Raw genomic sequence first — 144,179 nt, 5'->3', positions numbered from 1 at the left:
ACATCCTGACAGAGGGTATGACCTTCCCTTGCTCTATCCAAAAGTAAAAACAAAGTTTTGCCTTTAGATCTATCTTAAAATTTGGGGACCCGGCAGATCCACTAAGACAGCGAACAGCTTTGGAATGAGAATGTTGCTGGTGTTCCCCAAGTGAAGGTAAGCCCCCATTCTCCAGGTTCTCAGTCAGCAGCCAGGGGCCCCTAGGGGACACATGGGGCTCCCAGTCTCTCCCCTCAGTGTGCAATGAGGATAGGAAAAGTGAGTTGTACTCACACATTGCTCCAACTAGGAAGCTTAGGGACTAGTGAGAAGGCTGCAGTCCCAGCTCACAGGGACACACACACTCTCTCCTCATCGGTGGACACTCAAACGATCCGAAACACCACAAGACACATGCACAATATCCTTGCAGGCGCCTCCGCGGACTCCTAGATTTGGGGTCTTTCCAGGCTTAAAGGCCCTCTGATCTTCCCCACAGAACTCAACGCAAAGGACCCAAACCTTTAGCTGCCCCTACAGGTGCCTGTTTTGGTTACCACCACACAGTGGACTTGACATGAGTAACGGGGCCCAAAGAGTTTCAGGCAACCGAGCCGAAACCTTCCAGCTCTTCCCGTCTGGTTCACCTGATTGTGCGCCGGCGGCGGCCACCCGATCACGAGCTGCGAGCAAAAACGTACAGCTTGGAGCCATCGGGCGGCGCCATCTGGGGGAGAAGAGGTTAAAATGCGTTCGGAGGCAGTCAATGGGGGGGCTCCCGGGCCTTCCCACGGCCTGACGTCATGTAGTTCCGTAAACCAGACAACATGGCGTTGATGACGCGGCCTATCACATGACGGGGGCGGGGCTGGCTTTGCTCTTATGGATACTGATGGTTTACTGCTGAAGCTTTCTCTGGGCAGTAATGAGATTATTATATGGACCCGGGGAGAGGTCATTCCATAAGCTTTCTCTATGTTATACAATTCCACTACACACATCCCAGCTGTCCATGGAATACATACACTTCCCTCTGTCCTCCACAGATATACACTGCACACCTTTCATAGGTAATAAACAGAGACAGCATTAAAGTCTAGGCATTATTGTCGTTTTGGATGGAGTAAGGAAGGCCTAAAACCCTTGTCAGGTCACTTTTTTAGTGGTTTTGTAACCTTGGGGAAATTTACCTCTAATTCCCATCCTAAAGACAGGAAGTGAGAGGAAACCTCTTCACACCTGCGTGTCACGCTAACACACGTGTTTTTTACACATGACATTCACTTCAATGGGCAACAAATGTGCCAAGAATAGCCCCTGCACCTTTTTAGGTGGTCAGTTTTGTGCATTTTTTATCCCTTATTATACAGGATTTATATAGCGCTAACAGTTTGCACAGCGCTTTACAACATGAGGGCAGACAATACAGAAGGAATCAGAGGGCCCTGCTCATTAGAGCTTACAATCTAGAAGGGAGGGTGAGTAATCCAAAAGGTAATACCTGTGGGGGATGAACTGATGGAGAAAATACAAGTCCAGAAGAGGAGGGTTTTCAGGGATTGTCTAAAAGCTAATAGAGTAGGAGATAATCGGACGGATTGGGGTAAGGAGTTCCATAGGATTGGAGAGGCTTTGGAAAAGTCCTGGAGGCGAGCATGGGAGGAGGTGACGAGGGAGCTAGAGAGCAGGAGGTCTTGAGTGGAACGAAGAGAACGATTGGGTTGGTGTTTTGAGACTAGGCTAGTGGTGTAGCTGGGGGCCAAGTTGTGGATAGCTTTGTAAGTTGTTGTTAGTATTTTTAATGTATTTGTTATGTGAGCAGAAGCCAGTGAAAGGATTGGCTGAGAGGGGTAGCAGACACTGAGCGGTTGGTAAGGTGGATGAGTCTGGCAGCAGCATTCATGATAGATTTAAGGGAGTATAGCTTATGTAGAGGTAAGCCAATGAGAAGGGAATTGTAGTCGTCGAGGCAAGAGATGACCAGGAAGTGAATTAGGAGCTTTTTTGTGTCGCCGGCTAGAAAGGGGCATATTTTCTAGATGTTGGGTAGGTTGAGTCGGCAAGATTTGGACGTGGGGCTTAAAGGAGAGTTCAGAGCCCAGGACTCGACCTAAGACCTTGGCATGCTGGGATGGGTTGAAAGTTGTGCCATCGATTTTGACAGAGAGATCAGGGGAAGGGGCACATGGTGGAGGGAAAATTATAAGTTTGGTTTTGGATAGATTGAGTTTGAGGAAGTGGTGTGACATCCAGGCTCATATACAGTGCCTTGCAAAAGTATTCAGCCCCCTTGAACTTTTTCGACCTTTTGCCACATTTCAGGCTTCAAACATAAAGATATAAAACTGTATTTTTTTGTGAAGAATCAACAACAAGTGGGACACAATCATGAAGTGGAATGACATTTATTGGATATTTCAAACTTTGTTAACAAATAAAAAACTGAAAAATTGGGCGTGCAAAAATATTCAGCCCCTTTACTTTCAGTGCAGCAAACTCTCTCCAGAAGTTCAGTGAGGATCTCTGAATGATCCAATGTTGACCTAAATGACTAATGATGATAAATAGAATCCACCTGTGTGTAATCAAGTCACCGTATAAATGCAGGTCCGTTTAAAGCGCAGAGAGCATCATGAAGAACAAGGAACACACCAGGCAGGTCCGAGATACTGTTGTGGAGAAGTTTAAAGCCTGATTTGGATACAAAAAGATTTCCCAAGCTTTAAATATCCCAAGGAGCACTGTGCAAGCGATAATATTGAAATGGAAGGAGTATCAGACCACTGCAAATCTACGAAGACCTGGCCGTCCCTCTAAACTTTCAGCTCATACAAGGAGAAGACTGATCAGAGATGCAGCCAAGAGGCCCATGATCACTCTGGATGAAATGCAGAGATCTACAGCTGAGGTGGGAGACTCTGTCCATAGGACAACAATCAGTCGTATACTGCACAAATCTGGCCTTTATGGAAGAGTGGCAAGAAGAAAGCCATTTCTTAAAGATATCCATAAAAAGTGTCGTTTAAAGTTTGCCACAAGCCACCTGGGAGACACACCAAATATGTGGAAGAAGGTGCTCTGGTCAGATGAAACCAAAATCAAACTTTTGGCAACAATGCAAAACGTTGTTTGGCGTAAAAGCAACACAGCTCATCACCCTGAACACACCATCCCCACTGTCAAACATGGTGGTGGCAGCATCAGGGTTTGGGCCTGCTTTTCTTCAGGATGGACAGGGAAGATGGTTAAAATTGATGGGAAGATGGATGGAGCCAAATACAGGACCATTCTGGAAGAAAACCTGATGGAGTCTGCAAAAGACCTGAGACTGGGACGGAGATTTGTCTTCCAACAAGACAATGATCCAAAACATAAAGCAAAATCTACAATGGAATGGTTCACAAATAAACAAACATATCCAGGTGTTAGAATGGCCAAGTCAAAGTCCAGACCTGAATCTGTGGAAAGAACTGAAAACTACTGTTCACAAACGCTCTCCATCCAACCTCACTGAGCTTGAGCTGTTTTGCAAGGAGGAATGGGCAAAAATTTCAGTCTCTCGATGTGCAAAACTGATAGAGACATACCCCAAGCGACTTACAGCTGTAATCGCAGCAAAAGGTGGCGCTACAAAGTATTAACTTTAGGGGGCTGAATAATTTTGCACGCCCAATTTTTCATTTTTTTATTTGTTAAAAAAGTTTGAAATATCCAATAAATTTCGTTCCACTTCATGATTGTGTCCCACTTGTTGTTGATTCTTCACAAAAAATTACAGTTTTATATCTTTATGTTTGAAGCCTGAAATGTGGCAAAAGGTCAAAAAGTTCAAGGGGGCTGAATACCTTCGCAAGGCACTGTATCTGCTAGTAAATTAGTGATATGTGAGGAGACTGAGGAAGGGAGCTGAGGGGTAGAGAATAGATTTGGATGTCGTCAGCATAGAGATGATATTGGAAGCCATAGGAGGCTTTCATCTGACCCAGAGAGGAGGTGTAGATTGAGAATAAGAAAGGTCCAAGAACAGAACCTTGGGGGACCCCAACAAAGAAAGGAAGAGGAGAGGAGGAAGTAGAATTGTAAGTATCACTAAAGGTGCGGTAGGATAAATAGGAAGAGAACCAGCGAAGAGTACAGTCACGGAGACCAAAGGCATGGAGTTTTTTGAGGAGGAGGGGGTGGTCAGCCGTATCAAAGACAGCAGAAAGGTCCTGAAGTAGGAATACAGAATGGTGTCCATTGGTTTTGGCTGTTAATAGATTGTTTGTTAGTTTTAGGAGAGCAGTTTCTGTGGAGTGTTGAGGACGAAATCTAGACTGAAGGGGATCAAGAAGGCTATTCTCAGCAAGGCAGTCGCTTAGTCGGTTGTACACCAGACATACATGCGTTTGGTCTGCACTGCAAGCATGATGCATGCTTTTTACATGTTCCAATACAAGAGATATAGGAGGGCCCTACTCATGAGAGCTTACAATCTAATAGTGTCTAGACTAGAGATACACTTTAAACACTTTTAGGCTCCATTCACACCTGAGGGTAGCGATTTACTAATGTTTCCCAGACATTTTCTTTTAAAGCATTTTTGCAGCTTTTTACAAGCATTTTAAAGTGTTTTAGAAGCGTATTACAAGCATTTTAAAGCTCCAGACGTTTTTGTTTAGCCAATAGGAAGCACTAGAGGGTGGAGAGCTGCAATTTGTGCAGAAACACTTGTAAAACACTTGAAGTCAGGCATTTCTATTGAAGTCTATGGGGCCAAAAACGCTTTCAATCTGCCAAAAAGAAGCTCATGTACTTTTTTGAATGACAGGCGTTTTGCTTCAGGCGTCAAAACGCTCATATGTGAACAGGGGGCTTTTAAAAAAATGGACTTTAGCTTGTTGAGGGTTTTAGAGCTACAAGCTTCAAGCAGAAATTTGCTCAGATGTGAACAGGGCCTTAAACTATTGGTCCCTTCCTGTTCCAACATTACTGAGCACCAGTGCATAAAGCAAGGTCCAGAAAGACAAGGATAAGTGAGTTTGGGGTGGAGGAACTTGACTGGCCTGCACAGAGTCCTGACCTCAACCCGACAGAACACCTTTGGGATGAATTAGAGCACAAACTGCGAGTCAGGCCTTCTCATCCAAAATCAGTGCCTGACCTCACAAATGCGCTTCTGGAAGAATGGTCAAACATTACCATAAACACACTCCTAAACCTTGTGGATAGTCTTCCCAGAAGAGTTGAAGCTGTTATAGCTGCAAAGGGTGGGCCAACTCAATATTGAACCCTACGGACTAAGACTGGGATGCAGGTAAAGTTCATGTGCGCGTAAAGGCGGGTGTTTCAATACTTTTGGTAATATAGTGTGTTATCATAAATTTTTGCTTTACTTTTATTTCCTCGGTTGCCTGTAGAAGCCGGCGCCATATTGGCTCCTCTCTTCAGCATCCAGCTCGCTATTGCTTCTGCTCTCTTTCTATTCCGCTGACTAATATCGCGCATGCGCAGTAAGATTTAGCCAAGCCTCGTTTTCATCCTCATTTGCAAACTCGGCCAAGCATCAGCACTCTCGCTATATTGCGCTGCAAAGCTGCAAGTGCTGATGATTATAGGACGGCAGGAGGCTGTCTTAACTGATGGCACACTGATCATGTCGCAGATGAAGGAAAAATTGCGCATGCGCTGGTGACATCAGTAAAGAAGAAATCAGGCTACATCTTTTGACTGGCTGACGTGCAGTTACTTTGCACTGTTTATATTGAACTCAAGTATGCATTGTGAGTTTACTACCACTTTTACATGTGACTAAACTCCCGAATGTACTCATCTTAATCCTCCAGTGGTTAAGACACTCCACTGCTCAGTCCCGCACTGCCATCTTCTCTGATGTCGTTGGGAGCCAGCTGTATCTGCCAGGTTCTTTCAGAAGGACTTCTGATGACATACATGTGCTGCAGCTTGCCATCAGGGGGCTGGGTGCAAAAACCAAGAGGATACAGCCGCCCCCACCCGATGACATGCCATGGCATACAGTGTGTGCAGTAGAATACCCAGAGGCCTCCTGGGACACGTGATATGGGTATTCTAAGAAGAATTTAGAGGGGGTGAATGTACAAAACAGGTAGGCAAGGGTAGAGATGTAAAATTTCTGGAAATTTTAAAACCAAGGGAAAAGAAAACTTTTTTCCCCCATTATTTTTCTGGAAAAAAATAAAAATGTTGGAAAAATTAAGAAAAAAAAAAATTAAGTGCGGGGTAGTTTTAAAAAGTGAAAGTCATTTTGTTACACTGGGAATGTGTAATGCAGTCTATATAAAAGGATTATACTTGAAAAAAAAAAATACAGCTTATTCAGTAAATAAATTAAACTTGCTTTTTTAAAATTGTATTTGTGATAATCCAGAAGCAGCAGAAAGAGTGTTTCTGAAATGAGAACTCTGGAGGGAAAAACTACTGGCACTTTCACTATGGTCCTCATCATTTCATTTCATTCCATAAAGTATTTTGTCTGTAGGGCCTGTAAGGCTCCTCTGGTATGCAAGGATGTGTTTTGTCATCCATGTAGTATTTGGAAAGGAATATTTCTTCTCACAATATGGAAATTTTTCCAAACTCTAGATGTTGGTTTCACCATTTTACTGAGCGGAGGAAAAGAAAACCAATTCACTGAGTAGACTATAGGTAAGCATTATGCTGTGATGGTGGGGAACATTAATAGTCAGACAAATTCACCCTCTTACGTGTCAGTTAAGTTCACACTGAAACGGCACGACTTCGGGGGCGCCTGTGAAGTCGCGTGCACCGCGACTTCAGCGCGACTTGCACGGACTTCATAAAATGAATGTCTATGCAAGTCGCTCCAGGTCGCCCGAAAGTAGTACAGGACCCTTTTTCTAAGTCTGAGCGACTTGTGTTGCTCCTATTAGAACGATTCCTGTAGCAGTCAATGGACCACGATGGTGCGTGACTTGTCCGAGGGACACAGGCACATCGAGATCGCGCCGCTGCGCGTGCCCGCGGCGGCGCAATCTCGCTCCTTCTGCAGGACGTTCGGGAACGTCCGATCAGAAGGACGAGACTCCCACCCGGCCGTATATGTGCAGTGGCCGGGTGGGAGGTGGTTAATTTACAGTTACCCCATTCCTTCCCAGGCCAATTTTCAGCACTCTTACAATTTGAATGAAAATTATGCAGTCATGCAACACTATACCCAAATTAATTTTTTATCATTTTTTTCACGCAAATAGGGGTTTCTTTTGGTGGTATTTAATCACCACTGGGGTTTTTATTTTTTGCGCCACAAATGAAAAAAGACTGAAAATGTTGAAAAAAATGTGTTTTTCTTTGTTTCTGTTATAAAATTTTGCAAATAAGTAGGTGGTATATTATTTGGTCTGTGTGAAAGTTATAGAGTCTAGAAACTATGATACCAATCATTGAAAATTGATCACACCTGATGTACTAACGGCCTATCTCATTTCTTGAGGCCCTAACATGTCAAGACAGTACAAATACCCCCCAAATGACGCCTTTTTGGAAAGTAGACAGTCCAGGGTATTTATTAAGAGGCATGGCGAGTTTTTGAAGTTGTAGTTTTTTCCCTCACAATTCTTTGGAAAATTAAGAAATGATTATTATTTCTTTTTTTTTTCACAAAAATGTAATTTTAACAAGTTATTTCTCACACACTTTATTGGCATACTTGCAACTACACCCCAAAACACATTCTACTACTCTTCCTGAGTATGGCGATACCACACATGTGAGACTTTTTCACAGCCTGGCCACATAGATAAACGCAACATCCAAATAGCACCTTCAGCCATAATCCACTTTAAGACCAGGCCTTCTTCTGACCCTTTTTGTTTACAAGTAAAAATCTTTATTTTTTCTAGAAAATTACTTAGAACCCCCAAACATTATATATTTTTGTAGCAGGGACCCTGAAGAATAAAATCTGCATTTGTGCAGCAGTTTTTCTAACGCAATTTACACACTAATGCATAAATACATTTTAATGAATTTCAATGCACACAGAGACAATTTAATACCCAAATTTATGATAAAATATAAAATATGGCGTTGTGCTTTGTAAATAGATACCAAACATATCCCGCTTAAAAACTGCGCAGGCTTATGAAATGGCGCCAAACTTCGGTATTTGAAAATCTCCATAGGCGGCGCTTTATAAGCCTTTACTGGTTACCAGTTTAGAGTTCACAATGGTACACTATTGCACTATTGCAGATGTTTTGTGCACTGGTACAGATGTGATGGGGACTGACAGATGTTTTGTGCACTGGTACAGATGTGATGGGGACTGACAGATGTTTTGTGCACTGGTACAGATGTGATGGGACACTGATATGCTTTGTGCACTGGTACAGATGTGATGGGACACTGACATGCATTGTGCACTGGTACAGATGTGATGGGACACTGACATGCATTGTGCACTGGTACAGATGTGATGGGACACTGATATGCTTTGTGCACTGGTACAGATGTGATGGGACACTAATATGCTTTGTGCACTGGTACAGATGTGATGGGACACTGACATGCATTGTGCACTGGTATAGATGTGATGGGACACTGACATGCATTGTGCACTGGTACAGATGTGATGGGACACTGACATATTTTGTGCACTGGTACAGCTGTGATGGGGGACTGACAGATGTTTTGTGCACTGGTACAGATGTGATTGGATACTGACATATTTTGTGCACTGGTACAGATGTGATGGGACACTGACATGCATTGTGCACTGGTACAGTTGTGATGGGACACTGACATGCTTTGTGCACTGGTACAGATGTGATGGGACACTGACATGCTTTGTGCACTGGTACAGATGTGATGGGACACTGACATGCTTTGTGCACTGGTACAGATATGATGGGACACTGACAGATGTTTTTTGCACTGGTACAGATGTGATGGGACACTGACAGACGTTTTGTGCACTGGTGCAGATGTGATGGGGACACTGACAGATGTGTATGGGGCAGGGGTGACAGTGGTGCTTGGTGTACTGTTTGTGGCAGGATCTGTGACCCATTTTTCTTTGTATACCCAGAGCTGAAGAAGGTATTTAATACATTTATACTCTTAGTGCCGGTTCACACATGTGCGGCTGCGGCGATCGCATGTAATGTCGGAGCGCACTGCTCCTTCATTACATGCGATCGGCTGTGCGGTGCGAGTTTAGCCATATACTTTGTATGGCTAAATTCGCACCGCACCCGCAGCAAAGACGCACAGGACCCTTTTTTGCAGCCGCATCAGGATCGGATCGCACAGTGGTTCACACTTGTGCGATCCGATCCTGTGCGAACTGCAAGATCGCACTGCGATATGCGATCAAACTGGGGGTGTCGTTAAGATTTCATTGACACCCCCAGCTTATCGCATATGGCAGTGTGAACTGGCAGGGGTGCGTTTGCGATGCGGGAACAGGCTACGAATTCGCAGCCTTCCCGCATCGCATAAGTGTGAACCGAGGCTTAGAGCAAGAGCAATAATTCTAGCACTAGACCTCCTCTGTAAACAGGTAGTATGTAAACATTTTTAAAGCGTCACATATGGAGATTTTTAAGTACCCTAGTATGTCGCTATTCCGAAAGCATGCACAATTTTTAAAGTACTTTAGCGTTTTATTTTTTGTCAATTCATTAAGGTGTATTTTCTTTTTTAAATTGCATTTGAATGGCCTGCTGCGCAAATAGAGTGTGAAATAAAACATTGAAACGTTCGCCATTTTATTCTCTAGAGTCTCTGCTAAAAATATATAAAATGCTTAGGGGTTCTAAGAAATGTTCTAGCAAAAACGAATTTAAACTTGTAAACAAAAAGTTACAGAAAAGGCATGGTCAGCAAGTGGCTAGGGACTATTGAGGCAATAGCCAATTAATTTACCAGAATTCTTTATTGTGAGGGAGGAAAACTAGGTACCCAAAAGAAACCCATGCAAACTCCATGTAGATAGTATCCTGGCTGAGATTTGAAACCAAGGACCCCAGTTGTGCAAGGCATAAGTGCTAACCATGCCACCCAAGTTCCTCATGATTTACAGTGCTTCAATCTAAATGTTGTTCAGTAAGTGACAGATTGCATCATACATGATTTGCACTGCCATTTTATTATGTACCTGCATGCACTGCAGCACACCACAACGTATGATAACACACTAATGTGCGTTGTGATCTGCTGCGTCTAATAAAATGCTTTATATCAGTTTTTCTTGCCCATTCTGTTGTGTTGGCAGCAGGGCCATCTTTAATATCAATTTGACCCTGGGCAAACATGTGCTTGGACCCTCCCAAATCCACTTATCAACTATTTGCGGGCAGTGTGGGCTCAAGGGGCAGCTAACTTTGGGCCCCACAACAATGACTGGGCCTGGGGCAGCTGCCCCTTTTGCCCTGTCTTAAAGACAGCCCTGGTTGGCAGCCCTTTTATTTGACTGGACTGCCTTAGGGCTTGTTCTCACAGTAAAAGAGACAGTAAAACCCTGTGGTTAAGCTGCATTTATACAGCCTCTCACAACCTACCCCCTTTAGCTACAGAGGCAGTGGTCAGGGGTGTACACATGGCACAGCTGAAATGCAACCACATCACCTCTTGTCGCTTTTGGCGATTGCTCTGCAACCTATTCAAGTGAATAGGGCTGTTCTGCAGATTCCCCACAACCACCTGCAATGCACTGGTTTGGGGAGCAGTGGTGCGGGCAGGTTCAAAGGGTTAAAGCAGGCAGTAAGGAGGCGATATAACAACTCTTCAGCACCTGTCAAATGCAGAAAGTGGATCGCTATTCAGAGATCAAGGCACATATGAGCAAGCCCCTAATGTAACATGTGTTAATGCATTATTGCAACACATGAGGTCTTAGTGAGTCCTTAGGATTACAAGTGGTTCATAAGTGGAACCTGATAGGTTGACTGTAACATGTTTTAGATACTTAGCAGGATCCCTTTGCTTAACATGGTATGCCATATAAGCTTTAATCAGGATTGGTTTAACCCTGGCATTAAACTGGAAATACAGGTTTTTCTACTGCCATTGCATCAAGCGTAGTTTAGAAATCTATTAAAAGCTGTTAGAACTATGTTAATTTGGCAGTAATAAATGTTTGGTTTGAAGAACTTATGCTATTAAAACTGAAAATTAGCCAAAATAAAAAAAATAAAAATCAGCACTGGGGACAGTACTTACAGTCGATGTAAAGTGTCCCTTCTATGGAAGAGTAGGACCTTTCATTCATCTGCCCTTCCTCCATTCATGGAGCACTTTTTATTGACAAAATATAGTAGCTCAGCAAAAACTAAATGTGTGATTTGCAGTACCCATTGGTTTTTTTGTCTGCCTTAGTATATTTAGTGTCTTTGAGATTCCATGGGTAAAGTACAGAAATGAGGTTTGGGTTCACTACCATGGATCTAAGGTAATTCCTGCAGGTTTAAAATTCCCAATTCAAGCAAAATGTTGTGCAGAATTGCCAAGTAGATGTGTTTTAAAACCATATTGTACTGCACAGCCTTTAGATGGCAAGTAGGCTTGGGAGGGCCAGTGAGGGGGCTTTTGTATAAACCAGCCATCTCACTAAAAAAGAGGGCGCACAGAGCAGCCACGGCGTCAGTGAATTGGAAGATATTGTATAGAAAGCATAGGGAATACTAAAATTCATAGGCAGAAATTAGGGCCAATTAGTAAACTGTGCTTTATTTATGATACTTAGCTTATTTTGGGCAATCAACCTCTTTTCTGAACTTTAAGGTTTGTTTTTATTATTGGGTGCTTTTTTGTCTTTCATTTTATTTTGAGGTCACTGGTAACTTTTAGCTGCTGTCGCATCCATAGCAAACTTTCTTTTATTTATTTATTTATTTGTTGCTGCAAGGCTTTCTTTAAAAAATGGTGGTATTTCGGGGTTTCATTTATTTTTAGGGTATATTCGTTTTTATTTTATGTTGATTTGGTCTTTATGTTAGGATAAACTATTTTTTGTTGCAAGTTTTAAAAATAAGACTTTGAAAAAGGTTTGGCTTCTTTTGATTCAGGGGTGGTATTTTGGGGGTATTGTTTTTTATATTGTTAGGATCTTTTTTTAAGCTTGGAGTGCTTAAAGTGCAGCATTCACTTGCTACTGTCCTCCTGTGCCTTAAGCTGTAAGAAGAGTGTACACCAAAACCATCATATCACTCACATTCAACGCACCCATCCCCATTGATAAAATAAAGTTGGGAATGCTCCAGTTAGGCCTTTTATCCCAGATTAAAAATGTTGTTTTTGTTACTAGACCTGAAGGGCTTGGTATGAATTATAATGGAAAACTCTATACCGTTTTTTGTTTTTTTTAACCACTCTACTACCGCTCACAGTAATACTACTGCGGCAGAGTGGCTCGTTCCCGTCCAGCCACGTAGTATTAACGTGACTGGACTCCTCCCCTTCTGGGCGGCGCTTGCGCGCCGCCGGAGGCTCGCTCCCGCTGTTTTCATTCACAGCGGGAGTCGGGCCAGGGGAGGAGCAGCGGCGATCGCCGCTGCTCTTACCCGATCGTCGGGGATCGAGTCTGGAGATCCGCCCGCTGTGTGTAAACACAGCGGGCGGATCTCCATAGTGACAGGGAGTGACAGATCGGACTGTTCAGCATAGCTGGACATCCGATCTGTCCATGAATCACACAGTCACCTCCCCCCCTACACGTCAGTAAGCACCAGGCATACATTAACCCCTCCCTCTCCAATAAAATTAACCCCTTCCCTGCCAGTGTCATTTTTACAGTAACAGTGCATATATATAGCACTGATTACTGCAGTAATGTCACTGGTACCCCCAAAAGTGTCAAAAATGTCAGTCAGGGGTCCGGTCTGTCCGCCGCAATGTCGCAGTCCCGCAAAAAAAAATCGCAGATCGCCGCCATTACGCGTTAAAAAAAAAACACCAAAAATGACAGAAATCTTTCCCTGTGTTAGTAAACGCAATAACTTTTGCGCAAACCAATCAAAATACACTTATTGCGATTTTTTTTACCAAACATATGTAGCATAAAACAAATTGGCCAAAAACTTTTAAAAAAATTGGTTTTTACATCTTTTTTTGGGGGGAATTTCATATAAAAAAATGTGAAAAATATTGTTATTTTTTCAAAATAAACGCTCTTTTTTTGTTTATAGCGCAAAAAGTAAAAATCGCACAGGTGATCAAATACCACCAAAAGAAAGCTCTGTTTGTGGGAAAAAAAGGACGTAAATTTCGTTTGGGTACGGCGTCGCACGACCGCGCAATTGTCAGTTGAAGTCGCACAGCGCCGAATCGCAAAAAGTGGCCTGGACGGAAGACAGCAAAATCCTCCGGTTGTAAAGTGGTTAAGCAATCCCCGCCCCATTTTTCACATTTCACTGTTAGCCAGGAATCCTCGGCTAACAGCTGAACGTGCTAGATGGGGATGAGCCATCGTTGTTAGGATGCTGACAGCTGCTGGCTTCCTAAAAACAGCCAGAGGGCAAGTTTTCACGTTTAGTATCAGTAGTAATACTGCACCAATTTTATTCCGCCATTTTCTGTACCTTAAAACAAGCAAAATCAAGCCATTCGTAACCATCACTGTGGTCAGGTAATTACACAGTAAACCCTCTACACAAACAAACAACATGTTTTAACCAAAATATGCACTGTTCACAATATCTGCTGTAGCATACCAAATACAGTGCATCCCGAAAGTATTCACAGCGCTTCACTTTTTCCACATTTTGTTATGTTACAGCCTTGTTCCAAAATGGAAAAAATTAATTATTTTCCTCTATAAACAATACCCCATAATGACAGAAGAGTGAAAGAAGTTTGTTTGAAATCTTTGAAAATGTATAAAAATGAAAAACAAAAAGAATCCTATGTACATAAGTATTCACAGTCTTTGCTAAATACTTTGTTGAAGCTCCTTTGGCACCAATTACAGCCTCAAGTCTTTTTGAGTATGATGCTACAAGCTTGTCACACCTTTTTTTAGGCAGCTTCTCACATTCTTTGCAGGACCTCTCAAGCTCCATCAGGTTGGATGGGGAGCGTTGGTGCACAGCCATTTTCAGATATGTCCCTAGAGATGTTCAATTGGGTTCAAGTCTGGGATCTGGCTGGGCCACTCAAGGACATTTACAGAGTTGTCCTGTAGCCATTCCTTTGTTTCCTTGGCTGTGTGCTTAGGGTCGTTGTCCTGTTGGTAGATGAACCTTTACCCCAGTCTGAGGTCCAGAGCTCTCTTGAGCAGGTTTTCATCAAGGATGTCTCTGTACATTGCTGCATTCATCTTTTCCTCAATCCTTACTAGTCTCTCAGTTCCTGCCACTAAAAAAACATCCCCACAGCATGATGCTGCCACCACCATGCTTCACTGTAGGAATGGTATTGGCCAGGTGATGAGTGGTGCCTGGTTTCCTCCAGACATGACACTTGCCATTCAGGCCAAAGAGTTCAATCTTTGTTTCATCAGACCAGAGAATTGTGTTACACATGGTCTGAGAGTCCTTCAGGTGCCTTTTGGCAAAATCCAGGCTGGCTGTCATGTGTCTTTTACTGAGGAGTGGCTTCCGTCTGGCAACTCTGCCATACAGGCCTGATTGGTGGAGTGCTGCTGGTTCTTCTAGATGGTTGTTCTTCTAGAAGGTTCTCCTTTCTCCACAGAGAAACGCCCTTCTCCCCCCGATTGCTCAGTTTGGCTGGGCGTCCCACTCTAGAAAGAGTCCTGAAGGTTCCAAGCCTCTTCCATTTACGGATGATGTAGGCCACTGTGCTTCCCTAAATCTGTGCCTCATTACAATCCTGTCTGTGAGGTCTACAGACAATTCCTTGGACTTCATGACTTAGTTTGTGCTCTGACATGCACTGTTAGGTGTGGAATCTTACATAGACAGGGGTGTGCCTTTCCAAATCATGTTCAATCAACTGAATTTAGCACAGGTGGACACCAATCAAGTTGTAGAAATATCTCAACAGTGGTAACAGGATGCACCTGAGCTCAATTTTGAGTGTCATAATAAAGGCTGTGAATACTTATGTACATGTGATTTTTTTTTTTTTTTTTTAAATTTGCAAAGATTTTAAACATACTTCTTTCATGTTGTCATTATGAGGTATTGTTCGTAGAATTTTAAAGAAAATAATGAATTTAATCCATTTTGGAATAAGACTGTAGCATAACAAAATGTGTAAAATGTGAAGTGCTGTGAATATTTTCCAGATGCACTGTAGAGATGGGCCGAACACCCCCTGTTTGGTTTGTGCCAGAACTCTCGAACATCTCAAAAGTTTGGACCCAAACCGCGAACCCTATTAAAGTGTATGGGACCTGAACTTGAAAAATCAAAAGTCCTCATTTTGAAGGCTTATTTGCAAGTTATTGGCCATAAAAAGGGTACGGGGCCCAGGTACTGCCGTATGGGGACATGTACCAATTCAATTTTTTTTTTTTTTTTAATCGTTTTTAAAGGAGCAGTGGTTGTAATGATGCTCAAAGTGAAGCAAAAATGAAAAATTCCTTTAAATATAGTACCTAGGGGGCCTCCTTAGTTTGCCGATAAAGTGGCACATCTGTATCGTGTATAGAACCTGCTGCAGCAAAGCTGGCATTTGTAAAGAAAAAAGATGACATTTAAATAGATTTTTCCTGCAAGCTTTCTTTATTTAGTAAACAACGGCTTGGAGCCACAATTTAGTGCACTCTGAATAAGATTCAACATCTTTTAGATAAATTCTGGTGTCGCTTTGGCAGACTTTGGATGGAAATAACAAAGTTGTGCATCACAGTGAGCAAGCCTAATGTGAAGAAGCCAAATTATAGTACACTCAGGCCAAGATTACCAATTTTTTTTTTTTTTTAGATAAAGTCAGGTGTCTCTTTCGCAGACTTTGGATAAAAGTAACAGGTGCGGAAAATTTGGGCTTTGAGTGTTGGTGGTGCCTTCACACCATAACCCTACAGAAATACTCTTGATGAAAGCAAGAATTGGCCTTGCTGAAAAAAAAACTGAAATTTGATGCCCCTGTCAAACAGTTGCGAAAAAATTGGTCTTTAGGTGTTGCTGTTGCATTTACCCCGTAACCTTCTAGAAGCAGAATAAGCTGCTCTGGCAGCTGAGGTGGGCTGCACACTAGTGTGAGCCTGGGTCATTGAGGATGAGGAGGATGAGGATGGTTTAGTAAGCCAGTCTACCACCTGCTCTACATGCTGTGGCTGGATAGCACAGGCAACATATCTAAACAGAGGAAATGATGCCCTGCCTGAGAACAGACCACGTCCACCTTTGCCTGTGGACACAGATGCTTCTAGCCCCCTCATAGTGGCATGAGAACATCTGCCTCTCCTTGTTTTCCTGTGTGATTGGATGCACTTTATTGAATGAAATGTGGTGTTTGGTGCACTTTAAATTGAGGACTGACGCTGAAAAAAAATGTAAAAACTATTAAAAATATGCAAAATATATAAGGGCGAACACCAGCGTCTCAGTCAGAAAAACTGCCAGTGACAATTTAAAAAGAAGAGGGCAGGCAGGGGACAAAAAAAGGGGTATACAGCACTAAATGTTATATAATGCTGTGGTAAACACTGCACTACACTAACACGCTACACTGACACTACACTATACTCACACTATACTTACACTACACTATACTGACACACTATACTCACACTACACTATACTGACACACTATACTCACACTACACTATACTGACACACTATAATAACACTACACTATACTAACACACTATAATAACACTACACTAACACTCTACACTCAAAGTAACAATAAGCGCACACAATAACTCGCTAGTAGCAAGCAGAGCCCTGCTCTATCTCCACTCCAACAACACACTGCAACAGCTTTCTGTGGGAGGGAACATTTTATAGTGTGGGGTGGTACTATGAGCACTGAGCTGAGATTGAACAAAGTCATCATCACTTTGTCCAATCAGGGCTCTGACAGTGCTCTGTGCCCTAATTGGTAAAGCCTTGCACCTGAACAGTGGTCAGGTGCAAGGCTTTATCCAATTAGGGCCCTAGAATGCACCATGCAGCACGCAGTGCATTGTGTGGCGCTTGGCGGGCTAACATCTCGCAGAGGGCCCCGCAATTTTGGGTATTCGCTAAACAGGTCATCAGGCAATGTTCGAGCCAAACTTTTGCTCATCCCAAACCATTCGCCCAATAAATATGAATCATCTGTAATACATGCTGTCATGCCAGACAAGGATCTTACATAGGTTAAAAGATGGTAACATTTTCAAAGACACAAGGATCCTTTAAAGTGCTTCAAAACCTATTTTCACTGACACAGCTCCTGATCTTCATAACCATTAGGTTATACTGCCCCCTACAGGAGTAGGACGCTAGGCAGAAAAAGAATCTGGCTACGCCTATGGGCAGTCACAGGGGGTATACTCCCTCTCCCTGCTATAGGTACTCAGTTTTTTCCTGCTTAGTCAGGAGTAAGGACCTAGTTCCTTGCTGGGATCTCTGGTCTTGGCAATTTTTTCCTTTCAGATAGAAATTTTTTCTCCTAGTTTTTTTCCTGTGAGTTATACAATCAACTGCTGGACTGGGTGATGAGCTGGATAATCAAGATGCAGTGGTCACCCTAGTCTGGCCAGGGAGCGTGCGTAGACCTCAGCTCCACGCTAGGTCAGCCACAACATAGCCCCACTGGACGGGGCCTGACCTGCGAGTCAAATGCTTTGGGTCTCGGCCCAAGTCGCAGCATCTCTCCTGGCCGACAGTCCCCCCATTTCTGGAGCGGTGCCCATCTGGTTCCTGGTATAGCGAGTAACTGTCCCCCCTCTCCCCTTGGAGGATTTTGGGGTGGATGTGGGCCCTTCCTTAGAACGGTCAGACCCCTGGGTTCCCCTCCTTCCCGTCAGGCACCCCCCTGTCATCTGTCCCCCATCCTACCCCCCCTCCACTTATGCTGGGGCTGTGTGGCTGGTCTGGTCCACTTCCTGGGGTGGGGGCAGGGCGCTGTTCTGTCGATGAGGGCCAGGTGGGTGCGCCGCCGCCGACCGGATGATCGGCTGTGCAGGGGGGGAGGGTTGGTTGTACCTGGTGGACGCTTCAGCCAGGGCCCCCCGTCCTGCCTGGGCCTGTCCTAGAGGCCTAGGGATCCCTTGTGGTGCCACGCGAGGCCACCATTTTGCTGTAGCCTGTGTGTTTCGCTGCACGGTGGCCATGTTTGTGTGGTCCGGCGGCCATTTTGCAGTGGTTTACCATTAAAAATAGTGGCAGCCATAACAGTGGAGCCCTGTGGATGGCGAATTCGACAGTGGGAGCCCCTCCTCATGCCCTGGTGCTTACTCCTGGATCTTTTCACTTCCTGATCGCCGCACATAGAGTGCAGATTATCCTGGTGGCTGCAGGTGTTTCTACTGGGTGGAGAGTTTGGTGGGGTTCTCTCTGTCTCTGCTAAGGATTGCTTAGTGCTTGTGCCTGGCGACGGGGTGGTGCTGCCAGCACGGTGGGGGTTGTCCCTTTGCAGTATTTTACACTTTTTTTGGGGTCCGCCTGGTGACTTATGGAGTTTTTGGAGCACATCTCCCCACCTGACCCCCTCTCTGAGGTTGTGGGGCCTTCCGGGTCCCAACCATCCATCAATTCACTGACGGTGGTCCTGGAGTCCTTTGTGTCCCGGGTGGAGGTGGTTTTCAGGCAACGGGCTAGCAGAAAGCGCCCCCGCCTTCCTCTGCCTCATCAGATCCTGAATCTGATTCGACCACCGCAGATGTGGGTCACCCTGCTGGGTATGCGACCACGCGCCTGAAATCCTCAGATAGTGAGGATTATTCCTCAACATCTGCAACTGCGCACGAAAAGGCGCTGGTGGAAGCACTAATTGTATCTGTGCGTGAGACCTTGAAGAGGGAAGACACAGCTGCAGCTGCGACAGAGGCGCAGGTTCCCTTTGGCACTCACAAGCCATCCAGAGCAGCAAAGGTGTTTCCTTTCCCCAGCATCCCCTTGAGGTCCCTAAGCGATTTACTAGGCGTTACCCCTATGAGGAGTCCCTTATTAAGAAGTGAACTGTTCCACCAGTGTGGACCCTCCGGTTTCCAGATTGAACAAGGCAACCATAATTCTGGTTGAAGAGTCCCACGGCCTTTGAGGATCCGGCTGACAGGAAGGTGGAGGCTGTGGCCCACAATATGTACACTCTGGCTGGTTTGGCACTGAGGCTGGTATTCACCATTGCCCTGGTGTCGCAAACTCTGACCAAGTGGGCTAAGCTTTTGCGTCATGATCTGGAGGGAGAAAAGTTCCCCCCTGTCTTTGCCGAGCTGGAGGACGAGCTGATCCAGGGGCTGCAGGTTATCTGTGATGCATCTTTGGATGCGGCTCGCCTAGTGGTTTGGCTCTTTGTTTCAGCGCAATCCTTCGGCGTGTCTTTTGGCTTAAATGCTGGCCTGCAGTTCAGACTTCTAAAAAGGCCTTGACTGATCTCCCCTTTTAAGGGGATCGCCTATTTGGGGCTACCCTGGATGACATCATTAAAGGTCTCACAGGGGGAAAGAGTACTTTTCTTCCGCAGGCTACTAAGGGCAAGGAACCTTGTCGTAGAAGTGGGTTCGTGTTCTCGGCTCATAAGAAGTTTTTCCATCCCTCAGGGTCGACTGACCTCCTTCTATGAGCGAAGTCCCCCACTGCTCTGATGGAAAACCTGGAAATCACCATAAGAACTCTGAGGGAGTTCGGCTGGATTCTGATATTTCTGAAGTCTGCTCTGGTTCTGTCCACGAAGGTGGACTATCTGGGTCTGACCCCGGACTCAGCCTTAGCCAGAGTGCTCCTTCCTCTGGACAAGCTCCAGAAATTGCATGCTGCAATTCCTCTACTGCTGTCCAGCAGATGGTCATCCATGCAGGTGCTGGGCCTGATGGTGTCTACTTTAAGATGGTTCAGTTTGCACAGTTCCATATGAGGTCCCTGCAAAGGGAGATTCTGACCAAATGGGACTCTGCAGTCTCTGGACAATCAGATCCGGCTGAGCCGGGAAACGAAGGAGTCCCTAATATGGTGGCTTCATTCTCTGGCGCTTCTCTATGCAAATTCTTCCTCCCCTTGTATTGGACAGTGGTCACAACAGACGCCAGCCTGTCCAGCTGGGGAGGCGTCCTCGGCAAAAATTCTGCTCAGGGGATCTGGACACTGGAAGAGTCCAGACTACCGATCAACGTCTTGGAACTTCGAGTGGTCAGACTGTGTCTGGAACGTTGGATGGATCGTCTTCAGGGATGTCCAGTGCGCATTCAATCGGACAATGCCATGGCCGTGGCTTATGTCAAACACCATGGGGGCACAAAAAGTGTCCTGGCGGCTCGGGAGGTAGCCAGCTTTCTAAGGTGGGCAGAATGGTTCATTCCAGCCCTCTCCGCCATATACATTCCTGGGGTGGAAAACTGGCAGGCAGATTACCTCAGTTGGCAGATGTTGGACCAAGGGGAGTGGTCCCTTCATCCGGAGGTGTTTCATCAGTTGTGTCTTCGGTGGGGCATCCCCGAGGTGGATTTGTTGGTGTCTCGGCTCAACAGAAAGGTGCAGAGGTTTGTGGCTCGGTCACGGGATCCTCTGGCAGACGCCACAGACGCGCTGGTGGCCCCGTGTGGCCAGTATCATCTGATTTATGCCTTTCCTCCTCTTAAGCTTCTGCCAAGACTTCTAAGCAGGATTGAGGCAGAAGGGATTCCGGTCACCTTAGTGGCTCCGGACTGACCTCACCAGGCTTGGTACGCCGATCTGGTGCGGCTGTTTTCTGACGTTCCTTGGAAGCTTCACTCAGGGATGATCTGCTGTCCCAAGGACCAATCTTCCATCCTGCTTTACAGTCTCTGGCTTTGACAGCTTGGCTGTTGGAACGCCAGGTGCTGATGGATAGAGGTTTATCTGGATCGGTGATTCCAATGCTGTTAAATCTAGGAAATCTATTTCTAGGAAGATCTACCATCATGGAAGACGTACATAGTGTGGTGTGAGTCTCTTGGAGTTCATCCTCGCTCCTTCTCGGTGGCTCGGATCTTGACCCTCCTTCAATGGGGGGGTTGAACAGAAATTGGCCTTGAGTATCATCAAGAACCAGGTGTCAGTTTTGGTGGTCTTCTTCCAATGACCCTTGGCCACACACTTCCTGGTAAGTACCTTTCTTCGGGGTGTCTGACATTTGGTTTCTCCAGTGTTGTCCGCGTTGCCGCCTTGGGACCTCAATTTGGTGATTTGAGAATCGTCGGGAGACTCCCTTGCTTACGCCGTTCCTCCCAAAGGTTGTCTCTGATTTTCATTTGAATTAGGACATTGTTTTGCCTTCCCTGTGTCCGAAACATCCGAAGGAAATTGTCTTGCATGCCTTGGACGTGGTCCGGTAAATTAGGGTGTACCTGGCAGCTACGGAGTCTTTTAGGAAGTCAGACTCACTATTTGTGAGGGGTTATCCGTTTCCTCTGCGACCATTTCCAGATGGATCAGACAGATGGTGATTCAGGCCTATTCCGTCAAGGGTCAGGTTCCTCTTCTCCCTGTCAAGGCGCACTCTACTTGGGTACTCAGTGTCTCCTGGGCCTTCCGACATCAGGCGGCCAACTGGTCGTCGGTGTACACTTTCACAAAGTTCTATAAAGTGGATGTGTTGGCATCTGCGGATGCTTCTTTTGGCCGCAAGGTTTTGCAGGCTGCTGTTTAGAGAACTTGATCTTCTTTGAGGGTGTACTGTTTTTTTCAGGTGGACTCTAGTTGTTTTGGTTGGACTCCTGTTGCCTCGTTGGCTACTGTTTAGCCTGGGTAATTGTTTCGCTGTTCCCACCCCTCATGTTTAATACGGCTTTGGGACTTCCCAATGGCTATGAAGATCAGGAGCTGTGTCTGTCAATGAACGAAAGAGAAAATGGAATTTTTGACTTACCATAAAATCCATTTCTCTGATGTTCATTGACGGACACAGCGCCCACCCTCTGTGGAGTTGTAATTTTTCTGACACTGCTTGTAACAAAACTGAGTACCTATAGCAGGGAGAGGGAGTATACCCCCTGGGACTGCCCATAGGCATAGCTAGATTATTTTTCTGCCTAGTTTTCTACTCCTGTAGGGGGCAGTATAACCCAATGGTTATGAAGCTCAGGAGCTGTGTCCATCAATGAACATCAGAGAAATGTATTTTACGGTAAGTCAAAAATCCCATTTTTTTTCTTTAAAATAACAAACATGTCAAATTTACCTGCTCTGTGCAATGGTTTTGTTCACATAAAAAGGAAGTGACAAAATATATATTGACCTTTGCATCTGGGCTCTCCCTCCTGTGTATTCCTACTTCAGTTGTGTGTAGAAACGAGCATTCGTTATCTAAAGATCTTCCAGTTTACAATTTTCTTGCATGTGTGCATTCAAAATTGAAAGACCATGCAGGAAACACACTAACCTTTCAAATTTCATTCAATACAAATTTCACAACTTTTGTTGAAACGCATTATTTTTTTCATCCAGTAATTATTAGAAAATCGAACAAACGTTACAATAATATAATTTTGTATGATTTTTTTGCATACAGTATGCCTGACATTATTTAAAGCATTTAGAGAATCAGCTTTTCGATTTTTATATATGGTTTTAAAGAAAGAAAGGGAAAACAGTGCAAAAAACTATTTATATATAGCAACAGTAAAATAGAGGAAAAAAATTGAAAAATACCTAACAAGATTGTTCCGCTTTTTTGGTTCTGATAGAGTCCAGTTCAGTGTAGCATAAGTCCAGTTCTAGAGTCACTAACTCCATATAAGGATTTTCCAGGAACTAATAGCAACAGTCTCTGAGTAATTTCAATTTAGATAAACTTTTATTGATGACATGCAAGGGGTAGTCAACTTACAAGACAAAGACCACTGAACCCTCATTAGATTGTATCGTTTTTATATGCTCTGCATATCAAGATTAAAGTCAATTTAAAACATCATTGATCATTACTGCTAATTACGTCATATTCATACAATCACAGAATAACATTACATGTACATCGAAACTGTTCTCCAAGGTAAGGATGACATGGTGTTGGCTCTTCTGGTGGCTTTTGATGTCCAGAGGTAGGGTGCTTTTGCCCGGCAATGTCCCCGGCAATATACCGTAAATAATGAGACATCAACTCCCTAAAAAACATGTTTGTCAAGTATTAGATATATCCAGACATATACTTCCATTAGACTTGGAGACATCTCTGAGATGGCTGAAACTGTTACAAAATGGCAAGTGACCAGGTGATTCAGCAAAGATCATCCTAAATTTCCATACACAACCCTCAGAGAGGAGAGAGGACTTAGCATTTACTCAAAATTAGATCAGGATTTATGAAGTATGACTGGTTTTGAAGAGCCGAGTTGTATGAATAGAGCAATTTCCATTCAGATGAAGCCAGACTCCAAATAGCGATTGATTCAATCTGGCATTTACAATAACCAATTACAGCCATTTATAAAAACACCATCGCAACAATTTTTTTTTTTTTAAGGCAAATTTTTATTGTACATTCAAAAGGATTGTACATAACATTTTTGCAAGTGTAAAATAAAGAAAAAATGTCACAAAGGAAAAACTGAGCAAACTGTGCTCATATATCACCATATATCTTTGTATAATATCCATTTACTACACAGGGACCATGAGCTAAAGGACCAAATATACTATACATATTCTTCTACAAGTTAAAATGAATATCTTTACCAAACATTGCATACAGGTAAACATTTCAGAAAAATGAAAAAGGAAATTCAGCAAGACATCTGTCATTCCCAAGCATTGAGTACTAGGTGGTATAGTGTGATCAGAAGTAACCCACAGGTCCCATACCTTATGCAATTCACGAGGGCAGCCTCTAACTTTATATGTTAGTTTATATAGCGGGATTGTCTGATTAACAAGAGTAAGCCAAAAGGCCATAGTCAGGGGAGCTGAGGATTTCCAATGCATAGTTATACATTTTTTGACGTAAAACAAAACTAGGCGTAAAAAGAGTTGAGAGTTTTTAGGGAGGGACTCATCATCAATATAACCCAGAAGGCACCTTAAAGCAGAATCTCCGCCCCCTCCTAAAATTAAAAGTCATCAGCTACACATACTGTAGCTGCTGACTTTTAATATTAGGACACTTACCTATCCTGGAATCCAGCGATGTCGGCACCCCAGTCTCCATCGGCTGTCGGGTGCTGGTACCGCCATTGCCGGTAAGGGAACCCGGCAGTGAAGCCACTGCGCTCTCTTACTGGCCCAGCAGCAAAGGAAGGATGGGGGGGGCGAACTGCTGATGTACCTCTTATATGTATGGGTGGTTCCTGCGCTATCTGAGGTAGTGTATATTTTTCTTCTTACTGCTGCACCACGGTACTGGTACCAGGAACCAGTTAATACAGGTTAAAATAGTGTGGGTTTGTGGCGCGCTTCAGAAGTAAAAATAAAAATTCATTATAAGACGGTGTGAATATATATATATGATACTTGAATAAAACCGTGTTCTTTTTTGCTGAAAATAGGTGGTCACTTAAAATTATAACCGTGATTAAATATATTGCGAAATATAAATAAATAAATAATTCCAATATGCCTCTATATTGTGTTGATTATATATGACAAAGTGCTGGGTGCTTGTATTTCAATAAATAAATAAATTCCTATTAACAAAGTATAAATATTTCTTCAAAATCAATCAAAAGTGCTGTGTGCTTTCACTCTTCAATTTAAAAATTAATAAAGTGCAGTGTTCATAATGTCCATATAAACGAATCAAAAAAATAAGGTGCAATTCCATTCAATATCTTCAAAAGGTATAAAAGTGCTCTCATACAAAAGAAGGGTGTTGTGACTTTCTGCCTCCACCAGGTGTCACATCTAGGTGTTCTGGACACTCACCTTATTAAGGTGTATATTGCGCCTATTATATACAGCTTAGCCTCTGGATAGATGATTGAGGGCTTTTTGCTCGTTCCGATATCCTGTTATAACCTCGGGGTATTTCCTGTCCTGTCCGTTTCTGGGGGGTTTTACACTTTCTGGCGTCCTTAACTACTTATCGTACCTCGGGCTCAGTAAGCACAAAGGGGCATCATGGTGTAGTATATTAAACCAGTTTATTGTTAAAAAAATTTAGTTGCACTTACATTTAGCAGGTATTTTTTTCGCAAAGAATGTGCAAATACAGCGTTGGGAGCACTTCGCTCCAATCTCCAACGTCACTTCCGGTAGTCTGGCGGCTCCTCCTACGCGTTACATCACGTGACTTCCTCAGGGAGTGGCCTATACTGGATGTGACGTTTATTTATATAGGTCGGGCCAGAAGTATCGCCGCGGCCATTTTGAAGGAACTTTTGATCGAAGTTCCGGCGGATATACTAACTCCGCCATATTGCTCTTATTACCGAGTGTATTATTACTGATTTTCCTTCAATGTTTACACCGGAAATGAGGTTGTGGATCGTATTTCCTGTCTAAACAAATACATGTACTGCGTACACCAAACGGTTCACAGTCTACTGATACCTATTTCTTACAGATACAATATGCATATTCACGAAACATACAGCGAAGATAATATACATAGGAGGTTATAAATAATCATAATTACTATCTATTCCTGGATAATCATAAATAGTGTATATTCCTAAAAATGTGTATATTCCGTTGATTCAATCTCTTCACAGAAGGTTTTTATATATATACCTGAGGGGATGGGGGATATTATTAATTCTTTCCTAAAAGACAAAGAACTCTGACCTTTCATTGTTGTTAAGAATATTAAAGGTGTATTTTGGATGTGTACTTTTAAAAGATAGGAAGTAATTTCTTCTTTAAAACTTTAAAAGACTAAAAATCACTAATAAAACAGTTTAAGTCGAAATCTACGTTAAGACCATTGGGTGTAAAAGAGTCCATTTTAAAAATCCACTGTGATTCAAGTTTACTCAGGGTGCGAACTTTATGACTCCCTCTCCAATGTCTTATGTAGGGGGTTATTCCTCAAAAGATCATTTTAGAGGGGTCTTTGTGATGGTGTTTTGCAAAGTGCCTTGATAGATGTGCTTGTCGCTTCCTTTGATTATATTTTGCACATGTTCTTTAATGCGAATCCTTAGCAGACGTTTTGTTCTACCTATGTATTGTAGTCCACAACTACACTGTAAGGCATAGACTGCCCCCTCTGTGTTGCAGCAGATGAAATCTTTGATTTTAAATTTTGTTCCATTACTGGTAGATGAGAACTCCATTATTTTCTGCTTTGGTTGTTTTGTTTTTGTGCATGCAAAACATCTTTTACAAGGGTAAAATCCCTTTCCAGTAAAAAAGGAGAATGGTTTTTTTGGGGGTTCTATGATGGTTTTTACTATCTTATTTTTTAGTGTTGGTGCCCTTTTGTATATGAAGTGTGGTTTCTCTGGAATGTGATTCTTCAGATGTCTGTCTATTTTTAATACGTGCCAGTGTCTTTTGAATATTTTCTCCACTGCTTTATATTGTGAATTATAGCTCAATATTATTGGGATTTTGTCTGTATAGGAATTTTCCTTTTTCTTTGTCTTCAAAAGTTCTTTTCTCTGTATATTCTTTACTTCAATTATTTTATTTTCCATAAATTTCGGTTCATAGCCTTTATCCAGAAATCTTTGGGCTAGCGATTTAGCTTGCTGTTCGAAGTCTTTATCCTCTGTACAGTTGCGTTTAAGCCTTAGTAATTGTCCCTTTGGGATATTCCATAGCCAGTTTTTATGATGGCAACTGGTGATGGGGAGGTAACTATTGCGGTCTGTACCCTTAAAGTGAGTTTTTGTAGAAATTTTTCCATTGTCTTGCGAGATATGGAGATCCAGGTAGTTAATTTCTTCTTCACTGATGTTCCATGTTAACTTTATGTTTTTATTGTTGTTATTCAGTTTCTCTAAGAATTCTTCGAGTGTGTTTCTTGTACCCTTCCAGAAGATTAATCCATCGTCTATGAATCTATTGTATAAAATCAATTCTGAATTCTGATGGTCTGTTTTGATAAATCGTCTCTTCCTCCCATTGAGCCATGAATATATTGGCTATGCTCGGCGCGAACTTCGCGCCCATTGCGACTCCGATATTCTGGTGGTAATATGTGCTATTATACCAGAAATAATTTTTCTTTAGGCAAAAGTCTAAACATTTTATTAGGAATTTCCGTTGTTTGCAAATCAATCCTGTATATTTCCTTAAGGCCCACTTCGCAGCTTCGCATGCTTCATGATGCTTAATGATTGTATATAGCGAAGCTACATCTATGGTAGCCATTTGAATTTTTTCTTCTTGTTGATTTTCTTCCAATATTTGCAAAATATGCTTTGTGTCCTTAGTAAAGGCTTTTGTTTGCGGAATTATTGGTTGTAGAAATGTGTCAATGTATTGTCCTAATCTCATAGTGAGTGAGTCTATACAGTTGACAATTGGCCTCGGCGGGGGGTTTTCTCCATCTTTATGTATTTTGGGTAATGTATATATTAATGGTGTTCTACAAGCTTCTGGTATTAAAAATTTGGCTTCTTTTTTATTTAGTATCTCTTTTTTGAGTCCTAAGTGAATTAGTTGTTCCAGTTCTTTTTTATGCTTGTAGATAGGATTACTCAATAGTTTTGTATAAGTTTGTCCATCATTGAGCATGTTTAACATCGTTTCTTGGTATTTTTCCTTATCTTGAATCACTATTCCTCCTCCTTTGTCTGCAGGTCTCACTACTACATCTTGTCTCTTTGCTAATTTTTTTATGCCTATTTGGATTGCTTTGGACTCATCATACTTCTTTACTTTTATATTTTTCAAATCATCTAAAACCAATTCTTTAAAAACATTAATACATTTGTTGTCATTTATTTGAGGATTAAAAATTGATTTATTTCTCAAATTACTATGTTGGATATTCTTGGGCTCTACTATTCTGTTTGTGGTTTTTATCGGATTGCTTAAAACGTATTTTTTAATATTTAATTTTCTGACATATTTTTGTATGCCTACATATGTTTCAAATTTATCCAGACATTTTTTTGGGGCATATTTCAATCCCTTGTCTAAAACTAGTAATTCTTCTTGTGTCAGAGTTTTTTTACTTAGATTAAAAATTCCTTCTCCTATCTTTCTCTTTTCCTTTTGTTTCCCCTCTCCTCCTCGGCATCCTCTCTTCTTTCGACGCTTCTCCTTTGTGGTTTTTCTTCTTTCTTTTTTGGAGAGTTGTTCCTTTTGCCTTTCTCTGAAAAAAGATTTCTTATGGTCGTTTTCTTTTCTTCCTTTTTCCGATTGGTGATGTCTTTCATCTCTTCTTTCTTCATCTCTCAAATCTCTTAAAGGCGCATAGTAATTGTGTGTAGGTATTGGACTTCTCTCTCTTCTGTATGTTTCGCGTGGTTGGTCTCTTCTATCTCTTTGGCCATTGTAATATGTTTCATGCGGTGGTTCCCTTCTTTCTCTTTGACCATTATAATAGTTTGGTCTATTATAATTCCAATTTTGTGGTCCTCTATTTGAATTTTGTGGGGTTCTGTGCCCATTCGGTGTTCTATATTCTGGTCTTCTGCCCGGGTAGTTATGATAACTTGTATTTTGTGGGGTTCTGTGTCTAATTGGAGTTCTTTGTCTTTGCTGTTTTGGAGGGTAGTAGTAGTTGTTATACTCTCTTTGGGGTTCCCAATTCCTTGGAGGATATTCCCTTTGGGGTTCCCAATTCCTTGGGGGATATGTATAATTATTTTGGTGTCCTTGTCTATTATAATCGTATTCTCGATTATCTCTATTTCTTTCCTCATATCTGTGACTTCTTGGAGTGTTATAATCTGTTCTCTCTTGTTGTTGAGGATAGTGGGAATCTTCTTTGCATGGATCTCTCCTCACTTCTCTATTGTCCGATCTCGGTGTATTATAGTAAGCTTCTTCTTTATTTCTTCTTGCTGGTGTGGTGGGGGTAAAATTATTTTCTTGTCCGTTTACTATAGATTTTTCCAGTTCATTTAAAGCTTCCTCCATTCGGACTATTTTTTCTGGTGTTGAAAATGTTGAAATAGGATCATTTATACCAATTTGGTTTTGCCATTTGAATACTTGATCTGTTTTATAATCATTCATATCCCTTACATATTTCTTTGTTTTTCTCTGTTGTGTTTCTTTATCTTTAATTTGTAGATCTTTATTGACCTGAGCTGTTAATTTCAGGAACTCTTGTGTTTCTTTAAAAGGTTCTAAAAGTTTTTTCTGTTCAGCTATCAATGATTCAATATATCTTAATTTCTTTTGTTTTCTTTTTAACAAAAAATCAATTAACTCCAATCCCTTATCATTAAAGAAACTGTACCATTCATCTATGGCGTCTTTATCCAATAATCCATCATTAATAGGTACTTCCCATCTCAGTCTTCTGGGGACAATTTTATCCTTGATATATTTATCAAAAGTATTTATGTCCCACCAGAGACTCACTTTTTTCTCTAAATTATGTCTCAATTGAGAGCACTTTTATACCTTTTGAAGATATTGAATGGAATTGCTGATGTACCTCGCTGCAGCATAGTTCGACAGAAGTGGGGACAGGGTACCTGTCAAAATCAGGAATCAGATAAGCGTAAGTTCTACTTTTGAGTGGAACTCCACTTTAAAGAGTTACAGATATTGAGTGTAAGGGAGATTGAGCTGATAATGGCGAGACAATATGTGACAATGTGCCATGAGTATCTGAATATTTTGAGTATTATTTAATATCAGCATATCTCCATCTCCACGCATCTACTAGATCAAATTTGTCCAAGCAAGGAATGTTTAAACCGCTTTTTTACAATAGCTATTAGCAAGCTCTGGCTTTACAACCCCCAATTCTAGTTAGACTTTACTAGAGCCTTTGGAGTTTTCTGCTAGAGGTCTTATGAGATGGCAGTTTTACGATGGGCCTTATTAGAAGTCTTTGAAGCTTACTGATAACCCTGTTCATTCAGCTGGATCTGCTAAATTGTTTATTGTTAGAAGGGAATGATATGAAATGTTTTGGAAGTTGACTGGAAATCTAATGATTTTTGTCCATAATAAATGAAGATTTTTAGAGCACTGAAGGTACACTGTATTTAGTAGGACTCAGTTTAGGGCCCGCTGGACCTCATTACTGTGACACTATTGTCACTCTAATCCTCAACCCGGCTGTTGATTGGAACAATTATCTTAGAGCATAATACACAGATGCAGATCATCTTTTCACCAGAAGGAGCAAGCAGAGTGAAAATATCTGTGAAAGAGATGTCTCCATAAAAAGCACCCAGAATCCTCATAGTAGAATGCAATTTTAAAGTCAGAATCCAGATATAGCAAAGAAGAACACTTCTATGTAGATTAGTAATTTGGTAATGCAATTGCTTTATACAGTCAGAAAGAATGACATGTCTCAGGTGTGTCTCATCATCGATGACAAGTAGGCCTCAAAAGCAAGTTAGCTTAGTTTGTTGACAACTTTATTTCTTTATGTCTCATTCGCTTTTTAAAAGCTTACCCTAAAACTGTGGGTGGTGGGAATATAAATAACTGTCCAATGAAGTTCATTCTGATAAAACTACACCTACAAAATGTTTATACAGTCAGTTTCTTCACAGTTACAATACCTGTGGCTTTTAATTACAGGCCAGGAAAAAAAGAACAAAAAAAAAAAAACATATCCTTGCATACTTAAAGAGGAAGTAAACCCTCCTCTGCAAGTTATACCTATAGGTAAGCCTATGATAAGGCTTACCTATAGGTACTGTAAATATCTCCTAAACATGTACCGTTTAGGAGATATTTACCTTACATGCAGCCAGTGACGTCACTGGCGCATGCGCTCTGAAGGAACCACCGCTGGTGCTGTTCCTTCAGAGCCCCGTGCCGTGACCGTTGGCTCCCTCGCACGTGCGCGGGAGTGACGTCACCGCGGCTCCGGACAATCAGATGGCCGGATGCCACGATCCCGAAAGACGGGCGACTGAAGATGTTTTTAACACCACAATAGTAAAGATATACAACAAAGCATTTCCATCCCACCCTGCTTACTTTTTCAACCTAATGAGCTTGTACCCTAAATAATAGAACTTTATTAACAAACTCAGTTATAACAGTTTAGCTGAGTGCTATGGTGGTTATCCAAGTAATAGGGAAGCTGAGCAGCAACTAAAGAACACTCACTGTTCTAGAATACATATAGGAGATAGGTGTAAGAATTCATTATGGAAAAAGCATTATCTGAAGTGAACAGTAGACTTAAGGTTTGCCAGATAATGCATGTAGCTGGGGTGGACTGACAACTCATTGGGCCCCCAGGCAAAGGAAGATTATGGGGCCCCCAGGCTGAGAGATGACTGCCACAGCCATCTTTACGACACAACATTAACGTGGGCAGGCCCACATGGAGGGGCCCCGAGCTTGGCGACATGCAGAATGGCAGGAGCCTTAAAGCTGGTGACCCAGTAAAGGCACCAGGAGCCTCTCATGGGAAGTGCCACCTTAACAGCATCTAACGAGCAGGGCTCTCTGATTCTTCCTGTATTGAATTGTATTGTAACTGTACTGTCTGCCCTCATGTTGTTTCTGAGGAAAATCTGCTGCTCTTTTCCAGAAAGTTTTCAATGGGAAACCTTCCAACATGACAATGACCCAAATCGCACAGCAAAAATGAGCACATAGTGGCTGAAGGAGAAAAAGGTTAATGTCCTTGCTTGGCCTAGTCAGAGCCCAGACTTAAAGTGGGAGTAAACTCCCATCCCTGACTATAGGTAGTGTAAATATCTACTAAACATGCCCCATTTACGAGATATTTACTGTACATGCTCCTGGTGACATCACCGGCGCATGTGCTCTAAAAGAATGGCCATCCAGGCCGTTCCTTCAGAGTCCTGTGCTGTAAACAGTGGCTCCCACTGTGCAACTGGCCTTTAGTCCGCGAACCCAGAAGGAAGACCAGGTGAAGATGGGAGCACCTGCAGCAGTGACAGCGCGGCGCTGGAATGCTTTGTTTTAAGGTGTGTTTAACATAATGTGCTAGTATGCGATACAAGCACATTATGACATTACCTTACAGGTTAGAAAAAAAAACATCCAGCTTTTTCCTACCGCTTCAAACTCCATTGAAAATCTGTGGAATGACTTGAAGACTGCAGTCCACAAACCATCACCATCAATTTTAACCAAACTTGAGCAGTTCTGCAAAGAAGAGTGGACAAATATTGAAATGTCTAGATGTGCAAAGGACATCCCAACAGACTAAAGTCTGGAATTAAAGCAAAAGGTGGTTCAACAAAATACTGACACAAGGGGGGGATCCTTTTTCCAACTCAGTGATTCTGTGAAAAGTGCCACCTTATATCAATGTCCCCTTACACACACCTTTTTCCTTGGTGTGGCAGGCAGCTGGCGGGAAAAGCATTTAAAAAAATCCACCTGTTGCTGGCTCTGAACTTTGCATGTGAAGTTGAACTGCTGTGATCGCCCTCGGATCGGGCAGTGAGGTAAGTGAATAAAAGCTGTGTCTGATTTGTGCCATGATATCACTGCACAGGTGTGCATCCAGACCTGCCTGCAGCCTGATCCATGGCCAAGCTCCGCAGTTACCACTCAGCTGGCTCGCAATGGCAACCAGGCGTTTTTCTCCTCTCTGTGGATGGTTGGCAACACAGCAGCTGATCAAGCGGCTTGATCCAGCATGTCTGTTCAACAGAATTTGATCGGTAGACTTCGGTAGCAGCAGGGAGCACTCATGAATCATACAGTATACAGTGGGGATCGAAGGTTTGGGCACCCCAGGTAAAAATTTGTATTAATGTTCATAAAGAAGCCAAGGAAAGATGGAAAAATCTCCAAAAGGCATCAAATTACAGATTAGACATTCTTATAATATATCAACAAAAGTTTGATTTTATTTCCATCATTTACACTTTTAAAATAACAGAAAACAAAAAAATTACGTCTGCAAAAGTTTGGGCACCCTGCAGAGTTAATATCTTGTACTGCCCCCTTTGGCAAGTATCACAGCTTATAAACGCTTTTTGTAGCCAGCCAAGAGTCTTTCAATTCTTGTTTGAGGTATCTTTGCCCATTCTTCCTTACAAAAGTCTTCCAGTTATTTGAGATTTCTGGGCTGTCTGTCACGCACTGCTCTTTTAAGGTCTATCCATAGATTTTCAATTATGTTGAGGTCAGGAGATTGTGAAGGCCATGGCAAAACCTTCAGTTTACGCCTCTTGATGTAATCCCCCCATGGATTTCGAGGTGTGTTTAGGATCATAATCCATTTGTAGAAGCCATCCTCTCTTTAACTTCAGCTTTTTCACAGATGGCATCAAGTTACCATCCAAAATTTGCTGAAATTTTATTGAATCAATTTTTCCTTCTACTCTTGAGATGTTCCCTTTGCCACTGGCTGCAATACAACCCCAAAGCATGATTGATCCACCCCCATGCATAACAGTTGGACAGAGGTTCTTTTCATTAAATTATGTGCCCCTTCTTCTCCAAACGTACCTTTGCTCATTCCGGCCAAAAAGTTCAATTTTAACCTCATCGGTCCACAGAACTTGTTTCCAAAATGCATCAGGCTTGTCTATATATTCATTTGCAAAGTTCAAACGCTGATTTTTGTGCTGAGGACGTAGAAGAGGTTTTCTTCTGATGAATCTTCCATGAAGACCATATTTGTACAAGTATCTCTTTATAGTGGAATAGTGTACCACAACTCCAGTGTCTGCCAGATCTTTCTGGAGGGATCGTGCAGTCAAACGTGGGTTTTGAATTGTTTTTCTCACAATCCTGCAAGCTGTTCTGTCTGATATTTTTCTTGGTCTTCCAGATCTTGCTTTAACTTCCACTGCCAATTCTTAATTACATTCCAAACAGAGGATATTGACATTTGAAAATGCTTTGCTATCTTCTTATAGCCTTCTCCAGCTTTGTGACCGTCAACTATTTTCAGTCTCAGTTTTCTAGACAACTGCTTAGAAGATCCCATGGTGCTGATTGTTGGGGCAAGGTCAGATGAGTCTGGGCATTTAAAACCTTTGAGATTGACATCACCTGGTCTTCCCAGACGATGATTGAGAACAATCCATGACACTGGCAGGTCTCAGCCTTGCAAAGGGGGCAGTGCATACTAAAAATTCTGCAGGGTGCCCAAACTTTTGCAGATGCCATTTTTTTGTTTTCTGTAATTTTGAAAGTGTCAATGATGGAAATAAAATCTAACTTTTGTTGACATATTATAAGAATGTCTAATCTGTAATTTGATGCCTTTTGGAGATTTTTCCATCTTACCTTGGCTTCTTTATGCACATTAATACAAATTTTTACCTGGGGTGCCTAAACTTTCGATCCCCACTGTACACACACAGACACACATGCACAGTATACATATACACAGACACACATGCACAGCATACAGTACATATACACAGACACACACACGCACAGTATTATACATATACACAGACACACATGCACAGTATACATACACACAGACACACACACATGCACAGTATTATACATATACACAGACACACAGTATATATATATATATATATATATATATATATATATATATATATATATATATATATATACGCACAGTATACATATACACAGACAGTATTATACACACACACACACACACACACACACACACAGTATTATACATATACACAGACACAGACACAGACACACACAGTATTATACATATACACAGACACACACAGTATTATACATATACACAGACACACAGTATTATACATATACACAGACACACATACAGTATTATACATATACACAGACACACGCTATTATACATATACAGAGACACACACACTCACACACAGTATTATACATATACACAGACACACACACACTATTATACATATACACAGACACACACACACTATTATACATATACACAGACACACACACACTATTATACATATACATATACACAGACACACACACTCACACACAGTATTATACATATACACACACACACACAGTATTATACATAGACACACACACACACACACTCTCACACACACACACACATTATTATACATAAACACAGACACACACACACACACAGTATTATACATATACACAGACACACACACAGTATTATACATATACACACACACACACTCTCACACACACACACACACACATTATTATACATATACACAGATGCACACACACACACAGTATTATACATATACACAGACACAAACACAGTATACATGCACACAGACACACACCAGCACCTTTCATCTAAAAATCAGCCTGATCTAACACACTCCTGCTGCCCTCCATCTCCTGGTATGCTGCGACTTGTAGTGCTCCAGCCAGCATCTCACAGACACATTAGGTGGTAACGCAGGAGAGTAGGACTGGTGGGCAGGTAATGAGTAGGGAGGTGTAGCAGAGATTTGGGGAGAAGTTCAAAACATGTCCTTCCTCCAGAAGCAGTGCACTGCTCCTTACACAGAATATCCATTTAACAGCCTCAGAGATAGAAGCCCTGCTAGAGGAAACAGCCTCTCCCCCCTTCTGCTCACCAGAGTAAGCCACTGACAAAACTACATTTAGCTCACCCCAGTTTACCTTTAAGCAGGCTTTAAGCATTCCACAGTGCAGGCTGTGTACCCTCCTCCCTCTCCGGTCCTCCAGCTGCCGGCATCCCCTCTTCTAAAGTCAAATAAGCCTCGCTTACACTGCATTCCCATTAGCTAAACAGACAGTTGAGAGGCGGAGCAGCTATAGCCTTGGGATTTTTACATACAATGGATGGCCGTAACAGACTTTTCAGGGACAGAGTTAAAAATCTGTGATAGCAGTCCCATAATTTACTGAGGTTGGCAACCCTGATTGGGCCCCCTACCAGGCCCGGACCCTCAAGCAGTGCTCGAGTGCCCTAATGGTCAGGCCGCCCCTGGGGGGGGGGCACTATTTTTTTATTTGTTAATAAAGGATTTGTCAAAAACTTGTCTGTTGTGTTTATTACTTTTTGACACTTTTTTTGGTGAATGGGTATGGGGACTATGTACCTGATACTCATTCACATGGGGGGGGCTTGTTAAAGGGGGCTTCCAGATTCCGGTAATCCCCCACCCGAAGACCCCCACAACCACAGCCCAGGGTTGTGAGGAAGAGACCCTTGTCCCCAACAACATGTGGACAAGATGCTTTGTGGTGGGGGGCAGAGCCAAAGCATCCCCCCATGTTGAGGGCATGTGGTCTGGTATTGTTCAGGAGTAGGGGGGCACTCGCTCATCCCCACCCCTTTCCTGACATGCCAGGCTGCATGCCCAGATAAGGGTCAGGTATGGATTGTGGGGGGGACCCCAAACCATTTTTTTTTTTTATTTTGGCGTGGTGTTCCCCTCTATATCCATACCAGATCCTAGGGGTTTGGTATGGACTGGAGGGGGACCCCACACCGTTTTTTTCTTTATTTTTTTCAATTGCCGGCAATTGTAACAGCGAGTCATTGTAAATGGGATTTGAGTCTTTTTTTTTTATCTTTAGAAATGTAATTTTTGTTGCAGCATGTTTTATGCATGCTACAGGTGTGCCACTTTTCAGGCACATTAAGGAGACCCCCCCCCCCCCCCCAGGCACTATATTTAAAGGAATTTGTCATTTTTATTTTTGGACTTTAAGCATAATTAAAATCACTGCTCCTGAAAAAAATGATCATTTAAAAAAATAAAATTGTATTAATACATGTCCCCCAAGGCAGTATCCAGACCCCCATACAACTTTTAATGCTAATTACTTGCATATAAGCCTTCAAAATGGGCACTTATGATTTTTCCTGTTCGGCTCCCATAGACTTCAATATGGTTCGCTGTTCGGATTTAAACATTTCCCCTATTCGGAAGTTCTGCTGCGAACTGAACATGGTGGTGTTCGGCCCATCTCTAGTGCAGATCATGTAATAAAATCTAACTCTAGGGTCCATGCTTAAACTTCCATTTTTAAACAACCTACAAAGGGACTGTCACGTAGCTTGTTAGAGGCAGAAGTGACAAGAGGGCTTCTCTTGCGGCTCTGGTCTTAAAGCTCCTGGTGGTGGTGACAGGGAGTGCAAGCTGCAAAGTGGCACAGGTGCTAGTGGCTGCTCCTGGAAGTGGTCAGCAGTGTGGTTCTCAAGCCAAGAGATGAGAGTCTCAGAAGGAATATGGAGATACATTAGAGGGGACTAAAGGTCAGGCCCAACAACCATTAGAATGCTGACACCTGCTGTTGGTAGAAATGATGCAGGATAGTTCCAGCAGGAAAAACCTGAGGGTAGAAGCGTCGAGGTCAAGAGCCAAGTCGCAGTCCTACATGGGTGATCAGTAGGATTTAGATGAGAGAGTTGAGGTTAGGAGCCAAGCCAATGACATATACAGATGGTCAGTAGGACTGGAGATAACAGTGGTCAGGAGTCAAAGCCAGGGTCATACACAGATTATCAGTAGAAACGAAATCCTTGATATTGCATTGTAAGAAGCTATCGTTACATTTGGAACAGGCAGCCATTAACCTCCTCCTAGCAGGAATGCCATGACACCCAGAAAAAGCACTCACTCTGGCCATCAAACATCAGCCACTACTGGGTGCCACTTTACAGACTTTAAATCAGGTGTTTAAAAGCACTACTATATCCCCCCCATCCAAGTCCAATAACTGCTATTTTGGGTTCGTATGACTTTCAACTGGGCATATGTGACCCACATTTCTTGGCAATGCAACACCGGGGTCTTTTCGACTCCTTCACTTTTCCAACAATCTACATCAGTGACAGCTCAAGACCTGGACCTCACTTTCTCACAAGACCTGGATTTTTCCACCAAGCTCAATTAGCCGTCTACTTGCGCTTGCTACCTGCTCCATGCGGGATCCATCCTCGCGCAAGCTTGCTTAGCTGGTGAACCTATCTGACATTCGCTGTCACATTTTTTTGCTTCTTTGATTGCTCTAAGACAGGGGTCTTCAAACTATGGCCCTCCAGTTGTTCAGAAATTACAATTCCCATCATGGCTAGTCATGTCTGTGAATATCAGAGTTTTACAATGCCTCATGGGACGTGTAGTTCTGCAAGAGCTGGAGGGCCATAGTTTGAGGATCCCTGCTCTAATAGCTCCCTTTCCTACAACAATGGGAGACCTGAACATAACTTTTTCTCCAAAACAGAAAGAAAGGATATTACTCTTTGCCCACAAGACCTTTCTTGCTAGTAGATACAAGGGGTACCAAGCTCCTCACACGTTGGTACCGGACGCCAGTGGCGCTATAATGTATATTTCCCCAGGTTTTGAGCTCCTGCTGGAGGTGTCTGGAATCTGAAGGAACCCTGCTTCATATCTTATGGGATTGTCCCAAATTGAAAGAGTTTTGGATTATTGTGGAGCAGACGATCAAAACTATCACAGGGGTGTCTCTTGGAGGAAACCCATCGGCTTTTCTCCTGCAGGACACACCGCTTTCTAATAAGCGATACAAAAATTCACTACTCAAGCATCTCCTTAATGCAGTGAAGGCATGCATTCCTGCACTGTGGAAAAGCCCTTATCCACCTGACAAGATGCAATGGCTTGCCCAAATTTCAAAGATCCAGCAAAAGGAGAATCAAATTTTGACACTAAAAGAACAAAAGGAGAATTTGGACTCCATACTTTTTTCTACAAAGACCAAACACTTCTTGCTTCTCAACATCAATAGTTAGGGTCCTCTTGGTCCTGGCAGAAACCACAGTATGAGAATATGGGCAGGGGGGTTGGGAGGCTTTATTTAGTCTTGGTCTTCCCTTCCCTTTTCCTTCTCCCCCCCCTTTTTTCCCCTTCCCTTCTTCTTCTCCCATTGGCTTTGGATCCAATATTTGGGTCAAATGTCCCTCCCCCATAAAATAGGGAAATAAAAAAGGAGGATCGGTATGACCTTGTTCGTAGGTGGGATATGCTACATGGCCACCTAGCTTATTTTTGCAATTGTTGGGTCCATGGACCCTTGCCTCATTTATGCTGTTGTGAAATGTTGCATAGTGTCTCACTTCTTGTACCCTATGTTTTTATATGTATTATGAAATTTTAAATTGCCATGCTGATTCTTCAAATTAAAGAATAATATATAAAAAAAAAATAATATTTTGTTACAATTGCTACTTGCTTTTTCTAGACTTGGAGCTAATCAACCACTGCAGCCAGAAACAGCCAGGTGACTAGTATTTTTAGAAGAAAAGATAAGCAAAGGCAATCCCCATATTGTTTCCATAACAGGTTTCCTATCTGAGTACCAGCGCTCACAAACTAGAATCCTCTGACACTACTTTCTGAGCCTTTATTGAATAAGGCTCAGAAAGTAGTGTCTTACTACTTATAATATAAATAATGGAGAACAACGCTGAAGATGGAGAGGCTACACACCCCAACTAATACTAAGACAAGATGGTACCAAAGGTACCAACCCACCTTTGGTACCATCTTGTCTTACACTTATAATATATAGGTCAGCACAGTGGCTAAGTGGTTAGCACTTCAGCTTAGCAGCACTTGGGTTGCCGGCTTAAATCCCAATAATGAAACTACCTGCCTGGAGTTTTCATGTTCTCCCTGTGCCTGCATGGGTTTCCTCTTGGTTCTCCCACACTCCAAAGACATGATGATGGGTTAATAGGCTCCTGTCCAAATTAGCCCTACTGTGTGAATGTGGGTTAGGGACCTTAGATTGTAAGCTCCTTGAGGGCAGGGACTGATTTGAATGCACAATATATATTTAAAGCACTGCGTAGTAATTGACAGCACAATATAAGTACCTCCAATAAATAAATTAGATTACTATGCACATGTTCATTTATAAGTAAACCCAATCACTAACATCTCATATAGGCTTTAACAAGGCAACGTAATTTCAAAGCTGTTTTCAGTCTTTTTAAATCTGCAGTGTTCATTAAAACCCTTGTTGCTCTTACTCCTGTCATTTTTCAGGCACATCCTATTGCAGTATGTGGTGACAAAGCTCTGTTCAGCTCTCCAAGTTGTACTCCCGTCTTGTCACTCTGTTACAAGCACCCCCATTGAAGACTATGGTTGACTCTGCTGATGCACATTGATCAGTCATGGTCCACCATTATCCCCACATATTTTTATTTAAAAGTAAGTTAATTATTTATTTTACACTTTGCTTTCCAAAAATGGATGGCTTCTAGTTGGAGTTTGTTTAGATCTACTTAAGTGAATGGATGGATCTTGAAGGAAAACACGATTCCATTTTAGATCAAACCCAGAACTCTTTGCATCTGTTTTGAGCCCCTGTACTATGCTATTTCCAATGTAAAAAGCAGTCTGCTCTCCGTAGCTTGTACAGCAGGACAGAGTTAAACATGGAAGTATTCATAAGCAAACAGAAAAGAATGTTCTTCACATAAAATTCTCTTAGGCACTGCTCTTGGGATTTAGCAGTTACCTGCAGGCTGCTGTCACTTGAAGGGATAAGGATAACTGTAAAACCTCTACTGAATGGGGTTTTCATCGCTCTCTCTTTTTGGTTAAAGTATTTTTACTTCTTTTTACGTCGTCAAGAAGTCTGACAAATACTTTTAGGTCAATGAATCAAGTCCCTTCTGGAGATTTCCCTACCAATACCATGGTTCTATTTAAGGAATTGCCAATGGCTTTTCCAGGGCAAGAGAAGGCATAATGACAAGGCAAGGGGACAGAGCTGAGAACTCTGCAAAATGTCACCCCTTCAGTTTTAGAGAGATGTATGAAGATTGATGATACAATAAGTTGACAATCATCACAATTGAAGCATTGCTTTTTCGGTGAACTAAACTCTTCATAACATGCTTACAAAGGGCAATGATATACAATAACATCTGATAGTCATTCAATAAAAAAAGGTTCATCGGTGTAGTCAAGACGGTCTTTTCTTGGTTGCTATACTGTGCACCATTTCCTCCAAAAGAAACATGCAGGCTCAGAGATCGCATATGCCTTCAGATGGTTTTACTTTACATCCCCAGATAATGCATATTTAAATGTCGTAATCATTATTGGCATACTCTCCCATTTTACATCTCACAGTCTTTCTATCTGTTTATTTACCTAAGCCACTAAAAATTCAGGCAATTTCTGAAATATACTGCATATAAAGTTATTATTACAGACAGCCAATGGGGAAGCAGCATAATGGCAAGGCAACTTAACTCAGGAGGCTCTATGCAGCACATACCATTTTCTTATTGGAGATAGGCTCTGTGTTTGAGTTTGCAGAACACACAAACAAATGGGGCGTTCGGCGGGAAATTTGCCCACTGCTGAGTGCCCATAATGCACTGCGCTGTTGCAGTGCATTGATTGCTGATGATTGGCCAAAGCATGCACCTGACACGTATGCCTTGGTCAGTCACAGCACAATGTCCTATCAGAGCCATGATTGGCCAAAGGCAGGGTGCCTTTAGCCAATCATGGCTCAGGGGCTAAATGCATGCCCCACATTATATAAGGCTGCCGCTTATATGGCAGCCATGTATAGTGTGTGACAAGAGAGATTAGGCAGGTAGTTAGTGGATAGTGTGTTCAGTCAGTTTAGTGTGCAGGCATACTCCACTTTTAAAATGTATAGATAGGTTGAAGTCCAGGGTCCCCTCTCAGTGTTCCCCAAGTTTTGTGTCCCTGTAACTTATAGTTCGAGAGCAGTGCCATGCCAAGCTGCCAAGATTTCCCATAGACGCCAATGTTAAAGACAGGGGGTAGTGCCATGCCAAGCTGACCAATATTTTCCATAGACGCCAATGTTAAAGACAGTGAGCTGTGCCATATCAAGCTGACCAATATTTCCCATAGATGCTAATGTTAAAGACAGCGAGCTGTGCCATATCAAACTGACCAATATTTCCCATAGACGCCAATGTTAAAGACAGCGAGCTGTGCCATATCAAGCTGACCAATATTTCCCATAGATGCCAATGAGCACTGAAAGCTGAAAATCAGTCTAGGCAGGAAGGGGGTGAAAGTGCCCTGTATTGAAGTGGTAAAGGGTAACCCTATGACAGAATTAAAAAAAAAAAAAAAACAGTATGCGGTCCTCCCCCCCAAAATCCATAGCAAGCCCTTTGGGTCTGGTACAGATTTTAAGTGGAACTCCATGCCAAAATGTAAAAAAAAATGGGGTGCCCCCCCCAAAAAATCCATACTAAACTCTTATCCGAGCATGCAGCCTGGCAGGTGAGAAAAGGGGGGATGAGGCATTTTTTATTATTTTTTTTTTATCTGTATTGCCGGGAGCCGACAATACATTACAACCGCGAGGAAGTTTAAATTACATTTTTTCCTTTAGAAATGTCAGTATTGCTGCAGCAGGCTCCATACCTTGTACAGATGTGCAACTTTACAGGCACATAAGGGGACCACCCAGACACAATATTTAAATAATTTTTTATTCTTAATTGTTTCACTTTAAACATCATTAAAACCACTACTCCTGTAAAAACCATTGTTTTAACATGTCCCCCAGAGCAGTACCCGGGTCCCCGTACACTTTTTATGGCAATAACTTGCATATAAGCCTTTAAAATTAGGACTTTTGATTTTTCATGTTCCTGTCCCATGGACTTTAATAGAGTTTGCATGTTCGCTAGAACTTTTTTCCTGTTCGAGATGTTCTGATTCGAACCAAACAGGGGGGGTGTTTGGCCCATCGCTAATTCTTATAAATCCTCCTTTGCTTGGCCAGCTCTTTCTGCTAACAGAGGCCTCAACTTGACATCAATTTTAGAGCTTGGTCTGAGGGGTCCCATTGTCAACACTTGGGAAGTCTCCAGATCTCAACCAGAGATGGCAGCTAATCTCCAGGCTGCTGGGAGTCCCCTTCAGCTTTACTGCTAACAGCTGACTGCAGCATCATTATTTTTGTCAGCTTGAACACAAAGCCAGGGCTGGGGAGAAGGTGTGTGCTGTGCTTCTTCTCTTGTTCTAGATCCTCCTTCATAGTAGTTCCCATATGCCCGAAACCTCTCCTTAAAATGTAACTTTATGGAGAAAAAATGGCAAACAGAATTTTTAAATTTCTACAGTTTCAGCAATGCCAAGATGAATGAACTCCCATACATGCAAAGGAGTCATATCATCTTGGCCCTGCCAAGATCGGTGCCTGGAAGCCAACCGCCACTGATGTCAGTGGCTGGTGGAGAGCTCCTGGACACTGCAGTGCTAGGGAGCGTGTGAGTATAGTTCCACTTTAATCCTTTACTTTCTGGTGCTGTAACATCTGGAGTGTATGCTGTGAAGTACTTCTAAATTGAACTTATCTCTTATAACCACTTACTCTTCCAGGTTTCCTTACCATCCTTATGTATTGTCACATTTCTCCATTTGTTGCCCTTCTATCTTCACAATGGCATTTGTTGCCCACATATTTTAGCAATTGGTTGTTTGTAGTCAGAAATGGAATTGTTAATGCCTCTGTATTGTCAAGTCACTACTGTTTCTTTAGAGGAGTATATTTCTATAATTGTTTCCTCTTGCAGTCAGTATTGTTAATCCCATAATTGGCTACCGCTACTAAAGCAATTCTCCCATTTTGGTGTGGTTCTATCAGTCCTTTCGCCTACTCCACTCCAGTCTCAGGCTCACCAACTTTATAAAGTTCCCAGGTATGCCAGACAATGTCAGATAGGGTCCTGGTCATCCGGGCTCAAACAGGAAAGAAATTTAGATTAATTGACTGTATGCACAGGCACTGTTTATTGCTTCTGATTGGTGATTGTTGTCAGCTAAAATAAGCCTATCCTGATTATGAAACCTGAATATGTGGCTACTATTTCTGACATCTTTCTGAAAATACTAGGGGTCTGGCTATTACACGGACCATTTGGTCACTGATTCACTTTTAAGCAGATGCTTACAGTGTGGTAAAAAATGTAGGTGTTCTTTCATTTTGTAAAACTTTGTGCAAGATCTGTGTTTTTTTGCAAACTCATGTTATTCAAATGTTGTGTGGGTATCATGCTTTGGCTGTCCAGGATTGGAAGGGGTTAACTGTGTCAAGACTCTTTCCCAGGCTTTCTAAGTCCTGCCCCTTGCTGAAAGCCACATAGATACGGGGGTTGGCCCAGTCCCAGACTAGGGGCTTTTCCACATGAGATTCTAAAGGAAGAACTGCTACAACATGTACGCCTGCTGGAGCACGTGCCCCCCATTTTGGGTCACCCTGCTGGGATTTTCTCCAGACTAGGAACCTGACATTACTGGATTTAAGCTAAATTGACTTTTCTTTTGGGCACAGTATGATTTGGCAGCCTGCATTACTTAGATTAGGGCTGTCTGTGCTTCTATGAGGCTGTGCATTATGGACTGTACTGCTGCAGGCCATTAGTAAGGATACTGTTAACCATTTAATGCCTGGTCCGAAGTTATTCAAAGTTGTGCATGCAAGGCGTAATACGAACAGGGCTTATATAACAAGGGGATGAAGAGTAGATACAAGAGAGCCACTATGGAAGGGTTAATCGTACAAAGGAGTTGGCGAGAGATGCGACTATGTTGCCGTTGCTACGGGTAACCAGCAAAGTGGTGTGAATGCTACAGTGCCTTGCGAAAGTATTCGGCCCCCTTGAACTTTGTGACCTTTTGCCACATTTCAGGCTTCAAACATAAAGATATAAAACTGTATTTTTTGTGAAGAATCAACAACAAGTGGGACACAGTCATGAAGTGGAACGAAATTTATTGGATATTTCAAACTTTGTTAACAAATAAAATGCCTGAAATGTGGCAAAGGGTCGCAAAGTTCAAGGGGGCCGAATACTTTCGCAAGAAACTGTATAGTAGCCAGCCAGTGTAAAGGTCCGTATCTGGCATGGTAGACAGTCACCAGGGTAGAGAGGGCATTGGTGAGCTTGATCCCCTTACATGCGATTGGTATCCCATACTAAATCGCGGCACTGGGAGCCCAGGGACCTAGCCTGGAGGTATAAAAGCAAGAGACAGTAAGGAATGGATCCCACTAGAGTGTTAAAGTTCATGAGCAACAGAGAGAGAATGGCGGGAACATATATTGTCACTGGGATGGAGGTGAAAATCATGGCTGTGCTGGTGAGTGGGACACAGGCCCTGCACTGTACTCTCAGAATGATTGCATTTGTAGAGGGAAGGTGTACAGTGACATGGGAAAAGTGCTTAAATGGGATGTGTTTAAGTCTATCAAGTGCAACTGTGCAATGTGCCCATGTTCCCAGAGCATTAATGAGCGTGTTTTCAAGGGTCCCAATATCAGGTGCGAAGCCTTGCCCACGCATTGACCTGTATGCAGGTCAGGAAAGTCAGAGTATAGCCTACAGTCCACATCTGGATACTTGTTCCAGGTCAGTGACTAAAAGTATTAAAGCAAAGGGACCGACATGACAACCCTGCATTTAGAACTTGCTGTTCAGCACGGCAACCTCCATGTTTCGATCAGGTAATCTCAGACTATCACTGTAATATTCATTAGATAGTCTCTTCATAGGAATGAATAAGCTGGGAGAGTTTCCAGGGGCAGCTAAGTGGCACTTCGTGTATCACACATCATGGAACTGCCAAAAATATGGGCAGGCAATTGTTAGACCTTAGAAGGGGTAATCCTTTAAGGAAAGTTTAGGTGAAGGAAAGGTTCACATTCAGCCCCGGTTCACATTAGTGCGATCACGGAGATCGCATGTAATTCGGAGTGCACTGCTCCTAAATTACATGCGATCTCATGTGTGGTGCAAATTATAGCCATACACTTTGTATGGCTGAATTCGCACCGCATCCACACTAAACACGCACCTGACCCTTTTTTTTTATCCGCAGCAGAATCGGATTGCATAGTGGTTCACACTAGTGCGATCCGATTCTGTGCGAACTTGCAGATCGCACTGCGATGTGCAATCGCAACTGGGGGTGTTGTTAACGTTTAATTGACACCCCCTGCGTATCGCATATGGCAGGGTGAACTGCCAGGGGTGCAGATGCGATGCGGGTTCCCGCATCTCACAAATGTGAACCGGGACTCAAGATTTATGAGCTAATATATCCACTTGAGGAACTTAAACATAGGAGATATGCCAGTGGCGGCTGGTGAAGTTTTAAGATGGGGGGTTGCAAGACCCCGCCCTTCTATTTTGACCCCTCCCGTTTCTCAGAAGCCCCACCCCTTATATACTCCACCCATTTTGCCCCCTGTATTTTGCTTGCGTGAACAAATTCTCCCAATATATCACATATTAAGGGGTCCATCAGTACTAGTATATACCATAATAGGGAGCAGGGGCCCTATTATGGGATATACTGTGAGAGACACCCTATTATGGGATACACTGACTGAGAGTGGCACAAACCCCACAGTACAGACCCCCTAGCACAAACCCCACAGTACAGGCCCCCTAGCACAAACCCCACAGTACAGACCCCCTAGCACAAACCCCACAGTACAGACCCCCTAGCACAAACCCCACAGTACAGGCCCCCTAGCACTAATCCCACAGTACAGACCCCCTAGCACAAACCCCACAGTACAGACCCCCTAGCACTAATCCCACAGTACAGACCCCCTAGCACAAACCCCAAAGTACAGACCCCCTAGCACAAACCCCACAGTACAGGCCCCCTAGCACTAATCCCACAGTACAGACCCCCTAGCACAAACCCCAAAGTACAGACCCCCTAGCACAAACCCCAAAGTACAGACCCCCTAGCACAAACCCCACAGTACAGGCCCCCTAGCACTAATCCCACAGTACAGACCCCCTAGCACAAACCCCACAGTACAGGCCCCCTAGCACAAACCCCACAGTACAGGCCCCCTAGCACTAATCCCACAGTACAGATCCCCTAGCACAAACCCCACAGTACAGATCCCCTAGCACAAACCCCACAGTACAGGCCCCCTAGCACAAACCCCACAGTACAGGCCCCCTAGCACAAACCCCACAGTACAGGCCCCCTAGCACAAACCCCACAGTACAGACCCCCTAGCACTAATCCCACAGTACAGGCCCCCTTTCAATGTTGTGACCAGCGTACATTATTATTATTATTATTATACAGGATTTATATAGCGCCAACAGTTTGTGCAGCGCTTAACAAAATGAAGGAAGACATTACAGTTACACTACAATTTGGAACAAAAGGAATCAGAGGGCCCTGCTCGTTAGAGCTTACAATCTAAAAGGGAGGGTCAATTGATACAAAAGGCAATAGCTGTGGGGGATGAGCTGATGGAGCAAGTGAAACAGCGTTATTAGTTAGTAGCCGGGTAGGCTTCTTTAAAGAGAAGGGTTTTCAGGGATCGTCTAAAGATGGATAGATTAGGGGACAGTCGGACAGATTGGGGTAGAGAGTTCCAAAGAATGGGAGAAGAATGGGTACATGCCCCCTTTCAATGTAGTGACCAGCGTACATGCCCCCTTTCAATGCAGTGACAAGCATACAGGCCCCCTTTCAATGCAGTGACAAGCGTACAGGCCCCCTTTCAATGTAGTGACAAGCGTACAGGCCCCCTTTCAATGTAGTGACCAGCGTACAGGCCCCCTTTCAATGTAGTGACCAGCGTGCATGCCCCCTTTCAATGCAGTGACAAGCGTACAGGCCCCCTTTCAATGTAGTGACCAGCGTACAGGCCCCCTTTCAATGTAGTGACCAGCGTACATGCCCCCTTTCAATGTAGTGACAAGCATACAGGCCCCCTTTCAATGCAGTGACAAGCGTACATGCCCCCTTTCAATGTAGTGACAAGCGTACATGCCCCTTTCAATGTAGTGACAAGCGTACATGTCCCCTTTCAATGTAGTGACAAGCGTACATGCCCCTTTCAATGTAGTGACCAGCGTACATGCCCCTTTCATCCATCCATCCATCCATCCATGATGATATATATAATGATATCTGCACACTCTGGTCTGGGCCCGGCCTGGGTAACTTGATATTATTCTTGCACCGTGACCTGCCTGTACCTACCTGTTCTGGCCTGGCCTGGGCTGCTGGCATGCATTTTTTTTGTGGACGGAGGCCTGAGGAGGAGGAGGAGGAAGACTGAGAGGACTCACTTACTGGGCTGCTGCTGCACAGGGCTGGACTGTGAGACGTCTCTTCCGACCCGACCGTGACCGTCCATCACCTCCTCACCTCACGCTGCGCGCCTTGCACGGCCTGCGGAATTGCTGCGCCTGCGGCCTGGATCCGATTCCGAATGCGGTCTCTCTCTCTCTGCCGCCGCCCGATCCGACTCTGAGCCGAGTCCTGGTGTCCGTCTCCTCCTGGTCCTCCTGCCCTGGACTGGTCCTGACTCGGCGAGAAGAACTCTGAGCTGAGCGGACGCGACATCTTCTCTCTCCGGCTGCTGTGACACACTGCTCGGGCCGCGGGAACGGAAGCCGGAAGGCGGAAGCGGTGATCGTGATGCCGGAGCGGTGCACCGCCCCATGCGTCAGGTCACCAGATGATGTCCCACTGTGATTGGTCCAGGCTGGAGTCTGGACCAATCACAGCCCGGACATCAGAAAAGTGGGGTGTGTGATCCCCTGAAGAGCGCTAATCGGCGCCTCTGCTGGCCGAGGGTGGGGTCAAAAACCCCACCCCCCCATACCCAGCACACAGTCCGGCGCCCCTAGTGGGCGAAAAATTGACATTTTTTTTTTTTTAATCTTTCTTTCTTTTTTTTTGGGGGAGGGCGGCGCCCCTGCACCCCCTATCGGCCGGCCGCCACTGAGATATGCCCTAAAACACATTTTAACAAAGTTTCTGGGGCATATCTTCTACATCCCGATCCTCTCCTGTTGCTGCCATCCCCCCCCCCCCCACCCCCACCTACAAATACCTGAATTGCTATGCAGCTGACAAAATGCAGCCACTCCTGTGTAAAATTACACTTGCAGATAGTTTGTAAGTGTCATTTAGTTAATACAATGTAACCAAATCTTCTGGTGATTGATAATATTGGCCTGTTCACCATCTTAGTGTTTAATTGTGATGTCTTTTGGCCCTACCCAAGAACCACATTATCAACTGGGTGTGCTGTGTAATGACATATTAAAGTAGAGCTATAGGCAAAACTTTTTTTTTTAAGTTTTGGATAGAGTAATGGAAGGTTAAAGCCCCTGCCAGATCTTTTTTTTTACCATCTGTGTCCCATTGCAGAGATTTCCCTTCATTTCCTGTCCCATAGCCAAACAGGAAGTTTGGGGAAAAAAATTAGTGGGGTTCCGTGGGGTTTCCAAGGTCTCCAGAACTCCCCAGTGGAAGATTTCTCCTCTATTACTTTTCTGGGGACAACCCAAAATTTTTGGTTTTCTTTTACTTTCGCTTTCAATGATAATGGTAAACAAGACAAATAGAGAGGATGAATCTCATTAACGGGGGTTTAGACAGCAAAAAAAATCTGACACGCATTCTAACCCTCTTCATTCTCTCCAAAATTAAAATAAAAAAGTTTTGTCTTTAGTTATACTTTAACTCATGGTACAAATGAGGACATCACTGGAGACACATCTATTGTAAGCATACAGTATGTCTTTATTGTGTGCAAATGTCACAAATAATAGCTGCAAGATGGCAATGTAAATCAGATGACTGTGTCAGGTAATCATCAACCACAATACTGTAGATTATCACAGTATCTTGATTGGGGGTACTAAACATGAATTGGGATACAATGTGAAGGCTCACCAGGGTAGTATCACTAGCAATTCACCTCATATGCTTACAACATTTAGGGGTTGATTTACTAAAACTGGGGAGTGCATCTGTTGCAGCTCTGCACAGATATTACTTTAAAGGGGATGTACAGCCAAAGCTGGTTTGGCTGTACATCTCCTATGGATCACAGGAGTGCAGACCCATTTTCAGCAGAGAGCGGTCTGAAGTCCGCTTTCCGCTCATGTCACAGATGTCAGTCCAGGCACTGCATCATCATGACAATGAAAGTTGGGATCTGCCAGGTGCCTGTACTGACACCCGGCTCAGCCTCTCAGCGAGCCACTGAGAGCCTGAGCCTGCCCCTCCCCGCCCCTCTACAGCTCAGTGCTCCAATGAGTGAGGAGGGGGCAGATGGAGCATCCACCTAGGTAAGTATAACTGGGGAAAAACACTGAATTCCATACTTTTCTTTTAATGGGACAAAGGTTTTTTTTTCTTTTTATAACAAACATGTCATACTTACAGTGCCTTGCGAAAGTATTCGGCCCCCTGGAACTTTGCAACCTTTTGCCACATTTCAGGCTTCAAACATAAAGATATAAAGCTGTAATTTTTTGTGAAGAATCAACAACAAGTGGGACACAATCATGAAGTGGAACGAAATTTATTGGATATTTCAAACTTTGTTAACAAATAAAAAACTGAAAAATTGGGTGTGCAAAATTATTCAGGCCCTTTACTTTCAGTGCAGCAAACTCTCTCCAGAAGTTCAGTGAGGATCTCTGAACGATCCAATGTTGACCTAAATGACTAATGATGATAAATAGAATCCACCTGTGTGTAATCAAGTCTCCGTATAAATGCACCTGCACTGTGATAGTCTCAGAGGTCCGTTTAAAGCGCACAGAGCATCATGAAGAACAAGAAACACACCAGGCAGGTCCGAGATACTGTTGTGGAGAAGTTTAAAGCCGGATTTGGATACAAAAAGATTTCCCAAGCTTTAAACATCCCAAGGAGCACTGTGCAAGCGATAATATTGAAATGGAAGGAGTATCAGGCCACTGCAAATCTACGAAGACCTGGCCGTCCCTCTAAACTTTCAGCTCATACAAGGAGAAGACTGATCAGAGATGCAGCCAAGAGGCCCATGATCACTCTGGATGAACTGCAGAGATCTACAGCTGAGGTGGGAGACTCTGTCCATAGGACAACAATCAGTCGTATACTGCACAAATCTGGCCTTTATGGAAGAGTGGCAAGAAGAAAGCCATTTCTTAAAGATATCCATAAAAAGTGTCGTTTAAAGTTTGCCACAAGCCACCTGGGAGACACACCAAACATGTGGAAGAAGGTGCTCTGGTCAGATGAAACCAAAATCAAACTTTTTGGCAACAATGCAAAAAGTTATGTTTGGCATAAAAGCAACACAGCTCATCACCCTGAATACACCATCCCCACTGTCAAACATGGTGGTGGCAGCATCATGGTTTGGGCCTGCTTTTCTTCAGCAGGGACAGGGAAGATGGTTAAAATTGATGGGAAGATGGATGGAGCCAAATACAGGACCATTCTGGAAGAAAACCTGATGGAGTCTGCAAAAGACCTGAGACTGGGACGGAGATTTGTCTTCCAACAAGACAATGATCCAAAACATAAAGCAAAATCTACAATGGAATGGTTCACAAATAAACATATCCAGGTGTTAGAATGGCCAAGTCAAAGTCCAGACCTGAATCCAATCAAGAATCTGTGGAAAGAACTGAAAACTGCTGTTCAAAAACACTCTCCATCCAACCTCACTGAGCTCGAGCTGTTTTGCAAGGAGGAATGGGCAAAAATTTCAGTCTCTCGATGTGCAAAACTGATAGAGACATACCCCAAGCGACTTACAGCTGTAATCGCAGCAAAAGGTGGTGCTACAAAGTATTAACTTAAGGGGGCTGAATAATTTTGCACACCCAATTTTTCAGTTTTTTATTTGTTAAAAAAGTTTGAAATATCCAATAAATTTCGTTCCACTTCATGATTGTGTCCCACTTGTTGTTGATTCTTCACAAAAAAATACAGTTTTATATCTTTATGTTTGAAGCCTGAAATGTGGCAAAAGGTCGCAAAGTTCAAGGGGGCCAAACAAATACTTTCCCAAGGCACTGTACCTGCTCTGTGTAATTATTTTGCACAGAGCAATCCCAATCCTCCTCTTTTTGGGTTCTCCCAGCCAGCAGTCCTGGCTTCTCCCCCCTGCCAAGTGCCCCTTATTAGCAAGTCACTAGGTATGGGGGCACTCGGGCAGGCTTGCTGTCAAGCTGCACTCCTGTAAATGAACATTGCCCTGCCCCATCTCTCTCCTCATTGGCTCACTGGTTGTGATTGACAGAAGCAGGAGCCAATGTGTGAGCCAATGAGAAGACAGAGACCCGAAAGTGCCGCTGCTCTCCTGCACATCAGATGGGGCTAGGGTAAGTATAATGGGAGGCTGGGGGGGGGGGGGTAGCTGCAAACTGATTTTTTACCTTAATGCATAGAATGCATTAAAGTGATAATAGAGTCAACTTTTAATTAAAAAATAAATAAATAAAAAAACATGTTATACTTCCCTCCTCTGTGAGCAGTTTTGCAGAGAGCAGCCCAGTTCCTTTTCTTCTTGGGTCCCCCACCAGCGCTCCTGGCCCCGCCCTCCTGCCAAGTGCCCCCAGAGCAAGCAGCTTGCAATGGGAACACCCGAGCCAAGCCTCAGCTCTGCGTGTCCATTCACACACAGAGATGTGGCTTGGTCCTGCCCCCCCCCTCTTCTCATTGGCTGGGGGAGAGTCCTTGTAAAGCCAAGGCTCTTGTGCACATCGCTGAAATGAGATGATACTCAGGTATGTATTAGGGGGGCTGCTGCACACAGAAGGTAAACAACCTTCAGCCTTTACAAATACTTTAGGGTAGAAAACCTTCTGCCTTTAGAACCACTTTAAAGTATAACTAAAGGCAAATCTTTTTTTTTTTGTTTTGGACAGAGTGGAGAGAGATTAGAACACCTGTTGGGTTTTTATTGCTGTCTGTGCCCCTATTAAGGAGATTCTCCCTCTCTATTTGTCCTGTTTACCATTATTATTAAAAATGAAAGTAAAAGAAAATTCTAAATTTTGGGTTGTTCCCAGAAAAGTAATAGAGGGGAAAACTTCCAACGGGGACACTAGTTCTGGTGACCTGGGGGTCCCCAAGGAATTCCCTTAATTTGCAGGGATTTTCTCTCACTTCCTGTTTTGCTATGGGACAGGAAGTGAAGGAAAATATTTCCAATAGGACACAGACATTGAATAAAAATCTGACAAAATGAAAAAAAAAAAAAGGTTTTGAGTTTAAAGTGTATCTAAACTGCCCAAAAAGTGTTGTATAAAGCCAATGGCTGAGAACACTGATCAGAGTCCTCTGGCGAGGGGGTGTACCCCTATCAAAACACAACAGCTCAGCAAGAGGAATCGGTAGTACAGCGGCTCCGACCAGTTTTTTTTTTTCGTTCAACCCGCTGGAAAAATACAACCTAGCAGCCTAGAAAGGCAAGGCACTTCCCTGCTCCTCCTTCCTCCACTCTCATCCCTTCTCCAAACTAACGGTCTACCTCCAGACTGGTCTGTCCACTGTTAACTCTTTCCCGTGATGACCAGAGATTCAGGGAAGCAGCACTGAAAGAGCAGGAGCTAGAAGCATTGACAGTTTTTAAACTGCAAGTGCTGGGGTAAGAATTTTAACAAATAGCTTAGTGATGTTGATGTAGCACCCCCCTAGTCAGGTGCTAGGTAAAAGCATCAGATTGCCTCTCTTGCTCCCTCAGCCACCTTGCCAGTTTCCTGCTGCTGATGTCAGACGCCTTCCGATTCCTTCCACGCATCTTTCTGATTGCCCGGACACACACAGCCAGCTGGTCTGGCGCTCTGTACCTGAGGCACCCCGGATTGTGTGGACCCCTCTCACCATCGTTGAACCGTTTTGGACCTGACAGACGCTTTTATCCTTACTTTAATGTAAGTTACTACGTATTTATGTCATAATAAATCATAATCTTGCACTCAAGTGGCGCTCTTCCCTCCTCCTTTATACGTTTAGAGTTGACTTCACTCTGTTTGAATGAGCTGACCCTGAGCTGCGGATCACCCTTGGATTGCCTCTAAGAACTGTCAGATATTTGCACATGGACTCTTAATCCCCCCCCCCCCCCTGTGCGAACTGTTTTTGCCCCACCTGTGTACATCAACACTTTTATCTGCCATTGTTTCAGCTTATATCTATATGAACTCTTTGACCTTTGACCTCTGAGCGCCTAAACCAGTCTCTGTAAACAGCTCCTACGGGGGCAGTGCTACATTTATATGAAAAAATTATGTTGAAACAATAAAGGACTTAGGTATTGGACCAAAGATGACGCAATGAAGGCCCCTTGAACCTCCTTTAGGGAAAGGGAGCCTTGACTGCTAGAAGCATGGCATCCCTGTAGGTGTGAACCTAAAAGAGAAGTTAAGTAGCTCCCTTGGGATTGGCTACAAAGACCTGAGGTGACTGGGAGGAGACTGAACTCTAGGAAAAGGCTACGCTGGGGCACATCCAACTGCTCTGAGGAGATTCAGCTGTTACAAAAGTCCGCTCTCATCCGATCCCCCATAGAGAGCAGTGGGAGCTGTGACACCTCCCTCTCCGCACTGCAAGTGGAGACGGAGCGGTCATCTGCCGGCTCAGCGGGGATCGGCGGATCGATCCCCGCTGAGCAGCACGGATCCGCGGATCGATCCCCGCTGAGCAGCACGGATCCGCCTATGGAGGCGGACCGTGTGAAAGAGCCCTAAAGCTGTGGCCTTGCCCTATTTCCAACTTAATCAGCTTCTGTGTCTTTTTGGGGGGCAAGGTATTGGTTTATTAGCTGCTCATAAATGAGCCTATGCTTCTCAGCAGTCATGGATAGGAGAATATATACATATACAGGAATATATATACATATACAGGAATCCATCTGCATCAGTGAAAGTAAACGGCAGTTTATCAACACAGTTCAGGATGAGCAATGGGACGAGACAGGGATGCCCTCTCTCGCCCCTGTTGTTCGTCCTGGTATTAGAACTATTGTTGGCATCTATAAGGAATAATGTAGCTATAAGAGGAGTACGGATTGGACAAGAAGATCATAAAATCGCAGTATATGCAGACAATGTTTTATTTTTTATCAGAAGTCCCAGAATAACTCTCCCAAATGTCATCAAGGAATTGAAGAGATGTCATTGAAGGAATTTTAAAATAAACCCAGTTAAATCAGAAATTCTAAATATTGGACTGAGTAAAAAAGAAGAGCAAGCCCTACAAATAGAATTTCCATTTACTTGGGTGAAGGAAAAAATAAAATATCTAGGGATATACATAACCCCACTATCTGAATGTTTATATCAAGCTAATTACATACTGTATCTCTGCTTGATGAGATAAAGTTAAATATGAGGAATACAGTGAGCCGCCCAATCTTTTGGTTAGGGGGAATACATATATTTAAAATGATAATCCTGCCTAAAATATTATATAGATTCCAAATGTTACCTATTGCTATTCCACCAGCATTCTTTAAAACAATTAAAACAATGTTGTTAAAATTCATATGGCAGGGGAAAAAACCTAGTGTGCAGTATGCAGCTCTAAGCAGGGATAAGATGCAGGGGGGATTAGCGGCACCAGATATAAAAAGATACTACACAGCAGCAGTGATATCACGAATGGTAGAATGGACAAAAAAGAAAAAACACGAGGAAAAGATAGGTTGACATGGAAATCACATTAAGTCAAACACACTTGGACAAGAACATTTGGGTCCCACCAAATTATAGGGAGGTACACGATGATACACACAAAATATAGAGAGTAGTATTTAAAATATGGGATGCGCTATATAAGCAGGCTGGGTGGGAATACAACTCTATTATTATCACTAGAAGGCACAAAATATTTTTTTTACCAGAAATAGAGAAACAGTTTGGTGGTTGGTTAAGGGATTTGCAGTTAAAAGATATAACACATAATGGGAAGATTAGCTCTTTACACAAACTCAAAAATAGGGGAGGTTTGATATTAAATGAGTGGATATATAGGCAATTGAAACACCTTGTAGGATTTCTTCCTCAACCCACCAGAATCCAAAAAGAATGGAACCTTGTGGAAAGGCTTTGTAATCCATGAGCAAAATTAAGTCATAGTGTGTCTCAAATATATAAGATGTTAACTGATCTGATGGGTATGAGGAACCTCCCATTCATAGAAAGTTGGGAAAGAGAAATAGGGTTAAGTTTGGAAGAGCATGCGTTAAATGGTGTGCTGAGAGCTGTACACTGTACGGCCAGGGATGTGAATGCCACTGAGATGAACTATAAATGTCTCTCAAGTTGGTATATTACACTGGTTATAGTGCATAGCTGTCAGCTAGAGAAATCAAATATGTATCGGAGAGGTTGTCAGGTGCTGGGCACAATGGCTCATATCTGGTGGGAATGTCCCAAGATTTGAGAATTTTGGTTAAGAATACAACAATTAATTAATAGAATCATGGGAGAGACCATCATGGATGCCCCATGGACATGTTTATTCCATAGAAAAAATCGGCCTTTAACCTTCCTATCGGTATTCCCGAGCGTGGCTCGGGGTTACATTTCAGAGCCAAAAGCGGTAACCCCGAGCCACACTTGGGGTACCGCCAGAAGCATTGCTGGATCCTGTAAAAGAGGTTTCTTACCTTGTCACCAGGATCCAGCGATGTATGCGAGCGGTATGCGGCGGCGTATCTTCCTCCCGATCGTCTCCGTGCCCCAGCTTCCGTCTCCTGCGACGTGACGTTCGCAGGGGGGTGGAACCGGCGGCAAATTCAAATGTAAAACACACCAAACACACTGATACCATTCAAAATAAAATAAATTCACATTACATAGCCCCCCAGTGCCCTTTCCTGCAGTTTTACTGTACTTTTTATGTATATATATATATATATGTATATACGTGTATATATATATATATATATATATATATATATATATACACAGTATATATATATATATATATATATATATATATATATATACATACATACTTTAACTTATTTATAGTTTTTTATTATATTAAAATTTATGATTTTGTGTTTCAAACTTTATTATACCCAAGATGTTATAAAGAAGAACGCACAGTAAAAAAAAAAAAAATATGTAAATAGTTGGTTTGGGCTGCTCATTCTCAAGAATTACATGCAAAACAATGGTACCGCTTTCAGCACCTAAAATCCGAAAGAATCATACCGCCAGGGAGGTTAAAACAATAAAGTAATTTGGTAGTTCCAAACCTGCTAAATGCAGCAAAAGGGGACAATTCCAAAAAATTGGTTCAATACAGAAGCTCGCACTACAAGGGATTGATAGAGTCGAATATATTCATGACATGGGATATCTGTGTAGTATGAACGAAGAAAAAATAGAATGTTTCTCCAATAAATGGGAAAAATTGATTAACTTTAAAAAGACTGAGATTACATTGAAATATGGAAAGAACAGGGGATTGATTAAAATTGGGTTATGCTAAACTTAGTCAGGTAAATAGAGGTAGGACCGCAATATGGAAAGGTTATAAATGTAAGGGGAAGAAGGGAGGACTCGGGGGATAATATGAGTTTGTAATATGGAAGAATTTTCTTTTTCTTATTATGGTATGTTAAATTGAATGAGACGCAATAATAAAAAAAAAAAATATATATATATATATATATATATATATATATATATATATATATATATATAAAAAGCAAATAAAGAATAATAAAGTTGTTTTATAAATAAAAAAAAAATGCAGAGGACTACTTTAATCATCACAAACCAAACACTGATGAGATACAATAAACGATTTCCCAGAATACTTGATTTTGTTTTGCCATAGTTGTTGCATCTAGGTTTATTCTTAGGAAATACGGGGGAAGAGGGGTATCACTACTTATAGAGGTGTGGGGGTGTCAGCATAGTGTATTTGAATGTAAGTGTGGTAGGATAAAATAGTGGAATGAGAAGGGCTACAGGTTGGGAGGCAATGTGGGGGGAATAGGTAACAATGGGGGTTGGGAAGGATGTACAGGATGATGAGGATGGGGTTGGAGAGAGCATGGTTTGATTTACTAAAGGAAAACAGACTGCTCACTTTGGAAGGGAACCTTCACTTAGCTTAATTAATAAGGTGAAGTTCTGCTGACTTCCATCATCCAATAATGTGCAAGTAAAAATGCAATTTTTTTCCTTGCATGTGAATGGGTATTCTTTGCAAACTGAAATTTCACCACATTTACTAAGCAAAGGGAACGTTCCCTTGCAATGTGCAACTTTCCTTGCCTTTAGTAAATCAGTCTCTATATCTCATAGGTGATGGGCCACTGGGGTTGCTGAAAATCAATGTAGTAGTCAGCACTACTAGAGTAAGGCCTCTTTCTCACTTGTGCGACCTGAAAATAGTGTGACTTTGACATGACTTGAAGCTATGCTTGTGTAATCTTGAGGTTTATGGACCTTGAGTCTAACCAAAGTCGAACAAAAGTAGTGCAGAGACTACTTTGAAGTAGCTGCGACTGACAGAATACCTGCCAACTGTCTCATTTTTGCAGGGACAGTCCCAGGAAATAGGACTCTGTCCCGGGTAATTTAATTTGTCCTGGCTATCTGTAAATGCCCGTTACGGGCATCCGGGCAGCCGGTGCCTGGGAAAAAATTGGTTGCGGGCCGACATCAACATAAACATAGGATTGCAGCTATCACTGTTCTGGCATCCACTATTACAGCGATTTCCAGCTTTCTCAGTGTCCATCGTGTATGAGACATGTATACTTACAGTGTGTCAAGCTGGATCAATGTAAGTATGTAATAAGGACTATACCTGGAGTTTAAATTTAAAGTGACACTAAACAATATCCTTATTGCCTCCTTAAGGGCTTAGTTCACACTTTCGCATTGCAGAAACCAGCGCGATTCCTGTGCGGGTTCCTGCATCGCACCTGTATTGCCGGCGGTTCACACTGACATCTGCGAACTGCAGAGTGCAATGTTCAGGAATGCGTTACGTACAGAGTGACAAACTTATATAGTGAAATATAATAGCTGCGCTCGACCAATATATAAATAATCCGTGAATAGTGCAATGAATTGAATACAAAAATTGATAAATAGTAAATATTCATTAACCCAAGTGATTGGTGCTAAATTGATAAATTCACAAACATATATAATAAATATGCATAAATCAATATGGTGCAAAAAATTGTGATAATGGAGTCAAATAAGTCCCAGCAATAAAACTGATATGGGATAAAACCACAGCAAACAGTCCACAATGGTACAGGGCTAGAAATCCTAGAAAGATGTTTCTTCTGACAGCAGAAACCTCCACCAGAAAACCAACGTCACCCAGTGGTACAGGCTGCTTACCAGATGAGATGGACCCCAAAGTTATAAGGGGTCAATGAAAGCCTTAATCATGTATATATGCCAGGATATATGGTTATATTCAGTAGTAATCATCCAGCCTGATCATACATGGACCACCATTGAAATTGTACCATCAGAAAAGCTCCAGTTCAATCGTGCAAAGATGAAAGAGAAAGTTTCTCTTTTTTTATGCATATTTATTATATATGTTTATGAATTTATCAATTTAGCACCAATCACTTGGGTTAATGAATATTTACTATTTATCAATTTTTGTATTCAATTAATTCACGGATTTTTTATATATTGGTTGAGCGCAGCTGTTATATTTCACTATATAAGTTTGTCATTTCTTACGTTTTCACGTTTATGCTGGGGCTCCCTAAACCTAACACTCTCATTTATATATTTTGTTTGTTATATATTTCACAATTTATATATTCCACTGTGTGGGATTGTTGGTGCTTAACACCAATTGAATTCTTATTACGTACAGAGTGCAAGGTGCAGGAGTGCGTTAAGTACAGAGTGCAAGGTTCAGGAGTGCGTTACGTACAGGGTGCAAGGTTCAGTAGTGCGTTTCATACAGAGTGCAAGGTTCAGTAGTGCATTTCGTACAGAGTGCAGGGCTTAGGAATGTGTTAAGTACAAGGTGCAAGGTTCAGGAGTTCCAGGTTTAGGATTGAGTTACATACAGAGTGCAAGTTCAGGAGTGTGTTTCATACAGAGTGCAGGGTTTAGGAATGCGTTAGGTACAATGTGCAAGGTTCAGAAGTGCGTTTTTGATACAGAGTGCGAGGTTCAGGAATGCATTTGATACAGAGTGCAAAGTTCAGGAGTACGTTACGTACAGAGTGAAAGGTTGAGGAATGCATTGTGTACAGAGCGCAAGGTTCAGGAATGCGTTACGTACAGAGTGCAAGGTTCAGGAATGCGTTACGTACAGTATGCAAGGTTCAGGAATGCCATAAGTACAGAGTGCAAGGTTCAGGAATGCGTTACGTACAGATTACAAGGTTCAGGAATGCAATACGTACAGAGTGCAAGGTTTAAGAGTGCGTTACATACAGAGTGCAAGGATCAGGAGTGCGTTATGTACAGAGTGCAAGATTCAGGAATGCGTTATGTACAGAGTGCAAGATTCAGGAGAGAGTTACGCTCAGGGTGCAAGGTTTAGGAGTGCATTTCATACAGAGTGCAAGGTTCAGGAATGCATTACGTACAGAGTGCAAGGTTCAGGAATGCGTTACGTACAGAGTGCAAGGTTCAGGAATGCAATATGTACAGAGTGCAAGGTTCATGAGTGCGTTACATACAGATTGCAAGGTTCAGGAGTGCGTTATGTACAGAGTGCAAGATTCAGGAGTGCGTTATGTACAGAGTGCAAGATTCAGGAGTGAGTTACGCTCAGGGTGCAAGGTTTAGGAGTGCATTTCATACAGAGTGCAAGGTTCAGGAATGCGTTACGTACAGAGTGCATGGTTCAAAAGTGTGTTACGTACAGAGTGCAAGGACCAGGAGTGCATTACGTACAGAGTGCAAGATTCAGGAGTGCGTTATGAACAGAGTGCAAGATTCAGGAATGCGTTACTAACAGGGTGCAAGGTTTAGGAGTGCATTTCCTACAGAGTGCAAGGTTCGGGAGTGAGTTTCGTACAGAGTGCAAGTTCAGGAGTGCATTTTGTACATACTGCATTTTCAGGAATGTGTTTTGTACAGAGTGCAAGGTTCAGGGGTGCATTTCATACTGACTGCAAGGTTCAGGAATGCATTACGTACAATGTGCAAGATTCAGAACTGCGTTTTTGATACAGAGTGCAAGGTTCAGGAATGCATTTCATACAGAGTGCAAAGTTCAGGAGTACGTTACGTACAGAGTGAAAGGTTGAGGAATGCATTGTGTACAGAGTGCAAGGTTCAGGAATGCGTTACGTACAGAGTGCAAGGTTCAGGAATGTGTTACGTAAGGAGTGCAAGGTTCAGGAATGCGTTAAGTGCAGCGTGCAAAGTTCAGGAATGCGTTACGTTCAGATTGCAAGGTTCAGGAATAAGTTACGTACAGAGTGCAAGGTTCAGGAATGCAATACATAAAGAGTGCAAGGTTCAGGAGTGCGTTACGTACAGAGTGCAAGGTTCAGGAGTGCGTTTCGTTCAGGGTGCAAGGTTTAGGAGTGCATTTCATACAGAGTGCAAGGTTCGGGAGTGAGTTTCGTACAGAGTGCAAAGTTCGGGAGTGAGTTTCGTACAGAGTGCAAGGTTCAGGAATGCGTTACGTACAGAGTGCAAGTTTCAGGGATGCATTACATACAGAGTGCAAGGTTCAGGAATGTGTTACGTACAGAGTGCAAGTTTCAGGAATGCGTTAGGTACAGAGTGCATGATTCAAGAGTGCGTAACGTACAGAGTGCAAGGTTCAGGAGTGCATTACGTACAGAGTGCAAGATTCAGGAGTGCGTTATGAACACAGTGCAAGATTCAGGAGTGTGTTACTAACAGGGTACAAGGTTTAGGAGTGCATTTCCTGCAGAGTTCAAAGTTCGGGAGTGAGTTTCTTACAGAGTGCAAGGTTCAGGAGTGCATTTAGTACAGAGTGCAAAGTTCAGTAGTGTATTGTACAGAGTGCAAGGTTCAGGAATGCATTGTACAGTGTGGTTGACAACCAGGGATTCCCTCACTGTGGAGGGATTTCCTTTTCCCTCCTATGGGACAGGAAGTGAAGGGAAATATCCTCATCATGCCATCATAACTATGAGAAAGCTTCGCCCCTTTCTCCACTTTCAGGAACAGTTTAAATCTATAAAAGAAAAGAGAGATAGACCCATCACATTCTCCTTTATGTCCTCAAGACCTTCAGCAGCAGTCGAATAGTTACTTCGATCCATCCCGGCAGAGGCAGAGTCTTCCCTGCATGAGCCTGACATACTTAAGGTCCCAAAATGCTTATCTTAAAGGGATTGTAAAGAGCTCTGTCAGATTGGATGGAGAGCGTCTGTGAACAGCAATTTTCAAGTCTTTCCACAGATTCTCAATTGGATTTAGGTCTGGACTTTAAAGTGGAGTTCCACCCATTTTAGTGACTTTAGATCTATGTAATCCCCTTTAAAACGACTTTTACCAATGGAAATTTTTTTTTTGCTAGTAAATACCTTATTTTCTGCCTTATTTATCCTCTTCTCACTTCCAGGTCCGGACGGCGATTACGTCATTCGGCGATTCGCAGTGTGTGCTGGGATGTATATCAGGCCATGAAATCTTGCATTATTACACAGGAGATGAGCTGCACTGCGTGCTCTGCCCCGCCTCTGCCCCACTTCCTCTCAGGGAGCTGTATGTATGTATTGTATTGAGGCCGTGCTCCGCCCCGCCTCCGCCCCGCCTCCTCTCAGTGAGCGAGGACTGAAAGCATTATATCCTCACTGAGCTCACTGAGAGGAGGCAGGGCGGAGCATGGCCTCAATACAATACATACTTACAGCTCACTGAGAGGAGGCAGGGCAGAGCACGCAGTGCAGCTCATCTCCTATGTAATAATGGGAGATTTCATGGCCTGATATACATCCCAGCACACACTGCGAATCGCCGAATGACGTAATCGCCGACCAGACTCGGAAGTGAGAAGAGGATAAATAAGGCAGAAAATAAGGTATTTACTAGCAACAAAAAAAAAAAAAAAAAAAACTTTCCATTGGTAAAAGTCGTTTTAAAGGGGATTACATACATCTATGTAATCCAATTTAATAAAAATGGGTGGAACTCCACTTTAACTGGACCATTCTAACACATGAATATGCTTTGATGTAAACCATTCCATTGTAGCTCTGGCTGTATGTTTAGGTTCATTGTCCCGCTGGAAGGTGAACCTCCGCCCCAGTCTCAAGTCTTTTGCAGACTCTAACAGGTTTTCTTCTAATATTGCCCTATATTTGGTTTCATCCATCTTCCCATCAACTCTGACCAGCTTCCCTGTCCCTGCTGAAGAAAAGCATTCCTACAACATGATGCTGCCACCGCCATGTTTCACAGTGGGGGTGGTGTGTTCAGGGTGATGTGCAGTGTTAGTTTTTCGCAACACATAGCGTTTTGCTTTTAGGCCAAAAAGTTCAGTTTTGGTCTCATCTGACCAGAGCACCTTCTTCCATGTTTGCTGTGTCCCAGAGGCGTAACTAGAACCTTCAGGGCCCTGATGCAAGAAACCATGAAGGGCCCCCCAGACCCCTGGCCGGGGCCCTTACCTTCAAGCCCAGGGCTCTTCCCACTAATCCTGGGGCTCTTTACACTTGTTGCATGGCCTTTTATTACGGTCCCGCAGCAGGATTCTTTCACAAGTTCTGCAGTGGGCCCCCTTCCTGCAATCTTGTGGGCCCCCTTCCTGCAATCTTGGGGCCTCCCCACAGTGGTGCAATGCCAGGGTCCGGTTGCAAGTGTGACCTTTGCGATCCTGGAAGTTCACCCACTGGTTTGCTACCGGGCCCCCTGGAGCATGGGGCCCGGTAGCGATTGCAACCCCTGTAGTTACGCCCCTGCTGTGTCCCCCACATGGCTTCTCGCAAACTGCAAACGGGACTTCTTATCTTCTTGCCACTCGCCCATAAAGGTCAGATTTGTGGAGTGCACGTCTAATAGTTGCTCTGTGGACAGATTATCCCACCTGAGCTGTGGATCTCTGCAGCTCCCCCAGAGTTACATCTTGGCTGCTTCTCTGATTAATGCTCTCCTTGCCCCACCTGTCAGTTTAGGTGGATGGCCATGTCTTGGTAGGTTTGCAGTTGTGCCATACTCTTTACTTTGATAAATTGAACAGTGCTCCGTGAGATGTGCAAAGCTTGGGATATTTTTTATAACCTAATCCTGCTTTAACCTTCTCCACAACTTTATCCCTGACCTATCTGGTGTGCCTTCATGATGCTGTTTGTTCACTAAGGTTCTCTAACAAACCTCTGAGGGCTTCACAGAACAGCTGTATTTATACTGAGATAAAATGACACACAGGTGGACTCTATTTACTATCTAGGTGACTTCTAAGGGCCATCGGTTCTGCTAGATTTTAGTTAGGGGTATCGGAGTAAAGGGGGGTGAATACAAATGCACGCCACACTTTTCACAGATTTATTTGTAAACAATTTGGAAACTATTTACCATTTATTATTTTTCTTTCACTTCACAATTATTTGTCACTTTGTGTCGGTCTATCACATAAAATCAAAATAAAACACATTTACATTTTTTGGTTATAACATGACAAAATGTAGAACATTTCAAGGGGTATGAATACTTTTGTAAGGCACATATATCGGTATTTAGAACATAAAGTGATATAATAGTTGTATTAGAGCTGTGTACACATAATAGGATGACTATATAAGATGTGTCCGATGTGGACCCCCCATACATGAAGTGATCGATCATCTACAGCCCCCATGTTCTAGAATGATAACAGTGCAATGTTACGGGTGTCCAGGTGACTCCTCCCCCTCCTGGTCCTCAGCCTCGGCGCCCCTCCCCATTTCTCCAGGCCGCCGGACACCTCTGGCTCGTCGTTCTGTGATTGGCTGGCTCTCTCCATCCGGGTACTTTGCGCAGTTGCAGCTCGTTCGCCTAGAGGTACCAATATGGCGGAGGTAAGGAAGAAAACCGGGCCAGAGCGGGGGGAGGGACGGAATAGACGGAAATACCGGGCTCCGCCGCCGCCGAAACCGGCCCAGCCCCCTCACGGCTCATCCCTTAGACCCCCATCCGGCGACAGGGGGAGTCTGGGGCGACAGGGGCCGGCCAGGAGCGGGGAAATGTCGGCTAGGCCGCGGCTGGGAGCGGACGGTCAGGGGTGGGGGAGGGACCGGGGGGCCGAAAGGCGGCGGCCGGCCGGGGTCTGTCCGCTTCTGGTGAAGGATGGTCGGCTCTGTACGGCCGGGTTGGTCATCCTCGGTGATATCCGGAGTGTTGTATGTGATGGACGGCCAGACCCAGCGGGGTAATCCCTCCTCCGGACCGGTCCGTACACCGAGTAGTGATCGGAGAGGAGCGGGGACATGGGGGGCGCTGTGTGTACACCTAGGCCTCTCCTATAGGGGGAGATGTTACTCCTAGCAACCAAACACCACGCCCCCCTCCACAAACTGACCTATCACTATCAGCAACAGGTCTGCACATCACACCTAGGACACTGCTAGACCCTCTACTGACCCCCCCGGACACCGTCCTCTTCATAGACTACAGGACCAAGCTCTGCCATCTCCTATCCTACTCTATCATCATCATCATACACTCTCTACTCTATCATCATCATCATACACTCTCTACTCTATCATCATCATCATCATCATCATACACTCTACTCTATCATCATCATCATACACTCTCTACTCTATCATCATCATCATACACTCTCTACTCTATCATCATCATCATACACTCTACTCTATCATCATCATCATACACTCTACTCTATCATCATCATCATACACTCTCTACTCTATCATCATCATACACACTCTACTCTATCATCATCATCATACACTCTACTCTATCATCATCATCATACACTCTACTCTATCATCATCATCATCATCATACACTCTACTCTATCATCATCATCATACACTCTACTCTATCATCATCATCATACACTCTACTCTATCATCATCATCATACACTCTACTCTATCATCATCATCATACACTCTACTCTATCATCATCATACTTCCCATTCTATCATCATCCATCATCATCATCATCATACTTCCCACTTCATCATCATCATACTTCCCATTCTATCATCATCCATCATCATCATCATACTTCCCACTTCATCATCATCATACTTCCCACTCCATCATACTTCCCACTCTATCATCATCATCATCATACCCTCTACTCTATCATCATCATACTTCCCATTCCATCATCATACTTCCCACTCTATCATCACCATACTTCCCATTCTATTATCATCATACACTCTACTCTATCGTCAACATCAATCCTACTCTATTATCATCATCATCATACACCCTACTCTTTGGTACTACCTTCATTCATATACACACTTCTTCATTCTCCCCACTGTCAAACACCCTACTCTATCATCCTACATCCTACTCTATGGTACTACCTTCATCTACAGAACTCTATACCATATATACTGCCTTCATCTACACAGCTCTGAGCACAAGCAGCTGTGTCAGTTATCATTCATAGCATGCTGTTAATATAACTGTTTTGGGAAACCGGTATATAAATGTCTTTATTTCCACTTTAAGTGAACAAGCTGAAGTTAGAAGCTGATTGGGTACCATTCACAGCTTCTCCACATTCTGTGTGCTTGTTTTAGTAAATTCACCTCATTTCAATTACAGATCTCTGCTGTAATAACTTACAGATCTCTAATAATACTGTATTTACTGATATGTACAGTCATGTGTTGTAAACATGATCTCACAACCCTGTCATACTCTAACGTCTGTCAAGTCGCTCAGTTGTGTGTGAGGTGTTTAATACATATGTATTATTTTCAGATACTTTATAGATGTGCTGTGTGTGTAATCTGCATATTATTTATACCTTTTCCCAGTTTATTCTTTCATTAAAGTTTTAGTTCACCGTTATAGAAAGGTGAACTAACACCACAAATCCCCTGCCGTACTTGCCTTACCTGGGGTTGCTGAGCTGTCAGCGTGCACACAGCTGGTTAAGGGTTTTAAAATCCCCGCTCGTCTCCATGCAGTGCTTCCTTGATGGACCAGATCAATTGTGTGTGGCCAGTGCCATCAGAGTGAATCAATCTGGTCTGTCCTGGGAGCGCTGCACGGAGAAGAGTGGAGATCTTTATATATACATATAAAGGACATATATGTTTTTATAATATTCTGTTCCTGTGAGTGCTAATCTCATTGCGTTTGTCTTTTTTTTTTTTTTCACAGGCTTCGTTTGACAGTTCGAGCCCAGGTTTGTCCTGTTTCTTACTATTTATGCATCACAGCGTCCTGGCTTGCTGAGCGGTTAGACTGAGCCAGGGAAGAGGACGCAACAGAGCCCTCTGCTGTCAGCTGACTTTCTTCTTTATTTAATGATGGGGATGAGGAAGTAGAAGTTCTGCTGATAACGTCATCAGCTTGTTGTAATTGGAAATGATCCTGTAATACGAGCTTTATTATTGTCCCTGTGAGTGGTATTTAAATTTTGTCTTTTCAGAGTTTTTAAATGTTGCGTAGGTTATCAGTTATATAACCTAGATTGCAAAAGATATGTTCCTAACTACAAGTGTATTAGAATTTTTTATCACGATGTGCTGATGTCAATCACAGAAACCTAGATAATATACAATTAATCTAATCTCTTTAAATGTATTTAGAATCAACAGAACAGTAATTACATTTCAAAATTTAATGTAAATTTAAAATGAATGCTTCAAAACAATTCGTTGTTGAGTTTTCCTACCTATGGGTTGTAACGGGTAAACCCTTACCCCCCCCTCCCCCAATCATCTACTAACAGTAGAGGTTTGTAAAGGATGAGAGACCAGAACAATTTAAAATTGAAGCGGACCTGTAGGATCCACCTTAAAGCATAAGTTCGCCTTTCCACAAAAAGTGAAAAATGCACTTTTTTTTTTTTTTTGGAAGGGGCCTGGAAAACATTGCACCAGCGATCAGCAGATCGCTGGTACCATGACGGTCTCCTGCAAATCTGCCAGTGTATCGGCTTGCTCATACCGCGTACGAGCAAGCCGGTACATGCTGACAGGAAAAATGAACAAACTACTACAGCTCTCACAGCGCCGTGGTAGTTCATTGAAAACTACAAGCCAACAGCTGACCTTGTTTTCCATTCCCAGAGCACTGTGAATGATGAGTGACACGGCCGCGTCATGGTGTACTATGCAGGATCATTAGACATAGTATAGGAGTATGCCGAGAGCCTGCTGACATCCCATGACTGTCAGAAGAGGGGCAAGTAATACACTCTCCTCGTCCCCTAGACAAAATGTGTATTTAATCTTTACTGTGTGGTGACCAGATTTAGATTCTTAGAATTGTGTGAACATACTACAAAAAAGATTTGTTTACCCCTTATTTAGCTGTATATACTCCGTTAGGCCCCTTTTCACATGGGCTGTCTGATCAGGTCCATCTGTCAGTTTTTCAGGCGGACCTGATCGGACCCTCCAGTCTTTTCTATGGTTGCCATCCAATCTGGTCTGCCAAAAACAGACGGATGGTGGTCCTATTCCACATCCATCTGGCAGGTTGGATGAAACGGACAGGCAGACAGTTTCCATCAGATTGTCCCATAGAGGAGAGCGGGACATAGCGGAGCTGATACAGACCTGTCATCTGCCTGCTCAGCAGGGATCAGCAGAGAGATCCCCCGCTGAGGAAGCAGATTCCGCTTCATGAACGCTCCCTTGTCAAAGAGGCCTTAAGCCCCGTACACACGATCAGATTATTGAACGATCTGTCATCCGTTTTTTTGTGGCATGCTAGTCTGATGTGGAAAGTGAAGAGGTTATTTTAATACGAATTTTCCCGTATGACAGAATTCTACTTCAGAAGTGATGTCATGTGTTGGATTGCTTTGTATGTCTTCTTTTTCTCTGAGCATGCCTCGTCTTGCTCTTAAGATTTTTTTCCGTCAAAATCTGTACTAATGAGATGAAAATCGGACGTTGTATTACGGACGACAAAAATTTTATAGCCTGCACATCAGGATTTTGTCAGCCGAAAAGTCGGGAGTTGGCTGTCGAAAGCACCATACTAGCAAGCCGAAAATCGGCAGATCGGTCGTCGGACGAATTTTCCCTACATATTTTCTTATCGTGTGTACGGGCCTTTAGAGTCCGAAATGTGTTGTGGGGTTAGTTGCCTGTCCAAATGTACGCACTGCACACTCTGTAGCAGGGAAGTGTGTGTGTGTACAGGCAATAGCCATCAGACTTTGGGCATCTCCTAAGCTGAAGGGCCACATTCCAACAGTGTAAGTAATGCTAAATAAGGGGGTGGCTATGAGTTTTTCATAAGTATGTCTGCACCGATATAATTAAAAAAAAAAAAAAAAATAGGTTTTTCTCTTACCTTAACAAATACTTTTTATTTTTAACAGAAGTTTATATTTGTTGAATATAGACATATGCCGGTTTTCGGTAATTCGATATATCGCGGTATTGCATAGCCACGGTATTGTTATTGTGGCATTTTTAAAATACCGAGTTTCTCTGTCAAGTCTGCCTGACTTGTGAATTGATACATTTCAGTGAGCTGGATGACTCATTCACTCACACAGCTAACGCCTTTCAGCATTAAGTCTCCTAACTATAAACAAAAATGTTTACATTGTATCTTTTCCTTCCCTCTGCCAGGGAGAAAGGAAGTTTAACCTCTTAAAGACTGGATCTTTTTCTGACACTTGTTGCTTGCAAGTTAAAATCAGTTTTTTTTTTTGCTAGAAAAGTACTTAGAACCCCCAAACATTTTATATATTTTTTTAGCAGAGACCCTACAGAAAAAAATGGCGATTGTTGTAATATTTTATGTCACACTGTATTTGCGCAGCAGTCTTTCAAACGCAATGATTAGACTTTAATGAATTAAAAAAAAAAAAAAACGTAACAGTAAAGTTATCCCAATTTTTTATTTTTTTTGTTACACAGAGAATCGTGATCTTTATTCCAAGCTAAAAAATCGTGATTCTCATTTTGGCCAGAATCGTGCAGCTCTAATAAATATATATATATATATATATACACACACACACACACACACACACACACACACACACACACGCATAGCAGCCCACATTACATTATTATATAGCCATCAAGCAGTGTCTACAAAAAATGCAGAAAGCTTGCCAGAGCAGGAACTGCAGGTTAGTCGCATGGTGCAAAAGCAGGATGGATTTCAAGGCCACTGAATTTTAAAAAAATGCTGCATGCACCTTTTTTCTGCGGAAAATGAGGGCATAGCAGCCCATTCAAATCAGTGGGTTGCTATGCATGTGCAAATGTGGGCCGCCAACCCGCATACATGTGAACCGCCAACCCGCATACATGTGAACCAGGCCTAAAGCAATAGTAAAGTCATTTATAAACAACACCTCCTTCAGGTTTAACCACTTCTTGACCACAAGGATTTGCCCTCTTAATGACCAGGCCATCGGATCGGAGCCGAGCGCCAGGACCAGTTATCACCAGTTAGGCCAGACACTGCTTGATGACCTATTTTAGGCCTGGTTCACAGAGTCTGTACTGACTGACTATATAATAATGTGCATAAGTGAACCAAAGCCCCTAAATTCAGCAATGAAATTGAAGTGAGGTGGAAATTTAATAATTTAAATTTAATAATAGAATACCGTGATAATACCGTATACCGTGGCAAAACCTTAATCAATTAATCGCAGCATGAAAATCTGATACCGTCACAAGCCTAGTTGAATATGGAGGTTGCAATTGCTGATCCCTTTTTCAATGAATACTGGTTGCTTGTATGTCATGGGGATTTAGTTGGTTTTTGATTTATTAGAGGCGTACCTGAGACAAATATGCAAATTGGTCATTTTGAATTTCCCTGCATTCAAATATTGAAGCAGTTGGGCAGCCATTATTCTCTGCAGCCATGCTAGTCCCCTTTTCATCTTAATACAGTTTTACTCTCAAGGATGCTCTGCAGTACCAGTTTTCACCAACTGGTGTAATTGTTCGTGTCTGACAAACAAGACGCAATATCTGGGAAAGTGGGTAGCCTAAAGTTGGGGGGGCTTTGCATTTCCAAGAGAGTATGACTAAAGGCAATGCTTTTTTGGATAAAGGTAAGAGAGGGTTATAGAATCTGTCAGGGTTTTTTTTCTTTTTTTGCCTTGTGTGTCCTTTTGGGTAGATTTAGAGCCAAAACACGAAGTGTGAAGGACTGTTTGTCACCAGGACTCGTGTCCCCATTTTCCTGTTTCAGTGACAATTGAAAATGTAGCACTTTTCTTTTATTTTCGGTCAACAGTAAACAGGACCAATACAGCGGTTTCATCTCCTCCTTGTCTCACAGATAACAATACAATCTCTTTGCTTTATTCAAAACTAAAAACAAATGTTTTGCATTTTTAGTTATACTGTAGGAGACTATAATATAGAAGTAAAACTTACTAAAATAATATTCTGCTGAACATCCCTGGTCTGTATATGGCCCTTGGCTTAAGTTAAACAGCCCTACTTGATGTAATCAGCAAGCATCTGCTTAATAATCTTTGACTGCAAACTGAGCTTATTATAAAAAAAAGGGTAAGAAATAAAGCATTTTCAATGTATTAGCCTTGGTTTAAATAAGTGCATACACCTTTTTTTTATTTTTTTTTTTTTTTTTTAATAATCCATAATATTAATATATAAATATGAAAAGTTTTCCAAAAGGGAACGGCTGAAGCCTGGACAAAAATGGTGGTGTGTTTCTGTGTTAGTTGTGAGTCTTTGTACAGTTGTGCATGAGAACATTATAGGCAAACCCCACATTCTTAAACCTTGCTTTTTCCATGTTTGTTTCTATTTGATACCTAATATGGGATATTTCTAATTTAAATTTTTACTCGATTGGCCAGCCTTTTTTTTTTTTTTTTTTTCTTACAGGGGTTTGACTTTATTGTTCAGAACTGTGTTTTATGTGTTTTATGTACCTGAAACGCTGCAGTCATTTTTCCAGCTTCCCTATGTTACATTAAAAATCTAAGCCCCGGTTCACACTTGTGAGTGTGCGGGGTTCGCATGTAATGTCGGAGCGCACTGCTCCGACATTACATGCGATCGGCTGTGCGGTGCGAGTTTAGCCATACAAACTGTATGGCTAAATTCGCATCGCACCCGCAGCAAACACGCACAGGAGGCATTTTTGCAGCCGCATCAGGATCGGATCGCACAGCGGTTCACACTTGTGCGATCCGATCCTGTGCGAACTGCACGAACGCACTGCGATATGCAATCAAACTGGGGGTGTCGTTAAGATTACATTGACACCCCCAGCGGATCGCATATGGCAGTGTGAACTGCCGGGGGTGCGTGTGCGATGCGGGAACAGGCTGCGAGTTCGCAGCCTTCCCGCATCGCATCAGTGTGAACCGGACCTAAATAACAGCAGAAGCAAGCCTTGGAAGTCATTCTGAGCATATAATAAGTCATCTGAATTAAAGTGGTTCTTCGGTCCTAACCCCAAAAAGTTAGGTCCACAGCTACAAATGTCTTAGCTGCTGACCTTTTCAAAGAAGGACACTTCCCTCATCCAGCGCCGTCCTCGCCCAGGGCTGTTCTTTGATGATGGAGCTCAGGTCTCCAACACTGCATGTTTACTAAGGGAAACTGGCTGTGACTCCATGTGACTTCACACCTGGCTTCCCACTCTTCAAGTCGCGCTGCACTTTGTGAATGGACCCGCAGTCTTCTGGGACCTGTGATATGTTCTGGAAAATTGCAGGCCGTGGAGGGGGGTGAACTTCTGCTTCAATGGCAGTGGGAGTGGGTACCAGCTAAAACTAGGCACCCGCTACTTCTCCAAAAAAAAAAAAAAATCACAATTTGGGAGAGGAGGGTAAAGCAGAACGTCCCTTTAGGGTGAAGTTCTTCTTTAAGTCGTGTAAGGAAGAAAATGACTTGAGTGTTACTAATTTTCTTATAACCTCACATAATATGCATTGTAGCTAAGGTACTAATTGGGCTAAACACGGCCTGTAGTGTTGGTTCAAAGCATAAACTTTAACTAAGTCGTGCGTACCCCTCCTCCAGTTATAAAGGTTTTACAATATTTTGGAAGTGATCTTCATTTGGTCCTCCTATTTTGCATAGTGAACAACCGGTAATAAGTTATAAATTACTGTAGTGTAACAATGATGTTCTTGGATGCTGAGCTTGTCCTCTCTGATGCTTCCAGTGTCTGGCCTTGCTGTGTTGGTAACCGGTAGCGGTCAGTGTGAGAGGCCAAACGTATTTAGGACTAAGTGCCGGTTCCCACTTCCGCGCGTGCGGCGATCGCATGTAATATCGGAGCGCAGTGCTCCTTCATTACATGCGATCGGATGTGCAATGCGAATTCAGCCATACACTTTGTATGGCTAAATTTGAACTGCACCCGCACAAAAGTCGTACATGAGGCATTTTTTCAGCCGCATCAGGATCGGATCGCACAGTGGTTCACACTTGTGCGATCCGATCCTGTGCGAACTGTCAGATCGCACTGCAATATGCGATCAAACTGGGGGTGTCGTTAACATTTCATTGACCCCCCCAGCGTATCGCATATGGCAGTGTGAACTGCCAGATGTGCCTTTGCGATGCGGGAACAGGCTGCGAATTCGCAGCCTTCCCGCATCGCACAAGTGTGACCCGGCACTAAAGAATAGTATAGAATGTTCTGGGACCACTGTTGTGAAACCTAAAATTGGGGCCCTAAAAAAATAAGTGGTGCAACATTTTTAGTAGTGCAACAAATAATGATTTGAGGTGTATGTTCCTATGCAATGTGACCTGTATGGCAGACATAGGAAAATACCTATTTGTAACATTTGTGCAACTTAAAATTGAAGATTGCAAAAATTGCATACATTTTATATAAGGGGAAAAAATGCATTAGTGCACCAAAAAGTAACTGGTAGAGGACTCCTGGGAAACGTTGACATTCTGGATATTTTCTTGCACTTTTTGAAACTGTTTCGCGCATTATTTTCCTGTTGGAATTTCTTTTTGCGCCACCAGTAGTTTATTGGGCTTATTTTTTATATATATATATATATATATATGTGCAGAAAGATACAATGAGGATATTCACATGCCTTGATTTTATAATTTATCTCCATATATACACGTAGACAAGGCTGTCCAGCAAAAGTGACCGTGACAGGTGAGGGGACAAACTATCAATTCTTGAGCAGTTGCAGCAACAGTTTACAAATAAAATCAAGTGTAACTATGGACAAAAAATATATATTTCAGCCTGTCAGCTTGTCCGTTTTTTGTGTTGGCCCTGTCAGTTTTTTTTTTTTTTTTTTTTTTTTAATGTAAGTCGCAAAGTGACAGTTACAGGGGCCCTTTTTTGTTCATTTGCACTTAAAGTAATTACTACCTAACATGAAACTTTTCTATAGTAACAGAGCTGAGGCACCTGCCATTCTTTCTCCCTTTCCTCGCATCCTGGACAAACTGTAGCCTTGCAGACCATCTCCAGCCGCCTCCTCCTATAATATCAGTCTTCCATCTTCCCCTAAAAGGCTACTCTACCTATTCTGCCTGTCTCTTGACACCCTCGCTTCTGTAACCCTTTACAGACCATTTGTACCTTTCTGTAGCCCCTTTTTCCTGTCTACCCACCACCCCTGTACCCCCCATTCATTCTGCATTCAGTAAACTTTCACTCCTTTTCACTGAGCACACATCATCCTGGCAGCCCCCCTCCTCTCATGACCCACCATGCCAATTGCCCCCATTCTTTCATCACCTCCCCCTTCTCCTATGTCTCTTCTCACCAGCACATTTGCCATCCACAGTATCTGTGCCCTCCCAAACAATTCCAGCATTACCCCTTTTTTTTCCCCTATCATTTTTCCTACACCCTAACCTCACTACCACAACACCATGCATGTGATCCTGCTATTGTGCATGCTTATCCCCATTCTCACTCCATGCCTGCAGGAAGTGTATTATCCTGTCTACGCTTAGATGCTCTCCCCCTCCCCACATGTTAATGGAATATCCCTGGTTCTCACCCACCATTTTATGCACACTGGTGCTGCCTGATATATTTTATAAGGTATAGGGCAAGTAGATTGAGACTCCTAGGCTGCAGTCCTTGGATTTATTGAGCACCCCCATAGGTTGATGACCCGGAGAATCCGAGATTAAGCTTCTTGAGTCCATGGTCTGTAAAGTGGCATTTGACTGTGAAATTACAGGTTTTGAATCTTAGCGGTGGGATGGGGCAGGTACTAAACCCAAAAGCAAACATTATATTGCAGCATACTAATTCTTAGAAGTAATGTCTGTATTTTTTTTTTTTTTTTTTAGGCTTGCTCTCTTCTGTAAGGCTGGCCATACATTATTACATTTTTCTTTTGAATTTTTTATCAAAACCGTATAATGTGAGGTCAAACCTAAATTGGTATTCAATCAGGAGGCCCTTGCACTACATAGTTGAGGAAAACAAAAAAAAATTGCTATATTTTCTTTGCAGGGAAAAAAAAAAAAGTGCCATGCAGGTCTGCTGCAGACTGTTAAGGGCCGTACACACTTGACGAAAATCGGACGAAATATTTTTTTCTCTGTCTTATCATCGTTCATTACTGTTTTTAGCCGACAGTGCATAAATGTTCACGAAATTTCTCGTCCGAATTTTTTTTTTTTTTTTGGTACATTTGTTCCTAGACTTCCGGGTTGTCAGCAACTTCAGATCATGCGTGGTCTTTCGTGTCCGATTTTTCACATACGTACTGCATACACATTAAACGAAAAACGGTCATCTGGGGACGGACGAAAATTTTTTTGGTGTTTGTCCCTCCGTTTTTTTTCATTGAAAATGTCGGCATCGGCTGCTGAAAGTTGTGTACACACTAGGTGAAAATCGGACGATTTCACATCGGGTGGGAATTTTCGGCAGATTTTCTACTAGTGTGTACCCTGCTTTAGTTTTCTGCAGAGCCTTGTCTGCATTCAAGTTTGTAGAAAATGAAAAGGCATGTGAAATCCACAGAATAGTATCATTACAAGTAATAACTACTTACAGTGATAGGTTACCTCCAAAACTTTCATCATTGGAAGAAAAAAATACAGCATCTATCTTCCCTTCCCCTCTTCACTGCATTTGGTCAGTATTTAAGTGAAGAGGTTCACTTCAAGAGGCATCTTTTATTTTCTATCAAAGATAATTACTTTGAAACTAATAGCACCAGTCCCACTTGGCAAAATAGTACAAGTGAAACTGCAAAAAAAAAAAAATCAAACTTTTCTAAAATGTATATTCAGTATTGCTGTTTAAATGTATTTCAAGTGTGTAAAAATGCTTTGATAATGTAAAATACAAATAACTTAATGAAAATTTGCTCGCTGTTGATATTGTATGTTGGATTTATGGAATGCCATCTTTTCACTGTTGATAAAAACAAGAGTGAAAATAACTTTTTTTAATAGTCTCTGGGGAAAATGCTTAAAGTGTTACTAAACCAACAACAGTAAAATCAGTCTGTATATGCAGTAAAGTATGCTTGTTATACTCACTGTGGAACCTAAGGGGTTAACCCTCTGCATTGTGTAAAAAGGCTGTTTGAACCTGTATGCACAGATCCTCCCCTTCTTGCACTGTCTCCAAAATATGTCCGGATAAAACAGAGTTACTGGAGTCAGGCTGCACATGCTCAGTTTGGTGTGTATTGCTAGAGAGGTGTGGGTTTTTTTTTTTTTTAATCTTGGGAGAGTGCATGTGATCAGCCCAGGGCCAGTCAGCACTGTCCAGACAGATGGTCAGGAGTCCTGCATTTTGATAGGTCAGCCAGTGCTGTTTGAAAATTCTTCCTACAAGTTTTACCAGGCACGAATAGTCACAAGACTGCTATATACAAGCATACCCCACTTAATGTTCACTCGAAGTACGGACACATTGGCATCTGTGGGAAAAAATCTTGGTCAGCTTGACATGACACTGCTCACGGGTTTAATGCTCCTGAACCATAAGTGATGGGGACACCAAACTTGGGGCACACAAGACTACAACATATCAGATTTTGGGGTTGGCTAGCTTGCTAGGTAAACTACCTTGTTGTAGTCTTGGGTCCCCTTATCGTGCTTCCGAACTTTGGTGTCCCTGTCACTTATGGTTCGGGAGCAGTGCCATGTCAACCTGACCAAGATTTCCCAAAGAGCTAGTGTATTTACATACATTGAGAAGGGGAAAAAAGGTATTGCTTCACTTTTAAGTACATTTTCTTTTTACATACATTCTCTGGTCCCATTGTGTACTTAAAAGTGGGGTAGGCCTGTACTGCTGATGAGAAAAGGTGTTTACATCTTTACTAAAATGCATGTTCTGTGTACTGGGTTTGGTAACACTTTAAATGTGTTAAGCAATTTGAATACCTTGATCAATTACTTGCGTTGCTTATGCTGGCCATACACACACAGAATTTCTGCGAAAATGGTTATTTTAGGAAAGATCGTTCGAATATCGGGCCGTTAGTGAACACAAGTTTACCGACTATTTCGATCGTGTGCCCGGTTAATGTCGATGGATCCATAGCGAAAACTTTTATATCTACGAAAGGTTTTTTTGTGTGTATGGTAAAATTGAAACGAAAATGATATTCTGGCTCATATTGTGCATGTTATCAAATGAACATTATGATCATGAAAACGATTATGTAAAAGAGTTTATTCTGCAAGTTGGTGGCCAATTCGCTTTCGACCGAAGAATACTCATTCAGTCTGCAAACGGCCGAAATTCTTTACGTGTATGGCCAGCATTACTTTCCAAATTTAAGAGAACAAAACTGCCTCTGCAGAGAACACATGAAGATAAAATACTTCTGTATTTTTAAAATGTAATCTAATCTGTGCAGTGAGAAAGCTAGTAGGCTTCTGCCACTATTTACCTTCTTAAAATGCTAGCTGTTCTCAAAGGTAGCTGACTGGCTTCAGTCACTGACGTGGAACAATCATGCAACCAGTGAAGTCAAATTAAAGATAGAGTACCTGATTTTCATACAACTTCTGAGAAGACCTTCAGCCAACTAGCATTTTAAGTTTTTGGAAGCAGTGGTCTGTATTGCCTATCTGTGTATTTCTCTCATTGTAGACATTGGTAAACCATAGTAATATTGAATAATAACTAGGCTTTGTTCCTTGTAGAGATGCGGTTAAAGGGAAAAGTCCCTCCCCCTTCTTTTTTTTTTCTAGGAAAAAATCCAAGCTTTTTAATTTTAAAATTTTACTTTTCTCAATCAGTCTGCAACCAGCTATAATTTTCCAAGACTACCAGAAATTTTAAATGTTGCCATAATTACACATTACTCACATGACAAAAGTTACAATAAAAATAGCTTTTGACTCTAATATTATTCATGATCATAATGATATTTAATCACTATTCTGTGTGTAATAATAAAATAAACAAAAATGTCATAATTGTAATATAAACCTAAGCTCGGCTTAAACAGGGGCAGGGCTCTGTGCTAAATGCACCTCCCCTTGACAGGAAGACTAACATTTTGAGCTGGAGCCAGCATGTAGAAATCTGTTTTGGGAACAATAGGGCCACCGATCAGAATAGTGCCAAATGCTATGTGCTCTTGGTCCAAAAATAATGTATAAATAGTACTTCCTTATAGTGGTTACCTGTCTATGCTAAACTGTTTGAGGTGAGGAAAATCTTGTTTACAGACCTCAGTAGCTTCACTTGAAATCTGCACACATGTGTTGCAGTTTTCAATCAGTTCTGTCAAAACTTTCAGTAAGAGAGAAAGGTAAACGGCTGCTGCTGTGCTCTTTAGAAACCCATCATGAATTGTAAATGTTTTGTTTAATGGAAGTCAGCTTATTTGAGAGCACTGTGTGCAACCAGGAGCTTCGTTGAAGCCTTTGGAGAGCTAAACACAGATCTTATTGGAAGTGCTAACTGCCACTTTAAAGTAGCTACTAGCAAGTTTCAGTAAACCTTAGCACTTTTTGAAGCTTGTTAGGTCTCATGCACATGGGTGTGTGTTTAAAAAAAAAAAAAAATCCCTTTTTAAGAGTTGTCTGCCTTTTTTTTATTTTTTTTTCCCCCTTCAATTGAAAGGATAAGTGCACCTTTTGTAACATGTTGCAATTATGTCCCCACCACCCTCGGTTGTGACAGGCAGCGGGGGATCTTCTACATTACGAAAAGCACGTGGTCGTGTGGGGCTCCGCCCACCTAGCTGCGTCATTCATTCACAGTGTTCTGTGAATGGAAAACTACAAGGTCTGACAGCCTTTGTTGTTGACACTGTGGTATTTTATTGATGCTTCCTGTTAGTGTGCAACTGCTTGGGCATACGATGCACGGCCAAACCACTTACACACAGTGTCTGCAAAATCCCTGCATTGCACCCACGATCTGCTGATTGTGGGTGCAATGCCAATGCACATATTATTATTTTTTTTTACCTCCAAAAATATATGCATATTATAATTCTCTTTTAAAAAAATAAAAAAAATAAAATATATAGATTATATATATATATATATATATATATATATATATATATATATATATATATATATATATATATATATATATATATATATATATATATATCTCTATCTCTATCTCTATATCTTTTTAAAGCTGGATTTTTCTTCCAGAAACTTCCATTGTACTTTAATACAACATTTGAACACACCGTTGTACATGATGCCTTAAAGATCAGCTAGCTGCTTTATCAGTGACAGCATTCTCATTATGAATTTGCTCAACATCCCAATACTGGAGTTTCTCTAAAGGCTTTCTGCTGGAAGCATGCCTTACGTTTTGCTGTACACACTGCTCTCATACAAACTGAAGCTCAGATGAATGTACCCTGTATGAATTGTTTGCTTGTGATCGTAAAAAGAAAAGTTGATAAATATCAATTGAAAATGCTCCAAAGTAATGTAAAATTTGATCTGAGCCAATTTTCACAAAATTGAAACTCCCATATTACCTTTTGACTTAGAAATTATCAGCACATTCAATTGGATAAAGGTCGATCAAACCTTTGTAAATGACTCTTGCCTCAGTTTTCATAAATCCTATAACAAGACCAATGTGCAAATTGCTGAGAAATGAAATTAAAGCTATTGCATTAGCAATGGTGTCTTGTTTCTCTAGATAAATAAAATGATTTCTGGAAGTTGGGGCAGAAGTTGGGCTGATGCCCTCAGCAAACCGATGCCCTTTCTTTATACTTTTTTCCCAGGGAATCTTTTTGCTGGAAGCAGCAGCTCCAGTTTTATTTGCTCTGCAATATGCTAATTGCAACTGCTATATGTAAAAATTGTTTTGATAAATTATTACTGACATTGGTGGGAAAGTATAATAGTGACTAGCATACATGAAACATATGATCACCCCATGCCTGTTCTAGAGGGGTTAGGAAATATGTGCATGGAAAACAACTGTATTTGTTAATGAGACAGCAAGCTTAAATAAGTCACACTTAGGAACTTTATGCAAGTCTCGAAAATATATTGTTTTATTTCAATTTTTTTCTGAAATAGATAACTACTGAAGCATTTCAAAATGAATTATTCAATCAGAATGACAAAGAGAAAGTGAAGGTAATATATTAAACAATATTTTTTATTTTATTTTGAACAAATGCTTAAGTGCGACTGGTGCTTTAAAAGGTTGAAGGGAGAAGGTTTGTCAGCAAACTTTACATTTCTGTAATGATCACCACATGACCACAATGTAATATAATATTACTTTTTGTGTTTGGTTATTGACATCGGGGCTGACACAAATCCAGGCTTCAATTGGCTTTCCCCCCAAGTGTTTTTTGAATATCTTGGACCAGTAGGTAAACAAATAAAAATAAAAAATTATATTACTTAAATCTTTTATCCTTTAAGTGCCAGTTCACATTTGTGCGATCACAAAGATCGCATGTAATTCGCAGTGCACTACTCCTAAAATTTACATGCGATCTTTGTGCGGTGAAAATTCAGCCATACGGTTTGTATGGCTGAATTCGCACCGCCATCACACTGTAGCAGAATCGGATCGCATTGTGGTTCACACTAGTACAATCCGATTCTGTGTGATTCTTTCAGATCGCACTGCGATATGCGATCTGATCTGGGGGTGTCGTTAACTTGTAATTGACACCCCCAGCATATCGCATATGGCAGTGTGAACTGCCAGGGGTGTGGGTGCGATGCGGGAACACGCTGTATATTCGCAGCGTTCCCACATAGCACAAATGTGAACCGGCACTTAGGCAGTATGTCTGTCTTAAAGGAGCATTCAGCACTGCACTTCATGGATGGAGGGATTCTGGATGATAATCTGTATGCCAGTGTCACTTGATTCTAACTCAGGCAGAACACAGAATGCACAAGCCTGCCCTAAGGTTCTCTTGCGAAGGAAACATTGGGAATAGATATGACTTCTGTGTTCTGATTGAAAACCATTCTGTTTAGTGAACCAAGAACAGGTCATTACCTGCTAGTCTTCCATCCATTGCTGAGAGTTACAGGCAGACACCTGTCAACTGATATTGTGTGCTAGTTAACTAGTAGAATCATATGCTGGCTTTTAATGTTTCACAATGTACATCAATGGTGAGAGCTCTCCACCACCGCTCACAGTTATTCCAAACGGTTGTGGTGATGACCTGGTCAATTTATAGTTGGCCTCAGTGGAAGCTGCAAGAGCGACATTGTGGCCTTGGGGAAAGGGGTAGAGACAAACTACTATAGGAAAATGTCACCCTTTGTGAAAGAGTTAAAAAGCCCAGCAGATGGTTCTTGGGTGGTACTATCACTTTAGGCAAACACGTCAGCCATTTTAATCGTTTAAAGTAAGTTTTGTCATATCATCTCGCTGCTCCTACTTTGGTTTCACATTGTTACTAAGGGCTTGACTTTTCTGGACTTCTAGGCTAAAGCACTTCTGCCTACTGTACCCCATCCAATAAGAGTGTGGTTTTTGGCGCTGGTGTCCACAGTAGACAGGAAGGCTACGAACGAGCAGGAATTAGGGCTGTGACCTAGCCTAGAAGCTTAAGAAGTCAATCCGTTGGTGACATCAGCATGAGAGGGAATCCAAAGAGATGTTTCTGGTTTTGCAGATGTCTTGTTCTTAGATGGGACTTTTCCTTAAGACTCCATTCACACTTGTGCGACTTGTGATGCGACTTTGGACACAGTCATATGACAAGTAGCCGCCTGTTGTTTTCAATGGCACCCATTCCAATCAATGCGCCTTTAAGTTGAGTGACTTTAAAAAGGCGTCTGCACTACTTTGATGTGACTTAGGTCCAGAGAGTGTAAATTCGCGCACCAAAGTCACACAGGGAATCATGCAACTTTGGAGCCCTGCAAGTTTGAATGGAGCCTTAGAAATATTTTAAATGTGGCTGATGGGTTTACTTCAAAGCAGACTTTTTGTGGCCTCTAAAGGTTGGGATTTATCTGGAAAACTGCTGCCTCCAGTGTATGCTGGCCTGGACATGTGCAGCTCTGATCAAGCACCATAATTTGACTTTTTGCCTTTTTTGTATGCCTGTAAAAGGAAGAAAAAATTAAATTGTCAGTTTTTATTTGTGTGTTTTGTTTTTTAAATTTAGCCATTTGTTTTGCCAGTTTCATATAAGTGCCGGTTCACACTTGTGCGATGCAGGAACGCTGCAAATATGCAGCGTGATATCGCATCCGCACATCTGGCAGTTCACACTGCCATATGCGATACGCAGGGGGTGTCAATTAAATGTTAACAACACCCCCAGTTTGATCGCAGTGCGATCTGACAGTTTGCACCAGAATCAGATCGCACAAGTGTGAACCACTGTGCAATCCCATTTTGATGCGGCTCAAAAAATGCCTCCTGTGCGGATACAGTGCGAATTCAGCCGTACAAAGTGTATGGCTGAATTTGCATCCGCACATGAGATCGCATGTAATGAAGGAGCAGTGCGCTCCGAATTGCATGCGATCTCGCAAGCTGCACATATGTGAACCGGCACTTAAGGGCGCTCTCTGTATAAAATGACATCTGAAAAAAATGCAGCCTCTTATTCTATTAGACACAATGATTACAGGGGTTTGTCTTCACCGATTTTCTCTAAACGATTTTGATGCTGATCTGAGTTTTCCATAGGGTTCACAGGGCCTCGTCCAAGGTGAAATATAAGTGGAGCCGGTTTCAGTGGCTTTTATTTAGTTAAGACAACTATATTATCAAGAGACCCACTAGATCTGTTGAATACAGATAGCAGGAATTTAAGCCAAAATTTACATTTAATCCAAAATGGTATTTAATATATAAATGTGTTTTAATGTTGATTTCACAATTTGGCCTTGGCAGGCACTTTGGAAACTTTAAATACTACAGTAACCGCAAATACATTTTAGTTATCTGTTATGCTAAACTAAGGTTTTGTGTTAAGGATTTATACTCTCAAGGGAAAATGTAAATGTAGTTCCTAGGCACAGTGCTTATTAATAGGGGCTTTTAATTACTTTTTTTTTTTTTTTTTGTTTAAATTGGATTAGCCCCTTCTAATATCTGCTGATGGCATGTTTATTGGTTGATTAGACTCAACATTGCTAATGTCAGTCTGGATTCCTGATTTCAGTTAAGGTTTTCAATGTGTATTCTAATGCTATCGAATTCAATTTAAGGCTTGATGCTGGATATCGGGTATCTGAGGATGTAAACACTATTTATAATTTTTTTTTTTAACCGTTATCTTGCATGATAATGACGTGTCCAGGTACTATGCTGAGGACTGCAGAATATATTTGGAAATGAGTATCTAGAGTTGTCTATTTTTGCATTAGTTGAATTTGCTATGTTTTGTAATCTTTCCTAGCCAATAATAAGACCTTTTCAAGCTTTTTAGAAACATTTCTTGTCCCCAAGATTGCTTGTATGTTTGCAAAAATCCTCATTTTTCTATATCTTGCTAAAAAAGCAAACTCCAATTCAGCATTTTGTGACATTAAGCAGAGTATTTCTTTCCTGTCTATTGTAGTTGGCTCTCTGTCATCAGAAGATCATGACTTTGACCCTACAGCTGAAATGTTGGTACATGATTATGATGATGAGAGAACTCTTGAAGAAGAAGAAATGAAGGAAGACGGAAAAAACTTCAGCTCTGAAATTGAAGACTTAGAAAAGGTTTCCATTAGTTTGATTTTTATGTGTGTGTGTGTGTGTGTATATGTATGTATGTATATAATATATAGGGCTGAACGATAGTCTATGTGATATCGACTATCGTTCTGCGGGCGTGGGCTATATTCATATCGCCGAAGACACGATATTTACCATTAGGCAGGGGGAGGAGGAGGACTCACAGTGCTGGCAGCCCTCCCACACGTTCAGCGGTGAGCAGCTGCACAGCTAACCAATCACGCGTGCCTGCACACCTGATTGGTTCCCTGTGCCGCTACTCACGTGATTGAGCGCGGCACAGCGAACCACCGCTCGGTCAAGAGAACTAGCTCCAGGGCAGCAGAGGGAACGTGTGGGACAGATGTCATGTCGGGCTGTGTTTTTTCTACCTCCTACCACAACTGTGAGTCCCGACTCTGCCTAATCCGTCTTCTGCATTCCACCCAGAGAAATATCGCGATATATATCGTTGAATATCGCAGTGTTCTTTTTTTCCCAATATCGTGCAGCCCTATATATATATATAATTTTTTTTTTTTTTTTGTATATATGAATTCTGCTGAAAGTGGAGCTTTACCCATAACAACTTGATAAAAATATATTCTTAAGCAAGGAACATACATTGCACAAAATAGTAATTAGCTTACCAAGCTTAACGTGTTCCATAAATTGCCTCCAGCATTGCTCCTGTTTCTTCTTGCTGGAGGCTGCCATTTTGCTGAAGCCCAGAGACCCTAAGCAGCAGTAAATCTTTGTTAGCAGATTGGCCTCTACAAATTTGGCACAATGCTTAAAAATAAGAGCAACTGAGCTTGTGCACAGTAGGGTGAGACAGTGTATTACTGGATTTTAAACAGTATAAAACAGTAAATATAAACAGTATTTTAAATGTTTTTCATATTTTTTTTAATTCTTTCCTGAGTCTCTACTGATATAATTTCCCTTTGTTTTCCGGTGTGTTATGAGGATAGGACATGAGGAAACTCTCAGCAAGAGCACTTAGAGTAATAGAGTTCCTTTTTGTATAGTAACACGGTCGGTGTTTTAAATTGGTATCTGTTCTGGTTAAGTGGATTTCCCTCACTTGCTGTGTTTTTACTAGGACAAGTAAAGAGGGGAAATATCCCCAATGGAGACCTAGATTACAGTAAAAGCCTGACATGTTTTAACCTATCCTCGCTTTTTTCAAAACTTAAACTATAGACAGTTTTTTTTTTTTTTTTTTTTTTTTAACTTGATGATGGAAGCAGCACACAGAGGTATCTTTTTAGTAGAAGAGAAAGATGCAGAATGAACTTTTACATTATTGGCTCTCCATTGTGGGACTCTTTTCCCTGCTATTGACTTCAGTGCATATCTACTGCCTTGTGTCTTCCCAGCCAGTGAATCATTTGCTCTTCTGTATTCTCACTGATAGTAAAGGCTTGAGCCCATTGGATAGATGCAGCTCTATAAATAGAGGAAAATTAGCTTCATTCTCTAAAACACACATCTGTCAGTCTCAAACAGTTTTGGGTTAATAGAACTGTGTGCATTTTCATGCAATACCTATTTAACCACTTGCCAACTGGGTACTTTCATTCCCTTCCTCACCAGGTAAATTTTCAGCTTTTGAATGCTGTCACACTGTGACAATTGCATGGTCATGCAAAACTGTACATGCAGTATTTCACAAAATTGAGTACACCCCTCACATTTTTGTAAGTATTTTATTGTATCTTTTTTATGTGACAACACTGAAGAAATTACTCTTCGCTACAATGTAAAGTAGTGAGTGTACAGCTTGTGTAACACTATCCCCTCAAAATATCTCAACACACAGCCACTAATGTCTAAAACTGCTGGCAACAAAAGGGAGTACACCCCTAAGTCAAAATGTCCAAATTGGGTCCAATTAGCCATTTTCCCTCCCTGTTGTCATGTGACTCATTAGTGTTAACAAGGTCTCAGGTGTGAATGGGGAGCAGGTGTGTTTAATTTGGTGTTATTGCTCTCACTCTCTCATACTGGTCACTGGAAGTTCAACATGGCACCTCATGGCAAAAGGGCTCTCTGAGGATCTGGAAAAAAAAATTATTGTTGCTCTACATAAAGATGGCCAAGGCTATAAGAAGATTGCCAAGACCCTGAAACTGAGCTGCAGCACGGTGGCCAAGATCATACAGCGGTTTAACAGGACAGGTTCCACTCAGAACAGGCCTCGTCATGGTCGACCAAAGGGGTTGCGTTCACATGCTCAGCGTCATCTCCAGAGGTTGTCTTTGGGAAATAGACGTATGTGTGCTGCCAGCATTGCTGCATTGGTTGAAGGGGTGGGGGGTTAGCCTGTCAGTGCTCAGACCATACACCGAACTCTGCATTAAATTGGTCTGCATGGCTGTCGTCCCAGAAGGAAGCCTCTTCTAAAGATGATGCACAAGAAAGCCTGCAAACAGTTTGCTGAAGACATGCAGACTAAGCACATGGATTACTGGAATCATGTTCTGGGGTCTGATGAGACCAAGATAAACTTATTTGGTTTAGATGGTGTTGAGCGTGTGTGGCGGCAACCAGGTGAGGAGTACAAAGACAAGTGTGTCTTGTCTACAGTCAAGCATGGTGGTGGTAGTGTCATGGTCTGGGGCTGCATGAGTGCTGTCGGCACTGGGGAGCAAAAGTTCATTGAGGGAACCATTAATGCCAACATGTACTGTGACATACTGAAGCAGAGCATGATTCCCCCCCCCCCCCTCCCTTCGGAGACTGGCCCACAGGGCAGTATTCCAACATAACGATCCCAAACACACCTCCAAGGCGACCACTGCCTTGCTAAAGAAGCTGAGAGTAAAAGTGATGGACTGGCCAAGCATGTCTCCAGACCTAAACTCTATTTAGCATCTGTGGGGCATCCTTTAAGTTCTCTAACATCCACCAGCTCCCAGATGTCGTCATGGAGGAGTGGAAGAGGACTCCAGTGGCAACCTGTGAAGCTCTGGTGAATTCCATGACCAAGAGGGTTAAGGCAGTACTGGAAAATAATGGTGGCCACACAAAATTTTGACATTTTCACTCGGGTGTACTCACTTTTGTTGCCAGCGGTTTAGACATGAATGGCTGTGTGTTGAGTTATTTTGAGGGGACAACAAATTTACACTGTTATACAAGCTGTACACTCACTACTTTACATTGTAGCAAAGTGTCATTTCTTCAGTGTTGTCACATGAAAAGATGTATAATAAAATATTTACAAAAATGTGAGGGGTGTACTAATGTGAGATATTGTATATGATGTTTTTTATCTTTATTTTTTCTGAAAACGGATATCTTTTGGAGGTATTTGGTGTTATTGGTGTGTAAACAAACAAAGATTTTGAACTCCCCCTTTGCTTTTTCTTTGATCGAATTTTGCAAGTAAGTAACTTTATGGCACTGATCATGCCCTGATTATCAGTGTAAATGTGTGCTGTCACAGTATGTTATCAGCTTTCCTTTCCTCAGACAGTGACTGCGCTGGGAAAAGGAAATGCTAATTTAACTGTCATTTGTTTACATGTGATCAGCTGTGATTGGACGCAGCTGATCACATGGCCAAGGGTTGATTTGATTGGTCCTTTACCCTCATCTGTGGTATCCAAAAGACACTGCGCTCACAGAGCACGCCCGGGCGGGCAGAGTTCTGGGAGGACGTCAATAGATGCCCTCCCGGAAATGTGCAACCGCTCTGTACCCATCATTCGGCTAGAACACAGTCGGCAAGAGGTTAAAGCGGTAATAAACCCAGAACTAATATATTGCAGCTTACCAATCCTTAGATGTGGTTGCATCCGTTTTCTTTTCTTAGGCTCCCCCCCCCCCCTCTGTTTTTCACCTGGTGATCTAGCCACACACCTCCTTATGCAGTACAATTTTAATAATTCTTGTTGCTCTAATCTAGGCACACTATCACATGGTTGAATGGCAGGCTCGGTAGTAGGTCAAAACTGTCCATCTGTGGAGCATTGTTTTTTTTTTTTTTTTCTTAGAATAGTAATGTTCTCTGCTGTATGGGGGTCTTGCTGGCTCTTTTGGCTAGGATTATTTTTAGGAAGATGTGTTTTCTTTAGCTCACATGAACATTCTTTTTAAAATGTGCTTTACAGGAAGGAAACATGCCTTTGGAAGATTTGTTAGCCATTTATGTCTATGAGCCTGCAGATCCAGTTATGGCAGGATCCAGCGTTGGCAGTTCTCCCAGCGAGTTGGGTGATGAGCTCCCTGACATGACGCTAGATAAAGTAAGTAGCAACAAACTCCCTGATTTAGGCCTCTTGGTCAAACTTCAACCTGTGATATTTAGAAGAAGGTTAAAAAAAAAAGCTATCTATAACCAAATTACCAGGGATTGAACAAAGTCTAGGGGGTCCTAGTAATTTTCAAGGTGCAGCTTATGTAAAAGGGTATGTTTTCTTTTTTCCAGAATTTTTCATTAGCGGTACTTTCTGGATTCAGTCTCATACTGTTGCCATTATGAAGTGTTTTTTCTGTCTGGTGGACCCAGGTCTTTTATTCCTGAGACCTGACTTCTGGTGTCCCTAAGTGTTTCCCATTCAGAAAAATAGGTTTTCGGTAGCCTGCCCCCCTAATATTGCTGTAACAGTCCCCTCCCCTCCCTCCAGCCCTTTTCATGCAGTAAATCCATGAAATGTACTATATTGCCAAAAGCATGTGTACCCCCCCCCCCCCCAACTTTTTGAGTTAAGGCATTTCCAGTGAAGAATACGGTGAATGCTACAGCATACAAAGACCTTTTAGACACTTGTGCTCTTCAGACAATTTTGGTTAAAATCCTTTTTGCTCTGCACGGTGTCCCTGTGCACAAAGGTAGCTCCATAAAGACACAATGGGTTTGGTGTGGAGGAACTTGGTGTCTGCACAAAGCCCTGACTTCAATCCCTAGAAAGCATTCTCAGAAGAGTGGAGACTCTTCTAACTTCAAAAGAAATTAGGAATGTGATGGCCAACAATCTCCCAAACTGTGCAAGGGTTAGGTATTCATGAACATTTGGTCCTATAATGTAGATAGAAAGCTTATTCTTTCAGCTCTTCAATACTTTGATTGCAGTGAAACAGTTGGTAGTTTTTGTGGCGATCAAACCTTTTTGTATTGTAAATCATTAGCTCTATTTTTGTCTTCTCAGGAGGAAATCGCAAAGGACCTTTTGTCAGGTGATGATGAAGAAACGCAGTCTTCAGCTGATGATTTAACACCATCCGTCACGTCACACGAAGCACCAGACTTTTTTCCTCGACCTTTAAGATGTAAGCATCTAAAATATTCTTTGTTTTCCCTACATTCAGAAGCCTTTAGATAAAACTACAATCTATGATCAGTGAATTTGTTTTCTTTATCGACTGTTGATGGACACAGGAATTCAGAAACAAACCAGTTATACTGCCCCCTACAGAGGTTGGGGAAATTGGCAAGCATGAAGCTAACTTTTTGCTAGCTTTCTTCAGGGGTTTTCTTTTTTTTTTTTCCTTGGTGACTTTAATGTAGTTACACTTCTGCTTGAGTTGCTATATAGATTGGCGTTTCCTGAGCAAAAGCTTTGGAGACCATACCTGGACCCCACAGGACTGGACATGTAAGGCTAGCATGGAAGGTGTCCTCTGGGCCTACGTTTTGTGCTTTCTAGACCTTTGTGTACTGTGTTAGCTGCGCAGCACTTTCCAGGACCATAGGCATGGCAAAGACCTGCTTGTGATCCTGAATCTGAACACTCACTTAAAAAATTAAGATAGTAAGGTAGCTCCTGGGGTTTCAGGCCAACTATTTGCACCATTAGGTGTAGGGATGCACCGAAATGAAAATTCTGGGCCGAAACACAAACCGAAAATGCAGGATGTCCTTGGCCGAAAACCGAAAATTACTTTTTTTCTCCCCAAATGATTTTAAAATAGTAGGCAAAGTTAATTACCCATGGTATTTGTATTATGCAGCATGAGGGGGTTAATGTATTGCCACTGGTCACTGATGCATTAGTGACCGACCAGTGGCAGTTAATTAACCCCTTTCTGCTGCATTAGTGGCACCAGTGTTAGTGTTAATTAACACTGGTTGCACTGACACTGATACTGGTTGCATTAATGCAGCTCACTGATACTGAATTAATAATTATAACTAATAATAATGAAAAGATACTGAATTAATAAAAGTTTGTAATTAACAGCATAAACAACCCGTCATCCCTGCCCTGCGCATTAACCATTTGGAGCCAATAGCTCACCAATCCAATTATTACAGCACTGGGTGGGTTAATTAATCTGGGATATGTGTGTGTCTGTGTGTGGGGGGAGGCTTAATTATTTCTGAAATCTTATTTTTCTTTTTAAGGGGAAAAAGATGGAGGGGTAATATTGATTTGGGGATAACTTTTAAGGTAACTTTTAATATGTCTATTAGGCTGTTGTTTGATAATTGAGAGAGAGAGAGAATACCTTCTGCAGCACCAGAGAGAAGCAGTCAGCTTCTACATTCCACAGCATGGGAGAGAAGCAGTCAGCTTCTACATTTCACAGCACAGGAGAGAAGCAGTCAGCTTCTACATTCCACAGCACTGGAGAGAAGCAGTCAGCTTCTACATTCCACAGCACTGGAGAGAAGCAGTCAGCTTCTACGTTCCACAGCGTGGGAGAGAAGCAGTCAGCTTCTACATTCCACAGCATGGGAGAGAAGCAGTCAGCTTCTACATTCCACAGCATGGGAGAGAAGCAGTCAGCTTCTACATTCCACAGCATGGGAGAGAAGCAGTCAGCTTCTACATTCCACAGCATGGGAGAGAAGCAGTCAGCTTCTACATTCCACAGCATGGGAGAGAAGCAGTCAGCTTCTACATTCCACAGCATGGGAGAGAAGCAGTCAGCTTCTACATTCCACAGCATGGGAGAGAAGCAGTCAGCTTCTACATTTCACAGCACAGGAGAGAAGCAGTCAGCTTCTACATTCCACAGCACTGGAGAGAAGCAGTCAGCTTCTACATTCCACAGCACTGGAGAGAAGCAGTCAGCTTCTACGTTCCACAGCGTGGGAGAGAAGCAGTCAGCTTCTACGTTCCACAGCATGGGAGAGAAGCAGTCAGCTTCTACATTCCACAGCATGGGAGAGAAGCAGTCAGCTTCTACATTCCACAGCATGGGAGAGAAGCAGTCAGCTTCTACATTCCACAGCATGGGAGAGAAGCAGTCAGCTTCTACATTCCACAGCATGGGAGAGAAGCAGTCAGCTTCTACATTCCACAGCATGGGAGAGAAGCAGTCAGCTTCTACATTCCACAGCATGGGAGAGAAGCAGTCAGCTTCTACATTTCACAGCACGGGAGAGAAGCAGTCAGCTTCTACATTTCACAGCACGGGAGAGAAGCAGTCAGCTTCTACATTTCACAGCACGGGAGAGAAGCAGTCAGCTTCTACATTCCACAGCACGGGAGAGAAGCAGTCAGCTTCTACATTCCACAGCACGGGAGAGAAGCAGTCAGCTTCTACATTCCACAGCACGGGAGAGAAGCAGTCAGCTTCTACATTCCACAGCACGGGAGAGAAGCAGTCAGCTTCTACATTCCACAGCACGGGAGAGAAGCAGTCAGCTTCTACATTCCACAGCACGGGAGAGAAGCAGTCTCCTCGGGACGTCGCTGGTTGTTAGATGCCATTCGGCTGGCCATCCTAGCAACCAGTGTAGCTCAGAATAAAGCGCCCAGCGGAGGAATAAAGCAGGTATACCCGCTTGACAACTTCATTACAGATATTAGCGTCCGCTCGCACTTCAACTGCACTTCGCCCCACTTCCTCGCAGCCCCCATTAATTTTCGGCATCTTTTATTGGTCTTCGGACGAAATGGGATAGGCCCATCTTCGGCTGAAAATTTCGGTTGCCAAAATTTCGGTGCACCGCTAATTGGGCGTATCTTCAAACCTCTTCCCACCCCCCAGTGATTTTACCGCAGCAAGAATTAATGTTGGGATATTGAGCGCTTCTGTCAGCTGTTTGGTAAAAACCTAATTTTGCTGCTCCTCCTCTTCCTGGTTTCTTCAGGTATTCAGAGTTGCTTGGGGTGTAAGGGCCTCTTCGGTGGTTTCCGGGCCCGTGGACCTCTTTGGTACATGACAAATGGGTCCACAAAGTGATATGGTCCAGCTACTAGATCGGGTTTCATTCTTGCCCTCCAGAAAGGTTCTTTCCTTCCAAAGTGTGTCTGTCCCCGGACAGATTGCAAGCTCTCTTTTGGGCGGTACAAGATCTGCTACTTCAGAGTGTAAGTGTCCTAGTTCCGGCCTCGGGTACAGAAGCTCAAAATGGAGTCCATTCGCACAGTGGTGGCATCCCTACATCGGAGGGATATTCTTGCCTCTATTGACATCAAGGATGCTTACCTGCCTATTCCAATATGTGCTCAACGCCAGCTCTTCCTCCATTTTGCTGTAGAAGAGGAGCATTATCAGTTTGTTCCATTACCCTTTGGTCTTGCCTCCGCCCCTCGGGTCTTCATGAAAAATGTTGGCCCCAGTTCTGGCATTGGTCTGTCAATGGGGGATTGCATTGATTGGCTATTTGGACAGCCTCCGCTTGAGAGCAGAGTCCCCTGCTGCTCTGATGGACAACGTGAAGATCACTCTACAGACACTAAGGGAGTTCGGCTGGCTTCTGAAGTACTAGAAATCTGCACTGATTCCATCCAGAAAATTGTATTATCTGGGTCTGACTCTGGATTGAGCTCTAGCCAGAGTGTTCCTGCCTCTGGACAAGCCCCAGAAGCTGCATGCTGCGATTTTTCTCCTGCTATCTAGCAAATGGTCATCCCTCCGGACTTGCATGAGCGTGCTTGGCCTGATGCTATCTACCGTCGAGGCGGTTCTGTTTGCTCTGTTCCATACGAGGTCCCTGCAAAGGAAGATCTTGGTCAAATGGGACAAGTGTCTGAAGTCTCTGGACTATCTGATTCGGCTGAGCCAGGAAACCAGGGGTTCCCTGGTCTGGTGGCTTTGCTTTCCGGCTCTGCGACAGGGCAAATCTTTTCTCCCCTTGTATTGGACAGTGGTCACAACACATGCTAGTTCATCCAGGTGGAGAGTTGTCCGGAGTCTGAGCTCTTCTCAGGGTGTTTGGACACCGGAAGAGTCCAGACTGCCAATCGTTGTGTTGAAACTCTGGGCGATCAGGCTGTGTCTTGATCACTGGACAGATCGGCTCTGGCTGCTTCCAGCGCGGATTCAGTCAGACAATGCCACGGCGGTGGCTTATGTCAATCACCAGGGCAGAACAGAGTGTGTTGGCAGCCCTGAAAGTAGCCATCATTCTCCAGTGGGCAGGACAGTTTGTTCCAGCCCTCTCCGCCGCACACATTCTAGGAGTGGAAAACTGGCAGACGGACTATCTCAGTCGGCAGGCATTGGACCAAGGGGTGTGGTCCCTTCATCCGAACAGGTTTCATCTACTATGCCTTCTGTGGGGCACCGCTGAGGTGGATCTGTTAGTGTCCCAACTCAACAGAAAGGTACCGAGGTTTGTGGCAAGGTCACAGGATCCTCTGGTGGACGCCAGACACGCTCTGGTGGCCTCATGGGGCCAGTATCTTCTGATCTATGCCTTCCCTCATCTCAAGCTTCTGCCAAGACTTCTACGCAGGATTGAGGCAGAAGTGATTCCGGTCATCTTAGTGGCTCCGGACTGGCCTCGCTGGACTTGTTATGCCGATCTGGTGCGGCTAGTCGCCGACGTTCCTTGGAAGCTTCCTCTCAGGGAGATTCTGCTGTCCCAAGGACCAATCTTCCATCCTGCTTTACAGTCACTGGCTTTGACGGCTTTGCTCATGAATGCCAGGTGCTGAGGAATTGAGGTTTCTCTGGGTCGGTGATTGCAACGCTGTTAAAAGCTAGGAAATCTACTTCTAGGAAGATCTATCATTGTACGGAAGATGTACATTGCGTGGTGCGAGTCTCTTGAGGTTCATCCTCACTCCTTCTCGGTGGCTCAGATCTTGACTTTCCTTCAACGGGGGGGGGGGGGTTGAACAAAAATTTCCCTTGAGTACCATCAGGGGCCAGGTGTCGGCTTTGACTGTCTTCTTCGAATGACCCTTGGCCACACTATCCCTGCTGTGTACCTCTCTTCAGGGTGTCAAAGATTTGGTTCCTCCCAGTGCGGTCTCTGTTGCCATCTTGGGGACCTCAGTTTGGTGCTTTGGTCCTCCAGAAGCCTCCCTTGCTTACGCTGTCCTTTGGTGTTTTTTTTTTGTGTGGCTATAACCTCTGCACGCAGGGTGTTGGAACTGGCGTTGTTATACAGTCATTCACCTTACTGGTGATTCACAGAGATAAGGTGGTCCTTCGCCCCTGTCTGTCGTTCCTCCCAAGGTGTCTCTGATTTTCATTTGAATACGGAGTCTTTTAGGAAGTCAGACTCACCATTTTCACTATTTGTGCTCATGGATGGGCCTCGGAAGGGGTTGCCTGCTTCCTCTGCGACCATTTCCAGATGGATTGACTATTATTCAGGCCCATTCCATCAGGGGTCAGGTTCCTCCTTTCCCTGTCCGGTGATGGAGGTTTGCAAGGTGGCCACCTGGTTGTCGATGCACACTTTCATAAAGTTCTAAGAAGTGGGTGTGTTTGCATCTGCAGATGCTTCTTTTTGCCGCAAGGTTTTGCAGGCTGCTGTTTAGAGGACTTGATCCTCTTTGAGGGTGTATTGTTTTTCTCAGGTGGGCTCCAGTTGTTTTGGTTAAGCTCCTGTTGCCCGGTTGACTGTTTTTAGCCTTGCAAATTTTTTTGCTGTTCCCACCTCTCATGTTTAACACTGCTTTGGGATGTCCCAATGGTTTATCAAGATAAGGAGCTATGTCCGTCAATGAACGGAAGAGAAAATGGTATTTTTGACTTGCCATAAAATCCATTTCTCTGATGTTTGTTGATGGACACAGCACCCACCCCTCTGTGGAGTACCTATATCAGGGAGGGGGGGAGTATACCTCCTGGGTCTGCCCATAGGCATAGTCAGATTATTTTTCTGCCTAGTGTCCTGCTCCTGCAGGGGGCAGTATAACCCAATGGTTATGAAGATCAGGAGCCGTCAATGAACATCAGAGAAATGGATTTTACGGTAAGTCAAAAATCCAATTTGTTTGACTTGCCATAAAATCCATTTCTCTGCATTTGACGGACACAGCACCCATCCCTCTATGAAGTTATGATATTTCTGACACTGATTGTTACAAAACTGAGGACCTATAGCAGAGAGGGGGAGTATACCACCAGGAACTGCCCATAGTCCATCTCTTATTTCTCAAGTCGTCTTCCAGGACAGCCCATGAGACCTAGAGCTCCTCCTACCAGGACAGGAAACGCGTTAACCCCACCATATAAAAGGCGGACCTCCTAGTCCTCCCCTCTTCAGTACTAGTGTTTCCTCCGGACAGGGGGGGGGGGGGTAAATGTTTCCTGTCACTTGGTTCTTTGGGTCTCATGGTCTGTCCTTTTGGAGACTTGGGAAAGAATCCTACATGGACTTCTCCTGCCCAGTGCAATACCTCATAGTTGCAGGTTATTGGTGGCTGCTTTTCTCCTGTCCTTAGTGCCTGGGGAGGGCCAAGACCGCTGGTGGCGCCTGGGGAAGCAAGAGGGAGCCTCTGTCCAACCCAGTGGTGTTATCCTTGCAGGCAGCGTGGTTGGCTGCTCAGTGGAAGGAGAGTGCTTGAAAGGGGTTTTTCTATGCACAGCTCCGGCATGTAGGACACAAGGGGCGGAGCCTCTGCGCTCCACCCTGGCCCTAGGAAGTGGTGTTGGTAATTTCCGGTCGCAGGAGACCTCATTAGCGGGCGCCGGCGATGCTGGTTCCAGTCTCAAAGTGCGCATAGGAGAGGGCTGGGCGGCTGGTGTTTGTGGCACCCAGCAGAGGCTGTGGAACACAGGAAAGAACAGGTTGGATTCCTTTGCAGCAACTGCTCAGGCAGCGGACACAGGCTCTGGCACCAGCACTTGTCAGGTAAGCCTGGGGACTTTTCCCTCTTGCATATCCTGTGGGGCTTTTTCTCCTCATCATAGCTGTGTGGGCCTCTCTCCTGCACTGGGGTGTGTTTGGAGATCTGGGTGGTGTGATTCTCAAACTAGACTTTCTTTTTATGTTTGTAGACCAAGGCTCAGGACAAGGTCCATGTGCAACCACCCAAAAGAAAATGCAGTTTGCGGGGCAAAGCTAAGCTTCTCGTGGAGTAAAGTGGTCTGCCACTCGTGCATAGACCGTTTAGAGAAGGATGGCCCAAAGTTGGTTAGGTTGACAGCTAGGACCTCTGCTTTGATTAATTCGACCAGAAGGCTCTGGAGACTCTTCGTCTAAGTTGCGCATGTGTACTCTTCACCTTATAGGCTACCATCGCTTTGGCCCCGGATTACAAGAAGCTCTGGAACGTACGGTTGACAGAAGTCGTTCCCAGAAAAGAAAAAGAACCGGACTCCTCTGAAGCCTTTTCGAGGGCAGAGGGGAAGACAGCAGGGTCCATGTGAGGTCAGACCCAAGAAGCATTGGACTGGCCAGAAAGGCAGGGGGGTGTTGTTTATTACTCAACAGCCCGCCAAAATAAGACTCCTGCTGCAGAGTGGTAGGAAGATTAATTGCCTTCGTCCCACAGTGGAAGGGGATCACTTCTTTTTTTAGATCTGATGACCAGGGGGCACAGACTGGAATTAGATTCCCGGCCGCCGGAGAGATTGTTAGTCACCAGCCTACCCAGAGATTAAGTAAAGGCTACTTCCTTGAGTCTCCAGATAGGAGACTTCGTATATAAGAATGTTTTGGTCCCGGTTTCAAGGGCAGAGCAGGGCAGGGGTTTTTTGCTCCCACATCTTTGTGATAAAGAAGCCCTCGGGGAATTACCGCCTGATATTGGACCTTTGTTCTCTAAATCACTCAAACAGATACAAGCACTTTCACATGCAATCAATATTTCTCATAAGGAATCTGCTTTACCCGGGGTGCTTTATGGCAACCCTGGACTTAAAGGATGCCTACTTGCACATCCCTATTCATCCAGCATACCAACAGTTTCTATGGCTAGCGGTAAAATTGGGATCAGAGATCCATCGTTTTCATTTCCAAGCGCTGCCCTTTTAAGGTTATCAGCCCCACGCAACTTTACAAAGGTCCTGGGGGAAGTGTTGGCCCCATTTTAGACAAAAATTAATTCTAATCATCCCCTACCTGGACGACCTAATAGTGGCAGATTTGTGTCTAAAACTAGAGAGGAATCTCCAGGCGGTTCAGGAGTTACTCCAGTCGCAGTTAACAAAGAAGTCTTCTCTGAAGCCTTCCCAAAGAGTGACCTATCTCGGGTACGAGATTTCCTCACTGGATCAAAAGATTTTCCTCCGGGGGGGGGGGGGAGTTTCAAAAACAACTCAAATGATGGACCAAAGGGTCTTGCAGACCAACCAGAGGGTCTTGCTCAGAGATGTCTCAAGAGTTGTAGGCATCATGACATCTTGCTTTCCGGCGGTGCCTTGGGTGCAGTTCCGCCAATTTCCTCTTCAGTTGTTTCTTCTAAAGACCTGGGATGGGTCCCTGAGTTCTTTAGACATTGAAGGTACGAATTCCCTACAAAGTAAAGAAAGCCCTGTGGTGGTGAAGGTCGCCACTTCACCTGACCAGAGGGCTGGAGTAAGTTATTCCAATATCTCAAAAAATAACGATGCATGCAAGCTCTTTTGGTTGGGGAGCCCATCTTTAAAACAAGATAGCACAGGGAGAATGGTCCCCGGTTGTAGCAAGAGCATCATCAAATCAAAGGGAGCTTCTGGTAGTGCAGAGAGCCTTAGAGGGTTTTCAGGCAGAGGTCAGAGGACACCATCTGCAGATTCGGTCTGACAACATTGTGACAGTAGCGTACCTCAACGGGGTACAAGAACAAGCAGGATAGGAGTTGGCGCATCACACATACCTATATAGAATCAAGGGGTATGCAGTTAATGTATAGTCATTAGTCTGGTGTAGTTGATGGCTGAAATAGATGACACTCAGGGCCAGCTCAGCTGCAGAGAGAAGTCAGCTCTGAAAGTGGAAATAAAAACAAAAAGCAGAGCGGCCCTAAATGTTATCAGTTTAATTAAAAGGGTAAGGCAGGTACAGGAAAACTGCTCACATTTGAAACGGTATAAAATAGCTCATCTGTTAGGTGGTCTGCAGGAACACAGGGGTCCACGGCTGGATGTTTGTGGCTCCAAGAGGTGGTGCAGGGGATGGTGAAGGAGGGAGATATCTGGAGGGCCAAGAGACCATATAGTAGGATGACCAGCGGCTTCAGGAAGGTGTTCTGTTCCTCAGGGAGACACCTGGTGAGCCAAGAGACCGTTAGGTAGGATGGCTGGCGGCTTCAGAAGGGCGCCCTGCTCCTCGGTACATCCAGCGCAGACAGATATGGGAGCCCAGTGTGACAGATCCAGCAGCCAATCGCAAAACGCGTTTCCGAGCGTGCGCAGTAGCCTCACAGGGCGTGCGGGCTCCTTTGTCAAGTAACGGGGGTACAAGAAGTCGGACCTTGCAGTTCACAGCCGAAATGATTCTATCTTGGGCCAAGGTGAATCTAGCCTCCATTTCAGCACTTCATCTGAAAGGGATTCAGAATTGTTTGGCAGATTACCTCAGCTGCTACCAGGTATGTTGGGACAATTGGGCCCTCGACCTTGAAATTTTTGTGGGATTCCCCAGAGGTGGACCTTTTTTGCAGCCCAAACGAACCGCAAGACAGAAGACAGAGATTCTTATCCCTGAAACCAGGAGACCCGTTTCTGGGGATCTACGTTTTTGCGAATCCCTGGTCATTCAGCCTCTGCTACCCCTTCCCTCCTATCAGACTAATCCCAGGAGTTTGGAAGACACCAATTTTGATCCTGATAGCCCCATTTTAGCCCAAAAGGTGATGGTTTTTACGCCTGCATGCACTAGCCTCAAAACTTCCAGTGACTGCCTATGAGACAGGACCTGTTGTCTCAGGGCCCAGTATCTCATCCTCGGGTGGCATCCTTAAACTTAACTGCATGGTATCTAAGGAGCAGATACTAAGCTCTCAGGGATTCTCTGTCAAGGTTGTGAGGACCCTAGTAAGTTCCTGGAAGCCTGTCACAAGAGCTATATACTACAAAATTTGGAAGAAATTTAACTCTTGGTTGTCTGAAAATCAAAGATTTTCTCCCGATGTTCCATCTATTCTGCAATTTTTTCAAGAGGGTGCCGACAAGGGTCTATCCCTTAGTACTTTAAAGGTTCAGGCTTTATTGTGCTACCAACCTTTTTGTAATTTTTAAAAAAAAAGAGAAAGAAAGGGATTTTAGTTTTTTGGATGTCAGAAGGGTTCTTCTCACATACCTAGAGATTACCAAGACCTTTAGGAAATCTGAGTTCTTATTTGTTCTTTTTTCTGGGACACACAAGGGTAATGGAGCCACTAAGGCCACTATAGCTAGGTGGATAAAGCAGACAATTGCTGAAGCCTAGAGAGTTAAGAATGTTTCTCTGCCATTTGTCATTGAACAAGAGCCTTGTCCGCGTCCTGGGCTGAAAGGTCTGGGGCCTCACCGAAACAAATATGTGAGGCAGCCATCTGGTCTAATTTTTTGACCTTTAGATATTATCGCCTGGACCTCCTCTCTTCCCAGGAGCAGGCGTTTGGTCAAAAGGTGCTCCAGGCAGTGGTCCCTCCCTAGACTAGTAAGATCTGGCTCATCGTCTCATGGGCTGTCCTGGAAAACGACTTGAGAAAAGCTGCCTACCTGTAACTCCTTTTCTGAAAGTCTTCCAGGACAGCTGGGTAATGCCTTGTATTATGCATATGTTTTACAGGAACGTCCTACAGTTCTCAATACTTAAAGGGGAGGGGACTAGAAAACCGCCTTTTATCTGGTGGGGTTAATGTGTTTCCTGTCCTGGTGGGAGGAGCCCAAGGTCTCCAAGGGCAGTCCTGGAAGACTCTCGGAAAAGGAGTTATCAGTTGGTCTAACTCGGCTTTTCTGCCTAGTGTCTTTCTGTAGGGGGCAGTATAACCCTATTGTTCCAGATTCATGGAGGGTGTCTGTCAATGAATGCAGAGAAATGGATTTTAGGGTAAGTCAAAAATCCAATTTTTCTGTGATTGCTGAAAAATGTTATTAAGCTGAAAAAAGAATGCCAATGCAGCCACAACATCTGAAGGTTTTGCTAAAAGGGTGTTGCTTCTATCTTTAAAGAGCAATAAGAGGCACGTTACAAAAAATACCTTCCTAAAATTGGTCTACAATTTGTTTTTATTATTAATGTGATTACTAAATATTGGAGATTAAAAGAAGAAAGTAACTTTGCCCATTGTATTCTAAGTTTGTTTTTTGTTTTTTTCCTTTAACCCTATGTGTAGCAAATACAGCATATGATGGAGATAAGGAGTGGGAAAGTGAAGAATTGGAAACGGAAATTGGAAATTCTTCAGAAGATTTAAGAAAGGTAAGTGTTTTTTATAGGCTTTTCCATCGCTGCTTGTGGATAAAGGTATCTGCTGCTGGACTGCTTTTTAATATGCTACTGTTTACATATGTTTGCTTAAACTTTGCTAAATGTTGAAAGAGGGTGTTCCTCATTCAAATACCAGTGATTTGATGATAAATAGTGTTTTTTATCGTTCTGTGTCTTTTTTAGGAAATCATGGTTGGCTCACAGTATCAGGCAGAAATCCCACCTTTTCAAGGACATTACATGGCAGATTTATCTGGTAAGTGGGTGGACATCTCATCTCGCATAAAGCGTTTTGTAAACAATACTTTGGAATGTATTGTGAACTGTCTGGGGAAAGCTTTGTAAGGCGGGTCATACACAGTGTGTGGTTGCAGGAAAGAAATTTGCACAATTCCGCCATCAACACAGACAGTGCTGACAGGGGAATTCCTCCTGCTGAGCAATTGTCTGCTCCTGGCAGATGGGGTAAGCCACCCCCACCGGAAGAACACTGATTTTCGCTAGCAGCTATTAATCGCATAAGAATCCAGCAAGCTGGTTGTACCCCAGTTAATCAATCGATCAAGTTGGAATCCTTTTTAGCCTGCCCAGTAACCTTTTTGAATCTTGGCCGGTTCTTGCTGAAGATTGCTGAGATTTGAACTGTGTATGGCCAGCCTTAATCGCAACCGTTACAGAGAGGATGGCCTAAATAAAGACTACATAATATCTGTTTATAAAATTAATTACAGACTACGAACACCAAGATCACTTGATCTGGAGTCCAGATGTTGTTCCGGAGAGCAAAGTGGAGGCTTTTCTGTTGGAAACCATGAAGATGGACAACAAGAAGATTGTGCACAACAGAGTATCAGATGGGATCATCAAAGATAGCGAACAGGTGACTTATTCTTTTATCTGTTGTGGGGTTTTTTATTTTATTTTACATAGTAACTCTGGGCAACAAAGTCTGCTGTTGTACCTTCGGTTTAGAGAAAACTTTGCTGTTGGACTAAACTAAATCTATTCAGTTCAGAGAGGGGATGAAACTAGCATCAAGCTAGCATGGTTTTTTTTTTTTTTTAAATCGGGCTCAGACTTTGGAACACTAAAATATAAATATGGCAATTGGAGATCTGCACAGTTTTGTTTCTGTTAACCAGTTCGGCAGCCCATTTCTACTGTATGCCAGTTACATTTGAGAGAGCTTTCGCTGCCACATTGGCGATTGATTACTATTACTGGAAACTGCCCTGTCTGCTTCTGTAGTCATGTTACAAGATAAAGTTAGATTAGCCACTTGCCACACAAGCCAATTCTGGCATTTCTCTCCTACATGTAAAAACCTATTTTTAATTTTTTTTGCTAGAAAATTACTCAGAACCCCCAAACATTCTATATATTTTTGTAGCAGAGACCCTAGGTCAGTGATGGCGAACCTTAGCACTCCAGATGTTTTTGAAACTACATTACCTATGATGCTCACGCACTCTGCAGTGTAGTTAGGCATCATGGGAAATATAGTTCCAAAACATCTGTAGTGTCAAGAATCGCCATTCCAGCCCTAGGGGATAAAATGGCGGTGGTTGCATTTGTTGAAAGAGGGGGTCTTGTGCTAGAACTATTGCTCTCCCTCTAACATTCGTGAGGATTTCTCACGTGTGGTTTGACCACCGTTTACATATGTGGGCACGACCTACATATGCGTTCACGTCTGCATGCCAGCACAAGGCACACTTTCCCTTTTCAATTTTTTATTTTTTGATCGCTTTTGTTCCTATTTCAAGGAATGTAAATCCTCCTTGTCATAGGAGTAGGGCATGACTGGTCCTCTTTACGGAGAGATCTGAGGTAGGCTTGTGACGGTATCAGATTTTCATGCTGCGATTAATTGATTAAGGTTTTGCCACGGTATACGGTATTATCACGGTATTCTATTATTAAATTTAAATTATTAAATTTCCACCTCACTTCAATTTCATTGCTGAATTTAGGGGCTTTGGTTCACTTATGCACATTATTATATAGTCAGTCAGTACAGACTCTGTGAACCAGGCCTAAAATAGGTCATCAAGCAGTGTCTGGCCTAACTGGTGATAACTGGTCCTGGCGCTCGGCTCCGATCCGATGGCCTGGTCATTAAGAGGGCAAATCCTTGTGGTCAAGAAGTGGTTAAACCTGAAGGAGGTGTTGTTTATAAATGACTTTACTATTGCTTTAGGCCTGGTTCACATGTATGAGGGTTGGTGGTTCACATGTATGAGGGTTGGTGGTTCACATGTATGCGGGTTGGCGGCCCACATTTGCACAGGCATAGCAGCCCATTGATTTGAACGGGCTGCTATGCCCTCATTTTCCGCAGAAAAAAGGTGCATGCAGCATTTTTTTAAAATTCAGTGGCCCTGAAATCCATCCTGCTTTTGCACCATGCGACTAACCTGCAGTTCCTGCTCTGGCAAGCTTTCTGCATTTTTTGTAGACACTGCTTGATGGCTATATAATAATGTAATGTGGGCTGCTATGCGTGTGGGTGTGTATATATATATATATATATATATATATATATATATATATATATATATATATATATATATATATATATATATATATATATATTTATTAGAGCTGCACGATTCTGGCCAAAATGAGAATCACAATTTTTTAGCTTGGAATAAAGATCACGATTCTCTCACGATTCTCTGTGTAACAAAAAAAAAAAAATTGGGATAACTTTACTGTTACGTTTTTTTTTTTTTTTTTTTATTCATTAAAGTCTAATCATTGCGTTTGAAAGACTGCTGCGCAAATACAGTGTGACATAAAATATTACAACAATCGCCATTTTATTCTGTAGGGTCTCTGCTAAAAAAATATATAAAATGTTTGGGGGTTCTAAGTACTTTTCTAGCAAAAAAAAAACTGATTTTAACTTGCAAGCAACAAGTGTCAGAAAAAGATCCAGTCTTTAAGAGGTTAAACTTCCTTTCTCCCTGGCAGAGGGAAGGAAAAGATACAATGTAAACATTTTTGTTTATAGTTAGGAGACTTAATGCTGAAAGGGGTTAGCTGTGTGAGTGAATGAGTCATCCAGCTCACTGAAATGTATCAATTCACAAGTCAGGCAGACTTGACAGAGAAACTCGGTATTTTAAAAATGCCACAATAACAATACCGTGGCTATGCAATACCGCGATATATCGAATTACCGAAAACCGGCATATGTCTAATCTGAGGTCTAGAAGTCCCCACATCTCTCCTTAGGCTGGAATGCCTGAGATTAAAAAAAAATCGATCTAGGGCTTTTCCGGATAAAAAAAAAAAGAAAAAATGGCAGTGTTTACATCGGCCGGTGCCGAAAGTCATGTGACGTAGCTTCCGGCCTCCGATAGTCTTAGAGATGGGCGGGAGCCACCGCCGCCCAAGTTATTTTCCGTCTCCCCAATCGCATAGCTGAGCCCAGAGCAGCAGGAGGGGGGCCTTGTGCTCTCCCGTCACCTGTAAAGGCAATCAAGCGGCTAAACCACTAAAATAGTTTAGCAGCTATAATATCTTTTACATTGCTGGGAATCGCCGGCTAAAGGAAAAAAAATTATATATATATATATATATATATATATATATATATATATATATATATATATATATATATATATATATATATATATATATATATATATATATATTATCACTGGATGATGCCTGTAGCTGCAGGCATCATCCAGATATCTCCACTTAAATTCCCCACTACCCTGGGGAAGTGGTTAACATTACAGGAGACTACCACTGTTAGGTTCAGAATGTTCATGAGCAGAATTATTCAATCATGTGGTTGAATTTGGATTCACTGTGTCCTTTCCATTTTGCAGGCTCTGCATGAGCTCTTCAAGTGTGAATACGACTTCCCAGAGGCAATGGAAAGGTTTTGCAGTAGAGGAGTATTACATGGTAAGCGCTCAAAGATTGCATTGGTCATTGCCTGTAAACAGTAATGTAGAATTTCAGTCTACACTTTTTTTTTTTTTTAACTTTATTGTAAGAAAGTGTATCTGGTAGATTTGGTGATCCATGTCGTAGTTTCTGCCTACCAATATGAAAGGATTTGTTTTTATTTTTGCTCTTAGTAAAAGGGGTTGAACTAGAATGTAATTTACACCAGTCCCTGCCCCCATAGTTCACAATCAAATGTACTAATTATCGGCTTTAATAAAGTGATTGGAAAGTCCTTTTTGTTTTTTTCAGTTAAAAATGTCATACCTGCTCTGTGTAACAGTTTTGCACAGAGCAGCCCTGATCCCCTTCTCAGGTCCTCCCTCCTTTTGAGTACCCCCACTGCGAACCACTTGCTATGGGGGTACCTGAGTCGGGCAGCAGCTCCCTGTGTCCATTCAGACACGGAAGCCAAAGCCTGGCCCCACCCCGCTGTCTCATTGGCTCACTGATTTTGAGTGACAGCACTGGGAGCCAATGGCGCCACGCTGCCGTGTTAGCCAATGAGGGACAGTCTCGGGCAGCCGAGACACTTGTGCAACATCGCTGGATAGAGATGGGCTCAGGTAAGTATATGAGGGGGGCTGCTGCACACAGAAGGCTTTTTATCTTAATGCATTGAATACATTAGGTTAAAAAACCTTCTGACTTTACAACTCCTTTAAGTGCTCCTTTTACAGACCTGCCAAGCTTGCAATATGCCAGTCAGGAAAGTTGGTTCTAAATTTCGGTTTGATGATGTACCGTGCCACTAGCTAACTTTTTTTTTTTTTTTCTTGCAAGCGTTATGGCTCCTCAATAGGTTTGATGATCTGGAGGTGACAATTTAGGATGTAATAGTGGATTACACCCCTGTTCCTGCCTTTTTCATACCTCATTTGGAGTGGCTTAACTAGGGAAGTGATGTGTATAAGTGTGTGAGGGTTTTTTTTCCCCCTCTGTGCTCTAAACAAAGTTTCCTAAATGCTGCTCCAGCGCCAGCTCTTCTAGGCCTTGTTTTGACGGTGACTGCTAACTGATTGCCTTTGGTGCATGGCCGGCTTATAGGGTGGGGACCGTTTAGCCCCCTCCCTCTGCTCATCCAAAAAACAGGGGCGTGTTCCTGCTTAATGTAAAACATCTGTTTTTATCCTGAAATGTAGATCAAGCTGCCAGAATAACCACAGAAAGGTCTACCTCACTGATTTTTTTTTTTTTTTTTTTTTTTTTTTCCTCCTCTTCAGAAGAGTTCAAGCCTTGGACTGAGGAAGAATGTAGAAATTTTGAACATGCACTTCTAATCCATGGGAAAGATTTTCATCTAATACAGAAAAATAAGGTAACTATGTTTCCCATTGTATTAGTGTGCAATGAATGTAACTTGATTTTACATTGATTTGTAACAACAGGGCTGTGCTTCAGTGGTGCTGGTGATTGCACATGGACATTTTCCAGCATGTTGGATATGTCATTCTGTGCTAATCCTTTTTTTGCCAGCCACAATATCAGCTAAGCCTAAAACTCTTGGCAGACAGAATAAGTACAAATAAGTTCTTTCATGACCCCACCTCATTGTATGGCTAATTTTGTACAGCCATCCTGCTTCCTAAGTGCCACTCTAATGGCATTTAAAAATATGGCGTGTGTGTGTGTGTGTGTGTGTGTGTGTGTGTGTGTACACACACGCCATATCATTTTTAAATGTATACACACACACACCCCTCATAAAAAGTGGACCTAAACTCAATGATTTACCGGATTTGAAAAACTTAAAGCGGAGTTCCACCCAAAAGTGGAACTTCGCCCCCCCCCCCTCCGGTGCCACATTTGGCACCCTTCAGGGGGAAGGGGGGTGCGGGTACCTGTTTTTCACAGGTAACCTTCCCCACTTCTGGGAGACAGCACTGTCCCTTGGAAGTTTGGCCCCCTCCTCCTTCCCCCGCCGTCGAGCCAATCTGAATGTGCAGCGCACTTCGCGTATGCGCAGTAGGGACTCGCCCGTGAAGCCGCAAGGCTTCACTGCCGGGTTCCCTTACCGGCAATGGCGGCGGCAGCACCAGACAGCCAATGGAAACATCTGCTCTGGTGCCGACATCGCTGAACTCCAGTCAAGTGTCCTAATATTAGTCAGCAGCTACAGTATGTAGTAATTTTTGGAGGGGGAGGCTGGAACACTGCTTTAAATTCAAGGCATGTCATGAATAACTGTCACATTTGCTCTCGACTGAAATGTGCAACCATCAAATGGCCAATATCGTAACCGATGACATGTTCAGCACCATGACAACATTGGCTAAGATGGCAGCTTCTTTGGCTGAAAAGGTTAGGAGTGCTGCAAAGCATATAGGGTACTTATGTATGTAGAAGTAAAAAAAAAAAAATCAGCAAATCTAGAGTTTTACTTGACGTGCACACTTGTAACATTTCTAGGTCCACAGTCATCTAAGCTGTCAAAATAATCATCTGTGAAAGCAGCTGCTCATTCAACCTGCCTTCAGGCCAATTTAAGAATGTGTCATTCAGATCTTTAATTTCCATGATGACTTCCTGTGACTGGCAAGTCTACAGTGGAAAGAGCAGAGTAGAGTACCCTCGCCAATTTTATTTTAATTGTTGCCATGTGGCATGGTATTGGTTTTTGAAAAGCCGTGAGACCGTCTATTTCACTCTTCCAGAAGTTTTTTTGGATTGAAGTTTTCTCATTATTTTACCTTATTCCACTATCCAGGTGAGAACCCGCACAGTAGCTGAATGTGTAGCTTTTTATTACATCTGGAAGAAATCGGAGAGATATGACAATTTTGCCCAGCAAACAAGATTTGGCAAGAAAAGATATCACCATCATCCTGGAGTAACGTGAGTTGAATTTAGTCTGTAGATGTATTTGTATGTTGAAGTGTGTTGAATTGAGTTACAGGGTTTTTACATTACCAAAATTATGCCAACAACCTATAATCTTTGTGTGAAGCCTGTGATGAGTTGGTTTGCTCACTAAGCAGAAGGCTCAGCCACATAATTTTTAGGCCCTTTTCACACGAGAGGTGCACCCGAAGGACTCAGTTTTTCTCAGCTGGGAAACGATCTGCTGATCCCCGCTGAGCAGGTGGATGACAGCTCCGTCTCTGCTTACGTTGCAGAGACAGAGCTGTCAGAGCCCTGCTCTCCTCTATGCGAGATCGGATGAAAACGGACTGCCTATCCATTTTTCAGTCGATCTTCTCTGATCCGATCCTCCAGACGGATGGAAAATAGTTTCCATCCGTCCGGATTTCACGAACCGGATCGGATCGGATAGAAGCAGGTGTCAGCGGACATGTCACCGCTGAAATCCGCTGCTCCATAGGGGCTGCATGAAGCATCTGCATGGAGGCGGACCGGATCGGAAAGCCCGTGTGAAAGGGGCCTTACTTTTTTATTCCGCACCTGTAAAGTAAATTTAAATCGTAACTTAATAATATTTAGGTTGCTAAAGAGCCATGTATAAAAAAGGGCGGCAGTTTATTTAAACAAATTGTGTTTTACTTTTTTCATCCTTTGTTGTGTCTCAGTACTGCTGATTTCTGAAGCCTCATTATGTGTGGATACATGCACTCCAGTGATGATTGCATTGACATTAGGGCAGATTTCCATATGGTGACAACCATGGAACATGTCTGTAAAATGTTGAAACGGCCAGTTGTAGTCTCCATCAAAAGCCCATATGAAAGGGTTACAATGAGATCACATTTGGAATATGGGGACAGAGAGCATTAACAAAACAGATTGTACTCCCTTCATGAAAAGACCATTTTTTGCTATTTAGCACTGCTCTACTTAACCACCTCCTTCCCAAGCCTATTCTGACACTTCGATCCTACATGTAAAAATCTACTTTTCTCTTTCGTTTATTGACAGACACAGCTCCTGGTATTCTTAACCATTGGGTTACACTGCCCCTTACAGGAGTAGGACACTAGGCAGAAAAAAAAATTCTGGCTACACCCAGGGGGGGTATATTCCCTCTCTCTGCTCTAGCCACTCAGTTTTTTTCTGCCTAGTCAAGAGTAAGGACCTAGGCGGTCCCTTATCCGTTATTATCCGATCTCCATAGAGGAGAGCGGGGATCTGACAGCTCCGTCTCTGCACACAGAGAGAAGATGGAGCCGTCATCCGCCTGCTCAGTGGGGATTGGCGGATTGATCCCCGCTGAGCAAAACTGAGTCCACGGGGCGCACCGCCCATGTGAAAGGGCCTTAAGCTTTGACAAAAAAAACTGGAAGCTGATTGGTTTCTTTGCAGAGCTGCACCTGATTTTGCACTCTCCGGTTTTAGTAAATCAACCCATTGCTAAATAGAAAATGTTTTCCCAGCGGCCGACCTGTTTTGTTCCCGTGGTTTAGCTAAATATTGGCCACATCTGATATGCTGATATTTGTCATTTGTTTCCATGTGAATTCACCGTTCTTTCTTGTATTTAGGGATTACATGGACAGATTGGTAGATGAAGCAGAGGCACTTGGAGGAGTTGAGAATCCATCAGCCTTAACCTGCCAGAATAGGACCGAGTCCATCCCTGACACCCAGCTTAACATTCTGAATATAACTGCGAACGACCTTACAGGTGGGTTTCATTGCAATTAACCCTTTATCCTCTGTAAAACAGGCTGTGTATAGGACAGTACCAAGCGTTTTTACTGCATACCTGAGAAGCAGCAGTGGATATGTATTTACAGTTGTCTGTTCCTTGATTTTTGTTTTTCAGCACTGTCTCATGTGGCCACCGTATGCAATTCTTCAGACGTAAACTGTTTAAATGATGGCTTCCCTTCGCTAGACACATTGCCCCGCGGCCCAGTGAACCACGTGCCTGTCGGCACAGAAGACCTACTCAACTTACCCAGCAATGGCGAAAGTGATTGCTTTACCTTATTTGAGACTGGATTTTATCCTCCTGACCTCAACCCGGTGAGCTTATGTGGCGAGGAAACGGAGAGGCCGGCAAAAAGGATAAAAATGGGGATCTCCGTCCCAGAACCCTTCATCAACGACGTGTCTGTAAATAACTTAAGTGTGGACTTTGAAAACCATGCGCACCATATTACCAGTGCCAAAATGGCGGTATCCATGGCAGACTTCAGCAGTCTTTCTGCAAATGACACAAATAGTTTTATAAGTTCGCACACACTACACCATACAGCCCTGCAGTCGGAGTGACGCCACCTGCTACGAACGTTCTGTTTTGGGGACGTAGCCGCCGCAAAATCTGATCATAAACTTCGGGTTTGCTTAGTCTTTCACTGGAAGTTTGAACTTTTTTCACTATGACATCAGTGATGTCTTTGTATGTAAAGAACTATATCTTGATTTTTGTCAAGAATTTAACTTTTTTTTTTTTTTTGGTCCATTTAATGTGGAAATGACAATGTTCGGCAGAGTTGGGAACTCGGATTAGGGTCTGGAAAAGCAGCTTTTAGGCTTAACTTCTATTTTTCTTTAAAATTTAGTAGATAAACATGGTCTCCATCTAAAAAAAAAAACAAAAAAAAAAAAAACAGCACAGGTTCAGGCTCTAAGTAGGCGACTCTTAATGTAAGCTATGTTTTACAGCAGAGTTCAGTGGATAACCAATGTTTACAGGTACCGGTCCATTCCCTGCTAAATGTAGCATTTTTTTTTTTTTTAATTTTATTTAAAGCAGAGCTGGAAATTCTAATTTGAACTGCACATTCTCACCCTTCACAATGTTTTTTTATTTTTTCTATGAGCATACCATTTCATAAGAGATATAAAATAAGAGCACTTGAGCTGAAACCAAGACCAGCATCTACAGCTGGTGCATGGGACAGTATACACTTCACCTTTTTTTTTTTTGATAAATACACAATGTTCTTTATACTGCCAGAGTGGATCTGTGTACCGTAGCTTAATGTGTCTTCTTCTGTCTCTTTGCGGTGACGTATTTTTCACCGGGAGAAAGGGAGTGCTACTTGCCCAATTTATTTTTTTGAAGATTGTAAAAAAAGAAAAGAAATTAATTACACATTAATCTGTGTATCTTTTTATGAGGAAGCCGATATTATCCAAGCTTAAAGTGTATGTCGAGGTGTTCCCAAATTTACCCCCAAACCTGCATATTCCTCTTTAATGTTGCGTCCCAGCATTTTATATTTTCTTCCACCTTGTTCCTGCTGTAAGAATTGGCTTTTATTAGGCCATGTGACAATAACAACAGGTTTGTAAAGTTTCTGCAGGAGCAGCTACTTAGGGGGTCAGTTCCTGTTGACATTGGCACACAGCAGATCTATATTTTGGAAGAGACCTTTCTCTATATGTTATGTGAACAGGCTCTTGGGAGTCAGGGCAGCAGCACTTGTTTTGCTGGGAGAGAAATCGAGTGGGACATGCCTGACAATGCTGTTTGGGCTGATAACAGTGCCTTTGCTACACTAAAATCTAGGGATGCACCGATCCGACTTTTTTGGACCCGATACCGATATCTGGCGTTGTGAAATCACCGATACCGGAACCGATCCGGAGCTACACACAAAGCAAGCGGCTGCAGTACAGAGGAAAGCCGCTGCTTCATGTGTACGGCTCCTCCATTCACAGGCGGAGTGCATCTGACATCACTCCGCCTGTGAGCTGGACCTATACAGGAAGTAGCGGCTCCCATCCCATACTACTACTGCACCTAGTAAGGGATGGCTGAGCCGTTACCAAGCAAAAACCGGATCGGCCAGTGGATCGATTAATGTTACCGATCCATCTAAAATGGCCATATCGGCGCCAATATCTGATCCGAATATCGGATCGGTGCATCCCTACTAAAATCCCAAACAGGAAGTGGGGAGCTCACTGGATTTCTGGTGGATAAACGGGTATTTTTCTGAACTTGCATTGTTTTTAAGGGATAAAACATGAAGAAAATATGCATTTATTGCAGAGATTCACTGCATGTGTTTTTTTTTTTTTTTTGCCCAGAGATACACTTTAAGTGATAGAATGCACATCGTAGTTTACATGAAGGCACTCCTTTTTATTCTGAACCTTTTCAGACTAGCATGGGTGGGTGAAGTTAGCACCAGGGCCTGGATGTACTGCTCCCTTTTTCATTTTTCTTGTTAGTTACATCAGATACAGCCATGAACTGCTAGTTACTTAACCTGTGATTCAAGTTTATTTATAACAGATCATACTAGAAGGGTAATCTTTTTGTCATTGCCCATACATAAATACTGCTGAGCGGCCCAAAGCTTACCAGTACATTACAGGCCTAGCCAAGAGGTGTTGAGTTTGTGTGCTCCCTTCGTAAACTTGCCACAGAAGAGATCATTTTTGAAAAAAGAAAAAAAAAAAAAAAAAACTTGCACATGTCCTGTGTGCTCCTCTGCCAAAGAGTCCTTCACACTGCACACTTTGCAACTGTCTTCTTTATTCTACCGCTGCTCCAGATAGGCTCAAGTGTTGAGAATGTCGTCTCATAGTCCATCCGAGGAATGTGCCCATTCACCGTTCATTCATGGCACACATTTGGGGGGTGTGCAGAGAGCATAGATCATAGCTAGATTTTTCAGAGGGAGGGTATTTATTAAACTTACTGTGAACTGCATTGGAATCGGTCCTGAGTGACTGCCGTTTTTGAAGGATAATTAAGTTTACACTGCAGGCTTTATTAGGCTGATCAACAGTGGGTAATAACATACCTTTCCCGTGTTCTGTATGCAGTTTATTTTTGCCTAGTTTGTTTTTTCCTTTTTTTTTTTTTTTTTTTTTTTTGTAGTATTTAATATGAATTCCCACCTTTGCCCACGCTTAAAGCGTATGTAAACCCTGGATCTATTTTTTTTTTTTTTTAGTATGTTTGTAGTCCTCTTGAATACAGTTTTCTTTAGGCAAATTTTTGTGACTTAAGTGGCAGCTAATCACCGTTTTTACATCTATAAACATTTTCATTGTATGGCGCAATGGTGAGATCATTTTACAGGTGCGCTCCAATCACGGATTCTGGTGTGGTTAAAATTTTTGTGATTGTTGCAAAGTTTCTCACCTGGAGATCCTGCCAAGAAAAAGCACTTCCTGCTGAAGGCTGAAACTAGCCCTCTGCTCCCAACCTGAGTCAGCAACAGCATTGTCAATAAAGCCAAAGTAATGCTGCCCTAGGTGAGTGCTGCACAGCTCTTCTGTGAGATTCAGTAACAAGCACCACTCCGGAATATTGCTGCACTCCTTGGTATCTTTATTGAAGCGTTAAAATGACATAACAGATATGACAGGAACACTAAAAGGTGACACGCTTACCAGTAAGCGCTGGATTTAGCACGAAACGCGTCACCTTTTAACTGGACCATCATACCTGTGATGTCATTTTAATGCTTCAATAAAGATACCAAGGAGTGCAGCAATATCCTGGATCTGTGCATGTTACAGCAGAATTTTTAATTTGTAATGCACTCTCCTTCATTGCAGTCATTGGGCTACAGGGGGAACATGCAGGCCTGATTGGTACCTCAAAGAGCATGCAGAGGAGGCTGACAATGCCGCTGCTGAGCGGCAGTGGCGTAGTGTTGTCAGCCTTCAACAAAAGTGCATTTACTGGCAGGATTGCCAGGTAAGAGATGTGGCAACAAGTTCACAAATAATGAGCATAAAAAGGAAGAAAACCGTATACAGCGAGGCATGATACCAGACCTACTAAAACTAGATTTTGGGTTTATATACACTTTAAAGTCAGTTCAATTGTTTTATAATATTTTATCCAAGGAATGGGCTTACAGTGACTTAGAAATCACAGTTGCTTAAGGATGACTGAATGCTCAACCTGTTGCACTTTTAGCAAAACATGATCATTCTCCATAGCAAATGCAGTAATATTCAGTGAATCTATGCATTGCTGGAATCTCAACATAGATGAAGACAGTCTTGAGTTTCTTGCCAGTAGTTTTGATTGTCAGCAGTTTGTACAGACACTTTAACAGAATAATAAAAAAAAGTATTTTAATTTTTATTTTTGACCAAAATACTTTTTGATGGTGTAACGAGTTGAGCTAGCGATACATGCCTTTTTGTAATGCTAGTTTACTTCTAGTGTATGAATCCTATACCTGTTTGGTAAAGCCTTACAAATAGTTTTAGGCCTCTTTTCTTGGCACCCCTCTGCCTTGAAGTGAGGCCTTTCCGGTTGCCATTGCAACTTTTTCCCTGCCCCCTTTAGTGTGTTATTTTTATTTTTTTCCCAAAGTATTGCATTGCTGGTTGTGTGGGCAAAAAGAGTGTTGGAAACTGTGAGCTAGCATTAAATCTTTACCTCTTAATTCTCGTGATGAGGCAATAATTGCAAGAAATTTGTAAATATCTGTAAATTTCTCTTTATCTTAGATATATCTATTTCTGTAAAATTGTTTTCGGACTTCCTGCAGTGTATAGTAACATTTTTGTGCATGCATAATGTGACACAATGTGTACCACTATTAACTTTACCCATGTAAAATAGCTATTTATTATTTTTATTTTATTATTTTTTGTTTTGTCTTTTTTTTATTTTTTTTTTTTTTTGATAAAGCTGAGCTTTCTGTTTAAATTGTCACTCTGGCTGCCACATGGGCCTGTACTAAATTATAAAGAGATGAAATATGAAACATTTTGTGTTATTGGCTGTACCTTATTACAGAAGTACAGTATAGCAGACCATTGTGGCAAGCCTGAGGTTCCTCCATGCGCACTGTTTAACGTGTACCTGTGGCCATATTGCACATGTGACATCACTGAGACAATGAGGTAAATAATGGTTTCCTAGACTGTATCCAAAATGGCTGCATTCGCTGCAAATGGATCACAGGTACACTTTAGCATTGGCATGAATAAACCTACAAATGTTATCTATCTTGCCTTTTGAAATGAAATGTTAAGCACAATTCCTCCTAGGAAACCGGTGAAATCCTTTGTTAATTTTCAGCCATTTATTTCATGCAGACAAACCAAAAACAGAAAGGAAATCATGTTTGATAAATGGCTATCAGCTTTTTCTTGTGATGTTATAAGTCTGTGGGAGCAGCAGTGTGTTACTGCTGAGAAAAAACTTTCTGCAGTAATCCCGCTGTTCCCATTTACATGTTGAATCCCCAAAGAAGAAGAATTTGCTGCCAGAGAGATGTGAGGCCTTTTGCACATTTTGCTGTAGTCTTGGAACTGTCTTATTCAGGGGGTCATAATCATTCCAAATCTTTACAGTTTAACTGACCTTTAATTATGTAAGGGTTAGTTAACGGAACAAAGATCCAGCCATTTACTAGAGACTAGTGATGTCAGTGGTATGATCTCTATGTAATGGCCTAGTGTGGTGATCTACCTACATTTTGTGAAATATAAACTATATTAAATGTATTTCTGGGTAGAAGGTGTATTAAGATCAGCCTTCAATTCTTTCCCACTGAATTTGCATTAGGGTGCCTCCTTTTTTTTTTTTTTTTTTTGCAAAACTTCTATACGGTGCACTATGGTATTGCAGTGACACATAGATGTCCGTCCAGTCTAAAGCCCCGTACACACGCACTGATTGTTGGCCGACCGATCGGCCGTCTTTTGTCCAGTGTTGTTGTGTTGGTCGAAATGTGCTCTAGACTGCACACGAATTTTGTCGGCCAACAACAACCAACTGCAGAAGTGATGTCATGATCTGGTCTACTTTTCGTGTGCTTTTTCTTCTCTGAGCATGCCCAGTCTTGCTCAACTGATTTTTGTCGGCTGAAATCTGTACTGACTGAGGAACAATCGGCCGTTCTGCTGACTGCCATCAAAAATTTTATAGCATGCACACCAGATTTTGTTCGGCCGAAAAGTCGCAGTCGGTTGTCAATCATCATACTAACAAGCCGATAATCGGCCGATCGGGCGGTGGCCAAAAATTCACGGCCAACAATCGGTACGTGTGTACGAGGCTTTACAGTCACTCCATCAGTTTGTTACTCCTTATACAATCAATTTGCCTGATGGTTTTAGATCCCCTTATTGATGTACAATATTTGAATACAGCAGTATGAGCTTTTTGTGGATAAAGTAAATTTGCTCTACATATTGTGTTGGGCTTTTATGCCCCAAGTGTTTCTTATAGGATCAGTCGTCCAAAACCAAATGTTGCCAAAGTTGACTGCAGTTTTCAATGCTAAATTTTGAATCCTTTGAATATCCCATTTTGTAAAGCGCTGTTCAAACTGTTGGCATGATATATATCCTATATAATCTGAAAACTCCGATACATTCGCAAAGAATGTATAGATGTGATCTTTGTGTTTAGCTGTACAGCCACCATTTCCAAGTTCTAGTCACTTTGATAAGTTTCTAATCCAGAGGCAATACCCTCAGTAGTGACCAGATAGTTTGTAGTAAATATTGCTTTATTTTCTCCTCCTGTAGGTAAGATCATCTCCACCAGGCATAGACTAGAGCCATGCATAAACCTTATGTGGAAATTGTTAAATCTGAAACAAAAAGGCATACATTAGTAGGCATGGAATGTGTATGACCCTCCCTATAAAGACTGCCTCTTTCTGGACTCTTATTCTTCTTCTCCATAGCTGTACACAGAGTTGTCAGCCTGTCCATTTTGATCATGATGAATGTTTTTCATTTTTTTTATTTTTTTCTGAATTTACTTGAAGGGTTTGCAGAAAGTTCTAAGAAAATACTAAAAGTGTGTATAAATTTGTTCACAGTTGTGCAGTGTTTTATTTCCTGGTATTTTTTTATTATTCATCAGCAAACATCTTACTATGCTTCACCCCTGAACTTTGAGAAGTTCCTTTTTTTGTGTGCGAGTTGTTCCATAATCAAAGTAAATTCTTAGTTATCCTGCAAGGCTTCCTAAGCGTATATGACGCCTCCTACAAGTAATTAGAATGCTCTATTTTTTCTAAAACCTGAAAAGTTTACCCATCTAAATGGCTCCTGATTTACTGAGAGGTATTTTTTTAAAAATAAAGAAATGGAAATAATTGCCATGTATATTTAAGATATGTATGAATATTCCTGTTGGATCGCCAGTGTTTTTCCAGTTTCAGAATGACTGCTATAATCCCCAGGAACATTGGGTGACAATCACATTAACGTTTTAGTATCAAAGGCTCAAGGAGGTCACAGTTCATTGGTTTTAATATTTGTACATAAACACTGACTTTTTTTTTTTTTTTAAAACATTATTTTGTATTTTTGTTGTACTTTAATATCTGGTGTACAGTTCCAGAAATAAAAGTCTGGAAATCTTAACTTCCTGTGAGTGTATAAGATTTTTCTACTGGGAATATTTTGCATGGGGATATTTTGTGATGAGCTTTCACTAGCGGTTTTGCAGACATCTATAGGTTTTTTTTTTTTTTTTTTTAATTGTACCCAAGAAAAAAAAAAGGTATATTTTTAGTTTTCCTTTTTTCAGGCATTTTTACCTGCCAGTAACACACTGCCTGTCCTAGAGTGACATCATTCACCCAATGTACCGTATCAATAGGTAAGCAGCGTTGCCCTAATGCCCCATACACACGTGCAGATTATCTGCAGACTTTTGTCTGCAGACTTACCAAAACCATATAATATGAGGTCAAACCTAAACACTTTCAATTTGTATGCAATCCGGCAGGCCCTTGCACTACATAGAAAAGGTAAGTCTGCAGATAATCTGCACGTGTGTACGGGACATAAGTCAGGAAGTTTGTTAGGACCAAAGAACATATTAATATAGGGGGATACTGCAGCTCATAAAAGCAGTTTTGTCAATCTAAAAATCAGTGGGCAGGGCTGGGTGTGGCCAGGTGCTGATTGACAAGCTATACAAGCCTGTGAATCAGCAGTGGCAGCATGTCCTCTGCAACAGCACCTCGTTTCACAATGATTTACCCCCCCCCCCTCCCTCACCTCATGGATTTGTTGCAGGATGGTCTACAACTGGGTTACCACGTACTTCTACCGGACACACTTACCTGCTTACCCAATCTTCCACACTCTACTCCATGAGTACCCACAGGGGAATGCTGTCCCTTATAGCTGTGAAGAAGACCAGGTGGAAGGGAGCCAGTTCAAAACTCCAAGCAAACGTTTGGAGGTTGAATGTTGTGTTAGTAGAGCAGAGTGATAATGCATCCCTTGCAATGGAGCAGGAACAATGGCTTTGGCATTCAATTCTCTATTTTGGGCACACAAGTGGCCTGTTTGACTAAAGCAGAATTTTCTGCATCCGTCATTTTCTCAGACCGATTATGGCCTTAATACATCAGTCTTTGTCCAGGGCTCAGAAACACCCTGTCTTTTTTTTTTTTTATTTTTTTTCCCCCCCTCCTGTTTCTCAGCTGGAGTTGGATCCCAATAGATTGGTATTAAAGGAAGCTGTGGAAGACTGTTCTCTCCCAGAGCATCACTATAAAAACCACTTGCAGACCAGGCCTATTTCTGTCACTTGTTTTTTTCAAGTTAAAATCATTATTGTTTGCCAGAAAATTACTAGTAACACCCCAAAAAAAAAAATATATATATATTATTTATATATATATATATATATATATATATATATATACACACACGCACACAGTGCCTTGCGAAAGTATTCAGCCCCCTTGAACTTTTCGACTTTTTGCCACATTTCAGGCTTCAAACATAAAGATATAAAACTGTAATTTTTTTGTGAAGTATCAACAAATGGGACACAATCATGAAGTGGAACGAAATTTATTGAATATTTCAAACTTTTTTTAACAAAAAAAGTTGGGCGTGCAAAATTATTTAGCCCCTTTACTTTCAGTGCAGCAAACTCTCTCCAGAAGTTCAGTGAGGATCTCTGAATGATCCAATGTTGACCTAAATGACTAATGAGGATAAATAGAATCCACCTGTGTGTAATCAAGTCTCCGTATAAATGCACCTGCACTGTGATAGTCTCAGAGGTCCGTTTAAAGCGCAGAGAGCATCCTGAAGAACAAGGTACACACCAGGCAGGTCCGAGATACTGTTGTGGAGAAGTATAAAGCCGGATTCGGATACAAACAGATTTCCCAAGCTTTAAACATCCCAAGGAACACTGTGCAAGCGATAATATTGAAATGGAAGGAGTATCAGACCACTGCAAATCTACGAAGACCTGGCCGTCCCTCTAAACTTTCAGCTCATACAAGGAGAAGACTGATCAGAGATGCAGCCAAGAGGCCCATGATCACTTTGGATGAACTGCAGAGATTTACAGCTGAGGTGGGAGACTCTGTCCATAGGACAACAATCAGTTGTATACTGCACAAATCTGGCCTTTATGGAAGAGTGGCAAGAAGAAAGCCATTTCTTAAAGATATCCATAAAAAGTGTCATTTAAAGTTTGCCACAAGCCACCTGGGAGACACACCAAACCTGTGGAAGAAGGTGCTCTGGTCAGATGAAACCAAAATCAAACTTTTTGGCAACAATGAAAAACGTTATGTTTGGCGTAAAAGCAACACAGCTCCATCACCCTGAACACATCCCCACTGTCAAACATGGTGGTGGCAACATCATGGTTTGGGCCCACTTTTCTTCGGCAGGGACAGGGAAGATGGTTAAAATTGATGGGAAGATGGATGGAGCCAAATACAGGACCATTCTGGAAGAAAACCTGATGGAGTCTGCAAAAGACCTGAGACTGGGTTGGAGATTTCTTCCAACAAGACAATGATCCAAAACATAAAGCAAAATCTACAATGGAATGGTTCACAAATAAACAAACATATCCAGGTGTTAGAATGGCCAAGTCAAAGTCCAGACCTGAATCCAATCAAGAATCTGTGGAAAGAACTGAAAACTACTGTTCACAAACGCTCTCCATCCAACCTCACTGAGCTTGAGCTGTTTTGCAAGGAGGAATGGGCAAAAAATGTCAGTCTCTCGATATGCAAAACTGATAGAAACATACCCTAAGCGACTTACAGCTGTAATCGCAGCAAAAGGTGGTGCTACAAAGTATTAACTTAAGGGGGCTGAATAATTTTGCACGCCCAATTTTTCAGTTTTTTACTTGTTAAAGTTTGAAATATCCAATAAATTTCATTCCACTTCATGATTGTCCCACTTGTTGATTCTTCACAAAAAAATTAGTTTTTTTTATCTTTGTTAGAAGCCTGAAATGTGGCAAAAGGTCAAAGTTCAAGGGGGCCGAATACTTTTGCAAGGCACTGTGTGTGTTTGTGGTCAGGGAACCAACTTGAGAAAGCAAAAATTATAACTATTACCAAAATTTGGTACTAGTGTGCCAAAACCAACATTCAGGCAGGCCTGTAAATAAAGAGGGAAAAAGAGATTTAACATAGCAAACATTAATATGCATGTAACCCTTAACAACCAACGGAAAGACACAATGTCCACAACATTACTTGGCTAACTCTTAAAATGCTTGTCTGAGCTCGTTTCCCGGTTGGGGTATGTAGCGGTTGTAAGGCGATTTCCACCGCACCAGCCTTATTGATAATATGAATAGGTAGTTACGACTAGAGGCTGCTGACGAAAAGAATGTGCGGTGAAGGCTGAAGGATCGCAACCTATCTTCAACAACAGAGTTCTTAAATACTCTATGAAACTAGAAGTAGTAAGTGGGCTATCGTGAACACTCCATAGTCTTTGTCTCAACCTAATAAGATGGGGCGAAGACGGTCCAGTAAACGAACTTGGCACCACTTGTTGCTTGTGGGGTATAGAGGAATGTCAACTGGCGGCCCCATTTAATTTGTTTTGGACTGCCACAGTGTCAAGACTGTGGTTCCCCCCCCCCCCCCCCCACCTTGACTAGGTCGGCTATTCTCAGCATGTTAGTGGTACCGTTTAACTTCCCCACTGTGAACTTGTTCGGACACAAGAACCTGTTGAAGGCCAGGAACATAGCGTTCCTGGATGATTAATTAGACTCGAAGACATGAAGGTACTGTGACGGGGTACGTGTTAATGACGTGGTACTGCACACCTGTTAGATGAGGTTCTATAGTGTTGTGTGCAAGTTTCAAGTTTAGGTGGCAAAAAGAGGAAAAAGCCACCATAGTATCTAAAGACAACCGGTCCGAAATATTGAACTCTCTAACAAATCTGACGAAGATGGTCAGAACTCGATTGTACGAGCGTCTGGTGTTTGCCAAGAGCGCCGATTGAGCTAGCATTCTCCCGTAAGCCATGAGTACTGATTATCCAGGATAAGTTCCTGGAACGGCGGTGGGATGTATTTGAAAGAAAACCTGCAGGTTAGGAGAGAGGGCATCAGCTGCTTTATTGTGAGTGCCTGGCACGTGCTTGCAAACCAGGTGGAAATGTTGAGTTGCGGCCAGCCAAGAAAGTCTCCTGACCGGGCTTATGATTGTGAGGGACGAGGACTGGCCCCTGTTAATGTCGCAAGCCGTCATGTTGTCAGTATAGCACTTCACTGTCTGTCCTTTCCACAGGTGCCCCCACACTCGGGCTGCTGCCACTATGGGGTAAATTTCAAAAAGGGCAGAGATGCTGTTGAAAGATGGCAAATTTACGGTCTCTAACGGCCAAATGTCCCTGAACCAATTATCACCAAAAATGGCTGTGAACCCTGAGTGGGCTGCCGCATCCGTCCATAAAACTGGGGAGTTATCTGAGAAAGGCGGGAATAACATATTTACGCTGTTCCAGTGAGTCAAGAAATGTCTCCACCTGGACAAATCTGCCCTAGCCTGCCCATCCAGTGCGACTACACTTACGTCGCACGGAAGGTTTGGAAGCAGACTGAGTAGTCTGGAAACAAACGCGTGACCTTGAGGGATGATTTTCATTGCAAAGTCCAGAGAACCCAGGAGAGATTGGAGGTCTTTCCAAGCTGTAGAACCTCTTAGGAGGAACAACTCGACCTCTGCCTTGATTCTCTGGATTTTGTCAGAGGGTAGGCTCACCTGCATGGCAAACAAATCTAGGCAAATACCTAAAAAGGTCAGTTTGGTGGTGAGACTTACTGTCTTGGCCACCGCTACCAATACCCCTAGGTAAGAAAAAAGTGTTACTGTCTTCACTATACTTAGTGGAGTGGATGTGGGTCTTTTAACTGCCAGGAAATTGTTTAGAATTACAACCGGACAGCAGCTGATATTTAAAAGGAGCCAGCACAAAGTTTCTGCAAACAGATTGAAAAGTTTGGGGCTGCTTTTGGCCCCCTGAAGGTTAGGTGGTTGGTGAAATAATAAAGACCTTTCCATTTTGTTCCATGCAGATGCCACAGCGACTGGTGTATAGGCAGCAGCTTGAAGGTGTTGGAAATATCAGTTTTCCCAAGCCAAGCTTCCTCCCTGGACTTCAAGATAGCCTGAATGGCATTGTCTACCATGGCATAATGCAAAAAAAAAAAAATTCCTCGGCAGGTATAAGTGAATTAAGACTAGGTATGGTGACAAAATGAGGAGCCGGAAAGTCGATAATCAGAAGTTTTTTATTGTTATTTGCCGGTGGCTACACCCATAGGGTTGGTTCACCAACAAGAGAAAGGAGGTGTACAAAACGGCCCAAGCATGAAGCCTTAGTCAACTTCTGACTGTAAAAGAGTGTCAACTGTGGCTAGGTTGGTAGTGGTTGATTGTAAATTGTTGTACATGATCGTGCCTGACGGTACTGCAACTAAACCTGTGTGGAACTCTTCCTCGAAACCTGTGAGTAAGAACTCAACTTAATCTTAAGAAGGGTGATATTTGAGAAAGAAAAGCACGCTTGTCAACCTGTACATTGGTCAGTCATCTCCTGGGAAAGAGAGGCATTTGGGGCACATGGACTGGAGCAGATATGCAACAACCTGCAGGTGCTGAAACTGCAACCCCCTGCGTTGAAATTGTTGCATACCTGTGCCTTTCCCAGAAACGCAATCTGTCTCCCCAATTTGTCTCTTAAGCCTCTCTGTTCGGTTTTGCTAGTGTCGGGGGGTTGCTAGTGGTGGATGACTTGGGTTCATTGACACTGACACACAATTTGGTAGAATGGGAGTTAGAAGAGCAAATTGCGCAAGCCAGGGGTAGGGGTACTAGCACGGAAAGTGGTTACAGAACTACTTGGTGTCCAAGTGGCCCCAGTCTACCCTGACTTTGAACTGCGCGAAGGTTGCCGCTGCCTTGGCCGAAAACTATTGATCATAATTGTAAAAGGTGGGACCCACTGTACTTGCACAAATTAAGGTAGATCTTGGGAACATGTATAAGTCCAGTTCCTCTCTACGATGTGGAAAATTGAAACAAATATTGTCCCTTTACAGACCAAAGGCTAAAACAAATTCTGGAATGGACAACTTTTTGTTCAGCCTGGGATCTTTGGCTATGAGCACCACTGATCGGTCATTGTAGTTGTATGTTTTATTTTCAACCATGTCTTAAGACGTTATTAGTAAGGACATGAGATTCACGTCTTTGCCTTCCAAAATGTCTTTTTTAATGTTAGGAGGGACCATGTGTGCTGGCGTAATGCTATGTGAAGTGGAGCCTTGAGTAGTTAGAGTACCTGAAACAACACCCTGAGAGACAGATTAGGCGACAACCTGCGTGGGTAGGAAATCAGGGGAAACCGTGGAGACAGGTGCTGGGGATTCTAACCTCTTACTCAGACTACTGATGGATGACAGAATGGACACCATTGTGGCCTGGATCCCTGTCAAGGTGTCATTAATGTTGTCCTGCGTACAGGTCCCTGGATGTGGGTTATCCGTATTGAACACCAAAATCCTATATAATTCTACCTTCCTGGCGGTGGCTGGAAACGGTATTCCCCCTACGTCTTAACTCTGGGGCGATCTTCGGTATTGTCCATGATCTCAAGAAATCGGGTCTTAACCACTTTACAACCGGAGGATTTTGCTGTCTTCCGTCCAGGCCACTTTTTGCGATTCGGCGCTGTGCGACTTCAACTGACAATTGCGCGGTCGTGCGACGCCGTACCCAAACGAAATTTACGTCCTTTTTTTTCCCACAAACAGAGCTTTCTTTTGGTGGTATTTGATCACCTGTGCGATTTTTACTTTTTGCGCTATAAACAAAAAAAGAGCGTTTATTTTGAAAAAATAACAATATTTTTCACATTTTTTTATATGAAATTCCCCCCAAAAAAGATGTAAAAACCAATTTTTTTAAAAGTTTTTGGCCAATTTGTTTTATGCTACATATGTTTGGTAAAAAAAATCGCAATAAGCGTATTTTGATTGGTTTGCGCAAAAGTTATTGTGTTTACTAACAAAGGGAAAGATTTCTGTCATTTTTGGTGTTTTTTTTTTAACGCGTAATGGCGGCGATCTGCGATTTTTTTTTTGCGGGACTGCGACATTGCAGCGGACAGACCGGACCCCTGACTGACATTTTTGACACTTTTGGGGGTACCAGTGACATTACTGCAGTAATCAGTGCTATATATATGCACTGTTACTGTAAAAATGACACTGGCAGGGAAGGGGTTAATTTTATTGGAGAGGGAGGGGTTAATGTATGCCTGGTGCTTACTGACGTGTAGGGGGGGAGGTGACTGTCACTCCCTGTCACTATGGAGATCCGCCCGCTGTGTTTACACACAGCGGGCGGATCTCCAGACTCGATCCCCGACGATCGGGTAAGAGCAGCCGACTCCCGCTGTGAATGAAAACAGCGGGAGCGAGCCTCCGGCGGCGCGCAAGCGCCGCCCAGAAGGGGAGGAGTCCAGTCACGTTAATACTACGTGGCTGGACGGGAACGAGCCACTCTGCCGCAGTAGTATTACTGTGAGCGGTTGCAGAGTGGTTAAGGGACTTGGTTTTCTCCTGCGGCGGGACAGAAGTCAGAGTGGGTGGCCTAGCTGGCATGCTGTGCAGGGAGAAGTCATCTCCTTGGTCTGTCACGTGAGACATGCTAGGATGTTATTGAAAGAAATGCATTATGAAAAGTTTTTACAAAAGAAACGTTAACTGGCGTTTTTCTCAGGTCGCCTTTCAGGACAGCACCTGGAGAGAGCGCAGCTCCACCCAATCCACAGGAAACACTGCCAAATAAAAACTCCTCCTCTTCCACCATGCCTCAGTCATTTGTGTTTCCTCCGCCATGGTGGAAGCATTGCAGGAGCTATGTGCAAGGGCTGCACTCTCTCCAGGGGGAGAGAAGGAGTTATTGCCCATTGTTTGGTATTTCAGATGGAGACCATCCCAGCTCCCCTCCCTGGAGTATCAAAGGGGGTATGCTCCGGAGCCTCTCACCTCGTTGGCTCAGGCGAGCTGAAACCCATCGGAGGATCCGGTCCGGGCGTCAGAGGTCCGCGCTTCGGCCGGTCGGCAGGCGGGGAGTCGCTTTAGACTTTCAAATCTCCGGCACTTTCGGACTCTGATCCTGGGGACGCGCGGCGTCACGTCCGGTGGACGGGACTTCTGGTGGGGGGGTGGCGGTGATAGCTCCGGCCGCACTACACGCAGGGGTCAGAGGCAGGTCGCAAGGTCGGCACTTCCGGTCCACAGAGGAGGACGCGGGAAGCGGTATTTAAATCGGAGAGATCTGCCAGCAAGCTGCGCTTTCAAACAAACATGGAAGAAAGGACTGCAGCAATGGTGGAAGCAGGCACCGCCAGCGCCGGCCAAGCTCAGGTAGGAGAGGTGCAGTGGTGCCTCTTTTTCTATACCATGTGAGCTTTTATTTGGGGTTTCTTCTTTCCCTCCTTTGGAGCCTGCCCTGTAGACTGAGTAACTGTTCCCAGTCTGACAGGATATGTATGCATCTGGGAGTCTTTCTTCTGATCCTTTTTGGTGTGGGTCACTGTTTCTCCCTTGCAAAAAATCACTAGGTGGTGGTTTTCAATAGTGGTTATTGGGGATTCATGGTAGCTTTTTCTTTACTAGGTTAAAGCCACAGTGAAGACAAGAGCCCCAGCATCAAGGAAATGCCCTTCATGCAAAAATCCACTCAGAGATTCCTGGGTGAAGCCACTTTGTAAATCCTGTATTGCTGATCTGGTGAAAGAGTCTAGTCAGCAGAATAGTGACTTCATCTCTTCATTCAAGGAACTCACAGACACCCTGTCCTCAGTTCGTTCCCTGTTATCCAGGACGTTTGAAGAGGATACGGCACATCTGTGGAACAAAAAGCCCAGAGTGGATGCGGCTTTTTCTCAGGTGTCTTGCCGCACGGATTTGGCGTTCGAAGACATGGGTGTTCTGAAAGACGCTATGGATAAAAAGGCAGATTCTCTCCTTAAAAAGGCTTGGGATTCCTCTACATCCAGCCTTAAGCCGGCCATGGCCTCCACTGTGGTAGCCAGAAACCTTGAATGCTGGCTCGAACAACTCAAAGGGCACGTGGAGGCTGGAACAGCAAGGAAAGATCTCCTGGAGTCTTTTCCGCTGCTCCTAAAGGCAGTAAAATATATGGCCGATGCTTCTGCTGAATCTATTAAAATGTCCGCCAGGTCAGCAGCCCTTGTCAACTCTGCCAGGAGGGCGGTCTGGTTGAAAACTTGGTCGGGTGATTCAGCTTCTAAGGTGAAACTCTGTGGTTTACCTTTTGCCGGTGACTTGCTTTTCGGGCCAGAATTGGAAGCAATTCTTGACAGAACGGCGGATAAAAAGAAGGCCTTTCCGTCAAAAAAGAAATTGCCTCCTAAAAAGAGATTTCGTTCTGTTCAACAAGCCAACAGAGGACGTGAACAAGATCAGAGATCAAGATGGGTCTTCCAAAAAGGCAAAGGGAAAGGTGGAGTCCTCTTCAAACCACCTGACCAGGCGAATAAAAGCAAGTGACAGCAGTCTTCCAGTGGGAGGAAGACTGTTATGGTTCCTCCCACGATGGGAAGAGGTATCCGCAAGCCCCTTTGTAAGGAATATAGTGGCTCAAGGATACAAACTGGAATTTTCGGAGACTCCTCCAAGCAGATTCTATGTTACTCCCCTTCCAAGGGATCCGGAAGAGGCTTCCTCAATGAGGTCTCTTTTACAAGAGCTGATTCAACAGGAAGTTATTATCCAAGTCCCCAAGGGGCAACAAGGCAAAAAAGCCCTCAGGCAAGTACTGGATGATCCTAAATCTAAAGATCCTGAACAGATCAATTCGGTACAAACACTTCAGGATGGACACCATCAGTGACCAAACTGCTGTCCCCAAACTGTTTCATGGCATCCTTGGATCTGAGGGACGCTTACCTGCACATACCAATAAATCAGGAGTGCCAGAAATACTGTACTGGTGACCCGAGCATAAGGAACAAACTATTCAGAGAAAGGAGATACAATAAGACACGTGGCCACTCACTAAAACTAGAGGAAAAGCGGTTTAACCTTAAAGTGCGTAGGGGGTTCTTCACTGTAAGAACGGTAAGGATGTGGAATTCTCTTCCACAAGCAGTCGTATCAGCAGGGAGCATTGATAGTTTCAAAAAACTATTAGATGGACACCTTAAAGACCACAATAAAGACCACAACATACAGGGGTATACAATGTACGGTTAAAAGCAAACACACACACGCATCATAGGTTGAACTGGATGGACTGATGTCTTTTTTCAACCTCACTAACTATGTAAAAAATTCCTAAGGCTGGCGGTCAATCTGGGGGAATTGGTCTGGCATCTGCAGTTCAGGGCCCTCCCCTTTGGCCTCTCATCTTCTCCAAGGGTGTTTACCAAGGTGATGGCGGATGCTCTAGAGCCATTAAGGCTTAGGGGTATTTCCATTGTCCCTTATCTGGATGATCTGCTAATTTTTGCAGAATCCAAGAGCCAGGCGTTGGTACACCTCCAGGAGACTCAGGACCACCTAGAGAGTCTGGGGTGGCTCATGAATTTGGAGAAGTCCAGTTTGATTCCATCTCAGCAGGTAAAATTTCTGGGATACAGAATAGATTTGGTCCTCCAGAAGGTATTTCTACCTCAAGAGAAGATTGTGAAAACTCAGAACGCAGTTGCCCGGTTGCAAACCAATCATCAAGTTACTGTCAGGTCGGCCATGGCAGCTCTGGGCTTGCTCACAGCCACTATCCCTGCAGTACAGTGGGCAAGGCTGCATTCCCATCTTCTCCAGAGAGACGTCCGGCAGAGTTGGTCATATCCGGAATATCTGTTGAAATCAGAATCACCACGAAAGCAAAAAGATCTCTGTGGTGGTGGAGAAATTCCAGAAATCTGGAAGAAGGTCTGCAATGGACTTTCCAGACGAACAAACGTCTGTCCACGGATGCCAGTGCGTGAGGCTGGGGAGCCCACTTGGAAGGTCTGACAATGCAAGGAACATGGTCCAAAGCAGAGTCCAGGAAATCATCCAACTGGGGGGAGTTGAAAGCCATTCTTCTGGGTCTTTGGTCCTTTCAACAGACAGTCAAGGGCCATCATGTGCAAGTGCTGTCGGACAACATGACAGCGGTGGCCTATGTGTCAAAGCAAGGAGGCACAAGAAGCAGGCAGCTCTCAGACCTGGCAATCCAGCTACTCTCCTGGGCGGAGAAAAATCTAGCCTCCCTGACAGCGGTACATCTAAAAGGATCACAAAACCTTCTAGCATATTTGCTGAGCAGAAGAAAGGTGTTGGAATCAGAATGGAGTCTGAACCAAGAGGTATTTACGCAGATTGTGGAAGCTTGGGGTCTTCCCCAAATAGATCTGTTCGCTTGTCAACAGAACACCAAAGTCCAAAGATTCTTTTCCCTACACAGGGAGGATCAGGACTGGGGCTTGGATGCTCTAGCTCATCCATGGGACTTCCCTTTTGTCTTATGCGTTCCCTCCATTCCAGCTGATTCCGTTGGTTCTCAAAAAATTCAGGGAAGAAAAGACCAACTTAATTCTGATTACACCTTTTTGGCCAAAGAGGCCTTGGTTCGCCCTCCTGCTGAATCTTGCCTCAGAACCTCCCTGGAGACTCCCGTCCAGGAGAGCTCTTTTGACACAAGGGAACCTGGTTTATCCGGAACTGGACCGCCTACAACTGACAGCCTGGTTTCTGAGGAAGACCTCTTAAGAGCCAGAGGCCTGTCGGAAAAAGTTATCTTTACCCTTCTCTCCAGTAGGAAGAAGGTGACCAGGGATATTTACATGAAAGTCTGGAGAAAATATAACTTCTGGTGTTCCAGCAAGAATTTGGAATTAAAGAATTTAGTTTCAGTGCTAGAGTTCTTCCATGAAGGAATGGAGAAGGGACTAGCAGCGAGCACTCTAAAAACGCAAGTAGCGGCACTTTCAGTTTTTTTCGAAAAGACTTTGTCCCAAGAGACTCTAATTATTAGATTTTTCAAGGCATTAGCCCGCAACAGGCCAATAGCCCTTAAAGTATTTCCCAAATGGGATTTGACCATTGTGTTACAAGGTTTGACTAAGTTTCCTTTTGAACCTTTAAAAGAGGCTTCTCTGAAGAATTTGGTTTTGAAGACTATCTTTTTGATAGCAATAACCTCGGCCAGAAGGATCAGTGAGATTCAGGCCCTCTCAGTTTCAGACCCTTTTTTGACAATTTTTGCAGATCGAGTAGTCCTGAGAACGGACCCAGCCTTTCTTCCAAAGATTGCTTCATCTTTTCATAGATCACAAGAAATTGTGTTACCAACCTTCTCCTCAACTCCTAGTAATACTCGGGAAGAATCCTTTCATACCTTGGACGTGAGGAGATGCTTACTTCAGTTCCTCCTGGTAACTAAAGAATTCAGAAAGACAAATGCATTATTTGTCATCTTCTCAGGGTCCCGTATAGGAGAAAAAGCATCAAAGAGCACTTTAGGCAAATGGCTCAGATGGGCAATTGAACAGGCTTATGTAGCTCAAGGAGAAGAACCTCCAGAAGGCGTCTTGGCGCATTCTACAAGGTCTGTGGCAACCTCATGGGCTGAAAGGGCCGGTGCTTCGCCTGAACAGATCTGCAAGGCAGCTACCTGGTCCAGCTTTTCAACCTTTATTAGACACTACAGGTTGGACTTGTTGTCAGCTCAGGATCAAGCCTTCGGCAGAAAGGTTCTGCAGGCAGTGGTCCCACCCTAAGTGTAAGTTACTCGCTTATCCTCTCCAGGTGCTGTCCTGAAAGGTGACCTGAGAAAACCTTAGTTACTTACCAGTGACGGTATTTCTAAGAGCCTTTCAGGACAGCAGCAGCTACCCCCCCCCCCCCCTTGGTTTTGTTTATAATAAAAATTTGTAAATGTTTAACCTGTGGTAGTTGTTTATGTGCTGTTTTCCAGCATGTCGGAGGCTACTCTATGACTGAGGCATGGTGGAAGAGGAGGAGTTTTTATTTGGCAGTGTTTCCTGTGGATTGGGTGGAGCTGCGCTCTCTCCAGGTGCTGTCCTGAAAGGCTTTTAGAAATACCGTCACCGGTAAGTAACTAAGGTTTTTTTTTTTTCTTCTTTTTTCTGTTCCCGGGAGGCAAACTAAGCTATAAGTGGGATGTGAGGCCCTGCTAAAAGCCTAGTGGCTGGTAGAGGCGCTATCTTTGATTTGGACCTCTGCTGTGCCATGAACATCGGCAGGGTGTAGGCCTCTGCAAGGTGACGCCCTTGCTAACCTCTTGGCAGAGTGTAGCGAGACTCTAGGTATGATTAGGGCCAATGGGCGAAAACCTTTGCGTGAAGATGGATGTTGGTCTCGTGATGGCTTCATAGTGTTCTAACCTACGCTCCCGTACCCCCCCCCCCCCCTTGCCAGTTAACGATGGGAGGGTACAAACGTTTCAGACAGCATACCTGTATTACTTCTGAGGGGTCTTAGGGCTTGATTGATCGTCTGGCTATGTTCGTACGTACCACCTGTTGGCAAGCAAACCTGTGGTTGATGTAAATGACATGAGCGATTAACTCAACAAAAACTGACATGCCCCGTGAACGCCAACCCTGTACTAAAAGGGTCGAAATTCCATAGTGTGCCCTCCGGACCTATGACTGAGGGAACAAAAATTAAGCTTGAAGTACATGCCATGCCCTCCCCCCCTTTTTTTTTTTTCTTTTTAACACGCATTCATCTGAGCAGCTATTGAAAACTATTAGTATCAGGACAGCGGTTAAAGAGAAATCTTTAGTGTCGTAAGCCCCAAGAATGGTGCCATGAAACCTGTCGAGTGTGCATGTGCGTATACGTACATGCATTTCGGCTACAGTTCATGATCTCTAAGTCAAATAGGAATATATGCAGATACCCATGGTTTGTGAAAATAGCTGTGCTGCAATGTGTAGTGACCAGTCTGGATATTTAATCGGAAAGCCTGGCAATCTAACAGGCAGTTTCAACTCCTGGGATGCCCAAATATGCACTACATATTTAAGAAACAGTGACCCCTGGTAATGAAAGGGGTTAGCGGCATGCTACGAACATATCTGTGATGTTTTTTGCAGTGGTGGAGCAGTTTCGTGGGTAATGAAACGTACTGTGCGGTTAATCCAATAAAACCCATCTCGCCATTATCACATACAGCAGTCGGAGCTAAGCGACGTGCTCGATTGGTTGGGTTGTCATGGGTTACAGAAATTCCCATGCCACCTTTTGACTTGTTGATGAACTGTGTAGTAGTGAACTGAAGCAATGCAACTAGAGTTCCTTCTAGATTGATCAAAATTAGCATTTGGCTAATGGATCACAACTATACCGATGTAGGTGTGCTTTAAATAACCCTGCATAGCAACCCTGCTGCAAAGGACGCTGATTACACGTGTTTGGGATTGGTTGATCATGCAACTCTAAGCGTGTCCCAGGAAGTGAACAGACATGCCAAAGGAGCTATGCAGGGCTCTGGCCTGTCATCTCCTCCCCCAGGAGCATTAGTGCGTAAGCAACGAGCTTGCGTCTGCCAGATGAAGACGACCGACCGATAGGCGGAGCTCGAAATGTGCTGTGCGCCGGCGCAGAGCTAGTGCAGGAAGTGTACCCCCATGCTGTGGACATGGATGCGGCAGCATGGAGGTGAGGATAGAAGAACTGGAGGTGAGTACTGGCGGTGGGGGCATACAGGTTTAACCACTTAAGCCCCGGAAGATTTTACCCCCATTCCGACCAGGGGGTTTTTTGCGTTTCGGCACTGCGTGACTTTAACGGACAATTGCGCGGTCGTGCGACGCTGTACCTTAACGAATTTGACGTCCTTTTTTTCCCACAAATGGAGCTTTCTTTTGGTGGCATTTGATTACCTGTGCGATTTACTTTTTGCGCTATAAACAAAAAAAGTGTAAATTTTGCAAAAATAACAATATTTTTCAAATATTTTATATGAAATTCCCCCAAAAGAAATGTAAAAATCAAAATTTTTTAACATTTTTGGCCAATTTGTTTTCTGCTACATATGTTTGGTAAAAAAAAAAAATCGCAAAAAGCGTATTTTGATTGGTTTGCGCAAAAGTTATTGCGTTTACTAACTAAGGGAAAGATTTCTGTAATTTTTGGTGTTTTTTTTTTTTTAACGCGTAATGGCGGCGCTCTGCGATTTTTTTTTTTTTTTTTTTTTTTGCGGTACTGCGACGTTGCGGCAGACAGATCGGACCCTTGACTGACATTTTTTACACTTTTGGGGTTACCAGTGACATTACTGCAGTAATCCGTGCTATACATATGCACTGTTACTGCAAAATGACACTGGCAGGGAAGGGGTTAACTTTATTGGGGAAGGAGGGGTTAAGTGTGTCCCTAGGGGCGTGCTTCTTACTGTGATTGGACATGGCTACTAGTGTAGGAACAGTGATCAACGGTCCTACATAGTAGAACCGTATGATCACCATTCCTACACAGGGGAGAATGACAGGCGGCTTGTTTACATCAGCCGCCTGCCTTTCTCCCTTCACGGAGGATGATCACGAGTGACCGGCGGACATCAGGTCCGCCGGTCACACACACGAACTTCCCAGGGAACGACCCGGGGCGGGCGCGCGCTATTGGCTCACAAGCAACTGACAGGCTAGTGACGTATATATACGTCACTTTGCCTGGCCGGGGCTGACCGCCGCAGTATATGTATGTATATGTCGGCAACCGGCTAAAGGAGTGGAGGTGCGGCATAAGGAATGGGGGAGTGTTGTGGCTACTATTAAACAGGGCAGACTTCCCCCCACCCCGAGTGGGCAAGAGGCCTGACTTGAGGAAGTATGCGATGGAGCACAGTGTGTAGTAAGACCGATCCACCTACCCCCCCGATCCTGAGACCGCCTGCGTGCGGCAGAGACGGTCCGTGCCCTGCTAATTCAGGTTTCCAGGTGCTCGGTGGCTGACCCGGAGGTTCGTTTTGGGAGCCCTGGGCGTTCCGGGCATCAAATAGGCCGGCTCATCCCCTCCCACAACTCCAGGCTCCGCCATCCAATATAAATATATACAGTGCCTTGCAAAAGTATTCACCCCCCATTGGCATTTTTCGTGTTTTGTTGCCTCACAACCTAGAATTAACATGGATTGTTTGAGAATTTGTATCATTTAATTTACAGGACATGCCCATAACTTTGAAGATGTTTTTTTTTTTTTTTGTGAAGCAAACAACAAATAGGACAAAATAACAGAAAAAGTCAATGTGCAGAACTATTCAGCCCCCTAAGGTCGATACTTTGTAGAGCCACCTTTTGCGGCAATTACAGCTCCCAGTCACTTTGGATAAGTCTCTGAGCTTGCCACATCTTACCACTGGGATTTTTGCCCATTTCTCCTTGCTCGAGCTCCTTCAAGTTGGATGGTTTGCGCTTGTGAACAGCAATCTTTAAGTCCGACCACAGATTTTCTATTGGATTGAGTTCTGGGCTTTGACTAGGCCATTCCAACACATTTACACGTTTCCCCTTAAACCACTCAAGTGTTGCTTTAGCAGTGTGTATGTGGTCATTGTCCTGCTGTAAAGTGAACCGTCCTAGCCAGAAATCACGCACAGAGTGGTACAGGTTTTGCTCAAGAATATTCCTGTATTTAGCACCATCCATCTTTCCCTCAACTCTGACCAGTTTCCCAGTCCCGGCTGCTGAAAAACATCCCCACAGCATGATGCTGTCGCCACCATGTTTCACTGTGGAGACTGTGTTCTTTGGGTGATGTGATGGGTTTGCGCCAGACATAGCTTTTTTTTTTTTGATGGCCGAAAAGTTCAATTTTAGTCTCATTAGACCAGAGTACCTTCCTCCATACAATTTGGGAGTCTCCCACATGCCTTTTCGCAAACTCAAAACTAGCGATCGACCGGTTATCGGCAACACCGATATATCAGTGGCTGATACGCACTTTCCCCGATATATCGGAATCGGCCTTTGGATTTACCGATATTGCCAATATTTTAGGAAAGCGCATGTATCGGGGTGATGCCTGCAGCCCAACTTGGCATTTTGAATGCTTTTAACCGGTTGCCGACTGCGCACAGTATTTACTGCGGCAGTCAGCCCCGGCCAGGCAGAGTGACGTAGATCTAAGTCACTGGCCTGTCACTGGGATTTGAGCCAATAGCGGGCGAGCGCGCGCCCGCCTCGGCTCGTTCAGGGAGGAGTGCGGGCGTGTGACCGGCGGACCCGATGTCCGCCGGTCACACTATGATCGCCAGTACAGCGGGAGAAAGGCAGAGCGGCTTATGTAAACAAGCCTCCTGTCATTCTCCCCTGTGTAAAAATGGAGATCAGACGGTTCTACTATGTAGAACCGTTGATCTCTGTTTTTACACCAGTAGCCATGTCCAATGACAGTTAGAATCACGCCCCTAGGACACATTTTAACCCCTCCCTGTCCAATACAGTTAACCCTTTCCCTGCCAGTGTCATTTTTACAGTAACAGTGCATATGTATAGCACTGATTACTGCAGTAATGTCACTGGTACCCCAAAAAATGTCAGTCAAGGGTCCAATCTGTCCGCCGCAATGTCGCAGTACCGCAAAAAAAAAAATCGCAGATCGCCGCCATTATTCGTTAAAAAAAAAAAACACCAAAAATGACAAAAATCTTTCCCTTTGTTAGTAAACGCGATAACTTTTGCGCAAACCAATCAAAATACGTTTTTTGCGATTTTTTTTGTTTTTACCAAACATATGTAGCATAAAACAATTTGGCCGAAAATGTTAAAAAATTTAGATTTTTACATTTTTGGGGGGGGGGGGGGGGGAATTTCATATAAAGAAAGTGAAAAATATTATTTTTGCAAAAATTACGCTCTTTTTTGTTTATAGCGCATGATCAAAAAATCGCACAGGTGATCAAATACCACCAAAAGAAAGCTCTGTTTGTGGAAAAAAAGGACGTGAAATTCGTTTAGGTACAGCGACGCACGACCGCGCAATTGTCCGTTAATGTCACGCAGTAAAAAATCGCAAAAAACCCCTGGTCAGGAAGGGGGTAAAATCTTCCGGGGCTTAAGTGGTTAAGTGCAGAGGAGGAGTTTGGGGTCTTTTAGACCCCCGGATCCCTCCACCACAGTACCTGTAGACATAATTTTTTTTTTTTTTTTATGTCCGAAAATATCGGTATCGGTGTTAAAAAAAAAAAACGATATCGGTCGATCACTACTCAAAACGTGCCATTTCGTTTTTTTGCTGAAAGTAATGGCTTTCTTCTGGCTACTCTGCTATAAAGCCCAACTCTATGGAGCGTACGGCTTATTGCCGTCCTATGTACAGATACCCCAGTCTCTGCTATGGAACTCTGCAGCCCCTCCAGGGTTACCTTAGGTCTCTGTGCTGCCTCTCTGATTCGTGAGTTTTGGTTGGCGGCAGTCTCTTGGCAGGTTTGCTGTTATGCCATGTTATTTCCATTTGGTTATGATAGATTTGATGGTGCTCCTGGGGATCATCAAAGAGATTTTGGATATTTTTTTTATAACCTAACCCTGACTTGTACTTCTCAACAACATTGTCCCTTACTTTTTTGGAGAGTTCCTTGATCTTCATGGCAGTGTTTGGTTAGTGGTGCCTCTTGCTTAGGTGTTGCAGCCTCTGGGGCCTTTCAAAAAAGGTGTGTATGTGTAATGACAGATCATGTGACACTTAGATTGCACACAGGTAGACATTATTTCATTAATTATGTGACTTCTGAAGGTAATTTGTTGAACCAGAGCTTTTATGGGCTTCATAACAAAGGGGGTGAATACATACGCACATGCCAATTTTCTGTTTTCTATTTCTAAAAAATAGTTATATGTATATATTTTATTCATTTCATTTCACTTCACCAACTTAGATTACTGTGTTCTGATCCATCACATAAAATTCAGATTAACAAAACATTGAACTTTAGGCTGTAATGTAAAAAATAGGTAAAAAGTCAAGGGGGTGAATACTTTTGCAAGGCACTGTATATAGAATATACTCTTTTTTTTTTATAATGTGAAAAATGATGTTACGCCAAGAAAATAGATACCTAACATGTCAAGCCTTAAAGTTGCGCACAGTCATCGAATGGCGATGCTTTAAAAAAGAAAAAACAAATGTTAACGGTTACCTGTTTTTTAGAGTTACGGAAGAGGTCTTGTACTAGAATTATTGCTTTAACGATCATGGCGATACCTCACACACACACGTGTGACTTGAACACGGTTTACATTTGCGGGCGTGTCTTGCGTATGTGCTTTCTGTGGCGCGCGTTTTTATTTATTTCTTTATTTTATTTTTACACTGTCCCTTTAAAAAAAAAAAACATTTCCTGATCACTTTTATTGTTGTCAGAAGGGATGTAAACATGTGACCATAACATCTGTGGCAGGTATTCTTTATGGAAAGATCTGGGGTCTAAAAGACCCCACACCCCTCCACTGCACTCCAAAGTAATCAAAATGCCAAAATCAGAGTTTTTGAATCTGGTGCCGTTGCCTGCCGAGAAAACCAGAAGTGATTTTGTGACCAATTCCAGCTTGTTCGGGTCTCCAGCCAGCAAGAAGATCTGTTGGCTGGTCGCTCGGGTCTCCCTTGTGGGACGGGAGACTCGGGCGGAGCGGTGGGAGACGGTCCCCCTCCTGCTGATTGATTGCATCGATTGTTATCAAAAGAAAGCTGACCGTCTGCTCTAAAAAAACGGTACTGGGGTGATGCCTGTAGCTGCAGGCATAACCCTGCTACAACCACTTCAACAAAATGACGTACAGGTATGTGATTTTGTGTGAAGTGATTGAAGAGGGAGATTCCTGCAACATGTTTCTTAACATTGAAAAGCTTGTTGCCTCTGTCTGTAAAAGCCTTGGCATTTGTGAAACTTGACTTGCCCCTATGGGACAAAGACCTGTAAAACATTTCCTGTTCATGAGAAGATAGAATGTGCAATCTATGACGATTGGGTAAATCCTGTAAGGATTTTCACTCTCCAATATCTTTACAGAACTCTGTTCAGTGGAAGCAGTTTACAATAAGTGAGCAATTCCTGTATCTATAAAATTGTGTTGCGCAGAATAAAAATCTATATAATAAATGCTCTTAATAAATAATTGCATAAGCTGGTACAACCAATGATGTCCTTCCTCAAATAAAAGTCTGGTGTGCTAATAACAATCAATATCAAATGTAAAAAATATTGGTGAATAAAATTAATATAATAAATGGGATACTCTCAATAAATCCTCTAAAAACTTTCATATAAGTGTAAAGTGTATATGCTGTGCAATATCCATCAATACATAAAACCACAGTGATAAACCAATTGTAATAAAAACCTTTGCAAATTAATCCTATTATGACGTGCAAATATCCATAAATACAAATATGAACATATCCCCCTGAGGAAGACATGAGGTCCCTGTGTCGTCAAGCGTAGGGGGAAGGGCTAGGACGGACGGAGCGCTTCACTGAGTGTGAGACTGTCTGGCTGCATCGGTATAGGAGAGGATACACAGCCGCAGCGTCTCCTGCTTTGCCATCATGGCTTGGATTGTTTGATTGCACACTGCCTGCAAAAGGTGCATGGTTGCACCATTAAATGTGAGTTTAATTTGGTTCTTTTTGTTTGAAATAAAGTATCTTAAAGGTATAAGCACTACTGGAGATTTTATTTCTTGCATATCATGTGGTGACACCCTGTGCTGGAGTAAGAGGATGTGGATGAAGCAGCTCACCTGAGCTTCGTTATAAGGGCTAAAGAATGTATGTAAAAATTAACATTTATTGAACTATTTTAAAATTTAGCAAATCACATACAAAAAGATAAAACATTGGGAAACATGGTGATATATAAAGCATTCAATATACATATCCTAGTGAGTCAAGGGTTCTTGGAGCAGGTAAAGTGTATCCAACATGTTTCGGAATTTTGAGAAATTCCTTCTTCAGGGAAAATATACACAACCATACAATCACCACTTGAATATCCACACAGTAGGATGCGGAACGAAAACGTCCTTGCAGCAATGCCTTAAAAGAGAGTAGGGGTAGGTATCTATCTATGCAGCCATTGGGTACAGCTCATTCATAGAGTCCACTTGTATTGGACCAAGGTACATAGGTATGGCCAGGTCCACTAGATATAATGTACTATGCAGGGGAGTGTGAGCCCCCTTGCAACATGGTAGTACTTGGGTGTCCACACTGGTAGTTAAGTCTGCTCCCAAATGGCCGTGTCCATGCAGTGGTCACAAGGAGCGCCTAGGGAGGAATGGATCCACACCCAGCTGGAAGTCCAATACAGATTAGCACTAGGTATCACTGCAGTGACCCAAAGGTTTAAATTCCGAAACATGTTGGATACACTTACCTGCTTCAAGAACCCTTGACTTGCTATCCCTCACTAGGATATGTATATTGAACGCTTTATATATCACCATGTTTCCCAATGTTTTATCTTTTTGTATGTGATTTGCTAAATTTTAAAATAGTTTAATAAATGTTAATTTTTACATACTTTCTCTATATGTTTCTTACTACACTTACTATTCCAGCCGTATCCATTAAAATTCCACAGGGACATTATTTTCTGTTTCTTCCATGAATAAGTTTGGGGAAGGGATTTCAGGCTGGTTTGGCATATCTCTGTACCAACTCCCCATTTTTTCCTTTCCCTATGAAGGCGCATTCTACTAGAGCGCTGAGTGCCTCTTGGGCTTTTCTATAAAGATAAACCAATGCGCTACCAAATAGAGAGAAGGAGACGGAAATGAGGAGGAAGCAGAGAAAGGTCAATGGAGCACCAGAAATCTGCAGCTAATTCTGTAGTGTCACCACATACAACAACGTAAAACAAGGGGGTAAAAAAAATCAGCGCAGATACTCTAAAATTGGTGAACCATAATAAATGTAAAATTAGATGGTAAAAGATGCTAAATAGTAATAAATACTTATGAATTCTTCATCAATCTTCAAACAATAAATGAGCACTTTGTTATTTATTGTTTGAAGAATGATGAAGAATTCATAAGTATTTATTACTATTTAGCATCTTTTACCATCTAATTTTACATTTATTAGTCACTTTCTGTCAGGATGAGAAAGTGGAAGAGATGAACAAAGGTGAAATATTTCTCTTTACGACAGAAGATTTCATCTGAAAGAACATCAATCTGATACCTCGGTATCAAAAGGCAGGAACCCCACATTAAAAAAAAAAAATATATATATTTGGATTAAACTGGAAAGCATATGGCTTGTGAGACCTTTCCTGATCTGACACACCATCCGCACCCAGGGCTCAGGCCTCTAGGGAAAAGCTTTCCAGCATTTTATGGTAAGGAGATACTACCAGATCTAACGCTAAAATCTTGTGCAGAGATAAAATCCACTTGGATAAACCTGGATGAAGGAACCACTTATTGCCCAATTGGGCCACAGAATATGGATTCTTCACAGAAATTCTATGTAGATTCAAAAGAGAAGAGGAATATTCTACTCCACCCAGATGAGTCATCTCTACCTCTTCTCACTGCACTGACCCTGCAGGTTCTGACCTGCCCCCTGATGTAGGACACCACTGTGATGTTGTTTAGCCTCACTGGGGACTAAAAAGCTTGTTGTCAGGTGACAAAATGCAAAGAGAGCATGAAAGAGCTGGCCAGAAAACCAGAGTGTTCAAACTAACTTCTCAACCGGGGTGTTCTACTGGTAAAACTTACCAACAGGGGAGTTCCACTGGCAATAACTCAGCAGCACAGCTTTATTACTGTGCCAGCATCCATGGCTTCATCTGTCTGTTTGCGAGACATGAATCGTTGGGTGCATAATCATCATTGGAGGAAAAAAAAAACCCTTTCAGGAAAGGAGGCCATTTCCATTGAGCACACCTCAAAATATGGATGGGAGAGACCATGGTCCTGATCATCAGGCATTGAGATGCTGACAGGTGAAGAGAGGAATGTCCGGATTACCCAGCAACCTACCACCAGTATGCTCTAGTGGCAAAAAAAGGGATTTTTGACGTAAAATCCATTTATCTGATGTTCATTGACAGACACAGCTCCTGATCTTCTTAACCATTGGCTTATACTGCCCCTTACAGAAGTGGACACTAGGCAGAAAAAAAAAGTCTGAATACGGCTATGGGCAGTCCCAGGGGGTATACTCCTTCTCTCTGCTATAGGTTCTCGGTTTTGTTACAAGCAGTGTCAGAAGAATTACAACTCCACAGAGAGATGGGTGCTGTGTCCGTCAATGAACATCAGAGAAATGGATTCTACGGTAAGTCAAAAATCCTATTTTCTCTTTCGTTGATTGACGGACACAGCTCCTGATCTTCTTAACCATTGGGATGTCCCAAAGCAGTGTTAAACATGAGGGGTGGAAACAGTGAAAAAAAAATTCCCAAGGCTAACCATAGCCAACCAGGAGCTCAACCAAAACAACTGGAGCTCACCTAAAAAAAAAAAAAAACAACACTACACCTCCAAAGAGGACCAGGTCCCCTAAACAGCGGCCTGCAAAACCTTGCGGTCAAAGTAAGCATCCGCAAATGCCAAAACATCCACTTTGTGAAAGTGTGCACCGACGACCAGGTGGACGCATTGCAAGTGTCAGAATAGAGTGCGCCTTGACAGGGAAAGGAGGAACTTGACCCTTGATGGAATAGGCCTGAATCACCATCTGTCTGATCCATCTGGAAATGGTCGCAGAGGAAGTGGACAACCCTTTCCGAGACTCATCCATGAGCACAAATAGTGAGTCTGACTTCCTAAAAGACTCCGTAGCTGCCAAGTACACCCTAATTGCCCGGACCACATTCAAGACATGCAAGACAATTTCCTTTGGATGTTTTGGCCTGGGACAAAGGGGAGGCAACACAATGTCTTCATTCAAATGAAAATCAGAGACAACCTGTGAAAGGAATGACGGACAGGGATGAAGAACCACCTTATCTCTGTGAACCATGCAGTAAGGTGAACGACAGGATAACACCACCAATTCCGACACCCTGCATGCAGAGTTAATAGCCACCATGAAGGCCACCTTCTGGAACAACGTAAGCAGGGGAATCTCCCAAAGATTCTCAAAAGGAGGCTTCTGGACTGGACTGGACTGAGAGCACTAAATTGAGGTCCCAAGATGGCAACGGAGATTGCACTGGAGGGGCCAAGTGCCTAACTCCCTGAAGAAAGGTATGCACCAGGGAGTATGTGGCCAAGGCCTATTGAAAGACAACTACCAAGGCCGACACCTACCCTTGATAGTACTCAAGGCCAGTTTCTGCTCAACCCCCCATTGAAGGAAGGTCAAGATCCGAGCCACTGAGAAAGAGCAAGGATGGACCCCAAGAGACTCGCACCATGCAATGTACCACTTCCACGTACGATGGTAGATCTTCCTAGAAGTAGATTTCCTAGCTTTTAACATCGTTGGAATCACCGACTCAGACAAACCTCTATCCATCAGCACCTGGAGTTCAACAGCCAAGCCGTCAAGGCCAGCGACTGTAAAACAGGATGGAAGATTGGTCCTTGGGACAGCAGAATCTCCCTGAGAGGAAGCTTTCAAGGAACGTTGGCGACCAGCCGCAACAGATTGGTGTACCAAGCCTGGCGAGGTCAGTCCGGAGCCACTAAGATGACCGGAATCCCTTCTGCATCAATCCTGCGTAGAAGTCTTGGCAGAAGCAGGAGAGGAGTTAAGGCTTAAATCAGACGATAATGACCCCACGGGGCCAACAACGCATCTGTGGCGTCTGCTAGAGTATCCCTTGACCAAGCCACAAACCTCTGCACCTTTCTGTTGAGCCGAGACGCCAACTGATGCACCTCAGGGATGCTCCACCGGAGACAACTGATGAAACACCTTCGGATTCAGGGACCACTCCCCTTGGTCCAGCGCCTGCCGACTGAGGTAATCCTCCTGCCAGTTTTCCACCCCAAGGAATGTGCATGATGGAGAGGGCTGGAACTAACCGTTCTGCCCACCTTAGAACACCGGCTACCTCCAGAGCCGCCAAGACACTTCTTGTTCCCCCATGGTGATTGACCCATACCAGGAACCAGACGGGCACCGATCCAGACAGAGCCTCCTCTCCATCAAAATGGGGGGGGCTGTCAGCCAGGTGGAACACTGTGTCTCGGGCCGAGACCCAGTCATATGCGACCTCACGAGTCGTTTAACTCACACGCCATCCCCTGTCCAGTAGGGCTATGTCGCGGCCGACCTAGCTTGAAGCTCAGGTCTGCTTGCACTCGCTGGCTAGACTGGGGTGACCACTGGATCTAGATTATTCAGCCCGTTGCCCAGTCTGGCAGTTGATTGTACTGTGAAAAAAACAAGAAAAAAAATGTATATCTAAAAAGAAAAAATTGCCGGGACCAGAGATCCCAGAAAGAAACCTAGGTCCTTATTCCTGACTAGGCATAAAAAAAACTGAGTACCTATAGCAGAGAGAGGGAGTATACCCCCTGGGACTGCCCATAGACTTTTTTTCTGACTAGTGTCCTACTCCTGTAGGGGGCAGTAGAACCCAATGGTTAAGAAGATCAGGAGCTGTGTCCATCAATGAATGAAAGAGAAACTATGTATCCTGAACTGTGATGGATTAAGCTCTCAGATACACAAGGATCTGCATAGGAGTCACAAGACCCTTTTTAAAAGACTAGCCAGCAAATATTTTGTAGGGTTCTGAGAACTCCCTGCGTATAACTGACAGTATAGAAGTCCTGTTTAGAGGAGGCGTGGATTGAGAACCCAACCAGAAAACATATAAGCTGCATGACGTCTTAATCCATGTAGAAACAGAGGTATGTCAGAAGACAGCTCTGGGAGTTGGAAATAGGCATCGCTATGAGCTACAATAGTACTCCTCTTAAAATCACATCTTGAGGAATTGGAATTGAGTCCCTAGAGATGGTAAGAACATATTGACCAGCAGAACTTGCTTATTGTTGCTGGAGCGAAGGATTCTTCCTGGCACAGTCAGAGGCTTGAATGTGACTGATTGACCCACATGGCTCGAAGTGCTTGACCTGCGGGTCCAACCGTCCGAGACCAAAGTTGCATCTTCCTATCATAAGAAGAGCAACCAGGTACCCATAAGATATGTACAGTATGGGTTGTGCAAATATGAAAAAGGCCAGTAAGCAACCTCTCCCCCAGAAGTGGAGCTCTTTGCTGACTACTTGGTTGAGGACTCTCTCTTCAATACTTTCTGGACTCCAGGGCGGAACTGCAGGAGCAAACCCTTTGGAGTTAAACACTGACTCTGGAATCAGAGTCCTCTTTCATTCAACAGACATGTACTCTGAGGCAGGAGGCCAGACTAAACACAGCTCTTAGCTATGAAATGAAGCTAGCCCTTGAAGGGGACTGTTTAGACTCTCACTATGTAGACAAGATTGCCCCACTTGTAGAATACATCACAGCTATTTCCTATCAAATGAAGCTAGCCCTTGAAGGGGACTGCTAGACTTTCACAATACTTCACAATGCAGACAAGATTGTCCCACTTGTAGAATTATTCCCAGCTATTTGCTATCAAATGAAGCTAGCCCTTTAGGGGGTTGTTTATACTCTCGCAATGCAGAAAAGATTGTTCTACTTCTAGAATCATCTCCAGCTATTCGTCATCAAGATAAAGCTAGCCCTTGAAGGGGGCAGTTTAACCACTTTAGGACCGGAGGATTTTCCTGCTTTACGTCCAGGCCACTTTTTGCGATTCGGCACTGTGCGACTTTAACTGACAATTGTGGGGTCATGTAACACTGTACCCAAATGAAATTTACGTCCTTTTTTTTCCCACAAACAGAGCTTTCTTTTGGTGGTATTTGATCACCTCTGCGCTTTTCATTTTTTGCCATATTAATAAAAAAGACGACAATTTAAAAAAAATAACAATATTTTTCTACTTTGACAGTTAAAAAATATCCAATATATTACATTTTTGTCAAATATTTAGGCCAAAATGTATTTCGCTACATGTCTTTGACAAAAAAATTCTCAATGAGTGTATTTTTAACCGCTTTAAGATTTTACCCCATTCCTGACCAGTCCATATTTTGTGATTCGGCACTGCGTTACTTTAACGGACATTTGCGCGGTCGTGCGACGCTGTACCCAAATTAAATGCATGTCCTTTTTTCCCCCACAAATAGAGCTTTCTTTTGGTGGTATTTGATCACCTGTGCGATTTTTACTTTTTGCGTTATAAACAAAAAAAGAGCAACAATTTTGAAAAAATAACAATATTTTTCACATTTTTTATATGAAATTCCTCAAAAAGAATGTAAAAATCAAAATTTTTTAACATTTTAGGCCAATTTGTTTTCTGCTACATATGTTTGGTAAAAAAAAAAAATCGCAATAAGCGTATTTTGATTGGTTTGCGCAAAAGTTATTGCAGCTACTAACTACGGGAAATTTATGTAATTTTTATTGTTTTTTTTTTAACTAGTAATGGCGGCGAACTGCAATTTTTTTTTGCGGGATTGCGGCGGACAGATCGAACCCCTGACATTTTTGACACTTTTGGGGGTACCAGTGACATTACCACAGTAATCAGTGCTATACATAAGCACTGTTACTGTAAAAATGACACTGGCAGGGAAGGGGTTAA

The 144,179-nt window shown here is 43.0% G+C and overlaps 2 protein-coding genes across 5 annotated transcripts in view; one reads left to right on the top strand and one right to left on the bottom strand.

The window, feature by feature from the left end:
- Window positions 1-811, bottom strand: part of GPBP1 (GC-rich promoter binding protein 1) — a 47,602-nt gene extending 46,791 nt beyond the window's left edge. The window contains exon 1 of one of the 4 annotated variants that reach the window (XM_082243862.1): window positions 627-811. The gene's annotated coding sequence lies outside the window, so the exon portion shown is untranslated. The other 3 variants (XM_082243864.1, XM_082243865.1, XM_082243863.1) reach the window with 3 other exon arrangements.
- Window positions 812-64,685: 63,874 nt separating this feature from the next.
- On the top strand, window positions 64,686-109,769 carry MIER3 (MIER family member 3). Its single transcript, XM_082244229.1, has 13 exons — window positions 64,686-64,727; window positions 67,026-67,050; window positions 83,812-83,957; window positions 88,073-88,207; window positions 89,111-89,231; window positions 100,343-100,428; window positions 100,621-100,693; window positions 101,169-101,317; window positions 104,283-104,361; window positions 105,627-105,721; window positions 107,111-107,238; window positions 108,840-108,982; window positions 109,124-109,769. Exons 1-13 carry the CDS (start codon window positions 64,719-64,721, stop codon window positions 109,573-109,575), a joined length of 1,641 nt encoding a protein of 546 aa, XP_082100355.1. The 5' UTR covers window positions 64,686-64,718; the 3' UTR covers window positions 109,576-109,769.
- Window positions 109,770-144,179: the final 34,410 nt, after the last annotated feature.

The sequence above is a fragment of the Pelophylax lessonae genome (genome assembly GCF_965119305.1).
Source record: "Pelophylax lessonae genome assembly, chromosome: 1".
NCBI lineage: Eukaryota > Metazoa > Chordata > Amphibia > Anura > Ranidae > Pelophylax > Pelophylax lessonae.
This window is presented reverse-complemented; position numbering and strand designations above follow the sequence as displayed.

What these genes read in the sequence shown, in the direction of transcription:
- MIER3 (XM_082244229.1), top strand. An exon ending in CAGTAGAGGAGTATTACATG is followed by an intron (nt 104,362 to 105,626) that starts GTAAGCGCTCAA and finishes CCTCCTCTTCAG; the next exon opens with AAGAGTTCAAGCCTTGGACT. An exon ending in CACCATCATCCTGGAGTAAC is followed by an intron (nt 107,239 to 108,839) that starts GTGAGTTGAATT and finishes TCTTGTATTTAG; the next exon opens with GGATTACATGGACAGATTGG.